This window comes from Crinia signifera, chromosome 4 (genome assembly GCF_055691185.1).
Source record: "Crinia signifera chromosome 4, ASM5569118v1, whole genome shotgun sequence".
In the NCBI taxonomy this organism is placed as follows: Eukaryota; Metazoa; Chordata; class Amphibia; order Anura; family Myobatrachidae; genus Crinia; species Crinia signifera.
The window spans coordinates 212808638-212952816 of record NC_139220.1 but is presented as its reverse complement, the minus strand read 5'-3'; the positions used below and the strand labels follow the sequence as shown (position 1 = coordinate 212952816).

Here is a 144179-nt window from a genome sequence, read left to right as displayed (position 1 = left end):
CCGACATGGATAGTGGGGGTATGTAAAGGTCGGAGGACGCGTACCGCCCCCCCTCGCGGGCTCGCTGCGCTCGCCACGCTTCAGGTTGGCGTTAATAGTGGGGGTGGCGTGGGGGTGCATTTAACATTGTAAGCACCCTATATACAATTAAAAATCTTATAGGGGGCCAATTAACATTGAAAGCACCCATTAGTGTGCTTATACAATTTAAAATCTCATCCCATCTCATCTCATCGTATGCCATATACAATGGTATACAATTTTAAATTGAATAATGGGGCCCATACACGGTCCGTTAAATGGATCCGTTTGGGTCTTAATTAGCATGCATCGTATCGGATCGCATGCCAAGTGCATGCAATGCGATCCGATACGATGTTTAGCTAGTACAAAAAGTATGTGCAGCACATACTTTTTGTACCGTACTATGTGATGCGCGGGAGCGCGCATCGCATAGTACAAAACGGACGGTCCGGGAACGGACCGTCTATGGGTACCTTAAGATCGGGTCCCATCGCAGCACATCTCATCATTGCATACCATCTTAAGCCTTATGGTATGCAATGAGATGGGATGAGATGGGAGCCGTGATAATACACAAGTACCGCTGCTTCTGTCACTGCCCGGGTACTTGGAAGCAACAGAGGCATAACATTAGCAGCCTAGAAAAGAAAACTTGGCCTGTCAGGGGGGTTTCTTTGCAACCAGAAACCCCCCTGCATGTGCCACTGATTGTAATAGTCCTGAATTGCAGACCACAAAAAATATTTGGCCAATAATAAAGTAGGCGTGACTTAGCTCAGCTGTGTGAAGGAAGACATGGGATGAATAATGGGTGAGGTTTATTCAGTCCGAGTTTAGGGGTTAAAATGTGGAGCTATTTAGTTTTAGGGGTACATTTACTAGGATTCCTTTTGGGCTGCGAGACACCAATGTTCTTGTTGGCTTGCATATTGTCTTTCGATAGTGTATCTAGTACTTACACTTTTAGGGCCTGATTCTGCAAGGCTCGCTAAGCAGAGGTCAAGTTGCTTCGCGAGCCCTTAAATGCTGCCCACCACCGCCAAATACCCTTGGTACCATGCAAGGAGATGTATGTGAACATGTCCCCTCGCAATGGAAAATAGAGATAGGACTGTCCCCTAGGGGTCAGAACTTGGGGGCGCTTTGTCCTGTAAACAGGGTAGTTAGTCCCGTATAGAAGGACAGAAAGAAAAAACAAATATGAACAGTGCACTTGTGATGAGAATCGATGAATAAACAATACAAAATCAAATATAAAAATTAATTCAATATAAATGCATGGATGTTAAAAACAAAAAGGGTTAAAATGAGTTAGCACAATTTATTGCATAAAACCAAAATGTGGGAACCCCCTGCAAGATGGAAATGATACTGGAGAGTCCGTTCCTATATTACCCCTGGACGAACGTGGTGATATATGATATTTACACCCCTTGATAGGGTATGGATGTCCTCCTCCGAGTGTCCACGGGTCGGCCCAAGGTTGGCTCAAATCACCGACAATTAGTGGTTATATGGTGCTCGGGTGCTCCCCAAAAGATGAATGGTGGGTGGTATATTACCGAATGCTGTTCTTGGAATGGAGGCACATGGAGGTGATGTCCTTGATGGAAAAAGCAAGTTTGTAAATCCAGGGGATGGTTCGGACTTCAATCCAGATGTGTATAATCAATAAGGGGCGGGTCCCCAGTAGCTCCTGACGAGTTTCGCCACTCCTGGTGGCTTTATTCCCTCGCATGCAGCCAAAGGGCAGAGAAATCATATGATGGTCATTTCCTTCAGTGTCCACTGATGAGGGGGCGGGCGCTGATGTCATGTGACATCATCCATCTGACCCCAGTAGGCATCGGCCCGCCTGCGTTCCCAGTGTTTTCATTGGGGCCGCCCATAAAATGCTGGGCGTTCCCCTGGTCAGGCCCAATGTCCGCCCCTTCCAACCCCCCTACCCATGCGCACACCTCGGCAAGTGTGATTCTCACTGAGGGTGTACGGACAGGGGACTGCTCATGCGCAGTCACCAAAATATCAGAACATGGCCAAATTCGCCCCCTTCCGAATGTTAGAGAATCGCCTCTTAGCAGAGGCGTAACTAGACCTCTGTGGGCCCCATAGCAAAATTCGGAAAAAGGGCCCCCCCTCCCCCCAAAGGGTGAATAAGAGGGAAGTGGACTACCAGGTGAGGTGTCAGTAGTTTATATATTTCCAAATAGACTTCACTCACTATATCCTTTAATATACTAGCCCTGGTGCCCTCCAGGAAAACATGTGATCTAATGCAGTATGCAAAAAATGGCAGCACTCTCACCAAGCTTGACCGAACATCGAAGTGAACACCTGAGCTTGGTGTAATTTATTCATAAGACCTGAGAGTGCTGCTATTTTTTTGCATTATATATATATATCTCTTATATATTTGGCTACATCTGTCACTCAAAGTGTGTCTGGAGCTGTAACGCTGGGTTGTGGACTTCCTTCTTAATTTATGATTGTCATCACCTGTTTTAAACAGGGTAATTGATAAGAAAGGTGTTTAAGCACAGGTGATGGTAATCCATAAATTAAGAAGAAAGTCCAGAAACAGAGCAATGTGTCCCTCCTGGAAAGGGTCATGTTGGGAGGTATGCACCTCCCCCCCCCCCCCCCCCATTCACGGCATCCCCACGATTAAATGGCACGTGCAAAACACTGACATGCTATGGTCGACAATGAAAAAGGTTGACAAGATTTATTTTTCACTTTTTCAATGTTTTCATATTCATTCTCATGTGTCGACATGGACACCAATGAAGTGCCACACTTATGTCAACATTTACATGTGTTGATTTTTTCTTGTGGCGATTCGCGGCACCCCCCGCGCCCCCCCCCCCCGCGATTTGCAGCACACCCCCCGCAATTCGCGGCACCCCCGGTGACTCCCACAATTCGCGACACCCACCCCCCCCCCCCGTGACCCCCCCTCCCGCAATTCACGGCATCCACCCACGACCCCTCCTCCCGTGATTCGCGGACACCCCTCACCTCCTCCCTCCACCCTCGCACGCGATTCACGGCAACCCCAGGATTAAATGGCACATGCAAAACACTGGCACGGCTATGGTCGACAATGAAAAAGGTTGACATGAGTTTTTGAAGATTTATTTTTCTTTTTTTGAATGTTTTCATATTCATTCTCATGTGTCGACATGGACACCGATGAAGTGACACACTTATGTCAACATTTACATGTGTTGAACTTTCTGTGTTGATTTTTTCTTGTGGCGATTCACGGCACCCCCCCGCGACCCCCCTTCCGCGATTTGCAGCACACCCCCCGCAATTCACGGCAACCCCGGTGACTCCCGCGTTTCGCGACCCCACCCCGTAACACCACCCCCTCCTGCGATTTGCGGCACCCCACGACCCCCCCTCCCACAATTCGCGCCAACCCCCCGGGCCCCCCCTCCCGTGGTTCACGGTGCCCCCCACGACCCCCCCTACCGCGATTCCCCACCCCTGACCCCCCCTCCTGTCATTGCGGCAACCCCCCCGCCCCCGCGACCCACCCTCTCGCGATTCACTGCAACCTCCCGCGCCCCCCCTCCCACAATTCGCGGCACCCCCCCCCGCGACCCCCCCTCCCGCAATTCACGGCATCTACCCATGACCCCTCCTCCCGTGATTCGCGGACACCCCTCACCTCCTCCCCCCCCCACCCCCGCGCGTGATTCACGGCAACCCCAGGATTAAATGGCACATGCAAAACACTGGCACGGCTATGGTCGACAATGAAAAAGGTTGACATGAGTTTTTGAAGATTTATTTTTCTTTTTTGGAATGTTTTCATATTCATTCTCATGTGTCGACATGGACACCGATAAAGTGCCACACTTATGTCAACATTTACATGTGTTGAACTTTCTGTGTTGATTTTTTCGTGTAGCAATTTTTTTCCAGTGACAACTATGAACTATGTGCATGTCAACCTACACATCATCAACCAATTCTTTGTATAATATATTACACCTGTTCTGTTTTACTGTAGGTGTTTTAAGTCAGACCTTTTACTGCTACTATTACTGCCCTCTCCCGCGATTCGCCGACAACTGCGCCCCCCCCCCTTGATTCACGGCACCCCCCGCGCCCCTCCCGCAATTCACGGCACCCCTAAGCCCCTCTTTAGTCCCCCGTATACTCACACACCCCTATCACTACCCAGCTTCCTGCTCTCCTGAACCGTAACTTCCACCACTGGGGAGCCGCTGACGCTGTTTTGCCCACATGCCCCTATCATGCCTCATAGCCCAGCCTCCTGCTCTCATGCACCCGAACTCCCACCCAGTAGGAGGAGACACTGACTAAGGGCCACCATCCTGTACTGCCACGATGGACCCTCACCCACTGCCAGAAGCTGCACAGTATCTCCCACCCTCCTCTTTAGTCCCCCTTATGCCCACACACCCCTATCACTACCCAGCCTCCTGTTTTCCTGTGTCGTGACCTCCGCCAGTGGGGAGCCGCTGACTCAGAAACACCCTACTATACTATTGCACACCCACATAAACAACACGCACACACAGCCCCCCCCCCACACCCCCAAATGTCACTGTACCCTCCACACTATCAATGTACATCTTACTCTGTAACTGCTTTTTAATTAAACAAAACAATACACACCCCCTTCCACATCATATGCTCTCTATTTAACACATTTCACCTATAACTCAAGTTGCAATACAGGCCATCTTTCATACAATTCTAACCATATTTCTCATATACAAATGTTCACAAATTAAGGGGGCGCAGCCCCTTACGACGGTGTGAAGAGCGCCCGTAGGGCGCGATGAATCACCTAGTATATATATATATATATATATATATATATATATATATATATATAGAAATCCAAAATAAAGAGGCACTCTGTGGTAGTGATAAACAAAAGGCTGTATTGTAGCGCCAAGCGCTTTCGGGGTCCAAACGCCCCTTCCTCAGGGCACAGCAACAACAACCAGACATACCCACATGCCCCAAATATATACCTTTACCTGTCCTGTAGCCGTCCGATTTTCGCGCCAGACGCCGGCGTCCTGCCCGCCGGAAGTCGTCATCTCTGTACTTCCTGTGGGACGCAGTCACAGTCAGCGGGGAGCGTTCATGCGTTCCACCCGCCTTCCTGTTTGCGTCCCACTGTCACCATGGACGCGATCTCCCCGGCTGGGTCGTCCGTCAGGCATCTCTATGACACAAACAAAAGGCACAGCAGTTGTTAATACAGGAGGGTATATTGCATCTATCAGTGCTATAATAAACATAATTGCCAATGCAACAAATACATAAATACATACATAAAAAAATACATGAAGAAATACATAAAAAACAGACATTTACATAATGGCTATAACGTACAGGAAAAAATGTAATTACACTGTACAGAGACACCCGATGACAGATGCCAACGAGGGTCACGCATATAGATCTAAGCAGAACAAGGAATTATATATGGGGTCCGTAGATTAACCCCTCATGTCAAACTGTTCCAATTTATCTTTTCATTGAGACCACCAGGATTGGTAGTCCCAAGTCTCAGGATCCACTGTGATTCCCGAATCAGCAACGTTTTTGCCCGATCCCCTCCCCTAAGGGTAGCAGGCACATGGTCAATCATAAAATAGCGGAGGGAATCTAATGGGTGATTAGCGGCCTTGAAGTGGCGGGCCACAGGTTGATCCACAACCCGACCCCCCAACGCCAGCCCAATAGATGACCTATGCCCCCCCATGCGTTCTTTAAATTTGCATGTGGTCTGGCCTACATAATACAGTCCACAAGGACAAATAATTATGTAGACCACATGTGTAGAATTACACCCCAACACAAATCTGATGTCATACATCTTATCATTGTGAGGGTGCTTAAAGTTTTTTTTAAGGGATAAGGAGTTTACAAGTTGCGCAGTCACTACATTTATAACATCCCGGGGCTTTGAAATAGGTATTAGGACATCTTTTTTTGCCCATCTCGGTGATGTCTGTGCGCACTAGTCTATCCCTAAGATTACTACCACGGGAGAATGCCACTATGGGTCTCATGTTCTTGAACACAGGGAGGTCTTTGTCTGTGCTGACAATGGGCCATAGAGCCTTAGTGGCCCTCTGAATCACAGGGTTGGAGGTGGAAAATTTGCAAACTAGTGGGATTATATTTTCTTCAGCCCTAGGCTTAGGGATAAGAAGGTCATTTCTATTTAAACCCATAACCTGTTTTTTAGTTTCCTCCAGCAGAACTTTGTCATATCCCCTGTTCTCAAATTTTTGTACAACCTTGTCCAGGCTAGCAGGGACCTTCTCCCTGTCACTAGTGATCCTGGCTGAACGGATCATCTGCGACCTGGGGAGTCCCCTTTTCAGGGCTTTAGGGTGGAAACTGGTTGCCTCTAAAAGAGTGTTCCGGTCAGTAGGCTTACTGAAAACCCCAGTGTGAATGATACCATCGACAATAGTCAAATCTACATCCAAAAAATTAGCTCTCTTCAAGTCACATGTATAAGTAAATTTGATAAAGGGACTTGAAGTATTGATGCCCGTCATCAACAGATTGAACCTTTCGGCCCCCCCTGTCCACAACACAAAGACGTCATCAATATATCTAGTGTACATTAAAATGCAATCACTAATTGATGGATCTGAAAAAAACAAGTCCTGTTCTGTCTCAAACATGAAAACATTAGCGTAGGAGGGTGCCACGGAAGAACCCATGGCACACCCCCTACGCTGTACATAAAACTCCCCATCAAATAAGAAATAATTACGACGGAGAGTTAATTCAAGCAATGACAGAAACAATCGATGGTCAAACTGAGCATTATCAACATTGGTGTTAAGAAACCTCTGCATGGCTCCCAATCCCCCTTCGTGCGGTATCGACGTGTACAAGCTGCACACGTCGAGGCAGCACATCAAGGTCCCTTCAGGGACAACCCCAAGTTCTTTAATTTTCACCAAGAACGATGTTGTGTCCTTGAGAAATGTGGCCTGTAATGGAAGAACAGGTTGGAGGATACTGTCCAATAATTGGGACACTGGCTGCAGCAGAGAGTCTCGGGCCGAAATAATGGGCCTCCCTGGTGGTTTAGTGGGATTCTTATGAATCTTCGGAAGTGAATACAAAATAGGGACCCTGGGAAATTTTATGCACAATGATTTCCAGATTTTGGTAGGAATAAGTCCCTCCTGATGTGCTTTTTCCAACACCCCGAATAATTCTTTTTGATATTCAGGGGTCGGGTCCTTCCTCAACTTCTGATAGACCAATAGATCACTTAGTTGGCCCACCAGCTCACTCCGATAGTCCTCAAGATTCATAATAACAATGGCCCCGCCTTTGTCTGCGGGGCGTATTATAATAGAAACATCCCCCTCCAGGTTCTTCAATGCTGCAAGTTCCTCTTTATTCAAGTTTGGGCGGACTGTGCGGGGTGTAGCGAGGAAACGGGAAACAGAGTTCTCCATTAGGCGAGTAAAAGATTTAATTGAGCTATTGTTTGATATTGGGTCAAATTTAGATCTCACCACCTTCTTTGTAAACGGATCAAATATGGAGGTGTCATCCTTCTCTATTGACCGTTGGAAGTGTTCCTTCAATCTAAGGCGTCTAGAGAACTGGTGCATCTCCAACTTCCAGCTGAACTCGTCAAAGCGGTTGGTAGGCACAAAACTAAGACCCAAATTCAAAACTCTTTCTTCTACTGCTGTTAGGGGACGGTTTGACAGATTGAAAATCAAACTTTGAGTTTGGTTGCAGCTACTAACACTGCTTTCCTTGCCTCTTTTACCCTGACCCCCTCGACGGGTGGGCGGGCGTTTGTGCCTCGGGGGCGTGCTTCTAAAGGGACACTTCCTGAAGGGGTTGTGTCCTCCATGTCAGACACTCTGAAGTCACTGTCACTGCTGCTTTGATCTGTGACAGGTTTCCTAGTTTTGCCTTTATTCCAAGGTCTACGTTTTCTTTGGCTCTGCTCACCAAACGTGGAACCCTCATTGCCATACAGCCATCTGTATACTCTGTTTTCATCATAGTCCGTATCCACGGCACATTTCTTTTGGTTCTTGAACTTGATCAGGTCACGGTAGTATTTATCACATTTATCCTCAAGCTTTTGGAGCCAGTTAGAATTCTTCTCCACATTCCAGACCTCTTTATACTGGTCCTGGAAAGTAGCCATCTTTTTCCTGGTGGCGGTCAGTTCCCTATTGGCCTCCTCTACGACAAGAATCATTAAGTCGAAAGCACACTTGTTCAGTATTGCTATCCACTTTCTCACAAATTCGGGGTTGGTCCTGCCAATAGTGGGAACATTCCTCACTCGGAACCCCCTTGGTATCTTACGCTCCTTAAAATATCCTGCTAAGGATGCGCTATGCAATTTGAAGTCTGTTTCTCTACGTCGTAGTCTAAACATTTGGGATAATAAATCCTCCAAATTAGGGGCCAACTCAGGGAGCTCTACCACCTCCTGGGCTAGGATGTCCTCAATCTGAGCAACAGTAAAGCTGAAGACTTCACCCCTCGGGGTGGCTGCCGGACCTGCATCAAAATCTTGATCCATCCTGCTAACGTATTGCCCGTGCAAACAGCTGTTAATAGCACGCAGATGTTCAACGCACCCAATGGAGGTATTGTACTTGAGGCTTTTGTATAAGTCAATAATCTGTATTCCAAAGCTGCGGTGCCATACGACTAGTATGAGACTCCAAACAAATGGCTCTCATACCCATAAACAATGTCCACTGGTAGTCGGCACTCACTATAATGGTGAATTCAGGTGCACATCCACAATGACAGGTAGAAATCCAAAATAAAGAGGCACTCTGTGGTAGTGATAAACAAAAGGCTGTATTGTAGCGCCAAGCGCTTTCGGGGTCCAAACGCCCCTTCCTCAGGGCACAGCAACAACAACCAGACATACCCACATGCCCCAAATATATACCTTTACCTGTCCTGTAGCCGTCCGATTTTCGCGCCAGACGCCGGCGTCCTGCCCGCCGGAAGTCGTCATCTCTGTACTTCCTGTGGGACGCAGTCACAGTCAGCGGGGAGCGTTCATGCGTTCCACCCGCCTTCCTGTTTGCGTCCCACTGTCACCATGGACGCGATCTCCCCGGCTGGGTCGTCCGTCAGGCATCTCTATGACACAAACAAAAGGCACAGCAGTTGTTAATACAGGAGGGTATATTGCATCTATCAGTGCTATAATAAACATAATTGCCAATGCAACAAATACATAAATACATACATAAAAAAATACATGAAGAAATACATAAAAAAACAGACATTTACATAATGGCTATAACGTACAGGAAAAAATGTAATTACACTGTACAGAGACACCCGATGACAGATGCCAACGAGGGTCACGCATATAGATCTAAGCAGAACAAGGAATTATATATGGGGTCCGTAGATTAACCCCTCATGTCAAACTGTTCCAATTTATCTTTTCATTGAGACCACCAGGATTGGTAGTCCCAAGTCTCAGGATCCACTGTGATTCCCGAATCAGCAACGTTTTTGCCCGATCCCCTCCCCTAAGGGTAGCAGGCACATGGTCAATCATAAAATAGCGGAGGGAATCTAATGGGTGATTAGCGGCCTTGAAGTGGCGGGCCACAGGTTGATCCACAACCCGACCCCCCAACGCCAGCCCAATAGATGACCTATGCCCCCCCATGCGTTCTTTAAATTTGCATGTGGTCTGGCCTACATAATACAGTCCACAAGGACAAATAATTATGTAGACCACATGTGTAGAATTACACCCCAACACAAATCTGATGTCATACATCTTATCATTGTGAGGGTGCTTAAAGTTTTTACAAGGGATAAGGAGTTTACAAGTTGCGCAGTCACTACATTTATAACATCCCGGGGCTTTGAAATAGGTATTAGGACATCTTTTTTTGCCCATCTCGGTGATGTCTGTGCGCACTAGTCTATCCCTAAGATTACTACCACGGGAGAATGCCACTATGGGTCTCATGTTCTTGAACACAGGGAGGTCTTTGTCTGTGCTGACAATGGGCCATAGAGCCTTAGTGGCCCTCTGAATCACAGGGTTGGAGGTGGAAAATTTGCAAACTAGTGGGATTATATTTTCTTCAGCCCTAGGCTTAGGGATAAGAAGGTCATTTCCCTCCGCTATTTTATGATTGACCATGTGCCTGCTACCCTTAGGGGAGGGGATCGGGCAAAAACGTTGCTGATTCGGGAATCACAGTGGATCCTGAGACTTGGGACTACCAATCCTGGTGGTCTCAATGAAAAGATAAATTGGAACAGTTTGACATGAGGGGTTAATCTACGGACCCCATATATAATTCCTTGTTCTGCTTAGATCTATATGCGTGACCCTCGTTGGCATCTGTCATCGGGTGTCTCTGTACAGTGTAATTACATTTTTTCCTGTACGTTATAGCCATTATGTAAATGTCTGTTTTTTTATGTATTTCTTCATGTATTTTTTTATGTATGTATTTATGTATTTGTTGCATTGGCAATTATGTTTATTATAGCACTGATAGATGCAATATACCCTCCTGTATTAACAACTGCTGTGCCTTTTGTTTGTGTCATAGAGATGCCTGACGGACGACCCAGCCGGGGAGATCGCGTCCATGGTGACAGTGGGACGCAAACAGGAAGGCGGGTGGAACGCATGAACGCTCCCCGCTGACTGTGACTGCGTCCCACAGGAAGTACAGAGATGACGACTTCCGGCGGGCAGGACGCCGGCGTCTGGCGCGAAAATCGGACGGCTACAGGACAGGTAAAGGTATATATTTGGGGCATGTGGGTATGTCTGGTTGTTGTTGCTGTGCCCTGAGGAAGGGGCCAAACCCCGAAAGCGCTTGGCGCTACAATACAGCCTTTTGTTTATCACTACCACAGAGTGCCTCTTTATTTTGGATTTCTACCTGTCATTGTGGATGTGCACCTGAATTCACCATTATAGTGAGTGCCGACTACCAGTGGACATTGTTTATGGGTATGAGAGCCATTTGTTTGGAGTCTCATACTAGTCGTATGGCACCGCAGCTTTGGAATACAGATTATTGACTTATACAAAAGCCTCAAGTACAATACCTCCATTGGGTGCGTTGAACATCTGCGTGCTATTAACAGCTGTTTGCACGGGCAATACGTTAGCAGGATGGATCAAGATTTTGATGCAGGTCCGGCAGCCACCCCGAGGGGTGAAGTCTTCAGCTTTACTGTTGCTCAGATTGAGGACATCCTAGCCCAGGAGGTGGTAGAGCTCCCTGAGTTGGCCCCTAATTTGGAGGATTTATTATCCCAAATGTTTAGACTACGACGTAGAGAAACAGACTTCAAATTGCATAGCGCATCCTTAGCAGGATATTTTAAGGAGCGTAAGATACCAAGGGGGTTCCGAGTGAGGAATGTTCCCACTATTGGCAGGACCAACCCCGAATTTGTGAGAAAGTGGATAGCAATACTGAACAAGTGTGCTTTCGACTTAATGATTCTTGTCGTAGAGGAGGCCAATAGGGAACTGACCGCCACCAGGAAAAAGATGGCTACTTTCCAGGACCAGTATAAAGAGGTCTGGAATGTGGAGAAGAATTCTAACTGGCTCCAAAAGCTTGAGGATAAATGTGATAAATACTACCGTGACCTGATCAAGTTCAAGAACCAAAAGAAATGTGCCGTGGATACGGACTATGATGAAAACAGAGTATACAGATGGCTGTATGGCAATGAGGGTTCCACGTTTGGTGAGCAGAGCCAAAGAAAACGTAGACCTTGGAATAAAGGCAAAACTAGGAAACCTGTCACAGATCAAAGCAGCAGTGACAGTGACTTCAGAGTGTCTGACATGGAGGACACAACCCCTTCAGGAAGTGTCCCTTTAGAAGCACGCCCCCGAGGCACAAACGCCCGCCCACCCGTCGAGGGGGTCAGGGTAAAAGAGGCAAGGAAAGCAGCGTTAGTAGCTGCAACCAAACTCAAAGTTTGATTTTCAATCTGTCAAACCGTCCCCTAACAGCAGTAGAAGAAAGAGTTTTGAATTTGGGTCTTAGTTTTGTGCCTACCAACCGCTTTGACGAGTTCAGCTGGAAGTTGGAGATGCACCAGTTCTCTAGACGCCTTAGATTGAAGGAACACTTCCAACGGTCAATAGAGAAGGATGACACCTCCATATTTGATCCGTTTACAAAGAAGGTGGTGAGATCTAAATTTGACCCAATATCAAACAATAGCTCAATTAAATCTTTTACTCGCCTAATGGAGGACTCTGTTTCCCGTTTCCTCGCTACACCCCGCACAGTCCGCCCAAACTTGAATAAAGAGGAACTTGCAGCATTGAAGAACCTGGAGGGGGATGTTTCTATTATAATACGCCCCGCAGACAAAGGCGGGGCCATTGTTATTATGAATCTTGAGGACTATCGGAGTGAGCTGGTGGGCCAACTAAGTGATCTATTGGTCTATCAGAAGTTGAGGAAGGACCCGACCCCTGAATATCAAAAAGAATTATTCGGGGTGTTGGAAAAAGCACATCAGGAGGGACTTATTCCTACCAAAATCTGGAAATCATTGTGCATAAAATTTCCCAGGGTCCCTATTTTGTATTCACTTCCGAAGATTCATAAGAATCCCACTAAACCACCAGGGAGGCCCATTATTTCGGCCCGAGACTCTCTGCTGCAGCCAGTGTCCCAATTATTGGACAGTATCCTCCAACCTGTTCTTCCATTACAGGCCACATTTCTCAAGGACACAACATCGTTCTTGGTGAAAATTAAAGAACTTGGGGTTGTCCCTGAAGGGACCTTGATGTGCTGCCTCGACGTGTGCAGCTTGTACACGTCGATACCGCACGAAGGGGGATTGGGAGCCATGCAGAGGTTTCTTAACACCAATGTTGATAATGCTCAGTTTGACCATCGATTGTTTCTGTCATTGCTTGAATTAACTCTCCGTCGTAATTATTTCTTATTTGATGGGGAGTTTTATGTACAGCGTAGGGGGTGTGCCATGGGTTCTTCCGTGGCACCCTCCTACGCTAATGTTTTCATGTTTGAGACAGAACAGGACTTGTTTTTTTCAGATCCATCAATTAGTGATTGCATTTTAATGTACACTAGATATATTGATGACGTCTTTGTGTTGTGGACAGGGGGGGCCGAAAGGTTCAATCTGTTGATGACGGGCATCAATACTTCAAGTCCCTTTATCAAATTTACTTATACATGTGACTTGAAGAGAGCTAATTTTTTGGATGTAGATTTGACTATTGTCGATGGTATCATTCACACTGGGGTTTTCAGTAAGCCTACTGACCGGAACACTCTTTTAGAGGCAACCAGTTTCCACCCTAAAGCCCTGAAAAGGGGACTCCCCAGGTCGCAGATGATCCGTTCAGCCAGGATCACTAGTGACAGGGAGAAGGTCCCTGCTAGCCTGGACAAGGTTGTACAAAAATTTGAGAACAGGGGATATGACAAAGTTCTGCTGGAGGAAACTAAAAAACAGGTTATGGGTTTAAATAGAAATGACCTTCTTATCCCTAAGCCTAGGGCTGAAGAAAATATAATCCCACTAGTTTGCAAATTTTCCACCTCCAACCCTGTGATTCAGAGGGCCACTAAGGCTCTATGGCCCATTGTCAGCACAGACAAAGACCTCCCTGTGTTCAAGAACATGAGACCCATAGTGGCATTCTCCCGTGGTAGTAATCTTAGGGATAGACTAGTGCGCACAGACATCACCGAGATGGGCAAAAAAAGATGTCCTAATACCTATTTCAAAGCCCCGGGATGTTATAAATGTAGTGACTGCGCAACTTGTAAACTCCTTATCCCTTAAAAAAAACTTTAAGCACCCTCACAATGATAAGATGTATGACATCAGATTTGTGTTGGGGTGTAATTCTACACATGTGGTCTACATAATTATTTGTCCTTGTGGACTGTATTATGTAGGCCAGACCACATGCAAATTTAAAGAACGCATGGGGGGGCATAGGTCATCTATTGGGCTGGCGTTGGGGGGTCGGGTTGTGGATCAACCTGTGGCCCGCCACTTCAAGGCCGCTAATCACCCATTAGATTCCCTCTGCTATTTTATGATTGACCATGTGCCTGCTACCCTTAGGGGAGGGGATCGGGCAAAAACGTTGCTGATTCGGGAATCACAGTGGATCCTGAGACTTGGGACTACCAATCCTGGTGGTCTCAATGAAAAGATAAATTGGAACAGTTTGACATGAGGGGTTAATCTACGGACCCCATATATAATTCCTTGTTCTGCTTAGATCTATATGCGTGACCCTCGTTGGCATCTGTCATCGGGTGTCTCTGTACAGTGTAATTACATTTTTTCCTGTACGTTATAGCCATTATGTAAATGTCTGTTTTTTTATGTATTTCTTCATGTATTTTTTTATGTATGTATTTATGTATTTGTTGCATTGGCAATTATGTTTATTATAGCACTGATAGATGCAATATACCCTCCTGTATTAACAACTGCTGTGCCTTTTGTTTGTGTCATAGAGATGCCTGACGGACGACCCAGCCGGGGAGATCGCGTCCATGGTGACAGTGGGACGCAAACAGGAAGGCGGGTGGAACGCATGAACGCTCCCCGCTGACTGTGACTGCGTCCCACAGGAAGTACAGAGATGACGACTTCCGGCGGGCAGGACGCCGGCGTCTGGCGCGAAAATCGGACGGCTACAGGACAGGTAAAGGTATATATTTGGGGCATGTGGGTATGTCTGGTTGTTGTTGCTGTGCCCTGAGGAAGGGGCGTTTGGACCCCGAAAGCGCTTGGCGCTACAATACAGCCTTTTGTTTATCACTACCACAGAGTGCCTCTTTATTTTGGATTTCTACCTGTCATTGTGGATGTGCACCTGAATTCACCATTATAGTGAGTGCCGACTACCAGTGGACATTATATATATATATATATATATATATATATATATATATATATATATCTTGCATGTGATATCGCACCAGCTCCACTTAAAGCGAAATTGACCGTGCCAGGTCCAGATGTATAGACTCACAGATATCCAAGATCACTTGGAGTAACCAGCACCAGTCCAATTGAAAGAAATCAATATGTGTTTAATGTCCAAAGACAAAAAATCAGCCATGATCATGTCAGAAAAAAACATAATAAACACCCAGCAGGCATAAATGAGGCTATACTTTGCATTCTCAGCTGGTAGTGACAGCGTCTCCTCGATGGCCATTTCGGTGCCTCTGCACCTTTATCAAGAGGGGTGACAACTGATCCATGCATATCATGGTATATTTATATGGCCCCCAGGCGTCAACTCACCTGTAGTAATTAGCGCAGCATTCCCGCCATAGGACTCCTCTCCCTCCACGCCGCATCCCGCCGCGCTCACGGCACCGCCAGACCGGAAGTCACCGTCAAGCAGAACTTATGTGCCGGCTGGTAAGCAGGGGGAAGAGTAAAGGGTTCCCAGGTCCCGGAAGTGCGTCATCGCATCGGGTGTTGCTGCGGCAACCAAGGAACACAAATTCATGTGTCACATCCTACTGGAATGCCGCATATGCCCCATTCAGCAAGTGAAATACAAAACAAACACCCTTATATATAAACAAGAAGAAAAAGAGTAAAAGTAGATATATAAAGAGTGGGGAACATTTACAAACAATTATTAATTTTTTTTTTATATGAAATCACTATTAAATGACGGGGCATCAGATTGAATGAATGAATGAATGAATGGTAAATTACCCATATGTTCTCAACAATAGTTAAAATATGATATACAATATTCTAGAACATCATAAGAAATGAGTAAGACTAAACTCCTCATTGAGGCCTTTAGGTCGCATTGTGCATAATTCATAGATCCAGAAACTTTCCTTTTTTTAAAGAATTTTGTGCTGATCGCCACCCCTTCTCAGTGGTGGCACATGTTCAATTGGCATGAACATGAATTCATTTATTGTATGTCCACACTGTACAAAGTGTCGAGCCACTGGTGGCGTATTGGTATCCATTTTAATGTACGCCTTCTTGATGGACGATCTATGCGCCCCAATTCGTTCTTTCAACATGCGTAACATTTTTCTCACATATACCATGTTACACGGACACCGAATAATGTAGATGACCTTATATATGGGTATCAGTGGCCTTTTTGAACAGTGTGGTTTTGAATTCATCATTGATAACTGCGACATTCACATCTAGATAATTGATGTTACTCTTACTCATATTCATAGTAAATCGTATATTCCCAGGGATTGAGTTTAAGTATATCAGCAAATCATTAAACAAATCCTCAGTTCCAGTCCAAATAAAGAATAAATCATCAATAAATCTAACATAACAATTGATAAATTTTGAAAAAACTGAATGGGTCAGTATATGTGTAGTTTCATATTGATACATAAACAAGTTGGCATACGATGGGGCCATGTTTGACCCCATCGCAGTCCCACGGTGCTGCAAAAAAAATGTATTATCAAACAAAAAATATTTTTTGTTTAAAACCAAACCCATCAATAACAACAACATTTCAATTGGGGGACCCTTGTATAAGGGACTGGAACTGAGGATATTGCGCACTGCACTGATGCCCTCGTCATTAGCGATATTCGTATACAAACTGGTGACATCCAAGGTCACCAGTATGCAGTCTTTGATTGGTTGACCAAACTGTCTAAGTTTTAAGAGGAAATCCGTTGTATCTCTTAAAAAGTAAGGACTGGCCTGTACAAACGGCTGCAAAAAATAATCATTAAATTGAGATACCGGTTGGCTCAATGAGCCCATGGAAGAAATTATGGACCGGCCGGGTGGTGCTACCAGCGACTTGTGCACCTTTGGTAAACAATATATCAGTGGTATAACAGGAAAATCTTGTGTCAGGAAATTGGAAGTAGTATCATCAAGCCAGGTGTTATCCAAACCCATTTTAATTATAGCATCAAACTCTTTTTTATACCTCTGAGTAGGGTCAAAAGTGAGTCTGAGGTAACAGTCAGTGTCTGCAAGCTGACTCTCAATTTCCTTGACATATACTTCCCTATCCAGTATCACAATGCCCCCACCTTTGTCAGCGGGGCGCACTATGATACTGCGATTCTCTCGAAGAGATTTAACCGCCACAGCCTCCTGTTTGGAAAGGTTGGAGTAGAATTTAGGTTTTTTTTTCAGGATCGGCATGATATCCTGCTTAACCAATCTCATAAATGTCTCTATTGAGGCATTTGGCGAGGGAGGGTCAAAATCACCTTTCTTTTTAAAAGGCAATGGGGTAATATCGGTGGACACTGGGGGGTGTCTCTGAAAATAGTCTTTAAGACGTAACTGTCTATGAAAACGAAATAGTTCAGTCTCGCAATCAAAAGGTCTCTGCCTGTGTGTTTGCACAAAGGAGAGGCCCTTATTGAGTACGGACATCTCATCTTTATTGGGCACATATTTCGAAAGATAAATTACCACTATTTCTGTTGGCCCCTCCGTCCTCCCCCTTTTGTATTTGCGGTGCCTGACCCCCCTCTCCTGCAGCCCCTTTTGGGACTCTTGTTGGATACCGGGGGACAGTTTTTCCTCCTAAAAAAGAAGCCGATTTTTTGTTATAACCCTGATCAGAGTCGCTCTGTGACGTCTGAGAATCAATATCCGTGAAGTTTACTTCACGCCTCTTCCTATTAGGTACATACTGTTCCCTCCATGCTCGTCTAGTATTTTGACCCGTAAGCCAGGGATACACTCTAAGCTCAAGGTAGTCATCCTTAACTTTTTTATATTTTGCTTTTTTAAAGGATAACAGGTCAGTTTTAAGCGACAGTATGGTCTCCTCTAGTTTGGTCAACCAATCAATAGAACTATCCGCCTTTAAGGTGGCGGTACCATCACTCTCACATAATGCAATATCTCTTTTCACAATTTCGATGTCAGTGTTGACTTGCTGCACAACTAGAACCAATAAATCAAAACTGCACTGATTCAATATTGCACACCAGTTTTTACAGAACTCCTTATTTGAACGACCGAGGGTCGGCTGATTCTTGATCCTAAAACCTCTCGGTATTAGTCCCTCCTTATGGTACTGCGACAAAGTGCGTCCGTGGAGCTCCAGCTCTACCAATCTCTTCTTCAGACGCAGTAAATCAGCATATATTTCAGTCGGACTATCAATGTCAAAGGCTAAATCACTGGTGTCAGCAAATAAGATTTTGTTCACATCTTTATCTAGAAATCTCTTAGTGCCAGTCAATTCAGTAACATCGAAATCCATATTGAAGATGACAATAGGGAACCACAAAATGTAATGAAAAATATTCAAAAGATAAAAAGAAGTCCAAAAGTATTCAATAACAAATTTGATTAGCGGCTGTGCAATCATAATAGAATTAGATAGCTTGCATGTGATATGGCACCAGCTCCACTTAAAGCAAAATTGACTCTGCCAGGTCCAGATGTATAGACTCACAGATATCCAAGATCACTTGGAGTAACCAGTACCAGTCCAATTGAAAGAAATCAATATGTGTTTAATGTCCAAAGACAAAAAATCCGATCAGCCATGATCATGTCAGAAAAAACATAATAAACACCCTGCAGGCATAAATGAGGCTATACTTAGCATACTCAGCCGGTAGTGACAGCGTCTCCTCAACGGCCGTTTCGGTGCCTCTGCACCTTTATCAAGAGGGGTGACAACTGATCCATGCATATCATGGTATATTTAGATATATTATACAACACACCATAATTCCCATTGCATATTATACAACACACAATAATGCCTGTTACATATTATACAACACACTGCAATGCCCATTACATATTATACAACACACCACAATGTCCATATGTTATATATAGAGATGAGCAGTTCGGATTCCACCGACATAGCCGGCCCGAGTTTCCGGCTTTGTTCGTAAACCCGAGCGCAGCCTAACACGGGAAGCTGGCGTCAGATTATAAAGAGGCGCCAAGTCTATAAAAGCTTGGCGTCCCAAGAATTCGGCGCCATTTCACAGTCACGCTTCAGGCTGCGCACAGCTCTGCTGTTCACGGTGGTGGCGGGCTTCTGGGGCATGGTGCACTGGGGTGTTTTAAACTTTAACTGAGGGGTGTTGTGCAGACTGCAGAGGGGTGCTGTACAGTGCAGAGTCCGACAGAGGGGTGTTGTGTGCAGTGTATGCAGAGTCAGACTGCAGAGGGGTTTGGCTCTGGGGTGTTTAACTTGAACTTGTACTGGTCATCATCAATCACTCAGAGTCATTAGTGTGCAGAGGGATGCTGTGCAGTGAAGACAGACGGGTGTTGTGCATGCAGAATGCTGAGGGGTTTGGCACTGGGGTGTTTAATATAAACTTGAACTTGTACTTGTTGTCATCAATCACTCAGTCATCATTACATTAGTGTGCAGAGGGTTGTTGTGCAGACTGCAGAGGTTTGCTGTGCAGTGCAGACAGAGGGGTTTTGTGAACTTGTGTAGTGCAGAGTATACACCATATATACTGTCAGAAGAAGCAGAACAAGTTAAGTGTGTGATTATTCTGCCTCCACGGTCCACGCAGTGTTATCCAAGGGCCGTCCATAAAAAAGAAACACAATATAAAAATACATTTTGCTGTTCTTTATTTTCTTGCTGTATACTGCACCCCAATAGTATACACCACAAGTTGCGTGTGTTATTGTTCTGCATCCATGGTCCACGCAGTGTTATCCAAGTGTTATATCATAGTATATACTGTCAGAAGATGGGTGTGTGATCAGGGCCGGCGCCACCACTAGGCAGCTCTAGGCATTTGCCTAGGGCGCCGGCCACTGGAGGGCGGTACTGAGTCGCCGAGGAGAGTATGGTACCTCTCCTCGGCGGCTCAGTACCGCAGCGGTACCATAGAAAAGAGACCCCTGGACACGGGGGTGCGGGCGCCCGCCGCAGTATCGCCCGCACCCCCCCGGAGCGTGTTTTGGGATGACGGGATGACGCGGGAGCCAGGCGCCGTGCAGGCTGAGGTAGGAAGTCACGCCCGGGAAATGCAACAGAGGTACCTGGCAGGAGAGGAGGATGTCCGCTGGTAGAGGTAAGGTGGTAAGGTGTACGGCAGCTTCCGGGGAGTGGAGGCTGGGTCAGCGGGAATCAGGCACCCGACCACACCCCCCCCCCCCCGTGCCACAGTATCGTGTGTTGTCATCCCCCGGAGCGCATGTAGTTCGCGCTGAGCTGAAATCCCCCCCACAGAGGGGAGAGGGGAGGGGGGGCGGGTGTCGGGGGGGGGGATTTCCTGGGGCGCAGAGAGGGTTTGCACCGGCCCTGTGTGTGATTGTTCTGCATCCAAGCAGCATTGTACAAGCTGCGCATTAAAAACAAATAAAAAAATCCTAATCAATTTTTCTTGTCTTTAATGATTCATTCTTTGTGTGTAGTGCACCCATAGTATATACTGTCATAAGGTGGGTGTGTTATTGTTCTGCGTCCAAGCAGCGTTGTCCAAGCTGTGCATTAAAAACAAATTAAATTTAAAAAATCCTAATCAATTTTTCTTGTCTTTCTTGTTTGAGCTCTGTCCTCAAAAACGATAAAAAAATTTTTTTGATTATATTTAAATTTCCTCTAAAAATGGAGAACAAACAGCTTGGACCAAATACTCCCGCACCAGCTGCTGCCATCATTCATGGTGACAAAAATGGTACTACTACTAATACGAACGCCGTCGCTGATGCTCATCCTCAAACCGTGCAAGTAGAGTTACCCCCAAAAGGTTCTCAAACAAAAAAGCCTGAAACAGGAATAAAAAGAAAAAGAAAGTCTGATCCTCCTGTAGCTGTAAGAATGAAAATTGCCAGAATGCCATTCACATCACGCAGTGGCAAGGAAAGACTCCAGGCTTGCCCTCTATTTCTGAGTCAGGCTTGGGAATCTGCAGCTGCCAGTGGGGCATCTCATGCATCTGACAAAGAAAGACCTTGTCATTCCACTTTAAGTGAGAAAACAGGCCAAACCACTAAGTCATCAAAACAATCTGTGCGTCTAGGAAAAATGTCACAAAGCACTGAGGGGAGTCCACGTGTCTCCTTGAGTGCTACGTGTGAGCCTAATAACTTAGAGAAGCAGCCTTCCACACCTGTCGAGTTACAGCAAGAGGATGAGGGGTTGACTTTTGTAGCAGACAATGGCACTACTGAGGAATTGGATATTGAGGATGAGGATGTTGTGTGTGTAAGTGAGGCAGAAGTGGAACCATCTGTTGGGCATGAAATGACTGCCATTGTCATGCCTGGTCATAGGACCAACAAATGCAAATCTTATGTATGGAATTCTTTTCACACCAATTCAGAAAACATTTGCCAAACTATCTGTAGCCTTTGTGGAAACAAAATAAGTTGAGGTAAGGACATTAGGCATCTCGGAACATCTACCAAATTACGTCATCTGCAGCGACTCATGGGAAGTATAGGGATGTTTCCAAAATTGGTGCTGAAAATGTAACATCAACAAGAAGTCCAGCATCAAATGTATTTATTTATTTATTTACAGTTTCTTATATAGCTATATTCCGCAGCGCTTTACAGAGAATATTTGAACATTCACATCAGTCCCTGACCCAGTGGAGCTTACAATCTATATTTCCTACCACATGTACATGCACACACATTCATTCTAGGGTTAATTTTGTTAGGAGTCAAATAACCTACCAGTATATGTTGGGATTGTGGGAGGAAACCGGAGTACCCGGAGGAAACCCATGCAAGTATGAGGAGAATATAAAAACTCTGCACAGTTAGGGCCATGGTGGGAATCAAACCCATGACCACCGTACTCCCCAAATGTGTCCCTTCTCTTTAGTGGACCCCACCACTTGCAATTTCCACTACCAATACCCTCACCCTCAACTTCAGTATCCTCAGTAATGACCAGGGATGGTTCTTCTGATACTACTGTTGTGCTAGAAGAATCCTCCCCTTTCCATGATTCTGCAGAAGATTCCTTGATCGAAAGTCCTTCTGTTACTGCTGCTGCTGTTGCTGCTGCTGCTGGGGGTAGTTCTTCAACCCAGAAGTGTCCCAAGAAAACCCATTATACTACTTTGAAAAAAACAACTGACTGTTCAGCAGTGCTTGGCGAGAAAAAACAAGTATGTCAGTTCTCATCCAGTGGCACAGCGGATCACAGAAGCCATGACTGCCATGATAGTATTGGATGTGCATCCAATATCTGCCATTAATTGTGTGGGTTTCACACAATTAATGGAGGCTGCATGTCCCCGGTACCAGATTCCATCTCAGTTCCATTTCATCTGGAAAGCCATTCCTGAGCTGTACCAGTACATCAAGTCTAAAGTAATCCATGGCCTGAAAAGTGGGATTGGAGACAGTGTCCACTTAACCACGGATATGTGGACAAGCGGCAGTTTACAGACCAAGGATTACATGACTGTGACAGCCCACTGGGTGGTTGAATCCCCTCCAGCAGCAGCAGCAGTAGGATCTAGCAAGCATCACCAGCTCATTCATACTAGGCAGGCTACTCTATGTATCCCTGGCTTTTCTAAAAGGCATAACGCTGAGAACATCTTGTAAAAACTGAGAGATGTCATAGCGACATGGTTTACCCCACTTGGACTCTCCTCAGGATTTATCATTTCAGATAAGGCCAGTAATATCGTAAAAGCATTACAGCTGGGTGAATTGTAACATATCCCACATGTTTTGCTCACACGATCAACTTAGTGGTTCAGGCATTTTTAAGGAATGACAAGAGATGCTTTGGGTTGCATTAAAAATTCTGGGGCATTTACGGCATTCTGCAACAGCGTGCAGGAGATTGCATCAGCTGCAAGATGAATTTAATCTGACCTTCCATCAGCTCAAGCAGGTGGTGCCAACAAGGTGGAACTCCACCCTGTATATGCTTCAGCGGATGGAAGAACAGCAGAAAGCCATTCACAACTATACAACAAGCCATGACTTTGGGAGAGGAGAACCCTTTGAAGTAGCCACCTGTGAAGTGAGTGCCGAGACTGCTAGTTTGAGCCAGGTGGTTCCCTTAATTATGCTTTTGGAGAATCAATTTGCGAAATTGAAGGAGGAGATCAAACAAGGCCCATATGCAAAATATGTCTGGTAGATCAAGTCCTTTTTGGTCTTCGACAGGGTACACGGGTTGCCAATATGTTGAGAGCGGAACACTTCATTTTGGCAACCGTGCTTCAAGTCCTATGCTGTGTCTTTCTTTCCAACTGACACAGATCTTATGAAATGCAAAGAGCTCCTGGTGAGCAAGTTGGCAGCTGAAGTGACATCTCCTCCTTCAATTTCTTATGAATCTACCAGTATAAAAACTGCATTTTCCAAAAACATCTACTGGGGGTGAAAAGTAGTCCACAAAAACTCCTTTTTTGGACATCTGATTGGGTAGAAGTGATTTTACCAGTATCAGTGACACCTCTAGCGTGACTACTCCATCAGAGACGGTCACCCCCCTGGATGGAGAGGTTTGTGGTGGCCTTGGAACAGCAGAGGACACGGATCACAGCAGGGGTAAGTTTCACGCAGCTCCCTGCAAGTAGAGCAGGGGAATTCCCAGGTCCCTCCCACGCTGCATCCCCCAGCACCCCCCACCCTCCCCATCGGGTGACATGGCACCAAGGTACCTCACGCATCGCAGGCAGGCGGGCGGGCGGCCCCTACAGACACCCCCTCACTCCGTGTATCGAGTGAGCGTTGGGGTGCCCCCCCGCCTGGGGTGCTCTGGTGCCTAGCACCGGCCCTGTCACCATGCAGAGGTTAGTGGAGGACTATTTTCAGGACAGTGTCATTGTAGGCATGTCTGAGAGTCCTTTCACATACTGGGAAGAAAAAAAGACAATATGAAGGCCCTTGTACAGGATGGCTTTGTATTACTTAAGCTGCCCACCCTCCAGTGTGTACTCGGAGAGAGTGATCAGCACTGCTGGGTACTTTGTGAGTGATCATCGTCGGAGGCTACTTCTTTAAAATGTTGAAAAAATGATGTTCATAAAAATGAACTACAAATTTCACAAGGAAGTCCACCAATTCCATCGCAAAACACAAACATCGCTCATAGAGGATTCCAGCAGTGATGAACTGATATTGTGTGATGAGGATGATGAGGACTCCAAGGATGTACACACTGATGAGAGTGAAGATTAGGATGGTGAATGATGACATCAGTCAGTCTGTACCTTATTGTGAGGGCCCAAACAAACCAGTCATTGGCAGGTTTGGCAGTCCCTCTGGCTAAAATGTCTGATTTGTTAAGTGCGCAATGTCCTATTTTAACCTCAGGGTGGGTGGGCGTTCCCAGGGACAATTCCATCTTGCGCCTCTTCTTTTTTTTTAGATTCTTCTTATTAAATGATGCGATATTTTTAGCATTACTTCATTTATTGTGCGGGTCCAAATTAACCAGTCATTTAAGTCACAGGTTACAACCTAAGGGTGGGTGGGCTTGCCCAGGGAAAATTCCATCTTGCACCTCTTTTGTTGCCATTATGTTTTTTTTGAGGCCTAGTTTTTCAAACTGCCATCCTGTCTGCTAATCACAGAGCTGAGCAATGACTTTATTATATTGATTGCTTTCCGTTATAAAATAAAATTATTATATGAATGATGCACTATTTTTTTGATCATTGCTTCTTTTATTGTGAGTGGGCCGAGTGGCAATTCCATCTTGCACCTCTTTTGCCATTATGTGCTTTTGGGGCCTAGTTTATGTTTTTAGGCGGCTTATTGGGTATTAAACTGATAAAAACAGATACGCACTTGCAGAACAAGTCAGTGCTGCACGAAACGCCCATTGCTCCTCAGCTGCACAGATGACACAAAGGTATGCTGCAGATGACACAAAGGTATGCAACAGGGTAGACACACCAGGAGGGGTAAAACAAATGATTGAGGATCTAGATAGATAAGAGGAATGGTCAAGAGCATGGCAACTACAGTTTAATGCCAAAAAATGCTAAATCATGCACTTGGGTCTCAGAAATCCAAAGACTAAATATAGTATAAATGGCACTATAAAGGAAAATACTGAGGAAGAGAGGGATCTAGGTGTCACTATTTCAGGTGACTTAAAAGCAGGTAGGCAGTGTATCAAAGCAATGAAGAAGGCAAGTCAGATGCTTGGTTGCATAGGGAGAGGTATCAGCAGTAGAAAGAAAGAAGTAATAATGCCACTGTATAGGTCATTGGTACGACCTCACCTAGAGTATTGTGTTCAGTTCTGGAGGCCATATCTCCAGAAGGATATAAATACATTAGAGACTGTACAAAGAAGGGCAACTAAAATGGTGCATGGCCTACATCACAAAACGTACCAGGAAAGACTAATTGATCTTAATATGTATAGTTTAGAGCAGAGAAGGGAAAGGGGGGACATAATAGAAACTTTCAAACATATCAAGGGCTTTAACAAGGTACAGGTGCAGGGGCGGAACTACTGGCGGTGCAGACGGTGCAATGCACCGGGGCCCAAGCCAGTTCATGGGGCCGCTGCGGCACTGCCGTCTGCATTGGAAGCCAAAGATTCCCTACTTTTTTTTTTTACTAAAGTTCGGCACCCCCGCAGAATCCCTCCAGCCACAGACGTGGGGATGTTAAGCTATGGGGGGACGCTGCGCGCTGATTGGATCTCTGTGGATTCATGGCACCGCACGCCCAGTGACAGCCATCACAGCCACTTCTGAGCTGTCTGTGATTGTGCAGTCTGTGCCGGGTCTGCGCAAGCTGCATGACGGAAAACAGAGCCAGCCACCCGCCGCATCTAACCTCCTCCCGCCCGGCTCCCACGATGTGGCTAACAGAAGGAACCAGCAAAGATAGAGGAGGTAATGTCGGCTATGAGGAAAGGGGGCAAGGATGGTGGTATGGGATATGTACAGGAATGTCAGGGACTGTCAGTGGCTACCAGATGGCCATATGGGGGGGGGGGAATAGGCGATAGAGGGTTATGGGGTGTATATTAAGGGACAGGAACTGAAATGTAGGATGTATTGGAGAAAGTGGTATATAGGGTGTTTCTAGGAGATAGGGGGAATAAGGTATGTTGGGGGGTTGAGAGTTATGGGGTGCATGTGGGAAGACATGGGCAGTAGTAGCGTGTGGGTGACAGAGGGAGTAGTGTAATGGTATAGGGCAGGCATGTCCAAACTAAGGCCCTCCAGCTGTTGTGAAACTACACATCCAAGCATGCCTTGCCACAATTTTACCAGTCCCTAATAGCAAAACTTTGGCAAAGCATTATGGGACTTGTAGTTTCACAACAGTTGGAGGGCCATAGTTTGGATATGCCTGGTATAGGTGTGGGGTGATAGCTGTTAGGGGTGTATGTGGGCTGTGCAGCAGTAACAAAGGGTGGTGGGGAAGTGCAGGGGTAAGGAGCGTAGAGGTGCAGTGGGACGGAAAAGTTCAATGGTGACAGAGAGGTGATGGGCTGTGCGTAATACCGGCACAGTGTGTCTAAGGGCATCTTTCTGATTGCTATCCCCGGTCGGACCCAGTATTTTGATCCTGGGTCCAACCCTTTCACACTAAACCCGTGTCACCCATTATACACAATTGGTTCTTTTGGTCCTTTCACATAACCCAGTTATGAAAGAGGCATGATTGGCTCTACCTGTTGCAAAGTGTATAATACTACAAATGGCACTACTATGTGGTGTAATGTGACTGTAATTGGGGTGGGGGGCCCGAAGCATATTTTTGCACCTGGGCCCACAGCTTGCTAGTTCCGCCTCTGTACAGGTGGGAGACATTCTTCACAGGAAGAGGAGCAACAGAACACGAGGACATGCACTGAAACTAGAGGGAGAAAGATTCAGGGGAAATATGAGGAAGAATTACTTCGCAGAAAGAGTAGTAGATAAGTGGAATAGCCTGCCATCAGAGGTGGTAGACGCAAATAGAATAGTACAATTTAAACATGCTTGGGATAAGCATATTGATATCCTTACAAAAAAATAAGGATCAAATATGGTTTGAGGTAACATGTTTAAAAAAGGGGCAGACTAGATGGGCCAAGTGGTTCTTATATGCCGTCAAATTCTATGTTTCTATGTTTAAGCCAGATAGGTTGTTATTGGGTGTTAAACTGACACGTATGATTAGGAAGGAAGTCCAAGTTTGTGAACAGGTATACAGCTCCAACCCAGGGGTAAAAGTGGTCCTAGAGAGGTGGAGAACTCTTTTCCATCTGCCACCATCTGGCCAACCCATGGCTCTCGAGCCAAATGCGGCTCTTTCTTTAATGAGCTGTGGCTCTTCAATCACCCTCCGTTGCAGTGTAGTGCTTTTCCCCGGCCACTGAGAGTAGCAGTGATTGGGCAGCCCACGCCTCTCCACACAGTGTGCGGCGGCATAGCATGTGTCACCCCTGGCCCCGTCCCTGCAATGCGTGCAGTCAATTGCACTCTCCTCTCCACCCCGCTTTTACTTTTCCTGTGCAGGATTCAGGACCATCAGCAACAGAGCGGAGTTGAAGAGCAGTGTCTGCCCTAAAAAGGGAGATATGTAGAGGCCGCAATGTTCTATCAGTAAGTTACCCAGGGAGGGTGGCCTTGTGCGGCAGGCAGGGGGATGTGTTAAAGAGAGAGGAGAATTTGAATACATGTATGGAGCGGGGGGGGGGATATAGGATGGGGATCTATATGAGAGATACAGTGTATGCATGGGTATATGTTTGTATGAGGCAGTGTATGAGGGTGGCGGTGCATAAATGTATGTATGAGGGTGGCGCTGTATAAATGTATTCATGTATGTATGAGGGTGGTGGTGTATAAATGGTGTGTATGTATGAGGGTGGCGGTGTATAAATGTATGTATGTATGTATGTATGAGGGTGGCGGTGTATAAATGTATGTATGTATGTATGTATGTATGTATGAGGGTGGCGGTGTATAAATGTATGTATGTATGAGAGTGGTGTTGTATAAATGGTGTGTTGTATGTATGAGGGTGGCAGTGTATTAATATAAGTATGTATGAGGGTGGCGGTGTATAAATGTGTGTATGAGGGTGGTGTTGTATAAATGTATGTATGTATGTATGAGGATGGTGTTGTATAAATGGTGTGTATGTATGAGGGTGGCAGTTTATAAATATATGTATGTATGACGGTGGCGGTGTATAAATGTAAGTATGTATGATCTGTACAGACCCTAATTGTAGGCGTCCTTATTGTCCTACTATAGAAAGAAGGAGGACCTTGAACATTAAAATTACCATTGAGAGCTGTAAATACAGGGTGCCCACTGCAACTCCCACTAGACAGTATACTTTCAATAACTGCATGTGCTATCATGGACTGGAAGTGCTGGAACGTGTCACTTCCGGTAGCGGGACTTCCGGTTTTAAGGTTATTGAGGCCCCTATGAGGAGTTCTCACTTTGTATTGCCTTCTAAAGAAGGAGTATCTAGTTCGAAATGCATTAAGGCCTGTCACGATCCGAGCTGTCAGACAGACTTTCCTACCAGCTAAGTGCCTCCGCAGGTTCAGCTTGCGGTCCAGACGTCATCTCTGCCGGCGTCCTGTCTCCCAGTGACAGTCCCCAGTGCACGGCAAACCACCTGTCCGCCGCCATTGCTCCCAGTATCCAGCATGGTGTGCACAAACACACTTTCCCGCCATAGCAGACATGGGGGCTGCCATGTTCTTCCCAGTCACATGTCTGTGCTGTCCAATCCTGTTGGTTCTGATCTCCCTGTCATACTTCCTCGGCCAATCCTGGCCACCCAGTGGGGATAAGTATGCAGGGAGCTCTCAGAACCATTGCTAGTGCTTCAGTTGTCTCCAGTGTATGGTCAGCTGTCCTTGTCTCCGTGCAAGTGTATTTCTCTGCTGGTGTTGTCTTCCATGCTGCAGTGTGTTCCAGGTTGTTCCATCTCCTGTGAAGTCCAGGTTATTCCATCGCCTGTGATCCTGCCTCTACAGCCCAGCGACCAAGCCTAGCTCCGGGACTCTGGTCCTTCCGATGCTCCAGCATCATCCACCATCGATGTTCCATCGTTAGTCCGATATTCCGGATCTCCTGCTTCCGTCCGTCATTCCGGACCCACAGTCATCTCCCGTCCGTCATTCCGGACCCACAGTCATCTTCCATATCCGATACCCGAATCTGATGTTCCCACATCATCATCGATAGTCCGATATTCCGGATCTCCAAACCAAGCTTCCGTCCGTCATTCCGGACCCACAGTCAAGCTCAAGTCTTCCGTCCGTCACTCCGGACCCACAGTCTTCACATCCGATGTTCCACCATCGATCCCACATATCATCACATCTGTAAAGTATTGCAATCTGCATGAACTCTGTCATTTCTCCTGCATACTTTACTGTCTGTTTATATTACAACCATCTGCAAATAAACTCCGGTTGTATTTTACCTCTGACTGCTTATTGGCTCTGGGTGCACTGTCGCGCACTCCATGCGCAAGGGTCCTCTCCAACCTCACTGGTCCAGGTCCCCACCAGAGGTCTCAGTCTCGTCGACTGAGCCCCCTGGTGTGACAGTAAGCACTAGCCGAATGGATCCAGCCGCAAACCAAGCATCTTCACCCAGCCCTGTACAGCAACTGGCTGTTCGCTTGGATCAGCAAGAGGCTGCGCAGAGCCAAGTGATTCATTGTCTGCAAGATCTGTCTTCCCGGCTGGATAAGCTACAGACCACTCTCAGTGGCCCTGAGCCTGTCAGAGAACTTCCAAGTCTAGTTCATCCTCCTGTAATGGCTGCTGCACCTCGCCTTCATCTCTCTGTCCCCACCAAGTATGATGGGAACCCCAAGACCTGTCGAGGTTTTCTCAATCAGTGTGAGATTCACTTCGAGCTGCAACCCAGCAACTTCCCTACTGAAAGGGTCAAGATCGCCTACATCATCTCCCTCCTGTGTGGAGCAGCGTTAGAATGGGCGTCTCCCTTATAGGAAAGATCTGATGCCATTCTGTCCAATTACAAGGACTTCGTGTCAACATTCCGGCGTATCTTCGATGAGCCTGGGCGATCAGCATCTGCCTCCACTGAACTCCTCCGTCTCAGACAGGGATCCCGCTCCGTCGGGCAATATCTGGTCCAGTTCCAGATTCTGGCGTCTGAACTCTCCTGGTGTGATGGGGCCTTATACGCAGCTTTCTGGCATGGCCTATCTGATCATATTAAGGATGAACTCGCTACCAGAGACTTACCCTCAGGTCTAAATGACCTTATATCATTGTGTATCAAAGTAGACCTACGCTTCTGAGAAAGGGCTGTAGAACGTCACAAGAGCGCTCCAGTTAAAGTGCCAACTCCTCCACCTTCTTTACCCACTGCTCCCGCAGTCCATTCCAAAGAAGAACCAATGGAGATAAACCGCTTCCGTTTGTCTCCTGGAGAACGTCGATGTCGTCGGTTGGCACAGCTCTGCCTGTATTGTGCCGATCCTGCACATCAAATCTCTGCATGCCCAAAGCGTCAGGAAAACTCCTCCTCCTAGCCCGTCAAGGAGAGGGTAGGCTAGGAGTAATTAAGTCCTCTCCATCAGCAACTGATTGCGTCCTTCCAGTTTCCCTACAAGTTGGTCAGCATTTCAAGACTGTCTCCGCACTTCTTGATTCCGGTGCCGCTGGCAACTTCGTTACTGCAGAACTGGTCCGCAAGTGGGGGTTGCCCACTGAAAGTCTTTCCAAGACTGTCTTCCTTACTGCTGTGGATGGCAGTAGGATTCCTGATGCGACAGTCTCCCGCAGAACTTTGCCACTTACAGTAAAAGTGGGAGTCCTGCACACTGAACTTTTGTCCTTCCTGGTTTTACCCCGAGCCACTCACGCTCTGGTTCTGGGTTTACCCTGGCTCCGTCTTCACAATCCTCGTCTTGATTGGAAGACATCTGAAATCCTTTCCTGGGATCCTTCCTGCTCCGGTACCTGTCTCCAAAAGGTACTCCCAGCTCGTCATTCTTCAGCCGATGCAGCAGACCTTCCGCCTCTTCCCTACCAAGAGTACTCGGATGTATTCAGTAAGTCTGGCGCTGATGTCCTACCTCCTCACAGACCGTGGGATTGCCCTATCAAACTTATCCCAGGCAAAGAACCACCCAGAGGTAGAACCTATCCTCTCTCTCTTCCAGAGACTCAAGCCATGACCAATTACATCAAGGAAAATCTGGCAAAGGGATTCATCCGTCCTTCGACTTCTCCTGCTGGCGCAGGATTTTTCTTCGTAAAGAAGAAGGATGAAGGCCTACGTCCCTGCATTGATTATCGCGGCCTCAATGACATTACAGTAAAGAACCGATATCCGTTGCCCCTCATCACCGAGCTGTTTGACCGTGTCAGCGGTGCAACCATCTTCACGAAACTCAACCTGAGGGGTGCATACAATCTCATCCGCATACGAGAGGGCGACGAGTGGAAGACGGCGTTTAATACCAGAGACGGCCACTATGAGTACTTCGTCATGCCCTTCGGGCTCAGCAATGCCCCAGCCGTGTTCCAGCACTATGTCAATGAGATTTTTCGGGACATTCTGTATCGTCACGTAGTTGTATATCTCGATGACATTTTAATCTACGCCAATAACATCACAGAACATCGTTATTGGGTCAAAGAGGTTCTGTCCCGGCTGCGGGCTAATCATCTCTACTGTAAACTGGAGAAGTGTGTCTTCGAGGTGAAGTCTATACCCTTCCTAGGGTACATTGTCTCCGGTTCTGGTCTTCAAATGGACCCAGGAAAACTGCAGGCCATCCAAGATTGGCCAATTCCCTCTTCGCTGAAAGGTATTCAACGTTTCCTGGGTTTTGCCAATTATTACAGAAAATTCATTCGTAATTTCTCGTCTATTGTGGCTCCCATCACTGCCTTAACGAAAAAGGGGTCTAATCCAGCGAAGTGGCCGGCAGAAGCCATCGAAGCCTTCCATCTGTTGAAACAGAGGTTCACTTCCGCTCCTGTTTTAAGACAACCTGATACCACCTTGCCCTTTATTCTCGAGGTTGATGCCTCCTCCGTGGGTGTTGGGGCAGTCCTCTCGCAGAAAGCGCCCGATGGTCGTCTTCATCCCTGTGGGTTCTACTCCCGTAAGTTCCTGCCTGCAGAGCGTAACTATGCCATCGGTGACCAAGAGCTTCTCGCCATCAAGTTGGCATTAGAAGAATGGAGATATCTTCTAGAGGGCGCTGTTCATGAGATCACAATTATCACAGACCATAAGAATCTTCTGTATCTCAAGTCTGCTCAATGTTTAAATCCCCGTCAAGCCAGATGGACACTTTTCTTTTCCTGGTTCCGTTTCAAGCTGTCGTTCTGTCCAGGGACACAAAACCGAAAAGCTGATGCCCTTTCCCGCTCATGGGAGCAAGAAAGTGAGTCTAAGTCCACACATCAACATTTTATTATTGATTCAGTGGCCTTCTCCGCAACGAGAGTTTCAAATCTCACGCCCCCTACAGGGAAAAGATATGTAAAGCCAGCTCTAAGAAAGAAGTTGCTCTGTTGGGCTCATTCTTCAAAATTCGCTGGCCATGCAGGCATTCAGAAAACTTACGAGTTTATCACCAGGTCCTACTGGTGGCCGTCCCTCAAACAGGATGTACAGGACTTTGTCTCCTCTTGTGCTAAATGTGCTCAGCACAAGACCAGTCGTCAGTCTCCTCCTGGGCAATTGATGCCACTGTCAGTGCCACATCGTCCTTGGACGCATATCTCTATGGACTTTGTAACTGATCTTCCAGAGTCTGACAAATTCACCACCAACTGGGTGATTGTTGACCGGTTCACCAAGATGGCTCACTTCGTTCCCCTCACCGGTCTTCCATCAGCTTCCAAGCTGTCCCAGCTCTTCATCAAAGAGATATTCAAGCTTCATGGGCTGCCTCTCGAAATCATCTCCGATAGAGGAGTCCAATTCGTAGCCAAGTTCTGGCGAAGCCTGTGCTCCCTGCTTCAAATCAAGTTAAAGTTTTCCACAGCCTACCACCCTCAAACCAACGGCCAAACGGAGAGGGTGAATCAGGACCTTGAAGCATTTCTCCGCACATATGTCTCTTCTTCCCAAGATGACTGGGCTCAACTCCTTCCATGGGCAGAGTTCTGCCATAATAACCAATATCATTCTTCATCAAATGTCACTCCATTCCTTGCCAATTATGGGTTTCATCCTCGAGTTCCTGACTTCACTCTGCAACCTGTGTCCTCTGTTCCAGCGGTCGACACGACCATCCGGCAATTCGTCAAATCCTGGAAGCTCATTCGTTCTTCACTTCTGAAGGCTTCAAGCAGGTACAAAAAATTTGCCGACAGGAAACGCAGAGCTGTGCCAGCCCTCCGTCCAGGAGATCGTGTCTGGTTGTCAACCAAGAATCTTCGATTGAGAGTGCCATCGATGAAGTTCGCTCCCCGATATATTGGCCCTTTCCCAGTTGAGCGAGTCGTCAATCCAGTAGCTTACAAGCTCAAGTTGCCGCCCTATTTGAAAGTGCCAGCTACATTCCACATTTCGCTGCTCAAGCCGCTGGTTCTGAATCGCTTTCATTCCAAGCTCCCCAAGGCTCCTAAGGTTTGCACCCAGCGTGGAACAGAATATGAGGTCAGTAAAATCTTGGACTCTCGCATCCGATATGGTCGTCTGCAATATCTGATCGATTGGAAGGGCTACGGCCCCGAAGAGCGATCATGGACCAATGCCATCGATGTCCATGCTCCCAGACTCATCCGGGCGTTCCACTCCAAGTTTCCCCGCAAGCCTAAAAGGTGTCCTGGGGCCACCCTTAAAGGGGGGGTGCTGTCACGATCCGAGCTGTCAGACAGACTTTCCTACCGGCTAAGTGCCTCCGCAGGTTCAGCTTGCGGTCCAGACGTCATCTCTGCCGGCGTCCTGTCTCCCAGTGACAGTCCCCAGTGCACGGCAATCCACCTGTCCGCCGCCATTGCTCCCAGTATCCAGCATGGTGTGCACAAACACACTTTCCCGCCATAGCAGACATGGGGGCTGCCATGTTCTTCCCAGTCACATGTCTGTGCTGTCCAATCCTGTTGGTTCTGATCTCCCTGTCATACTTCCTTGGCCAATCCTGGCCACCCAGTGGGGATAAGTATGCAGGGAGCTCTCAGAACCATTGCTAGTGCTTCAGTTGTCTCCAGTGTATGGTCAGCTGTCCTTGTCTCCGTGCAAGTGTATTTCTCTGCTGGTGTTGTCTTCCATGCTGCAGTGTGTTCCAGGTTGTTCCATCTCCTGTGAAGTCCAGGTTATTCCATCGCCTGTGATCCTGCCTCTACAGCCCAGCGACCAAGCCTAGCTCCGGGACTCTGGTCCTTCCGATGCTCCAGCATCATCCACCATCGATGTTCCATCGTTAGTCCGATATTCCGGATCTCCTGCTTCCGTCCGTCATTCCGGACCCACAGTCATCTCCCGTCCGTCATTCCGGATCCACAGTCATCTTCCATATCCGATACCCGAATCTGATGTTCCCACATCATCATCGATAGTCCGATATTCCGGATCTCCAAACCAAGCTTCCGTCCGTCATTCCGGACCCACAGTCAAGCTCAAGTCTTCCGTCCGTCAATCCGGACCCACAGTCTTCACATATGATGTTCCACCATCGATCCCACATATCATCACATCTGTAAAGTATTGCAATCTGCATGAACTCTGTCATTTCTCCTACATACTTTACTGTCTGTTTATATTACAACCATCTGCAAATAAACTCCGGTTGTATTTTACCTCTGACTGCTTATTGGCTCTGGGTGCACTGTCGCGCACTCCATGCGCAAGGGTCCTCTCCAACCTCACCGGTCCAGGTCCCCACCAGAGGTCTCAGTCTCGTCGACTGAGCCCCCTGGTGTGACAAGGCCCTGGAAGATATTGTGATCAGAAGTAGAGCAGTACCAAAATTGCAGTAGTGTTTAGTTATGGTGCGTACACACTGGGCGATATAATGAAATATATTGCTAATTTTTACCCTTTTAAGCAATGTAATTTATAACATCTCTCCCAGTGTGTGTGCAACAAAAGAAAAATGTTAATGACCTGCCCCCACCCACCCTCTCATCATCTGAACATTATGGTTAGTTTTTCAATATTGCCAACAACTGTATGCACAGAGCGAGGACCCTGTGACGTTACTGATCAATATTGTTAATGATCAGTCAGTGTGTGTGCTCAACATCATTCTTTGGCAGTTTCAAGGTTCATACTTGACATATCTCTCATGGAGCGCATCATCAAATGTCTATGGGCCCTTAGTCAATGCCCTTCAGTGCAAAACATCACTGGATATTCTCCTACTTGTAGAAGGTGGGTTACCTGTGTTATAACAATGCCATCGCAGTCCAGGGAGTCTCTGCAAAATCCATGCAGTCTGGCGCTCCACATTGAATCTGCTGAAGACAGTCCTCCAAGTGTCTGCCAGGGGAGTGCAGCGTGCACAACGTTACCCGGAGTGCCAGATTCTGAAAGCACTAGAGCGCTGTGAGCACTAAACCTGTGACAATGAGCATGTAACCCAAGGGCAACGAGCAAGTTACACCCTGGCAACCAGCATGTAACCACTGGCAACGAGCATGAAACCTCTGGCAACAAGCATGTAGCCTCTGGCAATGAGCATGCAAACTCCCTGGCAACAAGCATGATCTAACTGGCAATAACCATGTAACCCCTGGCAATGAGCAATACTATTCCTGCTTGGAGTTATATATAGATATTGAGCGCTTTATTTTTGAGCAAATTTGTATCTCAATAAAATTTGTCATTGTTTTTTTTTTTTTTACAATATTGCACAATATTAGATTTAGCTTTTCTTGCCACATGTACTAAAATTCGGTATACTAAGCATAACAATAGAAAAGTACTGTTTTTTTCTGTTTATTGTAGTTATTCATTGTGTGGCGCATATGGAGAATACACACTGTTCTCTCACTAACAATCCTTTTTGTGGATGTAAGGTACCCAATTGTAGTATACCTGGTTGCGCTAGAGGAGTGTATCCTAAGATTTTCTTCTACTAATAATTAGGTCCAATATTATTAATTGCATATAATTTTGTCCATCTAAAAAATTGTTTTATTATTATTTACTATTAAATTCAGTTCCAGTAATAAATGCATTATATAATAGTGTCCAAATCTAATTCTTCATTGTTTTGGTCCTTTAGTAATTTAGTAATTATTGACAACTTTTGTTGATTTTGACTGCTTATTTGCTGAGCAGAATTATTTGCTGGCGGTTTTGCTCATGATTTACATTGTATGCCTCTAATGGCTGCTTTGAAAAACAGAATTCACCATTTGTAGCAGGTTTTAATGGTCGATAAAGCTGCAGCTCCAGAAAATGTTAATTAAATGTTGCTCGTGTGAACATGCTGTCCCAGCCCTGGGATAATGTAATTTTTCAGAAAATCAGACAGGCCTGTATACAGCTGTACAGTTTAAATGGTACCAGACTATTTGAATAATTTTATTATCATTCTTTAATCATTAGAATAGTATTTTGTTTGTATTTTTCTGTATAGGAAAGAAAAGGAAATATAATATATGGAAGTCTACAGTATGGTAAACTGACAATACAATAAAGGCAATTATAGTAGACTAATGTCCACCATACCAAATAAATGAAATTTACTATATGTATTTTTATGACTGACTCTCTCATCTAAGGTCTATGTGGCAGCACTGTCTGTAGAATACGGTTTTTATAGCCATTTTAATGTCTTTATTTCTCAAACTATAAATTATTGGATTTAACATGGGTAGTACAACTGTATAAAAGATGGTGGACATATTGACGTTATCTCTTGAAGATGAAGATTTGGGGCTGACATATTCATAGAGGGCTGTGATATAAAGTAATGAAACTGCTGTTATATGAGAGGCACAGGTAGAAAAAGCTTTCTGTCTTCCCTCTCTAGCAGTTATCCGTTGAATGGCTATGGAAATTAAGACATATGTCATAAAAATCACTGCAGTAGAAGGAATGGTGACACACCATGAGAAGATGAACAGAACCATTTCATTAACAGTAGTGTCTGTGCAGGAGATACTTAATAATGGAGGAAAGTCACAAACAAAATGGTAGCGGACATTATTTGCACAAAAGGAAAGACGAAAGGTTAAACAAGTCTCGATTACAGAATGCAGGACACCGGCTGAATAAGCCCCGGACATTAGTCCCAGGCAGACCTTTTTCTGCATTACCAGGTTATAGTTTAATGGATTACAGATAGCAACATAACGGTCATAAGCCATAACTGCAAAAAGGAGGCACTCAGTACTTCCAAGAGCGCAGAACAAGAAAAGCTGTATAGCACAGCCAACGTATGAAATAGATCTGCGATCAAATAGCAGCCCGGCTAGCATCTTCAGGTCAATGTCTGAAGAATATGCAAGGTCAATAAAGGAAAGGTTACTTATGAAGAAGTACATGGGAGTATGGAACTGGGTATGGTTATACACAATAAATATTATTCCAGTATTTCCCAAAAGAGACAGTAGATAAATGAATAAAAATACAGAACATAAAAATATATGTAGTTCTGGTCTGTTAGAGAAGCCAATGAGAATAAACTCATTAACCACGGTCCGGTTGTTGCCTTCTGAAAATGCCATTGAGATGTCATATTCTTTTATAACTCCATCAAAAATTCCTGTTACACAAAAAGAAACGTAACCATATAAGTATAGGTATGATTTTTAGCATAACTCTGTCCCTTATACGCAAGCGTTATATCATTATGATCCCGTTTGCACAAACTAGTTTATGTTATAGACTGAAAAATAATTCCAAATCTTATATTATAAGGGGCCTATTTGTCAGATTTACCAAGCATCATAAAATGCTGCATTCTGTAGCTTGGCCTCATTACAATATTCCATGTCCAGATAGCAATATCCTAAAGTAGTCTATGCTCTAGTAGCCTGCAATTTTTCCAAGAGAGGTAGCCTCCAGCACCCTCTGGATCACCCACTCAGTGACGTACAGAATGGCCGTACATTGGTCGTGCATGAGTATTGAGTACTGTACGTCACTGGTGATCCAGAGGGTGCTGGAGGCTACCTCTCTTGGAAAAATTGGCAACCCCTGCTGTACAGTATTTGTAATTTTCCTTAATATATTAACAGTTTCATTTTAAGATTATATATATTAAGCATTGAACTAACAACACAAAAAAAAAGATGAGATATGGAAGCCAGGATCAAAATAAATAAAATAAAAAGAATAGGAGTCTATTAAGGATTAGCTATAGAATAAGTCATACTCATTTGTAAAAGTGTTTATTTTGATTCATCTTAATTCCTGAGGGGCCAACCAATTCAAAATGGCAGCTTTCTGGATTTTAGATCATGTAATTTATGAAACTTCACAAGTAGATTGCGGTGCCATACATATAGCACACATTAGCACAATATGTTTAAATGCTTTCTGGATATAACATACAGCACAGTGGATATGACATATACCAAGATAGATATAACATATATAATGAAGATATGATATATAGCAAAGTGGATATGACATGCACAGTGAGATGGATTCCACACATGAAATGACTGTCAGCTTTCCTGTGAGTATATACCAAGAAACACATAACAGAGTCAGCCAGTGAGTAAAGGAATCCGCCAGAGCCAACCATTAGGTAGAAAGGACTTTCCTGTTTTACTGACTGAAGGCCTGATTCAGACTCGATTATGAGCAAAGCCGTGACGCAGATGAAGTAGTGGTTTAGTAGATTACAGTAGATGCAACCCGAATATATTGCTGCATTTTTTTCCTTAGATCATATTGTTTATCTGCAATAATTACAATTCTAACTAATCATGTCTTCTGTTAGTAGCTTATAAACTCAATAAGTGTAATACCGAGCCAGTTAATAAAACTCCTAGCTAGCAAATTGCCTAGGAATTGCATGAAATGTCTAATTTCAGCATGAGAGTATTACTACCAATTGCTCAGTTTACCTGTTAATTGTAGAGAATGTAAGCAGGGCCGCCACTAGAAATTTTGGGTCCCGGGACTGACCTACAGTCCGGGCCCCCAGCAGCACAGCGACATATGTCCACCATGCCCCCCCCCACCCCCGCACCTTCCAGCACCCTGCCTCCCCCTACCCTGTCCCATTATGATTACTTAGCATCACCCATCCTCCGGCTCCTTCAGCCTCCACGGTCCAGACCACACACTGCATAGTGCAGCCTGCAGAGCCCCAAGCCCTTCTGTGTTCTAGGCTCGGCACTCTACAGGCTGCACTGTGTATTGTGCGTGCCTGGCACTGGTGCTGGCGCTGGGGGAGGCTGTGTGCGGGGGGAGGCTGTGTGCAGTGGGGGGGGGGGGGGTTGCTGTGGGCAGCTGGCCAGGCCCCTCCAGAGGCCAGGGCCCAGGACAGCTGTACCCAGGGCACCCCCCTGTCGGCAGCCCTGAATGTAAGTAGTTCCTTAATAGAAGGTGCTTGTTGTGAGGAAGAAGTTCCAGGAAGATGTACAGTTATATGGATACTGAGGTACAGTAGCTGGATTGTGGCACCCTAATCACACCATGACCTGGTGACTACAAGAACAGCCTATCATCACTTGGTTTAGAGACCTAATTACAATTACAATCACTGTGAGCATATTGTGAGATCATTAAGTTATAAACTATATACATATATTTCTATATATAAATTCTATTTGCTTTAATGTAGTCTTTTGAAAATTCCTATCACATAAAAGAGGTAGCTTGTTCATACAATACACACAATACCTTAGCTTAGAAAAAATGTCTTAACTTCAGGTCCTTATATTCATGTCACAAATTAATCCATGTGGAATCAATTACTTTATAGGGAATTAACAGCATATTTGCAATTAGATAATTCTCAGTGGTAGCGGTAACAATAGTAATTATAAAATACACTGTTTTTGTTCATGTTAATTGTGCACTTTCATGAATCTATTATCTGTAATTTGCATTCAATGTTTACATCAAATGGAAAATATTGTAAAATACACAATGGAAAAAAAAAAACCATAATGGAATGATGAATATATCCAAATATGAGCAATAGTGTAACATGTTTTAGTGGGTTATTTCTTTTAAAAGGTCTGTTGGACGAAATACGTCTTTGAAATAATGAACATATTAAATGAAAGTTAATAAACCAATAGATTTAGAATTAATCATAAAAATTAAGGTTTTTCAAGTGTAAAGAATTAATTTCTTGGGTTCTGACCCATTGTCTTTATTGTGCCTGCTCTCCATGTGCCATCACACGCTGTCCAGCCTGCTGGGGATGAATCTGAGCATCCATGTCTAGCAAGTCTGCCCCCATTGGATAGATATACTATAAACATCCTTAGACAAGCTTGAAAAAGTATGCCAACCCTACCACGTATACCCTAACTCTTACCACTGCAGCCTAGCCCTTGCAACCCCCCTCCCCCAGCTCCACAGCTTAATACCTAAATCGAACCCTCCCTTTGGTTGGTATTATTACGCAGTGGTGCCAAGAGGGGGGGGGGGGTACTTTTTACCAGAGCCCGGATCTGATGGAGGAGCCTGGGTCCCGCCCCCCCCCCCCCCCCCCCTCCTGCATTGCAGGAAGCTGGGCAGTCTGTGAGAGAGGACAGGCTGCTGCAGCAGAGCCTCTCTCCCCAGCTCAGCACACACTGCTCAGTGCTGTGTGCGGAGCTGGGGAGAGAGAGAGAGGCAGCAACAGCCTGTCCTCTCTTTCTCCCACCTACCAGTTCTGCCTGCACAAAGTTATATATTTTTTTTTCAGTTCGGAATATCCATGGCCCTCCAGTAAACATTTCCCTTCCCGGCTGCCATGCCCTCTTCATTTTCCCAGGGCCCATCCATCCTGTCAGCGCCCCTGTAATTAAGACTGGGATGCCGACAGTCGGGTAACTGGTGACCAGTGTCAGATTCCAGAGGAGGCTTTTCGCTTGCAGGCATCCCAACCACTGGTATGCTACCCGGATCCCCTAGAAACATGTGACACTTACCATAGTAGCAGTTAACAATTGCTATAGCAGAGGGTAACACTAACCTTAGGAGCAGGTAAAACTATCTTTAGCAGCTTATACCAATGCTGGATGTGTACCCAGCTATTCTGACAGACGACACTGCCCTGCATTGGCAAGTACATACACAAACTCACACCTTCAGTACTTTTCTAAAACATTTTACCACTCTGGAGACCATAATCGAAGGGCTATTTTTATCCCAACCTGTGGTCACCATCACAACACAGGGACGGCGGTATCCTAATTTACTTACTGCTTACTCTCCATGATTCTCAAATCTGCTTCGGAGTTATGGATATTTACTTCTACTTTTGCTTATAACACCATTATCAAACATTATTATTGTTATCATTCTTTATTTGTATGTTACTACATAGTTTCTGCATCACCACTCAAGTAAGCGAGAGCAGTTAACTAGTAAGCAAACAAGGTTAGAGCAGTCAGGGAAGACTCCAAAGCACCTAAAATAATTTGACATCACCTGGCCTTACACCCAGCTGCCTATAACCCAGCTGCTTTTCAGCATTGGAAAAAAATGACCTCCTTTACTGGACACACTTTTAACAGGAAGCCACAGGTGCTGCTGATCAGCCAAGTCTTGTTCACATCAGTTTAGCTAACCTTTTCCTGTTGCTTCTGTTCTAATACTTGGACTGGATCTTCCACATGCACAAACGACTTAGAGACCAGGGGTGAAATTTAATAGGATGAGAGATTCAGAAAGTGAGAGATTTGGTAAGAAATCTCCAGATTTTTTTAAAGCAGCAATAATTTGCACTGCAAAATCAAACAGTTATATAAAGTACTCTTTGCAGAGTTTGCACTATGGGGTAGATGTATTAAGCTTGGTGAAGTGATAAAGTGTCTGGTATTTATCACTGGCCAATCAGCTCCTACCTGTCATTTTTCAAACCAAGCCTGTAACTTCACAGTTAGGAGCTGATTGGCCGGTGATAAAGTACCAGCCACATTATCACTTCACTAAGCTTAATAAATCTGCCCCTATATCTTTTAGTGCTCCCAAGAGTCATAGCTAAGTATCAAAACCAGAGTAGAAGACAAAGGAGGCTATCTTTGCTGGAGCACTATTTGTTCAATAATTGTTATTTATTAAAACAACATTTTTATTGGTATACATTAAAATATATCACTTTTGTCTATAACACAGCACAGGCGTGGATGCCTTGTGCCATCAGCTGCCTGCTGAAAGCAGGCATTTCTATGGGGGCACCCACTGTTTTGTGGGTATGCAGTTCCCTGCATCTGCCCCCCTGCCCGCTCCCATGCTCTCCCATTCTGGATCGGATGTCCCAGCGCTTGCTCCAGGGGTTTGCCCATGTGCAACCCCTTAGCGAATTAATCCCTCAACGAGCAGGTCTGAATCACCCCAATATTAAATATGAACGTATCTTGTTAACCACAGTTTTATTAAATACATGTAATACAGGAAGATGCAAATAACAAAGACATAACATTTTATAAAAATTGTGAGATTTTCACATGTGTATATTGTAAGTTATGGTATACGAGAGAAATATTTAGGGGGAAATGTAATACGATGGGAGTTCTATTTCAAATGGGATGTTGCTATGGGCAACCAATCAGACTCTTCTTCCTATTTATTTAGCTTCTTCTAGAAGATAATCAATAGCATCTGATTGGTTGCCCATAGCAACATCTCATGTCAAATAGACCTCCCATCTTATTTCCCCCTTAGTATGTTATATCCTTCTTTTCATACATATGGCTGGTATACATAATATGAGAATACCCTGATAAATTATGCAAATAGTATTTGTACTGTCATTGAAGATTTGGAAACGTTATAGAGAAGTATTCATATGGTCCATAGACCTGATTCAGACTTGATCGCATGGCAGTGGATGTGCAGTGGCCAGCAATCATTTAGACGCCGCCCCTCTAAAGTGAAATCCCGCCTTGTGATTTACATAGTTACATAGTAGGTATGGCTGAAAAAAGACTTGCGTCCATCTAGTTCAACCTGGTATAGATATCCATTGCTGATTTGGTAGGTTCTGGTATTTTACAGACAAATTATATTTCTTATTTGTACCCATGGATGTTTTTCTCCAGTAAGTGTTTGTCCAACTTTGCCTTGAATGCATTTAATGAGCCAGCCATTACCACCTCTCTGGGAAGAGAGTTCCAGAGTTTGACTGTTCTGCCTGTAAAGAAATTCTTTCTACTAGCTGAATGAAATCTTTTTTTATCTAATCTATACTCATGCCCTCGTGTCCTAGATTCATTTCTAGTAGAAAAGAGGGTGTGTGACAGTTCCTTATATTGGCCCTTGATATACTTGTACATGTTGAGCATGTCCCCCCTTAAACGTCTCTTTTCTAATGTAAATAGTCCCAAATTGCTTAATCTCTCCTCGTATCTTAAAGTCTTCATTCCCCTAATAAGCTTTGTTGGACTTTTTCTAATTCTATGATGTCCTTTTTATAGTGTGGGGCCCAGAACTGCACTCCGTACTCGAGGTGAGGTCTCACCAATGCTTTATACAGATGCATAATTACCTTTGAGTCCCTAGTTTCCATTCCCCTCTTAATACATGCCGGAATTTTGTTGGCCTTTTTTGTAGCTACATTACAATGGGCACTACATCCCAGTTTGCTGTCTATTTGGACTCCTAGATCCTTTTCAAGTATGGAATTACCCAGTTCCTCTCCGCTAAGGTTGTAACTTGCACACTGGTTGTGTCTCCCAAGGTGCATAACCTTACATTTATCTACATTGAACCTCATCTTCCATTTTTTTGCCCACTCATCTAGAATTGCAAGATCATTTTGAAGTATGGTGACATCTTCTGATGATTTGATGACTTTGCTAAGTTTTGTATCGTCCGCAAAGATGGATACATTGCTGAGTAACCCTATCCCAATATCGTTAATAAAAATAAATAAAACAAAATGGGCCCCAAAACCGAACCCTGGGGCACTTCACTTAGTACCGGTATCATATCTGATATGGCACCATTCACAACCACTCTTTGCTCTCTATAACAAAGCCAATTCCCTACCCATCTGCAGATATTTTCACCCAATCCTAGTTTCTCCATTTTATTAATCAATCTCTTGTGTGGGACAGTATCAAATGCTTTAGCGAAATCTAGGAAAATCACATCTACAGCATTTCCATTATCGAGGTTTTTGCTAACCTCTTCATAGAACCATAGTAGATTAGTTTGGCATGAACGATTTTTCATGAACCCATGTTGGTTAGTACTGAGTAGACGGTGATGATCTAAATATTCCTGGATACCATCCCTTAAAAATCCTTCAAATAGTTTACCCACAATTGATGTTAAACTAACGGGTCTCTAATTAGCGGGATCTTCCTTTTTTGAATATTGGCACTACCTCTGCTATTCTCCAATCTTTTGGTACTATACCTGACGATAGTGACTTGCTAAAGATATAATGTAGGGGGGTAGCTAGTTCATCCCTTAATTCCATTAATACCCTCGGATGAATCCCATCTGGCCCTGGTAATTTATTTGTTTTGAGTTTGCTTAGCCTATTTAATGTACATGCTATACAAATGGATGTGTACACCTAGACTGGGGTGTGCTGCTGATGTGCTGCTCACTGATTGGCTGCTGGGGTGGCAAGTGACAGAAGTCATGCAAGAACCCAGCAGTCCTTTTATTTTTATTTTATTTTTATCCGTTGGATGCCTACAGGGGCAGAAGAGGACATATCTACACTGGATTTAGGTGAGTATTTCATTTTACACAGGTACCCCAAAATTATTTCTACATGAACAAGGGGACCAATCTACGTGGAATATAGGTAAGCATGTATGCATGTGTGTGTGCACGTATGTTAATAAAATTTTATTATCATGGTGTTTCTGGTTTTTTTTTTGTAGTATCGGTTCGGCTGTGTAACTACAAGTCCCAGTGGGCCCTTTAATGCCCACATGCTGTACTTGTGGTTATCCAAGAACCTGCATGCAAGGCAGGCTAGCTAAGACTTTTCAGTCACAGCCAAACCAAATATTAAATCTATTTTCAACACATTATGGACTTTCAACCAGGCATATATCACCCAGGTGTGTTGGGGATAGCCCTGGCCATTGGGTGCCTTGGGGGGAGGACACCCTTTTATTGAGGGTCCACACACCCCTAGAGACCCCTCCCAGGGCTTACCAGTTCTAGAGCTAATGCCACAGGCATAGAAGCTATATAAAAAATGCCCCCTGGCTGTGGAATTACCTTACTAATTAATAAAGCCCAGTGCTTGTTTCAAAAATACGGGGAACCCCTACTTCTTTTGTCCCCTATATGCAAGATCCTGGTGCTGGTTTTAAAAATACCCCTACACATTTTCTTCCCTGTATTTTTCAAACCATGACCAACTTAAAAAAGCCCAGGGCTGGTTATGCTTGGAAGATGGGGACCCCACAATTTTTTTTTTTTTCCTTTTCTTTACTTTTACATACAGTATCACTGATCCATGCAGGCTTCTGCAAACATGAATGTTAAAAGGTGGTCAATTTGCCATTCATATTTTGAGGTGAATTAATGGCCGATTTTCATCATACTTTATCATAGGCACAGAACATATCGGCAGATTTACTAATCTGCCGATATATTCTGTGCCTATGATAAAGTCCTGCTAAGTGCTGTCGATGGTCTATTGATTCATATATGTGTTTGCATCCATGATTTTCATTTGTAAAAGCACATAATTACCCAAAATGCAGATTTACAAGTCATGGCCGAGATGGGATCAAATGGGTACAAACAGATTCATTCGTACCCATTTGATTTTATTAAGCCAGCAGGCTGTGAGTCTGAGGGCAGATGTGGGTGCCGCACAGGGACGTTTCTACAGGCAGACGAGCTGCGCAAGTGCATGGGACCCCGTGACTGCACAGCTCATCCACTGAATGTCACTAGTATCCCGGCCGGGTCACCGGCTCCCCAGTGACCCATCACCTGCTCCTTCCTCCTTGTGTGATGCAGCTGCTGGCAGACCCACAATCTGCTGTAAGCGGGACTGACTTCAAGATACATCAGACACTCTCCACACTATGGGCCTTATTCTAGGTCACTCTTTCTGACAAAATCCTTCTTAGATGGACAAAACCATGTGCACTGCAGGTGGGACAGATGTAACTTGTGCAGAGAGAATTCGATTTGGGTGGGGTTTTACTTTTTTTTTTCTAAATTGCAGTGTTAAAATTAGAGATGTGCGGGCTCGGATTCCTCAGATCCGAGCCAGCACGGACGTCATCAATCCGGGCACGGATACGAGCAGCGCTCGGCGCTTCCCGCCTTACTAGAATCCGGGCGCATGGGCAAAACGTCATCGCCCGGCGTCGGATTCTCGCGAGATCACGGAACCCTTAAATTCCGCAACCTCGCGCCGCCATCTTCACTCCAATCTCAGAGAAGGGTAGGGAAGGGTGTGCTGCTGCTGTGTGTGGTCTCTGCTGGGGTCCGTGCTGCTGTGTACTGTGTCTCTGCTCAGTGATCAAGACATCACCATTGCAAGGATGACTGGTGCTGTGTTCTGTCTCTCCTTTGTGCTGGGGCCTGCCTCTGCTGAGTCTGCTCCTGTATAGTCAGTCACAGTGTGATAGTCCACTGGTGCTGCTAGTGCCACTGCCTGCCCTGCACTGCCTAGTGTCTGCTGCAGTCTGCTCTCTGCTGTTGCCACTGGCTAGTGCCTACCAGTACCTATTGCAGTATATAATTCCAGTGTGCTGTTGCCCCTGGCTATCAGTACCTATCACAGTATATAATTCCAGTTTGCTGTTGCCACTGGCAGTTGCTACCAGTATTTTATTTATTGCAGTATATAATTCTAGTCTGCTGTTGCCACTGGCTACCAGTATTTATCGCAGTATATAATTCCAGTCTGCTGTTGCCGCTGGCTACCAGTATTATTTATCACAGTATATAAAAATCCAGTCTGCTGTTGCCGCTGGCTACCAGTATTATTTATCACAGTATATAAAAATCCAGTCTGCTGTTTCCACTGGCTACCAGTATTTATCGCAGTATATAATTCCAGTCTGTTGCCACTGGCTACCAGTATTTATTGCAGTATATAATTCCAATCTGCTGTTTCCACTGGCTACCAGTACTATCAGTCCAGGGGTGCCCACATGTGTGCTGTATCCATCCAGGGGTGCCCACATGTGTGCTGTATTTGTCCAGGGGTGCCCCCATGTGTCCTGTATCAGTCCTGGGGTGCTCGCATGTGTGCCGTATAATTCCAGGGGTGCCCCATGTGTCCCATATCAGACCAGGGGAGCTGCCCTTTTTTTTAATGAAAATAAATTTAAGGTATTTTTTTTTTTTTTTTTACTGCAAGGGCTGTTAAATGCGCTGTAGTCCAGGGGTGAGCCAAGAGTGCTGTATAATTCATGGGGTGTTGCTAAGTAAGGTGTGCTGCTCTTTTTTATAATTAAAAGAATACACATTTTTATTTTTACTGCAGGAATTTGTCTGCCGTATAATTCCATGTGTGCCGTAACAGTCCAGGGGTGCCGCCATCTGTGCCGTATAATTCCATGTGTGCTGTATCAGGTCAGGGGTGCCACCATCTGTGCCGTATAATTCCTGGGGTAAGCCAAGTCTGCCGTATAATTCATGGGGTGCTGCCAAGTGTGCTGTATTAGTCCAGGGGTGATGCTAAGCGTGCCATATCAGTCCAGGGGAGATGCTAGGTGTGCCGTATCAGTCCAGGGGTGATGCTAGGTGTGCCGTATCAGACTAGGGGGGATGCTAAGTGTGCCATATCAGTCCAGGGGTGATGCTAAATGTGCTGTATCAGTCCAGGGGTGATGCTGTGTGCCGTATCAGTCCAGGGGTGGTATTAAGTGTGCCATATCAGTCCAGGGGTGATGCTAAATGTGCTGTATCAGTCCAGGGGTGATGCTACCTGTGCCATATCAGTCCAGGGGTAATTCTAGGTGTGCAGTATAAGCCTAGAGGGTATGCTAAGTGTGCCATATCAGTCTAGTGTTTGTGCCGCACACTTGTGTGGCTTATCATAGTTATCCAGCTACCTCGGTGCAACCTTTTGCCCTAAAAACAATATTGTAAGGTGTGAGCTGTTCAGAATAGACTGGAAATGAGTGGAAATGAATGTTATTGAGGTTAATATAGCGTAGGAGCAAAACAAATAAAAAATTCTGTGATTTTAGCAGTTTTTATGCTTTTTTAACAAAAAAATCAGAACCCAAAACCCAAGAAATCCAAACACAAAACACTTAGGAGGTGTTTTGGCAAAACCCATTAGAACCCAAAACCTCAAGGTAATCAGAACCCAAAACCCAAAACCCGAAAAGTGGCCGGTGCACATCTCTAGTTAAAATAAAGCAGTCAGTATTTACCCTGCACAGAAACAAAATAACTCACCCAAATCTAATTATCTCTGCACATTTTACATCTGCCCCCCTACAGTGCACATGGTTTTCTCCATCTGAGAAGGATTTTGTCAGAAAGATTGAACTAGAATAAGGCCCTATGTCCGAGCTGCACTGCAAGCTCTCCCAAATCACCTGCTGTGACTCAGGACTACAGTGGATGGGTTAAATCTACCAGTGAGCCACATGCCATTAATTTTTTCTTTTAGATGGGGGGGCACCAAGTTACAGCCTTGCTCTGGGAGTCAGTAATCCTAGTTTTGGCCCTGCTTCCTCATGATAGCATAATAATGATGCTGGCTACATGATCAATCTTAAATCATTAGTATTAAATTGTGTTTCTATTTTCCTTGCTAAATGAGGAAACTTCTATATTTTTATTATTAAGGGGTGTACATACCCACATGGTACTGGCCACACCCACATGACAATGGCCACACCCAAAAGGCACTGGCCATTCCTACACATCACTACTCACTGCCTTTCTTCTTCTCATAATAGGTCCCTCAACATTTTTAGGTCCAGCCCATGCGGCAGCACTGTCTGTAGAATACCGCACTTATAGCCGTTTTAATGTCTTTATTTCTCAAACTATAAATCATTGGATTTAACATGGGCAGCACCACTGTATAGAAAATGGTGGCCAAATTGACATTGTCTCTCAAAGATGAAGATTTTGGACTGACATATGCATATAGCACTGTGCAGTAAAATAATGTAACCGCTGTGATATGAGAGGCACAGGTAGAAAAAGCTTTCTGTCTTCCCTCCATAGCAGTTATCCGTTGAATGGCTATGGAAATTAAGACATATGACATAAAAATCACTACAATAGAAGGAATGGTGACAGAAGATGAGAAGATGAACAGAACAATTTCATTAACAGTAGTGTCTGTGCAGGAGATACTTAATAATGGAGGAAAGTCACAAACAAAATGGTAGAGGACGTTAGATGCACAAAAGGAAAGACGAAAGGTTAAACAAGTCTCGATTACAGAATGCAGGACACCGGCTGAATAAGCCCCGGACATTAGTCCCAGGCAGACCTTTTTCTGCATTACCAGGTTATAGTTTAATGGATTACAGATAGCAACATAACGGTCATAAGCCATAACAGCAAAAAGGAGGCACTCAGTACTTCCAAGAGCGCAGAACAAGAAAAGCTGTATAGCACAGCCAATGTATGAAATAGATCTACAATCAAATAGCAGCCCGGCTAGCATCTTCAGGTCAATGTCTGAAGAATATGAAAGGTCAATAAAGGAAAGGTTACTTATGAAGAAGTACATGGGAGTATGGAACTGGGTATGGTTATACACAATAAATATTATACCAGTATTTCCCAAAAGAGACAGTAGATAAATGAATAAAAACACAGAACATAAAAATATATGTAGTTCTGGTCTGTTAGAGAAGCCAATGAGAATAAACTCATTAACCACGGTCCGATTGTTGCCTTCTGAAATTGCCATTGAGATGTCATATTCCATTGAAACACCATGAAAATGCCTGCAACACAAAAAGAAAAAGTTACAAGTTTGAATAGGATTTTTAGCATTACTCTGACCCTCATACGCAAGAGTAATTTTATTAGATGTAGAAATCATAATCTAATTTCAGGTATGATCCCGTTTGCACAAACTAATGTAGGTTATGAACTGAAAAATTATTCCAAATCATATATTACCAAAATTTTTGGGGGGGATACCAACAAATATTAGGTATCTTCAGAATGGCAGCAGCCACAGTCCTCCTAGCTTTCTTTGGGAGCTACAAAGCTGTTAGATTTACCAAGCACCATAAAATGCTGCATTCTGTAGCTTGGTCTTATTAGAATAACGATGATGGCATTGGGGTATATTCATTGAGCTTCGGCGAGCATTGATGGCAAGCAGTGCCGATAGCTTGCCGATAGCTCGCCGTATTCAACTGACCCACATGCACTTGCCGTTTACACCTTGCTGGGTTTTTCCAGCGAGGTGGAAATGTCGAGTGCGGCCTTAAAAACCAGGGAGGCTCGCGGCTAAATGCAGTGGGCTCACTGCATTAGCGGTGAACCTTGCCTGACGGGGGAGGAGTCCCCCAGAATTTTGAAATGGTGAGAGGCTGGCGTGGGGTTCAAACAGCAAAGATGGCTTGTTCTCAGCAATCCTTGCCGAAAACAAGCCACCCTTGCCGCAGACACCCCTCACAGGCCACATTGAATACTTTCCCTTATCTTATACTATAGCAGCAGATGTGCTACTTGCCTTTAACATTTTCTTGAGACGTAGCCCCTAGCTCCTTCGGCATCACCTACCTAGTGACATATGTACCTGTCAGTGGCCGCACATGGGGACCTAATGCAGAAAACAGCAGTGAGATAGTGTTATGCTATAGCAAGAGAACATTAATAAATTGGTGTAAAAAATTTTATATTCATTTTTTCAAATTTATGCAAAAACATATCACATCTGCTTTACAAATGTGGATTGTGATAAGTATGCCCCCATGTATGTATGTATGTTTTTAGGTTTGTATGTATGTATGTACATACATAAGTACGTACAAAAGGGTACCGGAAGTAACAGGTATTGCGAGGATGAGGAACTTGTAGTATGGGCTTCCGATGTAAGGTGAATGTTAGCGGAACCCTTCTGAGTCAGTATTCCTGCCAATGTTCTGGGCAAAATTAACGTTTGACCACTTATACAATCTTTTACATATCTTTGTGATGACTGATTCACACCAGCAACTTGCTATTGTGAAGTTTTGTTTCCTTTTTGTAGCGTAGATGATTGTTATGTTAAAAACTGCTTATAAAGATGCTGCCTTGAATGAAACACACGTTTACAAATGGTTCTCTCATTTAAAATGAGGTAAAATGTCAGTTGACAATCATCCTCATTCTGGACTTCAATGATGAAACTGATGAAAATGTGCCAAAAATTTGTCAAGTCATTCTAGAAGATCACCGTCAGACCATTGATGAAGTCATGTAGTTGACTGGGTTTTATTTGGCAGTCTTAAAAAGGGTGCGATTTCATGAAAAAAGTCCTGATTTTTGACATTTATGTTGAGTAAGAGAAATAACTCCCAATACAAATATTGAGATTATTAGTTATACAGTAGTTCAAATTCCACGTGTACGACAACACGAATACTGCAACACAGAGTGCCGTTTATAATAATAATTTCTAGAAGGGAGCTTTCTGGATGTGACATATGGCTAAATGCTTTCTAAATATAACATATAGAAAGATGGATATGACATTTAGCAAGATGGATATGACATAGAGTGCAATGGATATAACACATGAGTATTAAATATACCAAGAAGCACCTGACAGAGTCAGCCAATCAGTAAAGGAATTCACCAGAGCCCGCCAGGTCAGGATGGACTTTGTTGTTTTACTGGCCAAGTTCTATATTAGGCATTAGCATGGAATAACAACATGTTAAATGCAATGCAATGACAAATTGCAAGATGGCAAAATGAGACACATGATACATACTAACTAAACTTCCTAACAGACGCTAAATATTTGTAAATTAGGTGAATGTTTAGTCAATGCAGTAGTAGTTTAGTAGATTACAATAAATCTACTAAAATATATGCTTGTGTTTATCCCTGAATTATATTACTTATCTGCAATGATTACAATTCAAATTATTTATGTCTCAGTTTGTTACTAGTTTATATACTCTATAGTGAAATGCCTAGTCAGTTTATAAAATGACTAGTTAGGACAGTGCCTAGATAATGTATACAATGTCTAATTCAGCATGAGAGTATTACTACCACTTGTGCAGTTTACCTGTTAATTGTAGAGAGTGTAAGTAGTTCCTTTATAGAAGGTGCTTGTTGTGAGGAGGACGTTCCAGGAAGACATCTAGTTATATGGATACCATACCTCCCAACATGACCCTCTCCAGGAGGGACATAATCACACCATGACCTGGTGACTACAGGAATTATGACCTATCATCGCTTGGTTTAGATAAATTACCATAACAATCACTGAGAGTATATTCATTGACCACTAAATTATAACCTGTAATCATATTTCTATATATAAAATTGTACTTACTTTAATCACATAAATGAGAGTTTGTTCTTAAAATACACAGTATTTGTATGGATTTGAAAAATATTTCCAATTTCAGGGCCTTATATTCTTGTTCATGTCACAAATGAATCCATGTGGGATTAATTATTTCAAAGTAGTTAACAGAATATTGTGAATTACATAATTCTCAGTGGTAACTGTAACGTTATTAAATATTATCTGCAATTTGCAATTCAATATTTGCATCAAATATTAAATAGTGTAAAATACATAAATCATAATGGAATGGAACACAACTGGGTGTAGTATAGCATCTAGGTCATCATGCACAAGGTCGACACTGGAAAAATTTCAACACAAGCAAAAGGTAGACAAAGAACAGGTCGATACATGAAAAGTTGTATATGGGTTTTATATGTTTTTTGTGTCAACGCCTTAGCATGTGGGCCCCCAATTAGTGTACTTGTCCTCTCAAATGGCGGGATGAGCTTTGGGTCACTATACCGTTTCATATTGGAGTCAACGTGGATAGTAAAGTATGACAAGTTTTTTTTTTTTTTAAATGAAAAAATACCCCATAGACTTATGTCAACATTTTCATGTGTCGACCATAGCCATGTCAATCTATTGCTCGTATTGAACATGTGAGCACATCGACCATGCTTTATGACAATATGTTGCCACCCTATTGACTGTTGGCCTAAACATTGCCTTTCAGTCAACCCAAAGGGGCCCCTACTTCCCCAAGAACCCCAGGCCTGAGCTTACTAGGGTAAATGCTTTGGCCATGGGACTCATCAAGTGTGACCCCTGGCTGGTGTTGGTTCTAAAAATATTAGGGACTCCTACTCATTTTCTCTCCCCATATCTTTAGAATCAGGGCCAGCTCCAAGAGTTCGGTGCTGGTTATAGTTTGGGGAGTAGTGCAAGCTATCAACCCCGTACCCAATGCTCAGGGGTGCAGGGGATAGCATTGGGCTTTAGCACATGCCTTGAGAGGGGAGGGGGCTCTATTTAATGTTTTTGCCATGGAACCCATCAAAGTGTCCCCTGGCTGTGGCATTACCTCCATGGCTAGAGGAGCCTGGTGTAGGTTCTAAAATATGGGGGCACTTTTTCCCTCTGTATTTTTAGAATCAGGGCCAGCTCCAAGAGCCCAGTGCTGGTTATGGCTTTGGAGGGAAGCTATCAAAAATGCATTCGCCATCCAGGGATGTGAAAAATATCCCTGGACTGCAACCCAGACCTGGTGTACCCTAGAGAGGGGGGATCCCGTCTTCACAATAAAACCCAGCCTGGCTTTACTAGCAGGGTTGATAAATGCTATGGCCATGGGCCAAGCCAAGTGTGTCCCCTGGCTTTGGTATTAAGTCCCTGGCTAGTGGAGCCCGGTGCTAAAAATATTGTGGATACTTTCACTTTTTTCTGTTGTATTTAAAGAACCTGGGCTCGATCCAAGAGCCCACTGCTGGTGATCCTTTGTGTAGTGAACCCCATACATTGTTTTTTCAAGAGTAGAATGGGGGCAGCAGGCAGTAGTAGTACTGCCCATTATTTAAATCTTTTCCAAGTGACTAGGTAAATGATAATTGAATTAGGTTATGTATTGGCACTTTCAAAATGTAAAGATACAATCTTATGATGGCAAAAATCTGCCAATCACTGAGATAAATTTGTAATGTGTGGGCAAATCAGACTGGGGGAAAAAATTATCTGGAGAGAAAAAAAAATCACAGGTATTGAGAAACAATTAACTGTGACTGCTGATGTATGGACACTTATACACCACTTAATTGTAATCTCTATAACAGTGATTGTCAGTGTGCTGGAAAAGTTGTTGAAAATGTATATGCTCGTAAAATGAATAGCATAAATAAATGAACTTTAAAATAAGCAAAGAAATTCCATACACAAAAAACCTTATGGTTTCACATGTCCTATTAAGGCTATTTAGACATGAAATTTCACAAAACTACTGAATTCCTACCACACAATCTAAAAAGTAATGACGATATGCAATGCCATCACACCCTGTGGTTAACTGCAGATTCAGAACGTGTGGGGGCATGTTCAGAACTGTGTCAGCTGCTGGCTGTGCCCCCAGCCCCTCTATCCATCTCAATATACACTGCTGGCCGCTGGCAGGATGCGGGACAGTTTCAAATAGTGGGACTGTCCTGCAAAAATTGGGATAGTTAGGAGGTATGCAAGTGTTTTTTGTCTGCCATCCAATTGCAATTGTACACAAATTGTTTTGGATGTTAGGCATAATCTGCAGATAGCTTTCTGTAGTTGGTGTAGAATTATATAATTTAAATCATTAAGTTTTCCCAGGAAATACATCAGGGGCAAAAATATCAGGCTGATTGGTATTTCCTGAGAGTGTACACTTATTTTTATAGTAGTGATGTGCACCAGCCATTTTTTGGAGTTTTGGGTCAAGATCTTCTTCGGGTTTTGAGTCTGGATGTGTTTTGCCAAAACCACCCTTCCGGGTTTTGGGTTTTGAGTCCGGAATTTTTGGGAAAACAATATAAAAATGTTTTTTTTTTGCTCCTACGCTATTATTAACTTCAATAACATTAATTTCCATGCATTTCCAGTCTATTCCGAACACCTCACAATATTGTTTTTAGGCTAGTTCGAAGGGCTAGAGAACCTTGCACAATATGGAAATCATTCTCCATTGCGCTTGAGTCAGGTGCATACTCCCTCCTTTGCCTATCTCATAGCTGGATGTATAGGCTTGAATGGCCTTTTGCTGCTCCTCCATCCTCTGAAGCATATAGAGGGTTGAGTTCCACCATGCTACAATCTCTTGCTTCAGCTGATGGCGGGGCAGGTTCAAGAGTTTTTGCTGGTGCTCCAGTCTTCAGCACACAGTCGCTGAATGGCGAAAGTGGCCCGCAATTTTTCGCACAACCCTGTTGTTTTTTAAGAAATTCTGCACCACCAAATTTATTGTGTGAGCAAAACATGTGATGTCCTGGATGTCACCCAGACTTAATACCTTCACAATATTCATGGCATAGTCTGATATAACAAATCCCCGGGAGAGTCTAAGTGGGGGTAAGTCATTTGGTCATGATTTCATTCAATTTCTCTAAAAGGTTCTTGCCGGTGTTGCTCTTACTGAAACATAATACATAATGTAGCCTGCCTTGGAACGAGCTGGAGCTTTCAAGATGCTGCTACTGGTGATGCTGCTGCTGTTGCTGTGTAAGTTGATCCATGTACCCAGTGGGCTGTCACAGTCATATAGACTTTAGTCTGCCCTGTTCCACTTGTTCACATGTCCATGGTTAAGTGGACAGTGGATACAACCTTATTTTTTCGTACACTGAAGACACTTTTTCTGATGTCTCTGTACATTTCTTGATATTGCATGCCTATTGAAGTGGAATTCGGATGGGATTTGGTACCGGGGACACAATACCTCCATCAATTGTTTAAATCCTTCTCCACTAATGGTGGATACCGGACGCACATCTCACACCAAAATTGCTGTCAAGGCCTCAGTTATCCACTTTGCCATAGGATGACTGCTGTCGTACTTCATCTTCATTGCAAAAGACTGTTGGACTGTCAATTGCTTAGTGAAAGTAGTAGTGGTGTTCCGACATCTTCCAACAACAGCCGCAGCAGCAGTAGGCATAACACTGTCGGATCCTCCAGAGGAATCCTGAATAGGAGAGGAGGAGTCAATCATGCCGGTGACATCGCCTGCAGGACTACTTCTGATCCGGATTGAGGAAATTGAAAAGGAGGGAGTTGCTGGTGTGGTTTTGAGGTGCTTGGATACAACAGGGCCAAGGGATTTAGGTGTCACTGGACTTCTTACGGTCCTAGCTACAGTTTCTGAACTAAACATTGAATTACAGTATGAATGCTCTTCAGGTTACATATAAGGGAGGATGTCCCTAGGTGGCCAACATCCTTACCCCTGCATATTGCAGCTTTACATAACTACATATGGCAATACAATTGTTGTCCACATTTGGATACAAATTATTCCAGACTGAAGAGGTTGATTTATTGGTCTTCTGCACAGGCATGACAATGACAATATTTTTGTGGAGTTCTATAATATATTACAGCACAGGACAGCACCACTGGACTGCAATTATTTATGGTACTAGGTACTGGTATGCAGGGTACCAGCGGACTGGAATTCTATACGGCAGTAGTTAGGCACCAGCAGACTGGAATTATATACGGCAGTAGGTACTGGTAGGCAGGGCACCAGCAGACTGCAATTATATACAGCAGTAGGTAGGCACCAGTGGACTGGAATTATATGCGGCAGTAGGTAGGCACCAGCGGACCGAAAATATATATGGCAGTAGGTACAGGTAGGCACCAGCGTACTGGAATTATATACGGCAGTAGATAGGCACCAGCGGATTGGAATTATATACTGCAGTAGGTAGGCACCAGTGGACTGGAATTTCATATGGCAGTAGGTACTGGTAGGCACCAGCGGACTTGAATTAGATACGGCAGTAGATAGGCACCAGCGGACTGGAATTATATATTGCAACAGGTAGGCACCAGCAGACTTGAATTATATACAGCAGTAAGTACTGGTAGGCAGGGCACCAGTGGACTGGAAGTATATACGGCAGTAGGTAGGCACCAGCTGACTGGAATTATATACTGCAGTAGGTACTGGTAGGCAGGGCACCAGTGGACTGGAAGTATATACGGCAGTAGGTAGGCACCAGCGGACTGGAATTATATACGGCAGTAGGTACTAGTAGGCAACAGCGGACTTGAATTAGATACGGCAGTAGATAGGCACCAGCAGACTGGAATTATATATTGCAATAGGTAGGCACCAGCTGACTGAAATTATATACTGCAGTAGGTACTGGTAGGCAGGGCACCAGTAGACTGGAATTATATACGGCAGTAGGTAGGCACCAGCGGACTGGAATTATATACTGCAGTAGGTAGGCACCAGTGGACTGGAATTATATACGACAGTAGGTACTAGTAGGCACCAGCGGACTTGAATTAGATACGGCAAAAGATAGGCACCAGCAGACTGGAATTATATATTGCAATAGGTAGTACTGGTAGGCACCAGAGGACTGGAATTATAATGGCAGTAGGCAGGGCACCAGCGGACTGGAATTATATATGGCAGTAGGTACTGGTCTACAGCAAGTTGGTCGACAAGCATTGGGTCACACATTAGGTCGACATGGGGATAGGTGGACATGGTTCTAGGTCAACATGGGTCAAGATCGACATGGGTCTAGGTCGACATGGGTTTAGATCGAAAGGTCATTAGGTCAACAGGGTCTAGGTCGACAGTCAAAAGGTCAACATGGGGTTTTTGCACTGTTTTTTTAGCTAAAATGTGCCGACAGGCAGTATTTCAGGCCCTACCATCCACTAGGGCATGGTGGGAGAATAAAAAAGTGACCGAAGCTTTGCAAGCGAAGCGAGGGGATGCTATGCACTGGAAACTTCTTCCATGTCGACTGTGTTGACCTTTTGACTGTCTACCTAGACCAGGGACCGGCAACTGGCGGACCGCGGTCCATCTCTGGACCGCAGAAGCCAGATCACCGGACCGCACAGTTACCGCACAGTTACCGCACAACATTTATTATTGTGTAAAAAATGCCAGGGGAAGTGAGACTGACATGACGTCTCCTTCCCCTGACGAGCGAGCGTGCTATCACATGGGCGGGGGCTGAAGACGCGCCCAGCGTGATCAGGGAGAGACGCCGCGCGCGCCAAGCCCTCCCCCCCCCTACCGCCCGTTCGCCGAGTGAAGGAGCTGACGCCAGTGCCGCACTCCACACCTGAGCAGGGGCTGTCGAGCAAGGGCTGTCCCAGCGATCCCCATCCACTGCTGGATAGAGGTGCAGGCAGCGGAGCCGGGAGGCACTTTTAAGTGCATCTGTGGGTTGCTGCCTGCCCGTCCACTTTTAAAGTACAGTATGCAGAGTTTGCATTTTTAAAAAGGTGAGCAGAATGTGCCTTCATTGTCACTGTATTGCCAGCATTGTGCCCATATTGGCAGCATTGTCCTTGTATTGCCAGCATTGTCCCCGTATTGCCAGCATTGTGCCCGTATTGCCAGCATTGTGCCCGTATTGGCAGCATTGTGCCCGTATTGGCAGCATTGTGCCCGTATTGGCAGCATTGTGCATGTATTGGCAGCATTGTGCATGTATTGGCAGCATTGTGCCCGTATTGGCAGCATTGTCCCAGTATTGGCAGCATTTTTTGGACCTCGACCAAAATCATTTCAAACTTCCGGACTCCATCAAAATTACTTGCCTACCCCTGACCTAGACCATGTCAACATATTGCTTGTGTCGACCTATTGACCTGTCGACCTAGGCCCATGTCGACCTAGGCCCATGTCGACCTTGACCCATGTCAACCTAGAACTATGTCGACCTTTCTCCATGTCAAACTAACGGTGTCGACCTAATGCTTGTCGACCAAATGATCCCAACCTTATGGCAGTGGGTAGGCACAAGCGGAATGGAATTATATACAGCAGTAGGTAGGCACCAGTGTACTGGAATGATATACTGCAGTAGGTACCGGTAGGCCGGGCACTAGTGGACTGGAATTATATATAAGGCAGTATTTACTGGTAGGCACCACTGGAATTATATAATGCAGTAGGTACAGGTAGGCAGGGCACCAGCAGGCTGGAATTATAAACAGCAGTAGGTAGGCACCAGCGGACTGGAATTATTTATTATATATACAGCAGTAGGTACTGGTAGGTAATAGGCAGACACCAGCAGACAGGAATTATATGCAGCAGTAGGTAGGCACCAGCGGCATGGAATTATATACAGCAGTAGGTGCTAGTAGGATCAGGGCCGGCGATAGGGGGGATTAAGGGGGACAAGTGTGATGGGCCCCAGCAATCAGAAGGGCCCTAGAGCTTCCATACCATACAACCGCCGCCTGTACTAGCTGGCCTGTCAGTGACCCTCCAACCCAGCTGTCTAGTCTGCACCATCTGTGTGTGACTGAGCCTGTCTGACTTACTGTGTGCCACTGCCGTCTACTGTGTGTGCCCTGCCGCTCGGTGCTTAGAGCCATCTACACTGTGCATGTGCACTGCCTGGGGCCACAGGCGCACAACTGTACCCGCCGCTGGCACTGTGGCCTCTGTCTCTTGTACTTTTACTTCACAGATCGTCTGTTCCATGCTCTGCGAACAACCTGTCCTGCCTGCTCATAATGCTCGGTGTTCTTTAGTGAAAGTAACAGGCCAGCAGCAGCTGGGAGCCAGCAGGAAGCAGCAGCCAGGAGCAGTGGCGGATTCAGGGGAAGGGCACCCGGGAACGTGCCCCCCCTGTCATTTCATTTTGTAGCTGAGGACCAGGGCTTTCCAACGAGCCCAGCCCCGTGTCTCTAGCACCCCGGGAGCCGGAGATATCGCCTGGCAAAGCTGTAACGTTTTTTCACCATAGGATAATATGGGACCCGTCAATTCCGACCCCCACCCGGTTCCGACGGCTGCCAGTTTTAGCCCTGGCATCACAGAAGCTTATGGTTGATTTCATTCAATTCCAAATCGCTGGGCCTTCAAAATGATACCAGGCTGGTCCATATCGGTCAATCGGTTCCAGAGATATTGCGTGTAAACCGATTTTTTTATTTTTGAAATGTAATTTCATGGCTGTTCATGTTCTTTGAGGGCAGATTACTCTGGAACCAAACGTTCCAGTTTCACTGGGCCAAAATCATTCAAAGCCCACTCAAAAGTTCTTCAATATGATACTCATGAAAATGGGTCAGTTGCTTCCGAAGATATAGCCAGTAAAATTAGATAACTGGTTAAAGGGGGGGGGGGGGGGGGGGGGAGGGAGGGGGGGTTTTCTCTCCCCCTCACACCAGAAAATGCAGGGACTAGGCTGGTGTAAAAGGGGCCAAACTGGGAATGCATTTTCTGGTGTGAAAGGGGTATTATTTCAAATAGCCGGGACCTGCAGTGCTTTGAATACAGCCAGGCTCTGCCACTGTCAGTGGCTATCACTTCTGCCTGGCGGCGGCTGTCCCCCATTTACCACGAGCATGTATTCCCCCTTGGCAATGAACATGTAATCCCACATGGCAACAAGCATGAAACCTCTGGCAAGGAGCATGGAACCCTTGGCAATGAGCATGTAGATAAGCAGCATTTATGTAGCATAATTTTTAATAGGCATTATGGTGTTTGGCATAATACATAATGGACATAATGGCGTGTAACTTAATGTGTAATGGACATTATGGTGTAAATGTTTAATGCGTGCCTTTGGTGGACAATGTCCCTGTTTATGAAGCGTATTGTGAATTTTGGCTTAATCTGTGTGGCATTATGTGAATTCTGGCTCAATCCGTGTGGCATTATGTGAATTTTTGCTCAATATATGTGGCATTATGTGAATTTTGTCTCAATCCGTGTGGTATTATGTGAATTTTGTCTCAATCCGTGTGGCATTATGTGAATTTTGGCTCAATCCATGTGGCATTATGTGAATTTTGGCTCAATCCATGTGGCATTATGTGAATTTTGGCTCAATTCGTGTGGCAGTATGTGAATTTTGACTCAATCCATGTTGCATTATGTGAATTTTGGCTCAATCCATTTGGCATTATGTAAATTTTGGCTTAATCCGTGTGGCATTATGTGAATTTTGGCTCAATCTGTGTGGCATTATGTGAATTTTGGCTCAATCTGTGTGGCATTATGTCAATTTTGGCTCAATCCATGTGGCATTATGTGAATTTTGGCTCAATCCGTGTGGCATTATGTGAATTTTGGCTCAATCCATGTGGCATTATGTGAATTTTGACACAATCCATGTGGCATTATGTGAATTTTGGCTCAATCCATTTGGCATTATGTGAATTTTGGCTAAATCCGTGTGTTATTATGTAAATTTTGGCTCAATCTGTGTGGCATTATGTGAATTTTGACACAATCCATGTGGCATTATTTGAATTTTGGCTCAATCCATGTGGAATTATGTGAATTTAGTTGCATTCCATTTGGCATCATGTGTAAGGGGGAAGTATAAAGGAGTCTAGTATTTTGTTGCATAATGTGTAGAAGTTGTATATGGTGTTGTAGACTACACTCAAGGACACACCTCTGTTGAGTGGCCACACCCCTTTTCCGGAGCGCGCCTACAACTACATCCTTCGCTTTTGTCGCCATGGTGGGCCTGCGTACTTTAAATGCCAGCGCCTATTTTTAATCCCATTCCCACCCTCTCTCTGCCGCTCTCTTAGCATGTACACTGGCACCACTAACACCAACCCTCCCCCACCTAAACCCTCTTTTATCATGGTGCCCCCCCTGTCATTTTATCCTGGATCCGCCCCTGGCCAGGAGCCAGGCCAGCTGGACTGAGAACGAGAGAGCAGCAGGATCTGGAGCAGCAAAAGGTTAAAGGAGGCTCATGAAGAAGAGGGTTGTGTGAATTTGGGATTAGGGGGGGGGCCCAGCAGTGGCGTTACTACTGTAAGGCAGCCCCAGCTGCCGCTTGGGGGAGCAAGCCGCAGTGGTGTCTATGTGGGCACTGGCACCCGCTCGACACACTTACATGCTGCTGCCTGCCACTGCCCACTGGTTGAGCACAGGAAACGAGCCAGCCACAGCATGGGTGCGGCCATGGCAGAGATGACAAATCCTTCGGTACTTGTTTCCTAGAACGGCCACAATCGTGACGGATCGTGGCTCTTAATTAAGGGACACGATCCTCACGATGTGGCCGATTTTTTACATTTTTTTCCCTTTGATTGACAGAAATCGGGTCAATCGGTCGGTCGCGACCAATTAAAATCGGCCGCGATGCGACCGACCGATTGACCCGATTTTTCCATAGACTTCAATGTTAAAAAATCTTTTAACATTGAAATCGGGAGGATCTTGTCGGTCTTGTGCCATTATAATGGCACAAGATGAGATGGACTTGATTAAGTCCATCTCACATAGGGAAAAATGTTAAAAAAGGTGAAATGGGCCAATATGACCCATTTCACATTTTTTATGTGCCCGCCATGACCCCACGATAGACGTCAACCCGAAGCGTGGCGAGCGCAGCGAGCCCGCGAGGGGCGGCGGTGCGCGTCCTCCGACCTTTTCATTCCCCTACTATCCACTAGGGCGTGGAGTGAGAATAGAATAGTGTGGCGAGCGCAGCGAGCCACCGAGCCCGAAGCGTGGCGAGCGCAGCGAGCCCCGCGAGGGGACGCGTATACCTGTGAAGTTATACGCGTCCCCTCGCGGGGCTCGCTGCGCTCGCCACGCTTCGGGCTCGGTGGCTCGCTGCGCTCGCCACACTATTCTATTCTCACTCCACGCCCTAGTGGATAGTAGGGGAATGAAAAGGTCGGAGGACGCGCACCGCCGCCCCTCGCGGGCTCGCTGCGCTCGCCACGCTTCGGGTTGACGTCTATCGTGGGGTCTAGCCCACTTAGTAACATTTGGGGGGGCAATTGAAAATAATCAGGTGAAAAAAAAAAAAAATCGGGTGAAAAATCGGTCGGTCGGATCGGTCGCATCGCATGCGACCAAATCGCATGCGATGCGATCGATCCGATTTTTTATCTTACGACCACAACGATCTAAATCGTTGTGGCCGTTCTAGGAAACAAGTACCAATCCTTCCACTGATTTAATTGACTATACACAATGCCGGCTATTGGCTACTGTGTACAGGATGGGTGGGCGGATGGGCTTGATAGGGCGGCCTGGGATGCGCCGGAGCCAAGGGAAGCAGCAGTGTCTGCTGGTCTCTCTTCCTCTATCCTGCTTCAGCTTCTCCGTTATACGTGTGATGTCATCACATCACATGCTGGGGAAACACGCTGGAGAGGAGCCTGGGGGGGGGGGGGGGTTGGGCACCACAGACTTTTTGGCTGTGGGGGAGCAAAATTTATAATTACACCACTGGGGCCCAGGGCCGGCACCACCACTAGGAATCTTTATGCATTTGCCTAGGGCGCCGGCCACTGGAGGGCGGCAGTTTGGAGATGGTCCCCCCTGCATGGAGGTGAGAGGTGCTGGTTGCGGCCACAACTCCCCCCCCCCAACCCCCTGGAGCGACTCGGGCTGCTGTATCACCTACCCACCCCCCGTGGAGCGACACACGGCACTACCCTCCCACATAGAGCAACACAGCGGGTGAGCCCCGGAGCGCCCCCCTCCCCCCACCTGTACAGAGCCCCAAGATTTCTGTTGCCAGCCCTGGGTAGGCACTAGGCAGTAGGCAGGCACCAGCAGACTGGAATTATATACATATGGAATTATATACATATACTGCTGTAGGTAGACACTAGGCACCAGTGGACTAGAATTATATACGGCAAATGGCAGTAGCTATGCACCAGCAGAGGAAAGGAGCAGAGCGGAGACACGTCCTATCCCAGCCTGTCCCAAGACTGGAATGAAGATGGCGGGGCGGGAGGCGCAATATATGAAGAGCCTGGATCTCGCGACAATCCGACACCAGGTGATGCCCTTTTGCTCGCACTCTGGGATACGAAGCTGGCGGGAACATCCGAACGTCACTCGGATCCCTACTTGGATTCGGTATGTTCGGGGCAGCTCTGATTTAGGGAATCCGCCCGCTCATTACTATTTTAAAGTGACAATCATTTACACTGCAAAACCAGGTTAGTTTTGCCTTCTAAACAATTGCTGCTTGCGTGCTCACTCACAGGAATCCCCAAACAACCTGCATCACGCAGCTTATTACATTTTGGCCCTGGAATAGAATTTTAATAGGAGTCCACTCCTCATGACACTCAGGGCTGCCAAGAGAAATCCTGGGCCCCGGTACAACAGCGTCACGGGGCCCCCCTGGAGTGGCGAGCAACAGAAAAGAGGTGTGGCCATTAAAGGATATAGGGGTGTGTACCACACCACATACCCTTTATGCAACACAATAGTAGACCCCTTATACTTGCCCCTTACACATTATGCTACACAGAATGAGCCAAAATTCGAATCGATTACTTGCCGCCCCGTTCGTATGCAGCAGTGTGCACAGAAGCGTGGGGTGGTGGATATGGGTTGCGCCCATGGGAGTAAGGGGTCGTGGTTACGGATGGGCAGATAGCGGCAGGGTCCCTGCGGAGGATGGGAACTAGGAAATAGCTCACATCCTCCGCAAGGACCCCACTGCTGTCTGCCCATCCGTCACAGGGACCCTCTGCCCCCCTGCGCTGCCCAGACCCCTATGCCATACAGCAGGGGTGGCCAGCCCACGGCTCCTCTCTCCAAGATCTGTGGCTGGCACGATCATCCCCATTTGAAGCGCCGCCTCTGGAGTATAAGGATCCCAAGCTCACACACGCAGCAGGGAAAGTGGCAACAGTTCTCTCAACCTGCTGGCAAGAAGCAGCAGATGCCACTACTTGCAGTATCGCCGAGCTGAGCTGCCGGGATCTGCTGTGTCCCCCAAAGCTACAGATCCGGCGCCAAGAGCAGCTGCATTGTGATGGCCAGCGGTATGTGCACCTGGAGGGAGAGGGGGGATTGTGTCCATTAAACCTCATTAATCTCATGTGATCCTGGGCAGTATGGTCCCACCCAGATCGCATTCCATATATGATCCGTCATAAATGGGCCCCATGTAGCCTGTTCCCTTCACACACATTGGAGGTCATTCTGATTGACCACAAAGCTGCAAAATTTGCAGCTTTGCGGGTTATCTAAATACCTCAGATTTCACGCATGCGAACGGATGTTTTACATAATCATCGATTTGCAGCTTGTGTGCAGGGCAGTGCGGTCGCCGACCATCAAATCATTTCTCAAGCGCTCGCAGATCTAAGTCAGTCTCTGCTGTCTTAGATCTGTGGCGCTCCTGTACCAGAAGAGGGTGGGCAGCTGACATCCGGTGACATCAGCTGCCCTCCCCCGGCACCCACGTCATGGGAGTTCCCATCGGCGCAACCCATATCCACCACCCCACGCTTCCGTCCACACTGCTGCATGCGATCGGGGCGGCAAATGATCGGTTTGCCGCCCCGCTCACACAAAGTGGCTGCACATGCACAACATCGCTCCCCTGTGTGAACGTGCGGGGGAGCGAACCAACCTGAATGAGGGCCATAGCCTGTAACACACACACATAGCCTGTTCCTTCACACATACAGTACATAGCCTGTCACACACACATATACATACATAGCCTGTTACACACACACACACACACACACACATATACATACATAGCCTGTTACACACACATATACATACATAGCCTGTTACACACATATATACATACATACAAAGCCTGTTACACACACACACACACACACACACATAGCCTGTTACACACACATATATACAAAGCCTGTTACACACACACACACACACACACACACACACATAGCCTGTTACACACACACATATAGACATACATACATAGCCTGTTACACACACACACACAGCCTGTTACACACACATATATATATATATACAAAGCCTGTTACACACACACACACATAGCCTGTTACACACACACATATAGACATACATACATAGCCTGTTACACACACACACACACACACACATAGCCTGTTACACACACATATATACATACATACACAGCCTGTTACACACACAGACATATATACAAAGCCTGTTACACACACACACATACCCTGTTACACACACAAACACACATATATATACATATATACAAAGCCTGTTACACACACACACACACACACACACACACACAGCCTGTTACACACACACACACACACACAGCCTGTTACACACACACACACACACAGCCTGTTACACACACACACACACACATAGCCTGTTACACACACATATATACATACATACACAGCCTGTTACACACACACACACACACGCACTTTTTGTCTGTTCCCCCTGTCCATAGCCATGCATTGCGGGCGGCATTACCTTTTGAACCAGGAACTTGGAGCAGGAGCAGGAGCAGGAGAGCCATCGCTGACCGGGCTTAGGCAAATTCGGGGGTGTGGCCTAATCGCGGGCCCGTGGCCACGCCCCCTTTAAAAAAAAACTTTTTTTTTTTTTTTTTTGTGTCGGGACCCGGGCCCCCCTGGCAGGCCCGGGCCCAGGTAAAATGTATACGCCCCCCCTGCCTCTCGGCGGCCCTGATGACACTAGCCATAGCAGCAGGTGACACTAACTTTAGCAGAAGTAAACAATGTTACCTGTTTTTCATCTGGAGGGGAGATGAGACATCACTCATAACCTTCATATTACAGTTGAACATTAATGACAATAATCTAGCATTTACCACAAACTACAGTAAAGAAACAGTCAATTTTTTAGACCTATGCATCCACATAGAGGACCATCAAATACACACAAAAACTTACAAAAAAGAGGTGGATGTTAATAGCTATATTTTATCAACAAGCTGGCACCACCCAAGCTGGCTGAACTCAGTACCAAAAAGCCAGTTTACCCGACTAAGACGTAATTGCTAAAAAATGTCAGATTACCTAGAACAAGGGGCCCAATTGACCAAACAGTTTAAGGATAAACAATATAGTGATACAACTATCGACACAGCATTCCAACAGATAAAACAAACAGACCAATGCGACCTACTCAAGTACAAAAATAAAAATAAAGACACAATGATGCAAGAAATACACTTTATAACACAGTATTCAAACCAATCAATCCAATTACGAAAAATTCTAAATAAACACTGGCCGCTACTATTAGAGGATGAGGTCCTAGCCGACCACATACCCCCAAGACCCAAATTAACATTCAGAAAAGCCCCAGACCTAAAACAAAAACTAACCAGTAACCACATTCCACCAAGATCAAAAATTCAAACCACAATAGACGGAAACCCAAGGGGTAAAGGTTTTTATCACTGCGGACACTGTGTAGGATGTAAAAATCAGAAACAGAAATCAACGAAATCAATCCCCACCTTCAAATCTCAAACTAAACACGAGGTCCACAAAATTAAACAGACTATCACATGTAACAGCAAGGGGGTTATATACCTCCTAGAATGTGCATGCCATAAACAATATGTGGGCCGTACTACGAGACCGTCGAAAGACCGCATATACGAGCACATCAGAAATATCAAACCAGGATATGAGGACCATAACCTATCTAACCACTTTCGAACACATCACAACAGCAACCCACAATCCCTGAGATTTATAGGGATAGAATTAGTGCAGCCTAACTGGAGAGGAGGAGACTATGTACATAAGATCAATAAGTCCGAATTAAAATGGATGTACGATCTAAAAACATTTGCACCTAGAGGACTTAATCTGGACAATGAGGTAAAAGCCATCATTGGGAAAAAATAGAAATAAAATCAAAATAATGGAAAGGTAAAAACTAGACACCTTGCCAATTACTGCACCTCATTTAAAATCCCCAATTGGACACTGTAATTCCAATTAAACAGCTTTACTGCCTATAGCTGGAAACACCATAACAATACAGAGGTGTTACAGACTGTATTGCACTAACAAGACTGTATTCACAAGAAATGTAGCCTTTTAAACTGACAAATTAACAAGCTACAAGACACATCTGAAATCAAGTAACTAATGAAGACACACATCTGAAATCAAGTAACTAATGAAGATTGACAGCTATTTGAGCCAATGAACAATCAGACACACGGACCAATGAAATGCTAAAGAGGGACATTTAAACTCACAATGCACCAGATGGAAACAACCTCCTTGAAGAAGGCTCTAATGAGCAGAAACGCGTTGAGGAATTACACACCCTGAGAAGCACTTTAGGACGATCACCCCGCGCTGCATACCATCCATCCCCCGGCAGCAGAGATTGAAGAGTCAGCATGACCTGTCAGAAGCCGTCGGCGGGAGCGAAGCAGAAGACGCACCAATCGTGGAGAATCGGTAAGTAGGAAGCGGGGCTTGGTGACGTGAGGCAGGAGGGATCCCAGGCAGCACGGAGGACACGGCGCACAAGTCAGCTACCTGACTACGGCGACGTGCATCCACTTGCTGTTCTTACACCCGGAACCAGTCCAGATCACTGCGGCTGCGGCACACTGTATTGTATCACACGTGTGCAGCACCGCACCATACTGGACATTCCCAACGTACTGGCACCCCTATACTGCACCTCCCAATCCCCCTCCCGAAAACTCGAGACACCCATATTGACGTCTAAAAGGGGTACCCGAATAAATTGCAATCAACCATCCACCATCTGATCTGCGGGACACTTACTCTAGGCAAACCTCATCCCCCTGAATTAAGGAGGACGAGCATACCCCCCACACTCCAGCTTAACCAGGAGACTAATCTCCCAGGTTTGACAGGACTGGCTACAAGCCCGTCGATCAAATTTGGAGATTCTGATACTGTTTATGAACATACACTAGCACTCGCTACTGCATCACTCTGGATTGTTTTATTCTTTGTTTTTTATTATTTTTTGCATTCTTTTCATAATGTATATCTGTTTGGCATCATGAGGTCTTACTTTGCACTGTATATATACGTTATCACCAAGTAAAATTACCCAACTATAACTTTGTGATCCATTTAAATACGCATAGGGACCAAGCTCAACACAAAAAAAAATAAAAAAAAATCCTTTTTCTATGTACCATTTAACAGGAAGGCACAGTCAGACCTTCTAGTGTTTTGCAGCTAGTCCACAACAGTAACACTTGGTGCGCAGGTATACCACAACCTTTACAGAAGTAAACAATAGTTTTAGCATTGGGTAACACTAACCATTGTGGCACGTAAATTAGCTTTAGCCGCAGCTCATAACGATGCTCAATGTGTAATAGAAGAAAGAGAGTCTAGGTTATCTGAGCTGCTTTATTTAAGGTGAAGTACTAAGAAAAGGTTTGTATATCAAGCGCTTGAATTTATATAGACAATGTGAAACCTCAAAAGTGCCTGATTAACAGAAAAATGTGTGTACAATCATAAAAATAAAACTATTTCAAAGATGAAAATATAAAGAGCAAAACAAAAAAGAAATGTATAAAACCTTTAAAAATACCACTAATTGGTGGGATACAAATGTGCCTCTTTCCCAGTGTTAACTCCCTCCTCTGCCTACCACCAACTACTCTCACCTCCTCACTATCTGCTCTTGACTTTGCCACTTACTGTATTTCACAGCCAAGATTGACTCCATATGTCAAGACATTGAGTGTGGAGCCAAGATTGACTCCACACTCAAGGCTGCAAATGCGACAGGAAAATAAAGTGTATTTTCCTGCCTTATTTGCCCAGCCATTCGCGGCCGCGGCTGTTTTCAGCTAATTAGCGGCCGTATTTTCAATATGGCCGCTTAGTAATCAGGAACCACCATTCTTTTGAATTGTGATTTCTGCCGTATTCTATAGATGGTGTATTCATTCATATTATTAAATACAAATATGAATGTCCCATCAATACGAATACGAAAATTCGTATTTTTGCATAGTAAATGCCAAAAATACGAATAAGCCCCCCCCCCCAAAAAAAATCGTATTTTCGTATGAAAATACGATTTTTTTCCACGATTTTTTGTTAATAAATTTCCCCCTATGTTTGTAAGCTTGCAGCAGGGCCCTCCTACCTCCAAGTCTGTCTGTTGTTACCCAGTTTGTTTTATCACTGTCTACTATTGTAAAGTGCAACAGAATCTGCTGCGCTGTGTATTAAGTTGGCGGGGTCCCTGTAGTGACTTGGAAATAACTAGCGCTATCCGGCGGGCAGTGGCGCGGGAAACACTGCTGGGTCTGAAAACACTGGCCGCACGCTGATTGGCTGAGATTCAGCCAATCAGCGTGCAGCCAGTGTTTTCAAATCAGAAGTGCTTCCCGCACCGCTACCCGGCGGATAGCGCTAGTTATTTCCAAGTCACTGCAGGGACCCAGCCAACTTAATACACAGCGCAGCAGATTCTGTTTAGCTTTATAATGTCAGCCAAATCGCCCCTCGCCGTGGAGCAGCCAAAGCGCACCCCCCCCCCCCCTTCACCTGGGGCGCTCTGACTGTCTGTCAGTGCTGAAATCCCACAGCACCTGCCACCCCTCCCCACCAACGCATTGTCAATGTCCCGGAACTTTGTAGTGTTCACCTCTCCCTCCTCAGTGCATGCCATTGCCACCATTGCCGTCATCCCGCCGTGGCTTCTTCTGAGTGCCCCCGATCCCCGCTGCTCAGTGACTGCTGCTCCCCATCGATCTCTGCTGTGCTCTGAGGAGCCGCCGGCATGTTTAAAGCTGCTTCTGTCACTGCCCTTGGAAGCAACCGAGGCACGACATTGACATCCCATTTCCCTTTCACCCCTGATATAACGATATCGACAGCCCAGAAAAAAAAAACCTTGGCCTCTCAGGGGAGTTTCTGTACAACCAGATAGTCCAGAATTGCAGACCACAAAAATATTTGGCCAATAATAAAGTAGGCGTGACTTAGCTCAGCTGTGTGAAGGAAGACATGGGATGAATAATGGGTGAGGTTTATTCAGTCCGAGTTTAGGTTTTAAAATGTGGAGTTATTTAGTTTTAGGGGTAAATTTACTAGGATTCCTTTTGGGCTGCGATACACCAATGTTCTTATATCCGGATTATTTTGTCCCGCAAAGTGCACATTTAAGGGTCGTTCGCTGCTTAGCGAGCACTTAAACGTCACCCACTGCCTGGCCGAACGTCCGCCCCCCCACGCCAGATCCCCTTAATACCATGTGAGGGGATGTGAGCGAACACATCCCCTTGCATGCAGCCGAAGGGCAGAGATATCATTTGATGGTCATTTCCTTCAGTGTCCACTGAAGAGGGGGGCGGATGCTGACGTCATGTGACATCAGCCATCTGCCCCCAGTAGGAATCAGCCCGCCCACGTTCCCAGGAGAATGCCCAGTGTTTTCATGAGGGACACCAATGGGTCGACCACTGAAGGTCAACATGGCTTAGGTCGAAATGCCTAAGGTAAACAGGTTTGGAAGGTCGACACAAGCATTAGGTCGACAATGGCAAGGTCGTGAAAAATTAATGTTGACCGTTTGACTGTCGACCACCTCATTGTCGACCTAATGCTGATTTAGGGTCGACCATTCATAGGTGTTGAACTACTCACTGTCCACCAATGGTGGTCGACCTAGTGATTGTCGACCTAGACATGGTCGACCTAGGGTCCAGATACCATGACTCCCATATAGGGAGAATAGAACCTGTGATGTGCACAGTGAGCCAACAAACCCGCAGTGTGGTGAGTGCAGCAAGCCCTCATGTCGACCTGTTGACTGTCGACATTCCCATTGTCAACTTAATGCTTGTGTGGACAGTCTAACCTAAGCCCTGTCGACCTTTAGTGGTCAACCCAATGCATTTCGACCTAAATAGGGTTGACCTGGTGACTGTATCCCACCCACCCTTCTGCACCGCCCACAGTTGAGCTGACATGGCAGCTCTCTCAGAGGGCAGACTAGCAGTCAGCAACTATAATCTGATGGTATTAGGAAATAGGCAGCATGACATGAGATCATAGTGTATATTGCATGACTTCATGTGAAAGATTTCTTCAGTTTCATTCTATACACTGACATGGTTCACAGTTTTATACTGCATACTAAGGCTGGCATACACTGGCCGGTTAGCTCAGTTGGTTAGAGCGTGGTGCTAATAACGCCAAGGTCGCGGGTTCGATCCCCGTACGGGCCATTCGTTTTTGTGTCCTCATAAAAAAACATCATTAGCTTTTAGTCATTCTTATATGCAATATGCAAATATTATAAAAATTTTTAGAAATGACATAAGTAATCTTTCATTTAATTAAAAAAAGAAATATTTTCAGTTTATATTTAAATAAATAAAATAAATAATATGTATAATAAAATTGATAACGATCTCTTCCCTAGGGGAAAATATAATGGCCCGTACGGGGATCGAACCCGCGACCTTGGCGTTATTAGCACCACGCTCTAACCAACTGAGCTAACCGGCCGATATGTTTCAACACAGCATGCTCTATACAGAAACTGCACTGAGAATGTATGTTCAATAAAATGCACATAGTTTCATGAAGTGATAAAGCTGAAAAACATACTTTACGTGAAGAGATAACAAATACCAGTCACAAAGTAAAACATTCCTTATACTGTACCGTGAAACATCTGTATACCTAAATGACCGTTTACAATTCTTCCGAAAGTAAAATTAAAATCAAGAGAGCTGAAGAAAAAAAAAAAAATCTTGCCTCCCCGTCGGGGAATCGAACCCCGGTCTCCCGCGTGACAGGCGGGGATACTTACCACTATACTAACGAGGATTAGCTGAAATGCTAGCTACAGGCACCACACACAGCTGTCACTGCAGTCCTCTGCCACCACTGATTTTCTATCTCTGTAGGAGATAATACAGTGCACGACTCATGGCTATACCTATACATATGGCTATACTTGAGTGAAGTATGACATAGACATGGACACAACAGTGTTGCTCTGACATTCTCCAACTTCATTCATATAGAACTGCAGGCGTGACCAGGCGCCCATATGGACTGTCTGCATCCCATGTGTGTGTAATCCTTATATATAACACTAGTTCCCAATCATGTGTAACGGCTCATCCCATTCCGAAGCCAGACTGCTTTTATTGTATAACCCGTTATTATGATTATTAGACCTGTAGTGTCGCTATGAATAAAAAAAAAAAAAAAATTTAGCCTCCCCGTCGGGGAATCGAACCCCGGTCTCCCGCGTGACAGGCGGGGATACTTACCACTATACTAACGAGGATTAGCTATCACATTTCTGCCACAAAGGCTCTATGACATATATCATGTGACTATTACTACTATTGACCATAAAGGATGTTTGGCTACAGTCTGCAGATGGGAGACACGGGCAGAGCACTCAGCAGAAGCACAGAGGCATTGCCATTGTATAGTTACTGCAGCAGTGCTGCTGGTGGTAATAAGCTGAATAGGAGGGAGAGGAAGGAAGAAGAGCGAGGGGACACAGAGGGGAAGTCGGAGGTCTGTCTGTTGCTGTACAGGGTTTGCTAGTGCTGCTCGGCACATAGCTCAGCCGCTATCTTGTATGTAGAACACACAAGGACAGGGAAATTACAGGCAGCCTTTGTATACACTTATAGTAGGGAATGGATTTTAGTTTTGTTTATTTTTTTTTTCACTCCATTGTAACCATTGTATACTGCAGGAGCTTTACAAGCATGGGTATGGCAAAAACAAAGGTAAAACTATGATTTATCTAATGCTCGAAATGTATATTTATCATTTGGAGATGCTTTTGCAAAGCAAAGAACCATTACATTGAACAAATGGCATTTAAATGTGTTAGATACAAACAGGGGGAGAGTCAATTTGTTTCAATGGCTGCCAAGCTTGGTGAGGCCAAGTTATATCGCTTAATTTCCTTGCATCCCATATACACATAGAGGTGTGCAGAAAATGATCACCTTCTGGCTAACTTAATGGGGCATATTTATTATTTAGGGTCGCTCCCCTCTCTCATCTCCCGCACACCTCTCTCCCATCTGTCCATATTCATTCTCTCTCTCCTGTCTGCCCCTATTCCTCCTCTATCCAATCTTCCCCTTTTCCCCCTCTCTCTCTCTCTCTCTGGGTCTGCCCCCATTCATCTTCTCTCTCTCTGGTCTGACCCTATTCCTCCTCTCTGTCTGGTCTGCCCCTGTGGGTGCCAGACAGATTCCCAACAGTCGGGATCCCGACAGTCATTACCCCGACGTCGGGATCCCAACAGTCAAAACCCCGACATTCAGGGCCACCGGCTATTCTCCCTCGTGGGGGTCCATGACCCCCATAGAGGGAGAATAGAACAGGTGGTGAGCGTAGTGAGCCACCATGCCTGCAGCATGGCAAGCGCAGCGAGCCCGCAAGGGGCTTTGTTGTGCTCAACCCGCTGTCTGAGTCCGGGCAGTCGGGATCCCAACATCTGGCTAATGACTGTCAGGATCCCGACTGTCGGGACTATATACCACACCCGCCCCTGTTACTACTCTCTCTCCCTCCTGCCCCTATTCTCTCTCTCTCTCTCTCCCCCCTCCTCTCCCTCCTCCTCCTCCTCCTCTCCCTCCCGTCTGACCCTATTCCTTCTCTCTCCCACCTGCCCCTTTTCCTCCTCTCTCTCTTCCACCTGACACTATCCCGCCTCCTTTTCACCTATTTCTCTCTCTCACACTTGCACGTATTCCTCCACTGTCACCCACCTCCTGCCCCTATCCCTCCTCTCTCCTATCTGTCCCTATCCTTCCTCTATCACTCCTGCCTGCCTCTAGTCCTCCTTTCTCTCTCCCACCTGCCCCTATTCCCCCTTTATCCCATCTCCTATTCCTCCTCTCTCTCCCCCTCCCCTGTGTCTCCATGCTCTCCCCTATCTATCCCTCCTCTATCTCTCCTGTTGTCCCATTTTCCTCTTTCTCATCAGCGTGCAGTGATGCATTGTTTCTGTCTGCCCAGCCATTTGTACTGGGCATAGGCAAGATCTCCTGCGAAGAGAATGACAGTGCAGTCCCTGCTGTGGAGAGAGGGTATCGCCACCCTGGAGCTGTCGAAATCGATAGCTGCAGTATGCAGAACACTGCGTGCTACGTTTTAGATAGCAGCGCCGATATAGACAGGAGAGCATATTACCCCTTTCATTTACCCAAATGCTGGTCTCATCATACATGGGGGAGAATCGGTATCAGTGCATATAATGTTATATGAGCCCCCTTGCCGATAAGGAGAGACGTTATTTTCTCAGTCCACGGCTCTCCTTATCGGTGCCTATGTTCGGACCGCACATGCGCCTTTAAAAAAAAGTTCCTGCGCCCCTGAATTACACTGGTACTACACACCATGCCCCTCCTCTATACTTAGCGGTCATACTCATGGGCCCTTATTCAGATCTGATCGCAGTACAAATTTGTTCTCAAAATGGGCAAAACCATGTGCACTGCAGGTGGGGCAGATGTAACATGTATAGAGAGTTAGATTTGGGTGAGATACTTTGTTTCTGTGCAGGGTAAATACTGGCTGCATTATTTTTACACTGCAATTTAGATTTCAGTTTCAACACACCCCACCCAAATTTAACTCTCTCTTCTGCCCCACCTGCAGTGCACATGGTTTTGCCCATTTTGAGAACACATTTGTACTGCAATCAGATCTGAATAAGTAAGTAAGTATGTTTTATATAGTATTAAGCATGATGATTTTTTACAAATGATAGTGCCAACATGGATTTCGCTCATTAGTATACACATATGACCATAATATAATTTTGGACTGATTAGGAAATGATTCATTTACGTTTCATTCCAGACGCTGGTAAAATTTAATGACGTGGCAATCTATTTCTCCCAAGAGGAATGGAGATATTTAGACAAAGGGCAGAAGGAATTGTACAAAGACGTGATGATGGAAAATGATCAGATACTCTGCTCAGTTGGTGAGTAGGCACACACTGCATGGTAAGTATGCAAAGCAGCCAACAAACAACTGATTTGAACAATTCTTGTTCAGTGTATGGACCTGAATTCTATTGGTTCACAGCCCGAACAGCTGAAATGTGATCTGGATCATTTGGTTTAACTATCAAACCTGTCCAACCCTTGTTCATGCCGATTATTGGGCCTTCTCATATTATTTCAGTCTGTGGTCAGCTGTAGTCAGATCAATCTGGATATGAGACTGTAATAATTGCTTTCAGTTTTCTCCAAATTTATGACTTAAGATGGAACACGATACCATGAATACATTTTTGTGAAGTTTCTGCTGTATATTTCACTGTGTGAATGGACATGTGCTTCTAGGCTGTTATTGACATGCTGCTCTCTAGATTTCCATCCCTGTCTCTCTTAAGGTGCCCATATGCTAGTGCAGTTAGGCCCGATTTCAACGCATCAGGCTGAGAAATCAGGCCAAATCAGATGTGTCTGACATCCACTCCGACCCGATGCGCATTAAATTTATCTGATCGAACCCATCACTGGCACATCACGGGTGCTTTTTTAGCACCCGCAATGTATTGGGTCTGATCCTAGGTGTGTGCCAGCGGTGAAGCACTGCATGTGCAGCGGCGGAGTCCATGGGGCGGGCAGTGGGTCGGCACGGAGGCTGGGGAGGCAGCCGGGTCTGTGCAGCAGTTGGGAGGCAGTGGGGTCCCTGCGGAGGGTGGGCAGTCAGCAGGGTCCCTGCGGTGGATGGGCAGTCAGCGGTCGGGTCCCTGTGGGGGATAGGAACTAGTAGCGCTATTGGCAGGGCGGGAGCGGCTGCTGAACGTGCAACTATATTTTGAAAAGACTGGCCTGCCATTTATTGGCTGAGGGAATTCTCTCATCAAATAAACGGCAAATATGGTTCTACATTCAGTAGCAGCTTCCCGCGCCTACAATACCGCTACGAGTTCCCATCCGCCACAGGGACGCCGCCGCTGACTGCCCAGCCACTGCAGGGACCCCACTGCCCACCCCGCACGGAACCCACTGCCAACACCTGCCAGCTCCCCGGGGATTTACATGTAATAAATTGCATGTAAATCTGGCACATCAAGTGCCAAATCGTAAGTGTGCCTGTCGAGGAGCTGTTGGGGGCTCTCAAGAGCAAACTAGTCCGACTTGAACTTAGGACAAGTCGGACTAGTGTATGGGGGGCCTTTAGGGCCATATGTATTAAGCTTCAAAAAGTGATAAAATGGAGAGTGATAAACAGCCAGCCAATCAGCTCCTACCTGCCATGTTTTAGGCTGGCTTTGAAAAATGACAGGTGGGAGCTGACTGGCTGGCTGTTTATCACTTTCCATTTTATCACTTTTTGAAGCTTGATACATCTGGCCCTACTATCCGGGTAGTTTGATTGAACATGGGATGTTGCTATGGTCAACCAATCAAATTATTTCTATTATCTTCTAAAAGGTACTAAATAAATAAGATCCCATCTTAATAAAAAAAAAAAAAAAACGCTCCCTCTCTATGTCTCCCATGTCTCTTTTGTCTATCCCAGTGTCTTTTTTTTCTCCCTTGTCTTTTTCCCCCTACCATTAGAACTCTGAAGTACAGTAGAGACCCTATAGCAGTGGCACCCTAGATTATCAGAATATTTGTCGCGGCACTCCTAGGTGCAAAGTTTGCTACCGAGAATTTCAGAAAACAATATTACATTAAATAAGTTGTGCTTATATTTCATCCTTAGGTCCAGTTATGTGGTGAGGGACAGGATTCACTTCTGTTTATCTACAAATTTTAAAACTGGAAGCCACAATCTCTGGTTTTGCCTATTACATTGACCATAATAATTTTAATCGGTTCTGGACCACCAAACCGAGGCACCTCTGCGCAGGGCCGGTGCAAGGCTTCTCAGCACCCTAGGCAAAACTTCAACCAATCAAGTCAGCTAATGATAGTCATTTACGAGTTGAGTGAGTTATATATTTTAAAATGGCAGGTTATGATTTTCTTTCAAGAACATAATTCTATTTCAACCATTTGCTGCAGGAGCTACCAGGATTATAACTTTCAGAAACTCAAATGAAATGTGCTCTGCAGAATCTATAGTGGAAGGTTCATATTCTCCTAGAGAACAAGTAACAAAGAAAGCATTGAAATTAAAGAAAGAAGAAAATCATGCAACACTGCGTAGTCTTATGTATAGAAGGTATATGTATAGTGCATGTGTATGTATGTAATCTCAATCTTACTCATTATATGCAACTGCATTATTTTCTGTTATATACTGTAGCTTATGCTGTTGGTAAGGGATGCAGTTAAAATCCCGGTGGTCGGGATCCCGGCGTTCAGAATCCCGACGCCGGAATCCCGACCGCCGAAATCCCGACCGCCGAAATCCCGACACTCTCTCCCTCCGTGGGTGTCCACGACACCCCTGGAGGGAGAATAAATTAGCGCGCCAAGCGTAGCGAGGCACCGGGCCCGCTGCGTGGCGAGCGCAGCGAGCCCACAAGGGGGGGGCGATCCACGTCCCCCCATTGTCGGGATTTCGACGGTTGGGATTCCGGCGTCGGGATTTTTAACGCCGGGATCCCGACCGCCGGGATTTCATACTGAATCCGTTGGTAAAGGCTATGCTATAGAAAATGTGTTGTTTATGCAAGTTCTACTGATAAGCATATGTTGCTTGGGCTCTGATAAAGGGGCAACCAAAAATAACCACCATGTCTGTCTATATTGATTAATTCTGTTTATCGGTTTTTGGTGCTGAACTCTTAACGGACAGCCATTAAAGTCAAACAGTGTAATGGCTGGATTTTATCGCTTGTGTTTCCATTTGATAAGTGGAATTCCTGTTTGTACACTAACCTGAGCTGCACTATATGGGGTATCTCACTGTCCTAGGAAACCTGACAGCTCACACTATTTATACGCCCAAGAAATCAAACCACTGTCATTTCTGGCATCTGTGCTCCTGTTGATGAACAGGGTCAGTTGAAGTAAGTTTACTGTGTACCTCAGAGTTTGCTAATTATATTATACTTTACAGATGAGAGACTAGATAATGAGAGCCATCAGCCTAATAAAGCCACAGGGCTAAATGCACCAAGCTTTAAAAAGTTATAAAGTGGAGAGTGCTAAACAACCGATCAGCTCCTAACTGTCATTTTTCAAATCCAGCCTGTAGCATGGCATTTAGGAGACGATTGGCTGGCTGTTTATCACTCTGCACTTTATCTATTTACAATGGTAAATTATGTGAGCTAACTAAATAAACTGCAAGGACATATTGAGTGTCCATTCCAAAGTTGCTATACCAGCTAGAGTTTGGGTAATACAACTGTAAATTTGTGCAAAATGAGACTTTCTTATCAGTGGCTTTGGTGTAATACCAGGAACACACCTGATAATCCTGCACTCTTGGTTCCAGCTCTGTGCTGGATTATCCATTTTGCCAGATTACGGCGGTACATAAACCTTAACCTCCCACAGCCTAAATCAAGCCCTCCCAAAGCCTACCTGAGCCCTCACACAACCTAACTCCCCTGCAGCAAGAAAACCTCCTAGCTCTACCCCACAGGTTCTCAAACTCTGGCCTCAGGATCCCACATATTTAAATTTTTCCAGGTCACATGTTTATTTTTAAAATGTGACATTTAGTCATACACAGTGTTCCTGCTGGATGACCTGGAAAATGTGACCTCTGTGAGGTTCTGAGGACCACTGCTTGGCATCTTATTATGTCTGGATTAAAAGAGGTGCTGGATAATCGGTAGTGTACTGTACCTGTACTGCCCTTGACTTCTGCTTCCACATGGCAGGTATGGCATGGTATTATATGGTAAGGTTTAGACTAGCCTCTGTATTCTTGAAGTGATATTACGACTTGTTAATATCTGTTATAAGAAGCGTCAATATTGACTACTGGTATTCCTTAAGCAATTCTGTTATTTTTTGCATTCAAATTATTTTCTTGAAGGGTAAGACTTAAGCAGTGTACGAACAGGATTACTATGAAAAAAAATATATGAACCATGTATGGAAGAAATACCTGTTGTATTCATGGATGCATGCATTACACTGGGTGCTGCTGTGTATTTTATATTTTCTACTATCGGTAGCTAGTATTGTTAAGACTAAGCTCATCCATAGTCCTCCCCTGCACTTTCTTTATTACTTCTTGCCTCTCCCATATGATTGGGTTGATTTGTACGGTGTATACATGATAATAGTACAAAACTGTTGCTTAGTAATAATATACAGAGAAGCCCAAACACTCGTCTGCCCTAGGTCTAAATGCATCTTAACTCATGTTATAGAACTATCTTAAATGTTTTTGTCTCCCAATTTCTGAAATGTGAGAACCTTCATAAAGAGACTTTAATTTATACCTGTGAAGAAAGTGTCTTTGCCATGTTGACTCAAGAAAGTATTTATGTACTCTACTTTTGGATATATAACTGCAAGGTAACTCTTGAGTTTCTATAGATGCCTGGTGGCTACTAATCTCTTAAATCAATGTTGAATACATGGAGGCAGAATGATGCAAGAAATAGAATACCGTTTAGGAGTGTACAATCTAGAATGAGAACTGACCATGCCAAAGACCACATAAAATAAAATAAAAGCGGGCCCTTTCTCCATTCCATGAGGTAAGCTACTGAAGTTTGATTTCTGGGTCACTAGTAGCTCCCTCCCCCTCCTATCTCTCCTGTGGTCTGGAAGCTCCATCAGTAGTTCATGAAACCTGATACTCCTGTGTCCGTGCCTGTACTGCAATATATCCTACTCACATTCTGGCTGCCTGGTTCTGCTGCTGCACAAGAGGGAGAGCTAGTGGCCTGGAGTACAGAATGACCTACACCTTTTACATAACCTTGCTATAGTCACTGGTGAGGTAAGTGCTGTTAAACAACATATTCATTCTTATCACTGTGATACTAAATGAAATAGGCCACTGGTAATACGGTTCATTAAAAATGGGGCCTAAAGATTCCTAGGTTTTGATTGGTAGCCTCTTTTACAGAAAATGTGTTTAATCTCTTTCACCACTGTCAGATATACTAGTTTTAATTAAGAATTAAAGTTAAGGTTTTGATATTTGAATGGTCACTGGAAGCACCAAGAGAAAATCACACAACATAGGGAACATCCTCAGCTGCAGCAGACAGCCTAGGGGTGCTATTTTCTTGGGGAAATTATTAGCAAGTTAAACTGAATTACGCCCAGGGTCCGAGTTTGTCGGAATTGCGAGAAACCGGCCAAATGCAGATGTTTTTTAAAAGCTGTAATTATTTACAAGGCAAAACCCTTGCCTTGTAACTATTGAATGTGGGGAGGGGATGCCATGTTTTGCTAGTAAAATCATTGCCATTTTACATTTGCCCAATAAGCAGCTGCTTGCAAAAACAGCAAATAAACCTCCAAGGGTTGAATGAGCCTGATACTAGGAATATGTATCATTTGCTTATTCAGTTTGCAATTTAGTCAGACTGACCCCCTTGTAAATTCCTCTTTCATCTCCCACGTTTAGATCATAATGTTAAGTGAACCACAGAAACTGCCTCTGGTTGTTAGTAGAGAAAGTGTTGCACGGGCTGCTGCACAAGGTATAATGTAGGCAGCTGTCTAGCTGACTGACAGCCAGTCAGTGAGAAGCAATTTCCCACTACACATCTAACACACCTCATCCGTGAGTTGGGCAGTACAGTAGAGAGAATCCTAAATTTCCAATTCTAACCCCTGATGTCTTGTGGATGCTATTATTTTGATCTTGTTTGTACATTTTCGCATTACATACATCATTTCCTATCATCTTTTGTAAATGTTAAAATGATAATGTGGAAATCACTGTTGAGGCAAGAAGTGGAGTGTGTTTTATATCTTAGGACATTCCCATAAAACAGAAATGATTTATGTTGTTTTCTTCGGGTGCCAGAGGACTGGTTGACAGTCAGGATCCCCGAAGGCCAGTATACCAATGTTGAAATCCTGACTGTTCAACTGTCCGACATTGGTATCCTGACCAACGGGCTGTTCTACCTTGTGGGGGTCCATGGAGAACAGAACCTGTGGCGAGCCACCGAGCCGCCAAGGAACTTTTTTGCGTTCGCTCCTTCCTGTCGGAGTACCGGGAGACGGGATTCCTATGTCAGTATACCGACCCTCGGCCTGTCATACTGCACTTGTTTAATTCTTTGGGCATTGATAGTTTCTTTTATGGTAATGTCCCAAGTGTGAATTGGAAGAATGATATCCTAAAAAGGTGTTCGATAAGAGAAAATTTTATAAACTAGAGATAGATCTTTTAGTTAATAGACCCATACACTATTCTTTATTACATTGAATGTAAAGGACCGGTGCAATGTGCAGTACTTTTGGAAACAAACACAGTAAACTAAACTGGGTATTAACAGAGAACAAAGCAAGATGATAGTCAATTAAAAGAATTGAAGTACACCTTCTATGCAGTATTAATGTGTTGGGCTGTAAAACCAAGTTCCACCATCTAGCCTTGAAATTTACTGCATGCCAGCCTGGTAATATATGCAGCCCTATTCTCTGCTTTCACAAAGATTTAAAGCTTGTGAGAAAAAGACTGTGCCTCCTGAGCTACCATAGCACAAGCTATGAGCATCTGATCCCATCCCCCTTCATCCTCCTGCATTTATTGACATATAATGAATTTAGCAGAAGGCAGGCACAGGGTGGTTTCACTAGCTCATGCATGGTAGGCAGAATAAGCATTGTAACCCGTTCTAGCACAATATTCTTTTAGCTCCACAATGCCGAGTGCAGGTTAGAACCGAGGACTCAAATGCAAATATTAGGTGTGTGAGAAGCTGCTGTACGTATAAAAAAGGGATTACTGCCGTCCTATCTATTCTTCTGTTATATACAAAATGATTTTTGATGTCTAAAGATGGTTGGGTGTGGACTGTTTCTTATTTGTTTCCTATTCATCAGTTTTTGGGACATGGAAAAAGCTTTTGGTAAGTGAATTTTAGACCTTCTGTTCATTGTGTCATTAATTATTTTGCATGGTGTAAACATAAAGTATCACACATGGATTACTTGCTGTATAACATTGTCTTATTTAGTTACTACAGTGCAGCGAAACAGAACTGATCTTATTTTAAGCTTCTAGTAGTGTGATGTACTGGTAATTATGCTGTGGCGTTCTGTTACTCTTGTCAATTTATGTACAAGAACATATAAAACAAACAAGTAAGTCTAGAATTGACATAAATACATTTTCCTAGTTACAATACAAACTGTATAGTTAGCTATAAAGTTGTATATAAACAAGTGCGAGTAATACGGATAAGAAAAAGATCCTACTGTATAAAATGTACATTACAATTTTGCCTTAATCATTTTGGCCATTTCACATTTAATTGTATTTTAAACATTATTCACAGTTGAAACAGTAACAGTAAATTTTGGCTGTCGTTTTTATTTTATTAACATTCTGTTTCAACATCAGATTTACAAAAGACATGTTTGGAAATTAACTCTTTATTGTCACCTTTTAAGCCATTGTGTTATATTTTGGAAATAGTCATTGTGCACATTGCTATTTATTTCAGGATTATTTGAATGAGTTTTTCCTTGCAGTATGATAAATGCAGCAATTTCGTTTTTGGCATAATGACTTCTGTATGCGTAGTCACTTGCCCACTGCAGAGGCATAAATAACTTCTGCTCTGCGGGCAAAATTAATGCTTTAAGTTACCAGGATAAATGGCAGCTTTAGAAAACAATGCATTGTGGTATTTATTAATATTGATTTGTCAATCCAATTACTTTGTATTGATGTTTGCATTGTCGCATGAATGTAACTACAACATAAAAAATAGAGGTGTTCTCCGTTTTCATTTTGTAAATGTCTTCCCTTATTTATGTATTGTGTAGAATTAAAAAAAGGCTTTAGTTGCTTTTTGTTGTAGCCTATAATTAAATATGGTCTCGTTGTAAATAATGTTGACAACACAACTTTTTGTAACTGACATTATTTGAAATAAGTTAAAAAATGTGGCATTGTATTGTAAATGATTTAATGAATAAAATATTTTGGTATATATCATTTTTTTTCTTTTACTGAATAAAATTTTTAACAGTAATTTATTGTAGCCTTACATGAATTACTTTGCATTTCCCAGAGTCAAAACAGCTCTTTTGAGTTTATCCATTGGGCATGTGAGCATCAGCCCACATTTGTATGAAACATTCATGCGCACTAACTAATATTTCCACTACTTAGGATGATTCTTAAATTTTTTTTTTAGTTATGATACAGTGTGTGCGATCACTGAACATATTAAAACACATCTCCAACAGGACGTATTATTGGTCTGCGGGAAAGAATAGTAACACAAATGGATGTTTAGTTGTGCATTGACAACTTAAGGATACTTTTGCTGGTGTCCGGTCCATTAACTGTTATTCTCTTTTTTATATATATATATACTCGAGTATAAGTCGACCCGAATATAAGCAGAGGGACCTAATTTTACAACAAAAAACTGGGAAAACTTATTGACTCAAGTGGGACCCTCACTCGAGTATAAGCCTAGGGGGGCCTTTTCAGCATAAAAAATGTTCTGAAAAAGTAGGCTTATACTCGAGTATATATGTATTTTTTATATATATATATATATATATATATATATATATATATATATATATATCTGGCAGAGAATCCCCAAGTTGAATAATGAGCGTCACTCTCCGGTCTTTTAAAGCAAATACGTTTTTAGTGAAGCAAGCAGTTATGACATACTCATCAACGTTTCAAGGCAGTGGAAGATGTAACTTAGAACATGGGACCTGGCTTAATTCTAACCTTACGAAGTAGCTTAGTTAGATTCATGTATGGAACTATTGAGGTAGCAGTAGATGCAATTGCTACTGGGTTGCAGCTAGGGTGCCCATTTTATGGTTATCTCTGCCGGTCCTGGCAACGCCTACTAGAGGGTGGAGTATCTGATCAGAAAGGGGCTTTCCTTCCCAAAGTCAATTTTAAAGTTCTATTGCTCACCTGCCCCATCTAGGCTGGTCTTTCTTCCTATATCTATATAGTCATGTTGCTGGGGGCTGACTATGTATTTCTTTAGGCCAACCTAATTTATTATTGCTCCATGCCCACTCACTTTGCCTTTTACCCGATTGATATGCCTTCCTTTCTAACTTACCCGGCACAACTTTCAATCACAATACCATGGTCTGGAACTAGTCTCATGTGGCTTTTTGAACTTGTAATGTGGTTCCCAGCCTCTGGGCACGGGTGTAGGCAGGCTGACCTTTTTTATTATTTTATTTTCTATATTCTAAAAAGAATTTCAATGTCATGTGACCTATGCAGCACACCAGAAGCGGAGGGAGTCAGTGTGTGCTGCCACCTTGATCTGCACTGTAGAGTTTGCATGCTCCACCAGCTGTAAAGTCAAGTGACAGATTGCTGAGCATGTAGAGGTCATGTGGTCGGTAGAGTTGTACATTGAAGAGATTGCCATTAAATCGTTTTCTGCCACATCCAGGATGTTGTCTAGTCTGCATAAAAACCCACATATATAGCAGTTTTAAGCTGCTGACATGCACATATTCAAGGCCTGTCTTGCACTAACATGTCACACCAAGGAGATCTGTATAGAAGCCAAGAAGCTGCTAGATACACCGTGGGGGTGATTCTGGTTGACTGTAAGCTGCAAAACTCAGCGAATGCACGCCCCCCCTTCCCCACCAATGTTTCCCCTTGCAACATGCGAGGGGATGTGTCACAAAGACACATCCCCTCGTATGTGCCCGCAGCAGTGGAGACTGATATTTGCGGGCACAAACGAAGACAGGTCAGGTGGCTGACGTGACATTAGCCACCTGTCCCGGAAAACACCTCATCCCACCTGCAATCCCATGGGAACGCCCAAAGTTTTCATGAAACTCTGGGCGTTCCCATGGGCACTACCCAGGTCTGACGCTCCATGCCCCCAGCCCGCACCACTCCATGCGACCAGCCCAGCGACATTGCAAATCGACCCTGCCTTTCATAGTCAGAGTTTGCATGTGCTCAGAAGTGCGCAGACACAAACCCCGACCATCGGGCAGGGGCCGATTTCGGTTCACTGTGAGTGAACTAAAATCGGCCCCCATGTTCACCATACTTCTCAGTTTAGCCTACTGACTTTTATGTTGTAAAATAAGGAGAGATATACACTGCATCCCACGTAGATAGAGGATGAGTTTTTATCACTTCAATGACCTGTAAAAGATATATGTAGCCTTTCAGGTGGTGATAGTACTTTGGCAGTGTGCAGGAATGCTGTGCAGCACTCACCCCTGCCAAACAGCTAACATCCCTCCGACATGACTTCACTACTAGATATTAATTTCAATAATCACGTCATGCACAGCCAAAACTTTTCTTGCATGTGGTTACATAACTAGATGCATTAATGCATGAGTCTACAATTAGCAAGAAATCCATTATCGGGCAAGCGTTTCACACCAAAACATGCAAATACTTGCACTACCGCAGTTGCTGTCTCAACATCCATGTGTAAATTGTATGGGTGTTGCATATAGCCTGGATCATTTGAGTAGAAATGGGAATTAATACTGTAGGAGGAGTATTTTTGCACCTCGGTAAATGGCCCATAGTAACTAACCATGGGCCTGATTCAGACCTGTTCGCTAGGCTGTGTATGTTCATAGCCCTCCCCCGATTGATACCCCCCTCTCTAACATGCGAGGGGATGTGTACTTTTTTTATGGCCTCAGATTGCCGAATTCGGGGCGGTGGCTGACATCATCTGATGTGAGCCGCCTGCTCCCAGCAGGCCTAGACACCCCTGCAGGGGTATGCCCAGCATTTTAATGGGTATATGCATCGCAACAGGCTGCATATCGCCTATAATGGTTAATGGCATCCGCACACTTGCGTACACACCTGCTGCACCAGCCATGTATGCATCATGGCCAGGTTGTGCGTGACTTCATTTATATTTCTACACTAGCTTATGCTTCACGAATGGTCTATTAAACTACAGTTTCGGTGTACTGCATCGGTTCTTAATTAAATCTCCAGTGCTGTTTACTAAACCATAATCTAAATGCGGCAGGAATGAGTGAAATGCATGTCTAATATTACAATATTAACCCTTTGAGTGCCAAGTGAATTTATCAACACAGGTGTGAAAATGGCCAAGCAAACACTTTTATTCATCCGAATGACCTGTAATGTTTACCTTATATAGGAAATATAATGTTTTTTACATAACATTTTTTATTTGAATTTATATAACAAATGTGAGCAACGCTGGAATTTTTAGCCAATATTTTGCACGTCTCTCACAGAGATGTTGGAACTCAAAGGGTTAAAGGAATTGTTATTTCTGGGGTTCTTTGTACAATTAATTAAGGTCTGCTTCATATACAGGTGTGGTTTGCATAAACAGAAGCTAAAGTCGTAATTTTATCCTTTTCCTTTCAGCCAGCAATACAGCAAAAGGTGACAGCGACTGCAAAGGAAACTATTTTTGGTTCCAAGATAAATTAACTTGGTAGCGGGTCTAGGATTTAAATAGATTTTGATTTCTTTGTTGTGTGTCAGCATGAAATGCAGAGTCAGTTCTTTTCTGGCACTGTCAGATGGGCACTTTCAGCCATTCCAATTGACTGCAACAGAAAAAGTAATTGGCTAGATTCTGGTTCTGCTCTTTAAATTGCAACTTAACTTAAACATGAATATATTATGTAAGTAGTTTAAACCCTGAAGTAGGATATGTTTTGACCATTGATAACACATCTATTGTTTAAAGCTGATTACAGTAGTTTGTTTTTTACATTAATAAAAGGATACAGCATCAGATTATGGATTGTAGGGACATCAGATTACTAAATTGTTAAGGAATCCACAATTTTTTTTTTTTTTTATTATACACGGGTAATGTTACTAAAAATATGAATAAATATGCCTGGTACAGGTTGAGTATCCCTTATCAAAAATGGTTGGGACCAGGAGAATTTTGGATAACTGATTATTCCGTATTTCGGAATATTTTAATATTTCAATGATGTATTTTGTAGTATCTTGCATTTATGCTGTATAGACACATCAACCACATGAAATACACACAAATATATGTTTTATTTGTTCAAAAAATAAGGTTTCAAAACATGAAACAAAATTTGTGTGCTATCTCAGGCACTGATTTTGAATGCCAAGCAATCATTTTCTTGCACATATATAGTGCCAGTCACATATCATGTCCTCAGTAGTGCTGTTACACATGTCCCCAGTAAGTTTTTAGCAAAAAAAAAAAAAAAATGTTTTCACTTTCTGGAATGTATGCATCAGGGCAGGGGCCGGATTCGCATCACTGGTACTTCACCGGTGACGCAGATGCTGGGGGCTGGCAGCTGAAATCACTGGATGTCAGCTGCCTGCCTTCTTCCCATACAAGGGCGCCGCAAATCTGAGTCACCAGAGAGTTTTTTAGATTTGCGCTGTAGAAATTATTAGTTGGTCTGCGACCCTCAAATTACTTCTGCCCCGAAAACCGTCCATTCTTATGGGTGGGTGGAAATCTGCGTGAGTTTGGTCCTTCATGTGGGTGGTGGGTGCGTTTGGTTGGTTCACAAAGCTGCAAAATTCCCAACTTTGTGAGACAACCAGAATGACTTCCATAATGAGAAGCATACAGGGTACACATAACTAAACATAACAGAACTGAAGAACTAAAACAGAGCACAGGTAACAATTAGCAGTAAAATTCTCAATACACAATACAGCTGAGATGTAGGGAAGCAAAGTAGGGTACTTATATGTTAGTTGGGCGCCCACTATAGTTACTATGCTCATACCCCACTATCCATGTCGGCATGGAGTTGATTTTATATAGTGTGGCGAGCATAGCGAGCCCCATGAGGGGACGCGTTAAACTAAGCAAATACATTAGTGGGCGCCCAACTAACATATAAGTACCCAAAGTAGTTGTCCCGGGGCAGGTTGTCGAAGGAAGAGATGAGATGCAGGAATATACTGTTACTGAGTAAGAGAGTTGTAATTGTGTGAGAGAAGTGGGCTGTGAGAATATGGGAGAAGAGGACCCTGCTCTAAGGAGCATGCAGTCTAGAAAGTGTTATAAAAATGTCTTACAAAAAAAACTAGGTGAAGACCTCCCACAAACACATAACCAGCACCGGCTTTGTGAGCTGTCCTGATTGTGAAAATATGGGGGACAAAAACAGTAGCATGGGTAAAATGCCACAGCAATGGGACACACTTGATGGATCTGTTAATGCATTCACAACCACACACTTGTCTGGCCAGGCTGGGGATTACTGGGGACCCTCCAATAAAGGCATAGGCGTAACTAGAAGTCTTCGGGCCCCATAGCAAAATTTTGCTATCCCCCTCCTAACCCCCTCCACCCCACCTCCAAAGCCCGCCCCCCCCCCCCCCCCCCCCGCATTCCGCTGAAAGTCAAAAATGATGCTGGGGAAAGATGTGAGATAGGGGTGGTCAGGAAAAAAAAAGAGAAGAAATGTAAGGAGGAAGGGAGTGGAGCAAGTGAGAAAGATATGAGCAGGAGTGAGAGAGAATGTCAGGGAGGGAGGGAGAGAGTCTGGTAGAGACAGTGTCAGTTAGAGCGACAGAATGGGGGAGAAAAAGAGAGGGGAAAGGGAGGAAAGAGATAGCTGGGGAGGAGAAAGAGAATAGGGGCAGATTGATGGAGGGGGAGTAAGAGGGTTGAGAGAAAACAGGTGAATGGGGAAAGAACTGTGGAGAGAAAGAAAGAGAAGAGTGAGTGGGGCAGGGGGAAAAGTGAGAGATGAGACAAGGGGAGGATGAGGGGGGGGGGGGGTTGAGGGGGATAAAGAGGGGTAGGGAAAGTGAGAGAGAGAGGGGGGTGAGACAGGAGAGAGAGGTGGCTGGGGAGGGAGAGAGAGTGCAAGACAGGAAAAAAAAGAGGAGAGAGAGGGAAGATCTTATTCCACCCCACCCCACCTGACCAGGCATCCTGTGCCCCCCTGCCCTGCCACATTATAAACGGTCTTGTTACTGTACCTACAGCGCCGGGACCTTAGCGGCAGCGCAGTGTGTCCACATCAGTGGCGGATTTCCTCAGCGTGGGTCCCCTCAGCGCAGCAGATGTCAGGCAGCCAGCCCGGGTCTCGCTGTCACCCCCGCTCCCCGTTCCTTGCTGTCGCCCCGGCACTAGCTCTTTTTTTCGCGCCGGGGCTGGTCACCAGATAGTGACTTTAAGCCCCAGCAGCGTCATAGAGAGAGGGGGAGAGCAGAGGCTGGTTTTAGCCCGACCAGCTCCTCCCCCCTTCATTGGCAACACCAAAGCTGCTGCGGAGGGAGGGGAGAGAAGAGTCACGCCGCGCCGTGGTAGGGATCAGGGGAAGATAGGGATGGGACGGCGCTGCTGCTGCCGAAGCACTAGCTAATAAATGTCTAATGGGTGCAGGGGATGCCTGCTTAGCCCTCGGGCCCCCCCAAAGGCCCAGGCCCCATAGCAGTTGCACCCCCTGAACCCTCCATAGTTACGCCACTGAATAAAGGCATCCACCCATACATACAGCAAGCTTGGCCTGAAGCCCAGGGCTGTCCCCTGCACTGATAGTGGAAGAGGGTGTGGGACTGAGTGTAACATATATAATAATACTGTCTTTTTAAAAGGGAACCACAGGTCCCAGCAAGCTTCCCATGCTTGCCAGTACTTGGAGATCCAATAATCCCAGTCATTAAGGAAATGCTTGCACCTGTAGTCCTGTTGTAAAATAAATATTTAAAAAACACAATAAAACAGTTTTGTGATGTTTTGAAATCTAAAATTAAGATAAAAAAGAAAGTCTCACATGCGTTAAAAGTATTGTCCCAAAAGGAGTAATGATCCTCCACGTGGTTCCACACTTTTACTCCCAAATTCTAATATGTGGAAAAAAGGAGAACATACAATGTTATGTTCTCCTTTTTTCCACATAATCGAATTTGGCAGTAAAAGTGTGGAACCACTTGGAGGATCATTACTCCTTTTTGGACAATACTTTTTGGACAATACTTTTTGGACAATACTTTTTTATCTTTATTTCTTATCAGTGGTCCGGTGGCCTCTTTTTAAGTTTTGTATGCAGCTTTAAGGTTTGCAATGCCTAAGGTGAAATTATTTTCTATATGAAATCTAAAATTGTTTGAAAAATAAATGTTACTTTTTATCATTTAAAGCTAATCTTTTTTATTTTGCTTTGTATACATAGGAATATCTGAACCATCTTTTATTGCAAAAAGTGAAGATCGATTGTTCAAATATTTATTTCAAGAACAAGATTATCAGAAATGGGTTCGTCCAGTTGAACAATTAAATGATACCGTGACAGTGAAGTTTGGCCTCGCAATTACACAGCTTGTGGATGTAGTATGTATTATATTTCATATTATTATCATTTAGAGCATTTCTGATGTTTCATCTTATTTATTATTATTATTATTATTATTATTATTATTATTATTCTTTATTTATATGGCGCCACAAGGGTTCCGCAGAGCCCAGTTACAGAGTACACATAATCAAACAGGAAAAACAGTGACTTACAGTTGAGAACAATACAGGACGAATACAGGGTAAATTATTTTATCAACATCAGCAGATTACTGCAACATAGGTATCCAGGTGGTAGCAGAAAGCATGCTTTGGTGCAGTCGAAGACTACTGAAGTAAGAAAGCATAAGCACATGAGGTAAGATGTCCCTGCTCGTGAGAGCTTACTTTCTAAAGATGAGGGGTGACACTGGAGGGGTAGACAGGGTGAGGAACATAAGATTAGGAGGACAGTTTGCTGGGCTTGGTGAAGAAGTGGGTCTTAAGAGCCCATTTTAAGTTCTGTATAGAAGTGGAGAGTCTGAGGGGGAGAGGTAGAGAATTCCAGAGTAAGGGAGCACCATGTGAAAAATCTTGGAGGTAGTGGGAGGTGGTAATACGTTGGCAGGAGAGCTGACGGGTGTTAGCCGAGCGAAGGGGACGAGTGGGAGTGTAAAGGGATATAAGGTCAGAGATGTAAGTGGGAGAGGAGTGGGTGAGGGCTTTGTAAGTGAGTGTGAGAAGTTTCAATTGAATTCTGAAAGGGAAGGGAAGCCAGTGAAGGGCTTGTAGAAGAGGGGAGGTGGTGCATTTGGTGAGGATAGCATTGAGGATAGATTGGAGTGGAGACAGGCATTTGTCAAGGATATCTTAATTATGGTATTTTATATACACCATTTTACAATTATGTACATTAAATATCAATTCTCCATTTTTTTTATTAATTATACAATTTTTAAATACTGCGACAGCATGTTCTGTGGCATTTGCAGTTGCGAGCAAAACAGTAATAAATCTGATAAATAGGTTAGAGGGCCTTACTCACAAACTTACAATAAGCAAGATATTCAAGGATAAATGCTACATATTGCATTTTGGTCCAGCCAGGAGTCAGTGGGATTTGTGACTGTTGAATGAGAAAATATGTAAAGTTAAGGTGCCCATACACTGCTGTGATGTCTCGCAGCAGTGTACAGATACCCGATACCCTGTGAGCCGCCGGGACCTTCCCGGTTGGCAGGGACACATGTGATCCCTGCTCCCCGCCCATCTCGTCTCCAGGAGGGAGGTCCCAGGACAGGTGGTTGGACAGCTATATATATTTATATATATATATATATATATATATATATGAAGAGGGAAGGTGTAGAGGTGTGCTCAGAAGATGGTTTCACCAGTCCACAATTGTAAAAGTACAAAATATTTATTCTACACAGTAAAACAATTTAAAATACATTTGTTTTTTTACAGAGATTTTCGGTGGATCATTGTAATTCAATAGGACTTCGACCATAGGTGTAGAATGATCATGCGAGAAACCAATTCAGAATCAACTTGCCAATATCACAGTCTCCACGCAGACTGTGATATTGGCAAGTTGATTCTGAATTGACTGTTGAGTTGAAAAAGGCATCAGTTGGAGAGGTGTTACATTGCGCCCCTTGTTCTGATATCGTTACATTATTCATTAAGTGGAGCATCACAGGGTTGTCAGAGTAACAACAGTGACCACACCACCCCAAATACACTCCTAAGAGTGTGTTTCAATATATATGTACCTAATCAAGGTGTAAAAAGTCCATTGATCTTGGTGTATTACCCCTGAAGAGGTCCCTAGGAGACGAAACGCGTAGGGTTTCTCGCGTGATCATTCTACACCTATGGTCGAAGTCTTATTGAATTACAATGATCCACCAAAAATCTCTGTAAATGATTCCAAACAAATTTATTTTAAATTGTTTTACTGTGTAGAATAAATATTTTGTACTTTTACAATTGTGGACTGGTGAAACCATCTTCTGAGCGCACCTCTACACCTTCCCTCTTCATCCTTTACATCAGACTCCCACTGGCGGCGGAGTCTTAAGAGTAGTGCTGCTCACCTATAAGCGCAGATTGGGTCACAACCCCCCTTCTTTCCATATATATATATATAAAGAATCCAGGAACTGCAGCACTCCAGCCTTAGTAATAACATGAAAAACTTTTATTGATTTAGCAGCAAGTTTTCTATACAAATAATTGTATTTTCCTCTGGCAATTTATTTATACAATAAACATTGCTTCTAAATCAATAAAAGTTTTTCACATTATTACTAAGCCCGGAGTGCTGCAGTTCCTGAATTCTATATTGCTGTTTTTGAGCTGTCTGCGGGCATCCGCCGAGGATATAGCTGCTAGTGTGGTTGTGCCGGACCTTCACGTCTTATATATAGCAAAAAATCTAACAGACATCGGCACTCTTAGGACCTTACAAAAGGTGTGACACTTTCACCTTGAAAAAGGGGCGCAATAGCCCCGAAACGTCGGTTTTTGCATTTTTTTGATGCCTTAATACACCTTTTGTAAAGTCCTAAGAGTGCCACTGTCTGTTTGATTTTTTGCTACCAATTAAATCCTGATGGCACTGGGGCCTATTCTATACAGGAAGAGTGCCAGGCCACACAGTCTTTTATTTTATTTATATATATATATATATATATATATATATATATATATATATATATACGCATAAACATGAAGCAATAAACCGCGGCTCTCTGGACTTCAGCAATAAAACAACATACAGCCAATGGTGGCTTGACGTTTCAGCCTTTAATCAGGCTTTCTTCTAAACAGCTTACATAAGTGAAATGTGTACACTCACCTCCTGTATAAAGTGCAGAATCATGCTGGTGTGGAAGTACAGCAGGGTGCCAGCCAGTGACATCACTGATTAGAATGATTAGATGGTTTCCATGGCAACACAGTGCTGTGTGCTCTGTTCGTTATATATAAAGTTATATTGAAAAAACTGTTCGTGGACTAATAAAGTTATATTGAATAAAAACTTGTCCTCATTGATATAACTAAAATGTAGTACTTGCAAATATAATTAGAATGAAAACAATTACAAAATGCCCGCTGACTCTGCAACAACAACGTGACAATTTTTTGTTGGCTTCCAGTGCACATCCTGCACATTGTAAACAATCGTTGCCATATAGTCAATTCTTGCGAGTACTACTCATTGTTAGTGATCCAGCAGAAGCCAACAAAGAATTAGACATATTGGGGCAGATGTATGATCAGACGATATGGGGGAGAAGGGTATCAGCGCACGTTATGTGCACTGATACCACTTCTCCCCCATGTATGATGGTGCCAGCGTGCGGTAATGGATGATTATCTAAATGATAGCATGCCGAATGTATGAACGGTCAGCATCGCTGACCGTGCCACTCGCTGCTGCTTTTGGCTTCGCCAGCAGCAGGCTGGCAAAGCCCTATCTAAACAGCAGGGACAGCGCTGTCCCTGCTGTTAGGTCTGGGCTGCGCTGGGGATCTGGCGTGAGCAGTGAGATCCCGCGCATGGCCAGTGCAGCCGGCCGGGGGACAGGAAACAGCGCATCAGTGTAAACTGATGCGCTATCTCCAGGATGGGACATCGCCGGAGGGGGGGGGTTAGCGCTCTCCCGCTTCATCGGACAAGATGTTAATACATCTTGTCGACTCCCCTCGCTAATGTAATTGCAGAATTAAAAGTCTATGGGATGAGGGTCATAGTTGTTTCTTTAATGGGTGCAAGGTGTGTGGTACACATGGGCCCCTGAGTCCAGGGGGGCCCACACTGCATACCCTGCACTTATATATTATACTTCCCTCTCTGTGTTCGATCCACACTGTATCCTGCACTGTATCTTGCACAGTATCCGACCAAAACTGTATTCTACACTGTATCCAATGTCCACTGTATCCTGCACTGTATCTGAGGTGCACTATAACCCTGTTTGTTTGCTGGTGCAGTGTGGTGTAACCCAGTGTGTGTGTGTGTTTCAGTGCAATATGCTGTTACCCTGTATGTGCTGCTGCGTACGGTGTGACCCTTTGAGCATCTGCAATGGAATGTGTACAAGTGGCATTGTGTGGTGTAATGTGATAATGGACACTATAGTGTGGTGTAATGTGAATTGGTAATAATATGTGGCCACGCCCTTTCCCGTGAAGCCACGCCCCTGCAATGTTTGCATGAAATGTAGGTATTACTTTTAATGTAATAATTAATTGGTTCTTTGAATTTTAAATAAAATTAAAAAAGTCTAAAGGTGCGTACACTCTATACAATAATCGTTAATGATATGCACAATAATAGTATCATTGTGTATATTGTCTAGTGTGCTCGCACTATATAATTAGAGATGTGCGCACCCACGGGTCATTAAGGACCCCCACCATTGTCTGTACATGCAGTCAAAATGTACCTATATATATATCGCCAACGACTGCATGTTCTGTGCGGAGGCCAGGTCACTGAACAACATCATTAGCAATATTGTTCAGTTATGATCTATATTGTTTGCTGGGGAGTTCATTAAAGATATGGCTTGTGGGGCGTATCATATAGTGTGCACGCACCTTTAGTTGGATAACCTAGAAAATCTGTAACATATATATTACAGATATAAGAGCATATTGTATATTTAAAAAATGATTTATACTACATATAATAAACTGCACGTCTTTTTATTATTCTACACATATAAATAGTAGGGATGCCCTAAAGATACAAACAATACATGCTACTATTTCTATTTTATTACAGGATGAGAAAAATCAGCTGATGACAACTAATGTGTGGTTAAAACAGGTATGCATTCATTCTTTCACTTGCATGATATGTAAGTGATGATATTCTAAATAACTGAATTGTTTCTCTGAATACACACAAACAGCATACATTTAGTGATAGTTACAGTATGCTATATAACTGCTTTGCCTAATATAACATAAGGCATTTCATTCCAGAACATATCATTTCCTCTATGGACCTTAATTCCAAATACCTCTTCAAAGTATTCAACTCCATCCTTAATCCAATTGTGCAGACACCTAATTCAAATATCATTGGTCAATAACCTGTCTGTGTACTTCAAATTAAGTAAAAAAAAAAAGTAAATATTTTGATCCAGCTTCATCTAAGGATTTGAAAAAAAGAGAAGTGTGCCAGCGCTGGCTGTTTAAGAAGTCTACAATACACGGTTCTCAAATATATAAACAATTTATTAATACAACATCAAATATTCTAAAAAGTAAATAAAATATAATATATAAAAAGGTAAATCACTCTAGAGTGTGTAGTTCATAACACACAATTTTACATAGCTATCACGGGGATAATCAGGATCTTGATTTTAAACTTGGAGCTGTTTAAATAGTGAATTGAAGAAATGAAGCTGTGTATTACCATCCTATTGTGCCTGGTTGTTTTTAGGGCCAGGGTCTGTGACACAGTGTCCTGTAGTTTGTCCTATATTTTCAAGGACTCAGGGTTTCCCAATGTGAATTATACTTGCTCCTGATGAAGCCGGAGATTCCGGGGAAACGCGTTGAGCACCAGTGAAAATTGCTGTTTACCTGCCATCCATCTACCTGCCAGTGACGTGTCCACCTACCCCACAGATGACCCTCAAAATTCCTGGACTTACAAATCTCTTGGGATAACTGCTTGATCCCTAATTCATCCAGACGAATCTAAAGAGGACATTCACATTGGGAAACCCTGAGTCCTTGAAAATGGAATCGGGACATCTGTCAGAATGAACTTAGGTCTACAGTCATTAGGTCGACCCCACTAGGTCGACTGGCAGGAAGGTCGACCTGACTTAAGGTAGACATGGGCCAAGGTCGACATGACTTAAGGTCGAATTTGCATAAAGGTCGACATGAGGAAGGTCGACTGGTCATAAGCTCGACATGGGTGTTTCACTGTTTTTTGATCCGAATGTCGACACAGTCGACATGGACACAGTTGGCAATGAGAATCGGACCCTTGCATCGCTCGCAATGCTTCGGGCACGGTGCCTCGCTGCGCTCGGCACACTATTTTATTCTCCCACCACGCCCTAGTGGATGGTAGGGCATGAAATACCACCTGTCGGCACATGTCGGCTCAAAAAACAGTGAAAAACCCATGTCGACCTTATGACCAGTCGACCTTCCTCATGTCGACCTTTATGCAAATTCGACCTTAAGTCATGTCGACCTTGGCCCATGTCGACCTTAAGTCAGGTCGACCTTCCCGCCAGTCGACCTAGTGGGGTCGACCTAATGACTGTAGACCTAAGTGCATTCTAATAGATGACCGCATCCCTTGAAAATATAGGACAAACTACAGGACACCGTGTCACAGACCCTGGCCCTAAAAACAACCAGGCACAATGGGATGGTAATACACAGCTTCATTTCTTCAATTCACTATTTAAACAGCTCCAAGTTTAAAATCAAGATCCTGATTATCCCCGTGATAGCTATGTAAAATTGTGTGTTATGAACTACACACTCTAGAGTGATTTACCTTTTTATATATTATATTTTATTTACTTTTTAGAATATTTGATGTTGTATTAATAAATTGTTTATATATTTGAGAACCGTGTATTGTAGACTTCTTAAACAGCCAGCGCTGGCACACTTCTCTTTTTTTCTTATCCAATATATTTGGGCCTGACAAACCCAGTGCCAGCAGCTGCTGATAGCGCACCACACATTGTTCTTTTAATCATCTAAGGATTTGTTAGTCCAGAGGGCAGCAAATGCTTACTTGCAGAAATTACTAGTTAAATACCTTTATTATTATTTATTTCATTCTCTTTTTGTAATTTTTTTCATATTAAACAAATAAATACTTAGATATTTTATTGTTTTTACATTTTGTCTTATTCTCCAATCAGGAATGGGTTGATGTAAAACTAAGGTGGGCGCCAAAAGAATTCGCTGGTATAACATCAATTCGTGTTCCATCGGATTCCATCTGGATTCCTGATATTGTCCTATATGACAAGTAAGTACATTGCATATTCTGTATAAAAAATCATGAGAACATATGTACAACATCATGTAAATTACTTATATCTGGCAAGTAATGATGTCATCACTAATATTTGAAGAGTAATGATACCATTCCAATAGAACTATTATTTAGTGAATAGTTGAACCTTGTGTTTCATTACTCTTTTTTTAAATTATTTCTAATTAAAATGTATTTTTTTTTAAATGAAGTAAAAACACAACTGTAATGCTGGCCATACACCTAGATCTGGCTGGTTGGAACAAAAATCTGGTAATTTATGGTAGCAAGTGACAGTTGACCATTTGACCATTGCTTCGAAATGCGTTTCCCTGGGATCAATCACCCAGCTTCATCAGGAGCAGGTTTCTGCTCCTGGTGAAGCTGGGTGATTGATCCCATGGAAATGCGTTGAGCCACTAATCACACCTATACCACTGGAAAACTTTATTTTACTAAAGACTTTATTTGGACATACCATCTTGCAACATTTGAACCATTAACCACCCAGAGGCTGTTCCGAGGTGACCACAGAACTGCAGGTTCATCCAGGTTCACCATCTTCTTGCCCTTGTGAAGCTGTGGGACTCACAACCCCCTTCTACATCTTCAAAAAGACTATGACATCTACCTGGTAAATCACAATGTCGCTTTTATGGTACTGGAGAAAGTCCTAACATACCATCTTATCTTCCAAACAATATATCAAGTGGTATTGTGATAAATATAATTCTATTAATTTTATTTATATGATTTTATTTATTTTATGGAATTCCATATATTTCTAATTTTGCATTATCTTATCACTTTTTTTGTACATATTTAATTCTTTATAATATAGAAGAAACTTCATCTTTTTTATTTTTATAATATACACAGCTGGCGCTGGTACACTTTTATTTTTATCGGAATATGAATAGAACTGGTATTATCAGCTGTTAAAAGGCAAAATACTAACGTACTTAACAATTAGGACATTTCAAAAATATGAATACAAGGCTATGAAAACAAGGCCCTATTAAAATGCAACTGCATACGAATACGCCAAATCCAACCGTATTTTGATTATTGAATTTCCCCCTAAATCTTAAGGAGGAAATTTACTGAGATGGTTGTTCTATTTCACATGGGATGTTGCTATGGGCAATCAGAATCTACTTCTTTTTTATTTAGCACCTTTAAGATGATAACATATAGTATTTGAAATAGAACTCCCATCTTAGTAAATTTAGCCCTAGGTGTATGGCCAGCTTAAGTGTGGTTCACTGGATGCAGCATCTTGCATTATTTCTAATTGAAATGTTTGCATTATAACAAATAAAGTATGACCTGTAAAATATTAATGCTCTGAGACCGTTATTATACCACTAGGCAGTGGTGGAAGTCCCGGAGGCAATGGAGTCATTTGCCGCCGGGCGTCACGTTTGAAGGGGACACCCGGCCTGACATCCATTGCCTCTGGTAAACTCCAGCCCCTGCGTGCCAGCAAGAATACTTGATGAGAGCAGCGCTGCAGTGATCAGCAGCGCTGCTCCAGGAGCTCAGTGAGAGTAGGAGATGGGACTTCCTGTCACAGGCAGAGCCCCTGTCTCCTCCTGACAGCCCTGCAGCCATGTGCACTGCAGGTGGGGCAGATGTAACCTTTGCAGAGAGTTAGATTTGGGTGGGGTTTGTACATCAAACTGATATCTATATTGCTGTGTAAAAATAAAGCAGTCAGTATTTACCCCGCACAGAAACAAAATAACTCACCCTAATCTAACTCTCTCTGCGCATATTACATCTGCCCCACTTGCAGTGCACATGGTTTTGTCTATTTGAGAAGGAATTTGCCTTTGCGAGTGAACCAGAATAAGTGCCTAAGGGCAATGTGTATAAATACACAAAGGTTGTGTTCCCTCCACCAATGCTAAGAGTAAATACTATACACCCCTGATGGGGGATGGACGTCTAATCTTCTCTGCCTCACTTATTGGTTGAAAGGTCAGGATAGATGAAAACATGTTTGGTCCTGAATTTGTATGCTCCCAAAGAGTCATATACATGCATAGAGACCCTTCACCATGTATATGAGCCTTTGGGAGCATACGAATTCAGGACCAACCAAGTTTTCATCTATCCTGACCTTTCAAACCATTAGTGAGGCGGAGAAGATGAGGGGTGTATAGCATTTCCCTAGGTACTTGTGTGTTCTCAAGGCGCCCGCGAAATCGGCCGCAAAGCGCATGCAAAAAATCGGATGTGATTTAGCGGCCGATTTTCGGCCGATTTTGCGTGATTTCCTGCCGATTTGCATGCTATTCCATCCTTGCACACCCCCACTATCCAAGTTAGCCTGAAGCGGTACGCGTCCTACTGACCTGTTCATACCCCACTATCCACGTCGGCGTGGAGATTAATAAAGTGTGGCGAGCGCAGCGAGCCACCGAGGCCGAATCGTGGCAAGCGCAGGGGAAAACGATCCCGCGAGGGGACATGGATTACTTGACGTATATTCCGCGTCCCCTTGTGGGGCTCGCTGCGTTCACCACGCTTCGGGATCGTTTTCGGCATCCGCTCGCCACGCTTGCTTGATCGGTGGCTCGCTGCGCTTGCCTCGCTTTATAAAATCAACTCCACGCCGACGTGGATAGTGGGGGTATGAACAGGAGGGGAGGACGCGTACCACGTCCGCTCACCACGCTTCGGGCTGACTTGGCTAGTGGGGGTGTGCAAGGATGGAATAGCATGCAAATCGGCAGGATATCGCGGAAAATTGTCCGAAAATCGGCTGCTAAATCGGCTGCTAAATCGGCCGTGAAATCGCACTGCAGATCAAATCGGCCACTAAATCGTATGCGATTTAGATGAAATCGGGCGCCCTGATAATACACAAGTACCTTTCCCTATTTTTGGCGCCGGTGGAGGGAACATAACCTTTGTGTATTTATACAAATTGTCCTTATCGTTCTACTGGGGACACCAGCTGCTCTTGAGCGCAGTTGAGCACAATTTCGATTTTTCTTTTCATAGCATTACAACATGTTGCAGGCAAATGAGACATAGCATAATAATAATTTAAGTGATCTGTTATTGAAGCAGTCTGGTAAAGCCATGACAGGGATAGAGCAGACCTTTTAGTCCTATCTGTTGTGGGGAAGATGATAGTATTAAAAGTACATTGAATTAACAAGAGCTGTAGGCAGAAGGTAATAGTATTAAGTGTTCTTGTCCTTTTTGAATGTTCCAAACATTTCTTTATCATTATGTATTTCTGCTTCCTTCTGAAGCCTTTTAGTTCAGTCTGATGCAGAAGTTAGGGAAGGGAGAGAATTGAAAACCATATTAAAGTACAATTAGATGTTTGTAGGATTTAATTGGTTTAGATGCTCCTGTAACTGGTCTGACAATTGAAAGAGAAATGTCATATTTTGTGGAATGTATAGAATGCCAAAAGTACAGCAGGGCTGTGATTTATTCAGGAGCAAATATATCATTAAATGGTTGAAAAGCACAGAGCAAACAAAAAAAGAAAGCAACTTAGTAAAAGTAGCAAGAGGCATTTATGTAGGTCAATACGTTGAAGTAGTCTAAAGGTGGAGAATCACTTTTTATATCTCAAGTAAGTGCAGTAGTTTTCATGTAGAGGTATAGAAAAATAATTTCTAAAAATAATCTGTTTATGAATACCTGTCTTTATTTTAGTGCTGATGGTCGTTTTGAAGGCTCCGTTACAAAAGCTGTGGTCAGATTTGATGGCACCATTAACTGGACACCACCTGCCAACTATAAAAGTTCTTGTACAATTGATGTCACCTTTTTTCCCTTTGACCTACAAAACTGTTCCATGAAGTTTGGATCATGGACTTATGATGGATCACAAGTTAACATCATTCTCGAAGACCATGATGTTGACAAGAGAGACTTCTTTGATAATGGAGAATGGGAAATAGTTACTGCTACCGGACAGAGAGGGAACCGAACTGATGGCTGCTGCTGGTTCCCATTTATTACGTATTCATTCATCATAAGACGTTTGCCTCTCTTTTATACGCTTTTTCTTATCGTTCCTTGTATAGGACTTTCTTTCTTAACAATCCTTGTTTTTTACCTCCCTTCCAATGGAGGTGAAAAAATCTCACTTTGCACATCTGTGCTGGTGTCTCTAACTGTTTTCCTTCTGGTGATTGAAGAAATAATTCCATCATCCTCAAAAGTTATACCTCTTATTGGAGAATACTTGGTCTTCACCATGATATTTGTGACTCTATCAATTGTTATAACAGTTTTTGCGATAAATATTCACAATCGATCTTCTGCAACACATAATGCAATGGCACCTTGGGTCCGGAAGATCTTTCTTCATAGACTTCCTAAATTGTTGTGTATGAGGAGTCATGTAGACAGATACTTTACACGGAAAGAAGAAACTGGAATATTGAATGGACCACAGAAATCCAGGAATACATTAGAGGCAGCTTTGGATTCCATACGTTATATAACAAGGCATGTGGTTAAAGAACATGAAGTCCGTGAGGTATGTATGTCATCTGGATAACTGACATAAAAACTTTTAAATGTTTTTTTTTTTTTTATTGCTCTCCACACACACACAAGTCTGGGGAGATATTGAAGTCAATATCACTATCCTACATATATATTATATATATATATATATATATATATATATATATATATATATATATATATATATATATATACATGTATATTCCAATTCTATATAGTAGTTTGGTGCAAGCCAACATTTTTACCTTCCTTAGCTAGCTTACTTCGTAATTTAGCAATATCCACATCAATAAAATATTCAAGCTGGTCACTTACTCTTCTGCCATCTTTGGAATAATTTTCAAACTGTAACAGGTCTCTTATTGTTTTCATTTGTAGAGTGGATTTGTTGCAGATTTTTGGCAGATATATACGAGTTGTTCATTAAGATGCTTTCCTGCATTTTTGGATCCCCAATCTAGATTTAATCTCTCTAATGGTCCCCGTATATCTATGGGGTGATTCCCCAACTCAGATGGACTGTGTACATCGATTGGCAGCCAGTGATGATCAGTAAGCCATCAGAGAATCAGTGAGATTGAACATGTTAAAAATGCCTGATTTGCTGATCCTGATCGATTTTAGCTTTAAATCTGGGAATCAGAATTTTTAAATGTTCCCGACCCACCCAACAATGGATTGGGACAGTGGAGGTCATTCCAGTTGGCTTGCTAAGCAGCGTTAGTTTGCTTAGCGAGCCTTGTAATGCCTCCCGCTATACAGCAAATGTACCCACCATTTTAATAATGGATGCTCTGCAGTACTAACAGCGGGACACACAAAATCTCAGACATATGTAGCACGTGGCAACTATATTGTACAAGAGCTACTGTAAGTATTTTCCCAAATTCTACTCACACAATACAGTCATGTAGCAGCTCAACATATAAATAGCATAAGCACACCATATATCAGTGCTTCCCAAACTGTGTGCCGTGGCACCCTGGGGTGCCATGGAGCACTTGCATTGGTGCCCTCGGGTGGTTTTCCAGGACCAATTTAAATTATTTATGGTCAGTGTAATATGCAAAACCAGTGTTTGCGGCTGCCAATCATAAACTTTGTTGACAAGCAGAAGCAAATCCTGTCCCTCACCACGGGTTACGGTCACTAGGTCTACAAGCATTATGTCGACAAGCATTAGTTCAACATGACTGAAGGTCAACATACAAGAAGGTTGACATGGTTTAGGTCGACAGGGTCATTAGGTCGACATGGGGAAGGTCGACCTTCAAAGGGTCAACATGGTTTTTTTCCCCTTTTTTTTGAGCCGACATGTGCCGATAGGTGGTATTTCATGCCCTACCATCTACTAGGGCATGGTGGGAGAATAAAATAGTATTCCGAGCATAGCGAGACACCATGCCCGAAGCATGGCAAGTGCAGCAGTGCTACATTTCTGTGTCCATGGCAACTGTGTCAACATTTGGATCAAAAAAGTGAAAAACCCCATGTCAACCTTTTGACTGTCGACCTTCATCATGTCGACCTAATGCTTGTGTTGACCTAATGACCCTGTCGACCTAACCCATGTCAACCTTCCTGCATGTTGATCTTCAGTCATGTCGACCTTCCTTCATGTCGAAAGGGGGGGAGTGTAGCAGCGCTGATTAAAGTAAATATAATTAAAATACCATAAAAACAGTGCAGATTGGACTGATTGTACAATTTAAAAGAAACAATTTATTAAATGATGAGACCAAAATATGCTGGTAAAACACAAGGGGTAGGTCCTGGGGGGACAAGTGGTGTGGGACTGTCCGTTCCTATTATGCCTGGAAATATAGTCATAAAGTGCAAATGCAATAAGCGAAATTGGGTTACCGTCCACCTGTAGACACGTTGTAGGGGTGTGATGTAGTTCTCCCTGGGACTCAAGGCCCTGAGTTGGAATGTGGGCCGAGTCACCGTCCAGAGTAGGGGAGACACCCAGGATGGAACTCCCAAAGATGGTGTTGGGGTCTTTCAGGATGTAGTTTGGTGTCCACGGTTAGGTAAAACCCGAAATAGAATCCACGGCTGGTCTGGAACAGTCCAATCAAAAGTGAAAAGGGGGGGAAAATTGCAGTACACCTGACGCGTTTCGCCGTCTCAACGGCTTTATCAAAGGTGACATACTGGTGTGGCTGAAGGTTTTTTATACCAGACTTGACAGGAAATAGATTTGGTCACATGGTACATAGTATACACATAATCAGTCCAATCTATAATTAAAATTAATGAAGGTATGTGGAGGAGGCAGAAAGAGCATAAAATTAATTATAAAATAACATTTTTTATGAGAAAAACAATATAATATATAATGAAATAAAATAAAATAAAAACGGGGGAATTAATTGTGGGTGCACTTGAGTCATGTGGCTCTGGGAAAGAGCCATCTTCCTATTGGTTATATTAAAATACCTGGTTAGTCAATGTGTCCCCGTATTGGTTGGACATATATAAATAGGAAGAAGGGCAATGCTTGTAAGGGCGGAAGTAGTATGTCCGTCCGTTTATTTGTGTAACATGGAGCTGATAGGGCAGCGCCGGCCGTGTACGCGGTGACATTGTACCTCCGGCCGGCTCCCCTCGCAGCAGCTATCTATTATGCGTCTGATAGGCGCGAGGGTGGTATATTGGTTCCACTACGATGCAGAGTGTTTACAAAACAGCCGGGTGTGTGCGTGATGACGTAATACGTCCGGCATTTCAGATGTGGCTGTAAGTGGCTGGATTTAGTCACATTGTGTGCGTTGCGTCATAGCGTCACGCAACCTTCGTGAGTAGACGTGTTACTTAGATGCCCATAGTTGTTGTCTATTGGTCACATGGTCGGACAAGGGAGGTCATGTGATCTACATTGTGATTACTGGTTGCTATGGTTATCTAGGCAGACGGGAGGATATAAACAGTGCTAGGTCCGGAAATATTCAGAGCAGAGTTCTAATAGATAGATTTATCATGAACTAACAGAGCAGTTCCAAATATCAATCACATATTCAGAGGGAATATATCCTATATAGGGGACGTATAGTATACAATTTGGTTTATACAACAGAAAATACAATTTCGACTAAAGAATGTTTATAAAAAATGAAGCAATATAGTAAAGAAAATATATATAAAAAAGGTATATACATTTTGTTAACCCTTACATATGGGCAGTGTTGGAAAGGGTGTAAAGTGATTTCTTAGTTGTACATGGCCACATTTTACTAGTGAAAATTCGGAAAAAGATTTTCCGAATTTTCACTAGTAAAATGTGGCCATGTACAACTAAGAAATCACTTTACACCCTTTCCAACACTGCCCATATGTAAGGGTTAACAAAATGTATATACCTTTTTTATATATATTTTCTTTACTATATTGCTTCATTTTTTATAAACATTCTTTAGTCGAAATTGTATTTTCTGTTGTATAAACCAAATTGTATACTATACGTCCCCTATATAGGATATATTCCCTCTGAATATGTGATTGATATTTGGAACTGCTCTGTTAGTTCATGATAAATCTATCTATTAGAACTCTGCTCTGAATATTTCCGGACCTAGCACTGTTTATATCCTCCCGTCTGCCTAGATAACCATAGCAACCAGTAATCACAATGTAGATCACATGACCTCCCTTGTCCGACCATGTGACCAATAGACAACAACTATGGGCATCTAAGTAACACGTCTACTCACGAAGGTTGCGTGACGCTATGACGCAACGCACACAATGTGACTAAATCCAGCCACTTACAGCCACATCTGAAATGCCGGACGTATTACGTCATCACGCACACACCCGGCTGTTTTGTAAACACTCTGCATCGTAGTGGAACCAATATACCACCCTCGCGCCTATCAGACGCATAATAGATAGCTGCTGCGAGGGGAGCCGGCCGGAGGTACAATGTCACCGCGTACACGGCCGGCGCTGCCCTATCAGCTCCATGTTACACAAATAAACGGACGGACATACTACTTCCGCCCTTACAAGCATTGCCCTTCTTCCTATTTATATATGTCCAACCAATACGGGGACACATTGACTAACCAGGTATTTTAATATAACCAATAGGAAGATGGCTCTTTCCCAGAGCCACATGACTCAAGTGCACCCACAATTAATTCCCCCGTTTTTATTTTATTTTATTTCATTATATATTATATTGTTTTTCTCATAAAAAATGTTATTTTATAATTAATTTTATGCTCTTTCTGCCTCCTCCACATACCTTCATTAATTTTAATTATAGATTGGACTGATTATGTGTATACTATGTACCATGTGACCAAATCTATTTCCTGTCAAGTCTGGTATAAAAAACCTTCAGCCACACCAGTATGTCACCTTTGATAAAGCCGTTGAGACGGCGAAACGCGTCAGATGTACTGCAATTTTCCCCCCCTTTTCACTTTTGATTGGACTGTTCCAGACCAGCCGTGGATTCTATTTCGGGTTTTACCTAACCGTGGACACCAAACTACATCCTGAAAGACCCCAACACCATCTTTGGGAGTTCCATCCTGGGTGTCTCCCCTACTCTGGACGGTGACTCGGCCCACATTCCAACTCAGGGCCTTGAGTCCCAGGGAGAACTACATCACACCCCTACAACGTGTCTACAGGTGGACGGTAACCCAATTTCGCTTATTGCATTTGCACTTTATGACTATATTTCCAGGCATAATAGGAACGGACAGTCCCACACCACTTGTCCCCCCAGGACCTACCCCTTGTGTTTTACCAGCATATTTTGGTCTCATCATTTAATAAATTGTTTCTTTTAAATTGTACAATCAGTCCAATCTGCACTGTTTTTATGGTATTTTAATTATATTTACTTTAATCAGCGCTGCTACACTCCCCCCCTTTTTTCCTGTACAGTTCGGACGTGACAACTCCGACATAAACCAGCAGCTGCTAGTGACTCAACACAAGTCACAGCGCCACCCACCCCGTACCCCTCCCTTGTGGAGAAGTACAACACTTTTTCTTCCTTCATGTCGACCTAATGCTTGTCCTCCTAGTTGGTGTCTATCCAATGATCCATACCCCTCACCACATAAATGAACATAAGGATAACATATAAACACAATTTATTTAATTTAGTATATAAAAGTACTCAAAAAGAAACTTTTCACCTAGGGGTGCCATTTAAAAAAATCTTATACTAGGGCACCGTGATTCAAAAAAGTTTGGGAACCACTGCCATATATAAAAAAAAAAAAAAATAATAATAATAATAATATTAATTTGCTGTATTTTTTGTGCATGTTTTTATAAACTTCAAATTTAAAGTTAGAAATTGGAAAGTGCAGAGAACATCACCGGAACAAAACAGTTCAATTCAACCCAAATAACATGTAACTTTGTTTTGTTTCCAGGTTGTTGAAGATTGGAAATTTGTGGCTCAAGTATTAGACCGGGTATTTTTATGGACATTTCTTATGGTTTCAGTCCTTGGGTCCTTATTTCTATTTATTCCTGTTATATACAAGTGGGCGAACATCATTGTGCCTATACACATTGGGAATATGCATGGCGACAGAACTACATAGTCTACTTGCCTATACCTTTCTTAAAACATTGAATGCATATCCCATATATTTGCTGCTGTATGTAATATTTGAAAAAATAATGCTTTAAAAGAAAATATTTTTATTTGATTAGCTTGTATAGTTTAAATGAACAAAATAAATATATACTAAATTAATGAAATGTATGTGCAATGCATTGTTTTTCTAAAGCTCTATTTTATTAATTAAGCTGCTCTTGCTGGGACATTTTGATACAGCATTTTGGAAAAGCTTCAGAGGAATTATTACCCCTGAAGAAGTCCATATGACTATAGTGTTAAGCAGGGCTGGATTAACAATGGGCCTGATGGAGCTGCAGCTGAGGGCCAGGGCTTTCCAACAAGCCTGGCTCCTTGTCACTAGCCCCCACGGAACCGGAGATATCGCTGGGCAAAGCTGGAATGTTTTCGCCATAGGATAACATGGGACCCACTAATTCCGACCCCCACCTGGTTCCAACAGCTGCCTGTTCCCCCTCCGGCAGCACAGAAGCTCGAGGTTGATCTCAACCGAACCCAAACTGCTGGGCCTTCAATCTGATACCAGACTGGTCCATATGGGTTAATTGGTTCCAGAGATATTGCGGGTAAACCTATTTTTTTCATTTCTGAAATATAATTTCATGGCTGTTCATGTTGTTTGAGGGCAGATTTCTCTGGAAGCAAACGGCCCAGTTTAATGACACCAAAACCATTCAAAGCCAACTCAAAAGTTCTTCAATATGATACTGGTCCCATGTAAATGGGTCAGTTGGTTCCGAAGATATAGCTGGTTGGTAAAGGGGGGAAAGGAGAGGGGGGTGGTTTTCTCTCCCCCTCACCCCAGAAAATGCAGGGACTAGGCTGGTGTAAAAGGGGGAAGACAGGGAATGTCTCTGCATGATCCTGCAACCATATTCTCTGGTAAATCCCTGCATATTCTGGTGTAAAAAGGGTATTATTTAAAATACCCGGGACCTGCAGTGATCTGAATACAGCCGGGCAGCATCCTGCTCTCTGCCCGGCTGTCAATGGCTGTCACTTCTGCCCGGTGGAGGCTGTCCCCCAGTTACCGTGAGCATGTATTTCCCCTTAGCAATGAGCATGCAATCTCACATGTCAACGAGCATGGAACCCCTGGCAATGAAAATGTAGGTAAGCAGCACTTATGTAGCATAAGTTTTAATATGCATTATGGTGTTTGGCATAATACGTAATGGCTTATCATGTAATGTGCATTATGGTGTAAATATTTCATGTGGGTCAATGCCCCTGTTTATGAAGCATATTGTGAATTTTTGCTTAATCCGTTTGGTATAGTGTGTATTTTGGCTCATTCCATGTGGCAAAATGAATTTTGCCTTAATCCATGTGGCATAACGTGAATTTTGACTCAATCCATGTTCCATAGTGTGAATTTTGGCTCATTTCATGTGCCATAATGTGTAAGATGCAAGTACAGTTTAAGGGGGTTACTATTGTGTTGCATGAATTATATAAGGGGTATATGGTGTGGTAAATTTAGGTGACCACATAAAGGCCTTTATTCAGATCTGATCGCAGTACAAATTTGTTTGGAAAATGGGCAAAACCATGTGCACTGCAGGTGGGGCAGATGTAATATGTATAGAGAGAGTTAGATTTGTGTGAGTTATTTTGTTTCTGTGCAGGGTAAATACTGGCTGCATTATTTTTACACTGCAATTTAGATTTCATTTTCATCACACCCCACCCTAATTTAACTCTCTCTGCACGTTACATCTGCCCCACCTGCAGTGCACATGGTTTTGCCCATTTTCCAAACAAATTTATACTGTGATCCGATCTGGATAGGGGCCACAAGGTGCTTTTTTATGACTGGAGTGCCGCCTCACCCCGCAAGTATCTTAGGACATCGGTGTCCAGTGGGTAAACCTTTGGAGTGCACCCGGCAATATATATCCCTGCATCCTGTGAGTGCTGGAATTTGTAAAAAAAAAAAAAATATATATATTATATTAAACTGCACTAGCACTTTTCTTAATAAGTTTGGAGCCTTTTGTGTGCCGCCTACTTTCCTGCGACCATAAAGAATGGACTCACCCCTGTGGAGGTAACCCAGATTTGGGACACCAGAGTGCCAGGGAAGATATTGTGTGTGCGTGTGTATGTATCTATATGTGTGTATGTGTGTGTATATACTGTGTATGTATATGTGTGTATATATATATATATATATATATATATATATATATAGTGTAAATAGATGGAGTCACTCACCAGTCTTGTAATCAAACAGGGGTTCTTTTTAATCAGGCAGCATGGCAAACAACGATAGGCATCGACGTTTCGGTCCGCCTCTGGGACCTTTTTCTCAAAAGGGGCTTACCCTATTCCCAAATGCTGAGAGTCTGCCGCATCACCTCCAATCCGCCTCTGGGACCTTTTTGAAAAAGGTCCCAGAGGCGGACCGAAACGTTGATGCCTATCGTTGTTTGCCATGCTGCCTGATTAAAAAGAACCCCTGTTTGATTACAAGACTGGTGAGTGACTCCATCTATTTACACTGCATGCAGTAGCGACCTTCTAGCAAGCCTCACTACATTTTGGAATGTCACCCCAGCAACTCAACATTCAAATGTGAGTGCCAGTAATATGGACTATATATATATATATATATATATATATATATATATATATATATATATATATATATATATATATAATAAGGGGTTCTCAAAACGGCACTCTGTAGCAAATGGTAACGTTCTTGGTGCAGGGTCCAATGTAGTAGATAAAGAAAGCACTTACCCAACCTTGCAGCAGGAAAAGAGACAGACCAGCACTCAGTAAATAGGTGAAAAAAACGTGTATTGAAGTTGTTTTTACAGCATAGTAACAATAAGTTATAACAACATCACAGCTGACCCGACAGCTGTTTCAAACTGGATCACACGTCCAGTTCTCATCAGGGGTGCTGACAGTTAGAAAGGCAGCTATATTTATAGTACAGATAAAGGCGCCAAGTACGCCCATAGAACTCGACCCATAATCTCGGCAAGAGGGTCTCTGTGCCAGCCCATCTCTCAACTGGTGGATTTTTACCTGCAACCAGTGGTCAAGGGCACAGAAAGCTTTATAGAAGACACCTCTGACTTTTTGCGCAAATTGAACAGAATTACTGATATCTCACCTGGCTCAATACTGGTGACCTTGGACGTTCCAAGCCTATACACCAATATCCCGCACAATCTAGGGATTGCAGCTTGCCGTGAAATCATTACCAACAGTGACACCTACACTGGACCACCCATTGATTACCTTACCCTTCTGATGGAAATTATCTTGAATAAGAATTATTTCCTCTTCCTTAACAGGTTCTATCTCCAGCGCCAGGGCACAGCCATGGGGTCCAATATGGCCCCTGCCTACGCCAACCTTTTTATGACGGCCTATGAAAAATTACACATCAGTGGGAATCCAATCTTCAACAAATACATCAAGCTATATGTAAGATACATTGATGACTTGTTCTTATTGTGGACTGGGGGTGAGGAGAATCTGCTCCTCTTTGTAAATCACCTCAACAACATCCCTGGGACAATTAAATTCACCATCAATTTCAGCTGCAGTACCATCAGTTTTCTGGACGTCAGCATAACATTACAAGACAACCGCTTGCAGACCAGAGTATTCAGCAAAACTACAGATAAGAACACCTTACTCCATGCCAACAGCTATCATCCGGAACCCCTCAAAAGGGGCTTACCCTATTCCCAAATGCTGAGAGTCTGCCGCATCACCTCCAATCCAGAAGAACTACCATTAGCTCTGATAGAGATGGGTAAACGATTCCTGGAAAGAGGGTACTATAAAAAGGACATTGACACAGCACTACACAGAGCTCTTGAGCATAAAAGGGAAGATCTGCTCCTACAAAAAACCAAGACTCTGAATGAAGCGGACAACAGGCTAAATTTCTGCAGTACCTACACGGTAGTTTCCGGCCACATAAAGAAAAAGATTCTTGAACACTGGCACCTGATTGCGAGTGACCCAGTTCTAGAACCTGTACTTAAGACGCCCCCCAGGTTTGCTTACCGGAGGGGACAGAACCTTAAGGACCTCCTGGTGGTTACAGATGTATCTCCCAACACCCAGAATGCCACAACCTGGCTATCCCGTAAACATGGAGTATACAAATGCTCAGGTTGCACCAATTGCAACTTTCTTGTCACCGGGAATGAATTCACAAACCCAGCAACTGGACAGATATACAAACTACACCACAGACTAGACTGCAACAGCAGATACGTAATTTATGCGTTAATCTGTCCCTGCAAGTTGATATATATCGGCAAGACGACCAGAATGATTAAAGAGAGACTTGGACAACACAGGTCATCCATTAAGAAAAGCTCATCAACTACCAATGCAACCGTGGACCTCAAACAACTCCCTGTGGCAAGACATTACCTTGAAAAAGGACACAATATCGGACAACTCAAATGTCACCTCATTGACCATATACCGCCACTTAGGCGAGGTGGGGATAGAGACAAATTCCTGCTACAGCGTGAACTCAAATGGATCTATCGTTTGAATACCCTCACCCCTCATGGCCTAAATGAGGACTTTAAAATGGGCTGCTTCATTTAGCAGACACCTCACGAACAGTGCCTGAGTGTACTTATCTATGGACATTCTTAAGATACATATCCAACCCCTTTTTCTTTTGACTAGCGCTTGAACACATACCATTAAAATAATGCACTCAAACTGAAATAGGAACAGGTCGGACAGCCTTCTCTGAGGCCATGGCTTGTGATTCTTTTCTTTTAAATACACAACAGACACATTACAATAACCCCGCCGCGGGTCTGTGAGCTGGACTCTATGATTTACATGTGCCCCGCCGTGGGCTTAAAAGCTGGACGTTGTCTTTGTACTACCCTGTGTGGGCTAACGCTGTGATATGCACTTTGGGCTGATTTAATTACTATATGTATGTCGTGCTAGAATTGGTCGACATAACCTTGTGCTGACACCGCCGTGTGTCATGCTATTTAATAACCGTTTGAATCGCATCGTTTTACAGCCATCGTGGTGATTTTGTGCACTGAAATCGCTATATGCCATTATTAGACTGATCTAATGACTATATCTATCTCATGCCTAAAATGGTCGACATGAGCATATGCTGACACCGCTGTGTGTCAAGATGTTTATTAACTTGCTATATCTATCTCATGCCTAAAATGGTCGACATGAGCATATGCTGACACTGCTGTGTGTCAAGATGTTTATTAACTTGCTTTAGTAACGTGCTTTTCTATACCGCCTCCATGACGCTACTGCCGATTGTCGACACACCCAAAAGTTGACACCATCGTGTGTCCCGATGTCTTGCTTCCGAGTGCGTTATAATGATACACTTATGCATGCAATATACAAGATATAGCTTCTCCAGCATTTGGCAGCATCTTGGCTATACTCCACAGTGCCAGCTTTTAAAGCGCACACTGACACCGCAACGCGCAGAGGTAATGTGACGGCATCCTGTTTCACTGACTTAGCTCCGTTTCAGTTAAAACCTTGGTGTGTTCCCACCCCCATCCTTCCATTAACATGGTCACTTCACCCTTACTTACCATTTCTAGATATACGGCAATAGCGCTAGCGCTACCATCTGCCGATGCTAATACATCTAGCCGCACTGACAGATAGATACAGCCGTGACTGGGATTCCCCAGTGACGCGCTGAGCAGCATGACGCCCCCTCCTGATCTCCTAGCAACGGGACGCTACAGCAAACCCCGTGGTGCTGAGTGACAGCGCCAGCACGAGTTCTATGGGCGTACTTGGCGCCTTTATCTGTACTATAAATATAGCTGCCTTTCTAACTGTCAGCACCCCTGATGAGAACTGGACGTGTGATCCAGTTTGAAACAGCTGTCGGGTCAGCTGTGATGTTGTTATAACTTATTGTTACTATGCTGTAAAAACAACTTCAATACACGTTTTTTTCACCTATTTACTGAGTGCTGGTCTGTCTCTTTTCCTGCTGCAAGGTTGGGTAAGTGCTTTCTTTATATATATATATATATATGTGACTTGAAAACAGATAATAAACTGAAACATCGTCAGTTGGAGTAGTAATCTCCTTTTTTCAACCTGCTTTGTTAGTCTGAATGCCACACCTCTACCTTGGCTATATATATATATATATCTGCAGATCTGCAGTTCTTCCCTGTAGGAGAGAGATCCTTTAGAAAAAGGTACACTACACAGGGAAGAAAAGTATTTTTTCCAGAATTGTATTGGTGTTCACACACTTGTATATGATTAAGCATATCATCAGCTTATATTCTACTCTATAAAAATACTTGGTCTGGATTAACAGCCCTTCCTCCCCGTTTTTCATTGGAGGAGTTAAAAGCACTTTTTCTCCTATCATTGGAATGAAGAGAATTTTATGATGTTACCCCTGATGAAGTCACTCTAGACGAAACGCGTTGGGATACTTCTCACGGTTTTGCCGATGACAAAGTTGACGATAATAAACAAAGAAATTGGATGAATTCTTCTGGTCTGCTTCACTGATTTGTGATCACCATACATATGGACTTTATTTATTAATTCTAAGGCGCCATACCACAATTGTGCTTTTTATATATATATATATATATATCAACAAATGGGTTAACCTCTAAAGTGCGCTTTTCCTTATTCAACAGCAGCTCCTCCGATATGGTTCTCCTGTTAGTTAGAGCCAGGTGTGTACAAAAATGTAAAAAAGGGGGGTTATCGGAGTGCGCTAATCAGGGTACCACCTAGCCAGTTTCCACATTTAGTCTATTCCACTGATGCGTTTATCAGACTGATAAACGCATCAGTGGAATGGACTAAATGTGGAAACCGGCTAGGTGGTACCCTGATTAGCGCACTCCGATAACCCCCCGTTTTTATATATATATATATATATATATATATATATATAAAATATATATATATTCCATTGCACTCTTTGGCTGGAGGGAGTACGCATATATATCGTCTGATGCCCTCAGTGCTGGCGATACGATACATGGTCAACACTGCAGCCCAAAGTTTCAAAGTCTGCAGCCGTCGCTGGAAGGTAAGTATATCTGCAGCTTCTATTTTCCCTCTTTTCTGTGCCAGGCCCTTGCATTTGCCAACCTCTTTGCCATTGTCCACCTTATACTAAACCCTTTGCATTTTTCCAATTCAGCCCCCTGCCCTTTCCAGGCATATATAATTAGTTGAAACTATTTACACCACTGGTAGCCAACTACTGTCCTCGAGAGCTACCAACAGTTCACATTTTCCAGACAACCTAGCTGCTGCACAGGTGCACTCATTACTAGCTGAAACATTTTCAAAGATCCACAGTTGTAGCTAATTACTTCACTTGTGATTCTGTGAGGAGATCTGGAAAACATTAACTGTTGGTAGCTCTCGAGGACTGGAGTTGACTACCCCAGATTAACACAAATAGATACACACCCATGAGCAGACCACCCAAACAAAACACTGGTCACGCCCCCCACATTATTAGGTGCTGGCCACAACCCCTATTATTGCTCATAATAGGCCCTCGATAATTTTCAGCTCCAGGTCCATTTAGACCTTAATCTGGCACTGGTGGTAAGTGTGGCCTGGCAACACGTAGCTATCCGCCCTGGATGGACTACTCTAAGTTCTGCCCCGCATGCACGTAATAGTTTCTTTAAATCTTCTATCAATATAAATATCCACGTCTGTACATTGATATAATAGTAACACTTACTTAGTGGTTCTACCACGCGTACACGTAGCAGGTTCTTTGTAATCAGGACCCCAATCTCCAAAAGTAAGAAAGATATTTATTTTCCAAAAGGCATGCAAACCAGCCAGTACACAGGGAAAATGTACACAGAAGGATGAATAAGGTGGTAGCGAGGCGGGTGTCCGATGGACCGGTCAGAAGCGCTGCAGACGCTGGAGACTTTGACACCTTCCGTGCGCCTCCGTCCTCCTCATAGATGGATGTTAGCGAGTAACTGTATTTCTTGGGTTTTCCCTGGATTGGGGAGTTGGATGGTCCCCAGAATTTGACCAGCTGCTTGCTATTTAATTAGCACCATCATCTGCGCCTGATTAGGAGTCCTTGTTGTATTGTTCCAATTTATAGAGTAACATTTAAGTAATTAATGTTTTCAGTGTAATTTTTTGCATACTAACATACAGTCACAATCAAGTCAAGTCTTTAGCCAGACATTGACTATATAGCTTTGTATTCAAAACTTCTATTTTTGTAATCAATTTACCCTGAAACTTGACAACACATGAAAATATTTTGCTTTTATGAAACAAATCTCTTATTGTTAGAACATAAGCTGCCCATACACGCTACTATTTAGGGCATGCTTTCCGTGCTGTACTAGCACGGATCACATTGCATTGCCCGTGCACACGTTGTGCATGCAATGCGATGCAATGTGATGAAACCTAAGTACAAAAAGTATGTGCAAGCACATACTTTTTGTACTGTGCGATGAGGTGCCGCGGGAGCGCGCACCTCAAAGCACACATCGGAACAGCACGCATAGCAGCGTGTATGGGCAGCTAGAGACAGCAATAGGAAACTGAGCAATGCAGATTTTAAACATTGTTAAGGGCTGCACCCTGGTGCTTATATCCAGTGCTGTAACAATAAAACTCAAAAACTTTCAGGCACCCACTCTCCCTCCCAACCAATAGTACCTGCTTGTTGTCAGGGTTTCTGCTAATTGTCATGGGTCCCTCTCCCTTCTTGCTCCTGTGGGTCTATTATGCATGTCCCCATTAAAAAAAATCACTCTTACAAAGGCCATCATCTCCTCTAGTATCCTTAATAATTGTCTCTTCTGAGGCTTTGGCCATTTTTTGGAAGGACCTTTATAATGGAGGACCACAGAAAAGTATCTACAGGGGTGTAGCAGTAGCCACCACAGACCCCCAGCTCCCACAAGATTCCTACATGAATAGTCAATACCAGTTGAAGACACTGTCCAGGGAGGATCAATGTCTTTAGAAATTCACTTTTGCAGAGAAACTCCCTCATCTGCCCCCCTTCTACCCATCTCCCCCTCTTTTTGATCTTGGTCACCCTCCTCCAGGTGCTCCAGGTACTCGGACTAGAATTATATAGATATTTGGAACTGAGGGTCTCAGGCAGCACTTCCCTGAGGAGGCAGACAAGGGGCCCCAAAGCAGCCCCCTCTTCAGTTTCTGTCATCTTTGGCTTCGCTCATCTAGTCGTACCACCACAGACACCCCTCAGATGGCAGCGGGCCACCTTTTCTGACTCTAAAACAGCAGAAGTGATACTGCACCAAGCACAGCAGCATGGTATTGAGATGGTCATCAATGGATCTTCAAAAGCTGGAGGCACTGAAGGGAGGGTAAGGGTGACAATCCATAAGTAGGCGAATGGTGCAATTCCTCCTGTGGAGGCACCAGTTTTCTGTGGAGGTCACCCTCATGTTAGAACAGCAGTGTCAACTACACTTCTGCCTCAGAGGTTTCTGCAGCTGGAAACATAGGCTTTATAGCTTTATATAATGTTTTTGTATTTGACTGCAATTTTGATTAAACAAACATTTTGGAGGAAAGCAACATTATCTGACTTACCTTGTATTTAATATAGGGAGGTAGGTATCCACAGGATCATTAGTGTTTTAAAGAAGAGCACATTATATGGCCATTAAATAATTGATACTATATTCAAATATCATTTCTGCATCTTTTCAATTAGAAATAAACTATACAATGTTTGCAGGGAATGTGATAGATGCACTAACAGCCTACAGTACATCCTTTTTAAGGAAACAAAAAATTATACTTGTGTCGGTATGGTTTCCAAGACCTCTCTGTCAACAAGATTAATGACTAGCTACAGTCTTTGCCTTGAGGCAAACATCTGTACAATAAAAAAAAATTATTTTCTCATGGGCCAGATAGATTGTGAGCATATAAAAAAGGCAAATCATAAAATAAGATCAATGCACCAAGAACAATCTCTGTAATGAAGTTTTACATTTTTACTTTCATACATACAGTATGAGATCCAAAACAGATGTTCTCATCTGACAGATTACAGATTACAGGAACTTTTCAAATTTCGTTGGGTGTGTGTCATCTCTCCAATAATGTCTAGGTCAACACCAAAAGATCAACATGCACTAGGTTGACATTGATTAAAGGCCGACATGCACAAGGGTGTCATTGACAAAAGGTTATGAGTTTTTCACTTTTTTTGGTGTCAACACCTGGGCTGGTGGACCCCAAATTGGAGTCCAAGTGGATGGCAAAGCACGCAAAAGTCCCCAAAAAATTAACAAATTAAAACTCATGTTGATCTTTTTCATGTGTCAACCATTGCCATGTTGGCATTTTGCTTGTGTTGACCTATTGTCAGTGTCAACTTAGTGCATGTTGACTGAGTGCATGTCAACCTTTTGTCAATGTTTGGGCAGACATTTAATATACAACATCTCTAACAAGGTAAACTGCAGCCTGCTATTAACATCTGCATGCAAACTACTAACACCATGGTTATGTCACAGTAGTGACACCTAGAACTGTTCATTGCTTACACCTGCTCAATATGGACTAATCCACTAATACTAACGATATTTGATACTGCGTTAGACAGATAACCAATAATTGGCATATAATATTGAGCTTCCAATTTGCAGTGCCTTGCCTTTCTGATTAGAAAGATTTGTTATTGTGTTATGTCTATATATGTTTTTTATTTTTCTGTCATCTTTTATTATATTTTATATTTAAATGTGGCGACAATATGTCTGTATAGTCCATTAATGGATATGTTTTGTGATACTAAATTAAATTGGTAATTTTTCATTTTAATCTTACTCCGGCTCAGCGCAGTTTGTTATTCTACATTTTTTGTTTTTTCTCTTTGGGATCTTCTGAGCAATCCCATACAACCTGCAGCGGAGATCGGAGTACTAACTAGTTATATACTGTTGCTGTCGTCCGGCTTTTATAGCGCTGGACTTACATTCACTGTCCTGTTTTGTCAACATTGACCTCTTGCTGTCGACATATTGACTGTTAACCTAGACATTGTGAGCCATCCAGATACCGAAACATTTTTGGCCCCCAACTTCTGTAACAGTCTTCTTACACTCTATTGTATGATATAATTTCTTGTTTATCTTTTACTATTAACTTTATATTAAAATTTATATGAATCAGCCAGGTAGCTCATACTTTAGTTTCGACAAACATTATAGGCAAGATGTAACAGCTTCCAAGTTCGGGGGCCATGCGGGATGCCAGCTTTAATCATCTGGACTCATGCATGAATATTTCTAAAACCTGGACTGTAATGGCGAAATTTGGGCTTTGATATAAGTTTTGTCTCTCTTCATTTTTCACTAAAGGCTTAGTATCCCCCAGCCCCTCCCCGTATGTATCCAGGGTCTGCACCTGAGGTCAGAGAGGTTAATGAAAGATGCTCAAGCTAATGGAAGTAAATGGAGCAGAGCAAACAGAGTCTATTCTTGTCGCTTTTGCAAGTGAAAGTGGGTAAAGGTTCCTTGAAACCAATATATTGCATTGCTGTTTCTGCATTTTATTACTGGCATAAATAATAAATGCTGGTAAATGTACTGTATTTGTTTTAATGAAATACATACATGTGGCTGGCATAAGGGTGCCGGCAATTCCTTATTACTTTATGTAATTAACCCTAAACCTCTACTACTACTCCCCTAACCCTTACTGACTGCAGCCTAAACTTAACCCACCCCATTATTCCCTAATCCTAACCCTAAGCCTCCACTCAGTGCCTCAGCCTCCCAACCCTAAATCCACCCAAGCAGGGGAGCAGAGAGCCATGCTCTGTGAAGGTGGTGGGGGCATGGATTAAAAGTGGGCGTGATGCCACCTGTTCATAATAAAATATTTACTCACCATGAGCTGCATGGGGTGTGCTCCATTTGAACACAGGGCATGGGGGAGGGCACACACTTCTTACCTTACTTGTCAGGAACTGGGTCGCTCCTTTCACTGATGCAATAAAATAAGAACAACCACATGCACGTCAGTTACAAAATGTTATCGATGTATAGCAAATGTGTGTGAGGTATAATTTCCGTGTTTAACCCAACATAATAAAGAAATAGTTTCTTATACATTAAGAAAATTATTATTGTGGAAAAAAGACACCTGTCCATCAAGTTCAACCTATATTATATCTCCTGCGGTCTCCATATAATCTTTGTAAATTACCCAGATGAAGTAAACCGCAATCTGTTTCGATCCCGATATCCAAGATGGCAGTCTTATTTCTCTCTGGGTCCGCTACTATATACAGTATAACCACCCTGGAAACTCTTTTATGCAAAAAATGTGTCTAACCCTTTCTTAAACATATGAATTAAGTCTGACATCACAACCTTCCATGACAGTGTATTCCATATCTTAAAACTGTCCTTACTGTAAAGAAACCCTTCATTTGGTAGTTCTGAAACTTCCTATCCTCTAACCTTAGGGGGTGGCCGCGTATCCTGTGTACAGTCATTGGGGCAAATATTTCCCCTGAAAGTTTTCTGAATACGCCTGAAAATTCTCTGTACAGGTGTCAGCGGTGGAACTTCTGGAATGCCACCTCCACACTTTCATTTGAGGGGATGGAAAGTAGGTATTGGTGGCAGTTTTGACTAGGGTGCCGAGAATCCTTACTTTACCTCTATGTTGGAGCATATTCCGGATTACTGCTTTAGCAGAGAACACAGATACATTAATAGGACATCTTTGAAATGCTTTACTATTTACTTACATTGAATTCAGAAGAAAAATACTGCAGTCATAAACAAAACAAGGAGTTTTCTTTCTTAAAAAAAAGAAAAGGTATAGTCATGGGAAATTAGGCATTCTGCTGGAGGCTGTAACAGGGGAAAACAATACCATTTTTATAAACAGAAAGAAAATATATAGCCTATATTTGCAACAGCTGTGGCACACAGACAGTAAAAATGCTATTATAAAGATACATGTGTCAAATACACTAAACAAAAACCAGAAATACTTATAATTATCATGTCTCAGTCATTGGGCCTGATTCTGACTCACTCACAAAAGCAAATTATCTCTTTAATGGACAAAACCATTTGCACTGCAATGGGGGGACAGATGTAACATGAGCAGATTGGATGGGGTTTATGGAACAGACAAATCTAACTCTCTGTACATGTTACATCTCCTCCCCCTGCAGTGCCATGGTGTTGTCCATTAGAGAGAGAATTTGCTTTTGCAAGTGAAGCCGCCAAAACTCACCAAAACGTTCCCTGAAAACTCACCTCTTCAGGCAAGCCTATCATATTTAAGTACCACACACATAACCCTCTGAGGCACTTATGTATTATATAGCTTTTCTTCTGGACTTGCAACTTGGTGGGACTGCTATGCTATTACTGGTGCCTGTCCTTGTGTTTCCCTCCTATGTCCCTATAGATATTAAGCTTGCAGCAGAGATGTCCAACCTCTATGGCTGTCTGTTGTTACCCAGTTTGTTTTATCACTGTCTACAATTGCAAAGCGCAATGGAATCTGCTGCGCTATGTAATAAACTGTATATAAATAAATAAGGTGTAGTGTAAAATGTGGTCAAAAGTAACTCAGATCATAACAGCAGGACCTGGAGTGAGCAGTGGCAGAGATGAGAATGCTGGATCAGGTGTGTATGTGTAATTGAATTTATGTGTAAAAGCGGTGTCTGTTAATGTTCTACATTTCTGTGTGTGTTGTTATTTACACATATTTTTACAGGTGAACTACGAGACCCAGCGAGCATATTAATGCCCCACATGCTGGGTCTTTTAGTTCTCTTTTATAAAGCAATATATTTTTTGGTACTCTTTACCTAGCACGGCGCCCATCGCGGGCATTGAATGCACTAAAAAATCGGGTGCGACGCGACCAACGCGATGCCTGCGATTTCCCATTGGGACCAATGTTAAATTTCTCAATTGACCCGATTTTTCTGTTCAATGCCTCAATTGACCCGATTTTTCCATAGGAAACAATGTTAAATGGCCCACAGAGGCCAAATAGGCACCCTAAAGTGTGAAATGGCCCCCACAATTGTTAACGCCACCCCACGATCAACGTGAACCCGAAGCGTGGCGAGCGGCGGCGGTACGCGTCCTACGACCTTTTCATACCCCCACTATCCACGTCGGCGTGGAGTTGAGAATAGAATAGTGTGGCGAGCGCAGCGAGCCACCAAGCCCGAAGCGTGGCGAGCGCATGCGGATACCTGTGAAGCCCGCGAAGGGATGCGTTTACCTGTGAAGGTATCCGCGTCCCCTCGCGGGGCTCGCTGCGCTCGCCACACTATTCTATTCTCAACTCCACGCCGACGTGGATAGTGGGGGTATGAAAAGGTTGTAGGACGCATACCGCTGCGCTCGCCACGCTTCGGGTTCACGTTGATCGTGGGGTGGCGTTAACAATTGTGGGGGCCTTTTCACACTTTAGGGTGCCTATTTGGCCTCTGTGGCCCATTTAACATTGTTTCCTATGGAAAAATTGGGTCAATTGAGGCATTGAACAGTAAAATCGGGTCAATTGAGAAATTTAACATTGATCCCTATGGGAAATCGCGGGCATCGCGTCGCACCCGATTTTTAGTGCATTCAATGGCCGCAATGCCCGCAATTTTTTTACTTGCGATGCCCACGATCAAAATCGTGGGCGCCGTGCTAGGTAAAGAGTACCTTTTCTTTTCTATTTTTTACACAGATCAGCCCAGTGTCCACCGCCTTGGGAGGCTTGGGACAGCACAGACTGAAACTGGTCTATTGTGTTTGCGTATTTTGGTAACATTTACCAAAAATCACACCCTATTACATTTGTGAATTGTATACTTTATAATGGGAAAACATCTGGATGCGATTTGAAGTGTGCATATTTTTCTACTGGCCAAATGTGCAAATTCACTGGCAAAAAGTGTGATTTATACTGCATTTATATACTATTATATGTGCAAATTACATGAAACAGGCGAATTTGGATGTTTTTTGATTAAAAGTCTCAAAAGTCAGAAAATCTCGTCCTATTACATGTCACCCTTGAAGGTTTTTATTGATGTGGACATAAGAGTAGACTCCTCCAATAAAAACATGCTGTATGCTAGATATGTATTTAGGACCTTATTCTGGTCCGTTCGCTCGCATGCGAATTCGCATGTGAGTGCAATGTTTTTGCAATGTGCATGTACATTTCTGCATATGTGCATGCACCAGGGCGTGCAGACATATGGCCTTGTTCTAGTTCACTCTTTCTGACAAAATCCTTCTTAGATGGACAAAACCATGTGCACTGCAGGGGGGCAGATGTAAAATGTGCAGAGAGAATTAGATTTGGTGAGATATTTTGTTTCTGTGCAGGGTAAATACTGACTGCTTTATTTTTACACTGCAATATTGATCTCACTTAGAAGTAAAACCCCACCCAAATCTAATTCTCTCTGCACAAGTTACATCTGCCCCACCTGCAGTGCACATGGTTTTGTCTATCTAAGAAGGATTTTGTCAGAAAGAGTGAACTAGAATAAGGCCCACAGTGAGCAGATTGTTTGGCGGGTGCACGCACCCAACATTGTGGCCGGGTGGCCATGGGACCTGCCATAAAAATTCCCATGAAAATGCTGGGCGGTCCCATGGGAATCACCCGGTGGGTGCCAGGGACAGGTAGCTGACATCACCAGATGTCAGCTGCACAGCACACCCACTTCCTTATGAATAGACACGCACATCTAAGGTTGCTCTGAACAACGTTAGATGTGCGTGTGCCTTCTACATCATCCGATAGTTGGTGATCATTGAATAATGTCACAGTCAGTGTGTGCGAACATACGCTGCAAATGGGTGGCGACCAGGCCACCATTTGCAAGGCGGGGTTTGGTGGACTCACAATGCTGAACCAGAATAACCCCCTTAGTTTCATATGCAAAAATCAGGCTTTTACAGACACATTTTAGTTTGAATTGGAGCCAAGGGTCCAAGCAGTTATGTGAGCAAAGAGAAGTTAAAGACAGCGCTGACTTCACACCAGCTCCTCGGCCCAAACAACCAAATACCCCTAAAATCACCCCCCTACCCGCTACCCATCCAGACTCCTTGCCCACCTGAAAGTGCCCAGAAGCCGGGGACATCCAGCCGCAGAGCCGGGGAGCACTTATAAGTGCTCCTGCAGGTTGCGGCCTACCCACGAGGCAGAAGCCGGGACCTCGATTTTAACAGCCACACGCCGCTCACGGCGATCAAGAGGAAGAAGCAAGGGGAAGCTGTCGGAACGCTGACAAAGGGGTGCCCAGACTCCGGCGGTGGACGTGCAGCCCTGGACCCAGCTAGCCGCACTGACACCCCACACGTCACCCGCGACGACACCCGGCCAGCGCGCCTGGGAGCGAGGACCGGGGAGAGACCGCGAGCCGGCGACTGACAGCGGCAGTACAGTGTGGCAGAGGACGACTACATCGCGGGCACAGAAGAAACGCCGGCTGCCGAGGGGCGCTGAACCCGACTCTCCTGTTCCCCCACGCTGGTGGCTTGGGGAGGGAAGGGAGAAGACGCCAGCGGCCATCTTAAGTACAGGTACCCTCAGGCTTCATCTCTGCCCCGCACACGGCCCGGGACCCTATGTGGCCCTGAATCATCCCTCTACATCATCCCCTTTTGCTGTACAGCTCTCCCCTGCTGTTTGCACACAAATAAATACCGGCTGCCCATACAACCACCCAGTGTAAGGCTTGAACCTCCGGAATCAGCCACATTCACCCAGGCATCCTCCATCTTGCCTCTATATTACCTTGAGAGACATGGGGAAATGGTGAAAAGGGTCTGAAAGTCATATTTCCTGACTAAATCCAAGTTGGGGAATATCGCTTCACCTCAGTTGATTCAACCCCTATATTAATCTACCTTGCTGGACCGAGAGCCCCATTACATGCTTACAGCACCTTGCCACAGATATTTCCTAGCTGCTGAACTGTGCTGCAGAATACGATAACATAACATCTAGAAACAGGGCGACTGCCCCCCCCCCCCCCATACTACACAGCTTTTTACCTCCATCTCTCTCCCCAGATCAGGAGAAGTGCTGTGTAAACTATTTGATGACATGAACACTGCTCCAATAAAGTAGACCTAATATGGCGGACACCTCCATTCATTTAAATGCTGCCTTTATTCTTCTGCTGCGCTAGCATGTGACTACAATAAAACTAGCCTCGGATGCTAATGCGGATACCCGCTGCACCTCCTTCTAAATGCTATTTCTTCAGTAGAATGTGATTAATCGCCAAATATAATATCACCTGCAACATTCCTCTCATCTATTCGTGTAATTACTGCTACTCTTCTCTATGCCTGCCGGAGCAGGTGTATGGAAAAATTCTTGGTGCCTTACTCGATGACCAACACAGGTCCCTCCCGTACCTTGCAGACTGACTCTCAGGGTGGCTATTCGTCAGACTCTGACCGCTCTATCACCCGTTTATCATCTCAGAACAAAAGGAAAACTACAAACACGCCCAGATCCTCCAAAATGAAACCAGCAGACATTGCAGCTGTCATAGGCCCAATGCTAGATGAGAAACTGGCGGGTCTCAAGTCTTCCATTGATTCAACCTTAGCCCAGATCACTCTGCATTCTCAACGTCTGGACACTGCTGAACAGAGAATTTCCTCCCTCGAGGATGATCTCCAGTCCGCACAGACCACAGTGGCGGCACACTCCAAGGAAATCCTTACCCTCTCCGAAAAATTTGACGATTTAGAGAACCGAAATCATCGTAATAACCTGAGGGTGGTCGGCATACCAGAATCAATAAAAGGGCATGAGCTCATGGATCTTCTAGCCTCTTGGATCCCAGAACAACTAACCCTGGACCTGAAGGGATCACCCTTGGCGATCGAGAGGGCGTACAGGATTGGCCCAGACAGACCTAACCCCACTGGCAGACCACGACCAGTCATCATGCGCATCCTCAACTACGCTGATAAAGTGAAAATCTTGGAACACTACCAGAAAACGGACAGCATCACGTTTAGAGGCGTCCGTCTTCTCATTTTCCAAGACTTTTCCAATCTGGTGGCCTCTAAGCGAAGGGACTTTGCACCCATATGCAAACATCTTATAGATTCAAAGATTCAATTTTCATTGCTTTACCTGGCTCGCCTTCGTGTGTTTGGGGATGGCCAGACCCTTTTTTTCACTGATCCCAGCCAGGGCACATTTTTCACTCCCTGAAACTTGAGGGAGAGGTCTGGCGTCCCCGGACCCTTGAGGGCCCACTGTCGTTTGCTTTAACACTTTTCTATTGCAGGTATATGTTGCAGCTTAACTGATTCTCCCCCTTTTCTGCTGGAGAGATGTATTGTATTAACTGCTAGGCATCCGTTAGGCCTAGAATCATGAAAAAAATCCACAACTCAACTACATACCCTTAGTACTGCGCTGACCCTGGTGTATAACACTTATAAGAGACACAATACCCCAGTCCATAGGGAGGAATATCTAGCTGCAAAAAAAATATACAACACCTTTCTGACCGAACAGGCCCAATCTTCACATAACTACTACCGTAACAAATTACACAGATTTGGTAACAAATCGGGAAAATTACTAGCTAACGTGATGAAAGGCCCTCAGTCCCGTACATGGGTGAAGTCCATTAACAATTCTGGCACCCTTGTCACAGACCCTAACCAAATATGTAGTGAATTCTCTAACTTTTATAGCTCACTATATACCCAAGAACCATCTGATACACAAGCCAGTGGGACATTCTTGGCAGAAACCAAACTACCCACATTGACCCAGGAGGAGAGGGACCTTCTAGACCGCCCGGTCACAGAGGAGGAGGTGATAGACACCATCAAGGCTTTGCCTAACGGCAAAAGCCCCGGCCCGGATGGATATGGGGCGGAATTTTATAAATTATTAAAAGGAGACATAGCACCCACCCTTACATTATTATATAATCGGTTGATAACAACGGGGGGAAATGCCACTCCGATTCAATGAAGCTAGGATTATAGTCTTATTAAAACCGGGCAGGGATCCCACCTTAATGGGTTCCTATCGCCCAATATCTCTTTTGAATCAAGACTTTAAAATTCTAACTAAATTGATGGCCAACCACATACAAAAATGTTTGCCTCGCCTGATCTCACCAGCTCAATTTGGATTTGTAAAAGGTAGACAATCAGTAATGGGCGTTCGTGCTGCCATAGCAGCAATAACGCATACCCGCCTTCACAACCTCCAAGATAACATTCTTATCAATCTAGACGCCGAGAAGGCTTTCGATAAGATTTCTTGGTCACATCTGCATAATATACTCTCCAGGCAACTCTTTGGAGAATCCTTCAGGGGGCTGGTTCAGGCGATGTACAGATGTGTCCACGTACATCTTGGTTTTACTGCACCATGCATGGCGCAATATGGCACACCTTGGACTCTGTAAAAGTCACGCTTTGTGATTTTTCAAAAAAATTGCTTCTCTAATCTATTACTTTATACAAATTCTACTGCTTCAGAAATTTTTTAGACTCTATCTACTTGCTACATTTGGAAAAACAGCTAAGCCGTGTTTTACATGTTGTGACAAATTGAGAAAAAAAGCCAAGATGTATGTGGACGCATCTGTATATGACTCCAACAGCTCAGGTGATGGTGAATGGCATAGCCTCCTCATCCTTCCGCTTAGAACGGGGAACAAGACAAGGGTGCCCCCTCTCGCCTTTACTTTTTAACCTCGCATTAGAACCACTCGTTAGACATATTGCCTCCTCTCCTAATCTCTCAGGCATAGCAATTGGCAATAGAGAGTTGAGGGTTGTCGCCTTTGCGGACGACATTCTTCTCTTTTTATCCAATCCAAAGCAATCAGTACCCCACCTAATTGATATCATCACACGCTTTTCTTCATTCGCCGGCTTCTCTATCAACTTCGCCAAATTGGAAGCACTGGCCATATTTGGCCAAACAAGGTCTGACTGGACCACTCCGTTCCCCTTTAAATGGGCCTCCACATATATTACATATCTAGGCATAGCTTTACCTCCCCTTCCCTATAACCTATATCTATATAACATCACTCCGGTAATCCGCAAGATTCAAACAGAACTAAACCTGTGGCAAAATCTGCCATTAAATCTGCTAGGCAGATGTAATTTATTCAAAATGGCCAGTTTCCCAAAACTACTTTATGTGATGCAGATGACACCAGTGCTACAATCCAAATCGGACATATCCTCACTGCATTCCATGCTTACCAAATTTATTTGGAATTACAAAAGGCCTAGGATTAGCCTTTATAAACTGATGCAGACAACTCAAAAAGGAGGCCTTAATCTGCCTAATATAAAGTATTATAACCTAGCGTGCATCCTCCGCTTTGCAGTAGACTGGGTGATTGGCACGGCCATCTTCACCGATGCAGCCCTGGACTCACAGTTATGTACAACTGTCTCGCTCAGTTTTCTTTTACATGCGCGCCCATCACAAATAACTGTCCCTCAATTTGACAACCCTTTGCTATCCTCCACGATATACGCCTGGAGAAGTGCGAGAAAGTCATTAGGTCTACAACACTTCCATTCGCTATCCCTGCCCTTAGTTGGCAATCCGGAGTTTCAGGAGGGAAACGCTGGATCACCCTTTGTGGCCTGGCGAACACAGGGAATCTCTAGTCTAAGACACCTACTAAATACATCTAGTGTCCCCCTCACATTTGAAGAAGCATCACAACGCTTCAACTTCTTGCCAAGTCATGCTTTCCCATACGCTCAAGCTATCCATTATCTCAAATCGGTTTTAACCAAACTTAAACCCCAAGACATTACAAATCCACTGGATTCAGTGATTCGCACTCAAACGCACTCTGTCTCCACTATATATGGCCGTATTCGCCCGGAACTAGACCCTGACACAAACTTGCCGGCACTTGCTAAATGGGCCTCACAATCCACCTCTCTCGATGCAGAAACCATATTAGACACATTTCTAACTAATCTTAAACTTATCCCAGCCAGCTCATATCAGGAAATGCTATATAAAATCTTCCATAGAGCTTATCTTTCGCCCAAATGCTGCTACCTGATGGGCACAGCCGAAAGATCAGATTGTTTCAAATGTCATGCACCAGAAGCTGATATATATCATTGTCTATGGCAATGCCCACATACACAAACTTTCTGGCACCAGTTACATAATTATGCTACATCCACACTTAAAATATCATTCAGATGTACTGATTCTTGGGCATTATTTGGACATATAGCCGACCAGTCTGCCATATCCAAAAACGATAAAAAAACTGATTGTGCTGCTTTCGGCAGTGGGTAAAAAGGCAATTCTACAACAATGGATACAACCCTCGCCTCCTACACTAGACATGGCAACATCACGACTCCTTTTCCTATTTACAATGGACTGGCTTGAGACATCACTCCATAAAGAACTCTTAACCCCAAAACTATTCGCCTGTTGGAACAAATTTATTCATACCCTCCCTTCTCGAACCAAGCAGGCCATTCAAGGCTGCTTCCAAAACACATCTTGGTACTCCCTTCAACTCCTGCAGAATGCTCCACCTATCACCTTAAATTAAACTATTAGATATCGGCCGATATATACTCCAAACTTATCCCTCTACTACCTCATTCTTTCTTCTATTTTATATCTTTAACCTTTCTTCTCCTCGTCGCTTATGCGTTTGCTGGATCTCTCCATGGATGGGTCGGTGGTCCGGGACGGCCGCTGGGCAGGCACTTTGATGCAAATTCTGGTCACCCGCCATGTTAGGGTAAGACCAGACTGTTTAAGTACTTATAGACTTTTATTTACACTTAATTCTTTCATTTTTATTATTTTCATTTATGTTATAGGTATTGAGTTATTTTGATCACTATATTGTCCCAATGATATGTTCAAATGAACGGAATGGGAGTTCATCCCAGTTATATCCGTCAGTTATTCTCGACAAAACATTCTTAGCAATATTGTCTTACATGTGATTGAGAAATGCTCTGTCCATTATGAATATAGTGAATTGTTTAAAAAAATTTAAAAGTTGTTTGATCCTCAATATTGTCAATTTGATGCTATCATCCAGGACTGGATGTGTTGTTCTATCTATCTCTGATATGTGAGGCTCAATAAAAATATTTTGGAAAAAAAAAATATTTTTTAATATTCACAATACAATTATACAAATCACACACAAATCATCGGCTGGTAAATAGACAATAAAAAACTAATATTGCTTTCATTGTAGCTGTTGCTTTAAAAGATGTTGCACAAGCAAATTGATTAATATAGTATAGCAAGAAAAAAGCAATAGTTATAGGTGCTTCTTATGATAAATTTAGATTAATCCGGATTATTGTAGCTCTTAACCCTGGCAGTGGGGTCGGCACCTGTGTGGATCTCCTTTAACACGTTTCTCCGTCTCCAAATTGGCGGCTTCCTCAGAAAGATGTGTATGTTATTTGAGCACAATTATAAATCAAAAGATATACGGCATGCTCTCCCCTAGAGGAGATTTTAGAAAGAATCAACAATAACGAAACAAGGCAGAAATGACTGATTACCTCAGCAGTCTGGACAGAGAGGCAGGAAACACAAGTTTCTCAATCAATTTAGCATAAACAAGAAATGAAAAGCAGAATAAAAACAATCAAAACAGCCCATGTAGGAGAAAGTGGTATGCAAATAAGAACTAGAAAAAATATGCAGAGCAGTCAAGCATAAAAAGATCAGAACTTCACAACTTGGTAAACAATTTTCCAAATTTTAATTGTGAAGTATATAAAAGAGAAAGAGAGAGACTCGGATTCACTCGGAAAGGCACAATCACTCTCTAATGGACAAAACCATATGCACTGCAGGTGGGGCTGATGTAACATGTGCAGAGTTAGATTTGGGTGAGTTATTTTGTTTCTGTGCAGTGTTAAATACTGACTGATTTATTTTTACACTGCAATATAGATATCAGTTAGAAGTACAAACCCACCCAAATCTAACTCTCTCTGCACATGTTTTTTTTTTTTTTTAAATTTTTTTTTTTTTTTTGGTTTCTCAAAAAGAATGACACTACAATCATACACTAATATCACAGAGAAAACACTGCTGAGACAATACAGATAAAGAAAATACAAGATATAAAAAAAAGGGAAAAAACTGTACATACTGTACTGTACAATAAAAAAAAAAAAACATTAAAACAGTCAAGTCCAGTTATGGATATATGGTCTAATCATATCAAGTATAGGCAGTTGTGTGTCAGCCAGTATCTCTACAGCTATTGCTGCAATCCCTCGTGGATATCTGATTACATGTGGACAATCTGCACATGTTACATCAGCCCCACCTGCAGTGCATATGGTTTTGTCCATCTGAGAGTGATTGTGCCTTTCCAATTGCATCAGAATACCCCCCATAGAGAGAGAGAGAGAGAGAGAGAGAGAGAGAGAGAGAGAGGGGGGTGGGGGGTGGGGGGTGGGGGGGGGGGGGGGGGGGGGAGAGAATAAAGAGGAGAGAAGCAGAGAAGGGAGAGTAACCTGGGAGTAACAGCTGTAAACATTGGAAAAATTCGACAGAATTGGAAAATGAGGACCTGAGAGGGAACATGCAAATGAATGGAAGTGAGTATAGACAGCAATATTATAGGATCAAGTACCCCACACTTTAACAAATGACCCTAAGGAACCTACTAGCGAAGCATTTGATTTCATAGCATAACCAGATTTGTCGAAGGAGGGCGAAGATGGTTTTGGTGTTTGCACAGAATGGTGAAAGCAGTGGCGGTTTTTCCCTATGGGCTGCAGGGCTGCAGGGCTGCAGCCCCATAGGTAAAATCCGCCCCTGTCTCTGCCTAAAGTGAAGCCAGATGCAGTCTGTGAGACTGCTCTGGCTTCAATGTGACTGGCAGTGACTTCCTATTGGAATTCCGACCTGCCAGTTGCTCAAGGTAGTCCCATTGGGAGGTGTTCCCACCCTCCGGGATACCTCTTTATGCGCAAATGTGCAGCAGCCCCCAAAATGGGTTCTGCGCATGCGAAGTACCGGGAACCTGATTAAGCCTCCGAGGGCTGCTGCAAAGGCAGCCCATGGAGGCTTGGGCCAGCGCATGCGCAGGATGTACGAAGTTACTATGCATGTGCTTTTTAGCATAAGAAAAAAATGTGGGGCCAAATGTAATAGAGTGAGAGTTTCAGAAAGTGAGAGATTTTGTGAGAGTTTTCACATTTTTTTTAAAGCAGCAATCACTTACATGGCAAAATCAACCTGGTTTTTCTGTGTAAGTGATTGCTGCTTTAAAAAAAATTGGAAAAACTCGGCCAAAATCTCCCACTTTCTGAAACTCTCACCCTATTACATTTGGCCCAGGGCAGTGGTGGAACTACCGAGGGTGCAGGGGGTGCAGCTGCTATGGGGCCCGGCGGCGGGGGGGCCCGAGGACAGCAAGCAGTCCCCTGCACCCTCGGTAGTTAAACTACTACTGCCGGCGCTGCACGGCGCTACCCCCCGCCCGTCTCCTTCCTCATTGTACAACCCCCAACTGGCTTCTTACTTGCCGTAGAGGAGGCGCGCTGAAGCAGGCGGCTGCGGCAGCTTTATAATTAAATAATTTAATAATAAAGCTGCTGCGGCCGCCTGCTTCAGCGCGCCTCCACTACGGCAAGTAAGAAGCCAGTTGGGGGTTGTACAATGAGGAAGGAGATGGGCGGGGGGTAGCTCCGTGCAGCGCCGGCAATAGTAGTCAGGCGAGAGGCAGCAGCATGCGAAAGGAGGCTGGCGGGGTTGGTGAGGTTGGCGCTGTGCGCCACTGAGTGACCGCAGAAGGAGCCGCAAGGGGGCTGGGGTACTGTCACCATGTGAAGCCCAAACATGGAGAGGAGTGATGCGCAGGATGCCCACCCCTCATCCTGCATGGCAGACTTGCCCACGCTGACAGCTCACTGTGTGGCCTCGACAGAAAGTATGGGTGAAGTCCGGCTGGCTGCTGCTGGTGGTGCTGGTGGTGATATAAACATGTAGCAGCACCATTTTAAAATGATTTATCTACTTTTTTTTTTTATATGTTGATCTGAGTTTCTGTGTTTTTTTCTTAATGTGTTTATCATATCAGGCTGTGACTATTGGCATAGTTTGTAATGGGCCTTGCAGTGTCACATAATGTGTAAGGGTATTACAGTGTGTCGCATATTGTCTAAGGGGCATTGCGGTGTGTTGTATATTGTGTAATGGCCATTGCGGTGTGTTTCATAATGTGTTAGGGTGTGTCGCATATGGTGTAAGGGTATTGCGGTGTGTCACATTTTGTGTATAGAGCCTTGCAGGGTGTCACAGATGGTACAAAGGTATTACAGTGTGTTGCATAATGTGTAAACAGCTTTGCGGTGTGTTGCATAATGTGTAAGGGTATTGTGGTGTGTAGCATATTCTGTAAGGGGCATTACAGTGTGTCGCATAATGCGTAATGGGCATTGCCGGCCATTAGAAATTTTGCTATGGCGCCCACAAAGTTCTAGTTACAGTACGCCTCTGGCCCAGGGTGTCGAAAGTTGGATATTTAAACCTAGTTACAGCCAGTCACAAACTGTCAGGAAATTACTTCATTAATTGGCTCTGATGTGGCTCCTTTATCCTAGCATTATGATACATCATATGGTACATTAATGTACGGTAATTATTGTAGTGTAATTAATGTAATGAAGGATAGGGTCTATTATTACTTCAAAGCCATTGTATAACCATATGGTGTGAACTGTGGGAACTCTTATTTGGTATGATATTAATTGTGAATACTATTGTTTGCGTACTGTAATATGAATGATGGGTGTACTTTTCAGTAGAATGTGAACTGTGTGCATTACTGTTTGGCATATTGTGAATTGTGATTTGCTGTTTAAAGCCACCCAGGCCAGCCATGGAAGCAGATAAACATCATCCTCAGTGCTGCCACATTGCAGTGCTGCACAATAATAACAATAATAAGAAGAAGAAAAATAATATTTTTCAAGGCGCTTTACAGATATGAAAAACACTGCACATAGGGGATGATTCTGTAAGGCTTGCTAAGCAGTGAAAATGGATGCTCCACGCAATGAACAGCCCAGCGAGTGTGTAACTCGCCAAAGCCGTTAGTTGCTGGGGTCTGCACATGCACAAATTTGCGCTTTTGCATGCGCAGACTCCCAACATTGGAACAGGCTGAATTAGGCCATTCCGATCCCTAGTGAATTAGGACCTAGTGAATTAGGACCATTAGGATACAGCTATAGAGAAGGCGCATAGACATATAAAAAAAACACTTTGAGCACACAGTAATCATAATGCAGGATTGGGTTAGGCATATTGGATAATAGTTTTCACGGCTGTGTATTCCACCCTCACAAGGTACGATGTTACTCAGCCATCTTGGGCACATAGAGTAGGATTACCCTGAGATGAATAATCTACTCCTAGAAGAGCTGTCACTAAATTTGGTGACTGCAGCATCCTAACACTCAGAGTAGGGTCACAACAACAGCTACAGGTCCAGGTGAAGCAGCTATGTTGGGTGCAAAATCTAGGTTACAGATATTCTTAATGGAAATGGGAAAGGCCACACTGCAGTGATTTGTCGAGCCACCCTTTAAAGCAACAGAAATTGAAAGATTTTTTAGGGATTTGAAGTGTTGAAACAGGGACCAACCATTAGCGATTGTCTTTGCCCCCAATTGTCTTCAAAACCCCATTGCCTCTTTGCCACTGTCAACTCCTCTTCTGCTCACACCTAGCAAATCACCCTCCTCACTCTTTGGGGGTCATTTTGGTTGGTTTGCTTGTCCGCGCAATGTTTTTAATCTGCACATGCGCATAATTCAGGGTCCCTGGGCGAACGGACTCACCAACTTGTATAGTTCACACTGACTGATGCGGGCTGGGGGTGTGGGGCGGCGGATTTGGGTGTCGCCCATGGGAATGCCCAGTATATATACATACACACACTACCGTTTGAGGTCAAATTTCCTAATTTTTTAAAGAAAATAAAATTTTTTTTACAATGAAGATAAATTTATCAGGAATACACTCTATACATTGTTAATGAGAAAGAGAAATGGGAGGCCCCAGTGCACAACTGAGCAAGAAGCCAAGTGGAGTCTCCATGTTGAGAAACAGATGCCTCAAAGCTCCTCAACTGGCAGCTTCATTAAATGGTTCCCGCAAAATGCCAGTGTCAACGTCTACAGTGAAGAGGTGACTTTGGGATGCTGGCCTTCTAGGCAGAGTGGCAAAGAAAAACCTGAATCTGGCCAATAAAAGTAAAAGATTAATATGGGCAAAAGATTTGAAAAAAGTGTTATGACAAACAAATCGAAGTTTGAGGTGTTTGGATTACACAGAACATTTGTGAGATGCAGAACAAGTGAAAATATGCTGGAAGAGTGCCTGATGCCATCTGTCAAGCATGGTGAAGGTAATGTGATGGTCTGGGGCTGCTTTGGTGCTGGTAAACTAAGATAAAAAAAGGTACAGTACAAAGTAAAAGGGATTTTGAATAAGGAAAGCTATAACTCCATTTTGTAACCCAATGCCATACTCTGTGGACAGTGCTTGAATGGAGCCAATTTTTCTCCTCCAACAGGACAATGACAACCTCTAAACTATGCAAGGTACAGTACTTATATTGGGGTTGATTCTGGTTGACTCGCAAAACTGCCAATTCCGCAGCTTTGCGAGTCATTTAAAATAGATATTTCTAGTTTTTAACACTTCATTCATCAGCCCAGTGCCCACCGCTCTGGGCAGGGGGAATCCTGGAGGGGGGACCCCTTCTTTAGGGGGTTCCCACACCCCCATGGTCCCTGCCTGGGCTGATCAGCCAGGGGTTAATGCTTTGGCTGGGGGGACTTACAGAAAAGGTTTCCCTTGGCTGTGGTATTAGTCTGCTGACTGTTTGGGCCAGGTGCTGGTTCTCAAAATACGGGGACCCCCTAGTCATTTTATCACCCTTTTTTAGGGTACCAGGACCAGGCCTTGAGCCTGATGCTGGTTGCAGAAATCCTGGGGATTCCCTATGTTTTTCGGAATTTCTAAAACCAGGACCGATTCTTTGAGCCTGGTGCTGGTTATACTCAGGAGGGGGAACCCTATGCTGTCTGCACATTTTCATCGCTAAAATTCACACTTTATTGCATCACATTTATCTTACCTAAATTTGCAATCCATTAAATAGTCAATTTCTTCAAATAAATTGTGATTTGAAAACATGCGATATGATGTGATTTCAGAACCTTACTAAAAATTGCATCCTATTAAATTTCACCCTAAATCTTAAGGTTTCACACAGCTGCACACAGGCATGTACAGTGTTGTACAGTGTTGTACATGCACAGTATTTCATCTAAAATAAAAACACAGACAACGGTATGGCGTTTAAAAATAGGTCAGCTTTTTTATTTTTATTATAATTAAAGATTAGATCTGTACATTAGATCTGTACATGTAGTAGAAACAGAGATCTGACCCCAGTAGGGAAGTAGTCTTACACAGTGTACTGAATGCTAAATACTATTTCATTGAAAAAGCAACTGGACTGCGATTATTTCACCAAAAACAGATCAACAAACCAAAAGGGAAAAGAGAGAGGGACATCTACAAAAGTGGCATATCCCTGACCACCCATATTATAAATAATGAATTCACCATGTTCAAACCCACCCCTAATATTACTATATTTTACTAAAAACAGCTTCTAAAGCTAATAACTAAAACCAGCATACTTAATATAAATGACCGTATGGTAGCTAAATGTACCCTTAACCAAAAGGTTTAAGGTCCGTCATGCCCATTTAAATACCATCCATTATCATAAAATGATTTAGCTAAAAAGATGTATATTTTTATATAGGGCTGCCTCATAAATTCAGGAGTAGCCAGAGTATAACTGGATATTAATGTTTCTTAATATGTCTTGCCATTTTTTAACCTTTTTAATCTCTTTCAAATTTTTCTAATTTTGTAAAAATCATTTGATGTCCTTCTCCTTATCACTCTCTTTGGACAAACCGAGAGCAGAACATCTGGTGGAAGGTATGCCCACCCAGAAAGAGTGACAAGAGACTCCTATAAGGACCCTGAAAATCCAACGAGACTTCTCAAGATGATCACTGTCGATTTACAGCAGAAACCATATTTTCATCTAAACTTCAGCGCGTTAAACATCATAATCTTTAGGTGCTGCAGGAATGCCATTCCTAATTAATGAATTTTTTATAACACCTTCCAGAATGGCGTTATGCAGTATTCTGTCTGCAATATAGCTCTGAGCATATGTGTATGCTTACAGATATCTAAGATATCAAGACACGTGTATGTTGTTTTCAGAAATAGCGGGACATGAATTAAAATATCCTGTTTTGAAAATGTCACGATACAAAAACAATTGTTAAGCGTTGACAATGAATAGGTAGTTCAGATGGGTCTCTGCCTGTCCTTATTTACAGTACTCTTTTATAGAAGGTAACTGACAACCGTCAGTAATGCACTGCAGTGGAAGCACCTGCCCAAGTTATCTATAACTGCTTTACGTTCTCAGTTTATCTTAAATAATATGAAAATACTATTAAATTTTAGCTTTGCCAAAGCTTGTTTTACATCTTTGTTTCTCAAGCTGTAGATGATGGGATTCAGCATTGGTATGATCACTGTATAGAACAGAGACAGCACCCAGTCCTGGTCCCCTGCGTATGCAGAAGTTGGCCGTAAATACATGAAGAATACAGGGCAGTAGAACATGGCTACACAAGTAAAGTGAGAGATACAGGTAGAAAGAGACTTAAGCCGACCTCTGAAAGAGCCAATCCTAAATAATGGTAATAAAATAAAGGCATATGATATCATTATACATAGGAAAGAACCGACTTCAATAGAACCAGCAACAGCAAATAAGAATATCTCATTAAGAAATGTATCTTTGCATGACAGCTTTAAGATGGGGTGCAGATCGCAGTAGAAATGACTTATATGATGTGACCCACAGAATGGTAAGGTAAATGCAAAATATGTATGTATGAATGAGTTAAGAAATCCTACTGTGTAAACTGAACAGACAAGTTGATAACATCTTGCATGGCTGATAAGTGTTGTATAATACAAAGGCTTACATATGGCGGCATACCGGTCATAGGCCATCACAGCAAGCAGCATCGCTTCAGAACTTGCTAAGTCAATGAACAGAAACATTTGTGTTGCACAAGCGGTGAAGGCAATTGTCTTGTTTACAGAGAGAATGTTGGCAATAATTTTGGGGGTAATAGTTGATGAATAGAAAATGTCTACAAAGGATAAATTCACGAGGAAAAAGTACATTGGTGTTTGCAGAGCTGGAGTAACCCTAATTATCACAATGATCATAAGATTGCCCAGCAATGTTACCAGGTACACTGACAAGCAGAGGACAAAGAGAGGAAGCTGAAGGTTTGGGTCAGAGGACAGACCAGCGAGATCAAACTCTGTCACAATTGTGTCATTCGGCTTCATTGTATGATGTTCAGCAGCATAATCTGTACAAGTCTGTATATTTTGAACATAACTATTAATTACACATTATTTACTCTGATTATTGCAAAAAAAGCAAATACAATATGAAAAAAAATCTGTTTAAAATTGGTGCCATGTTCAATGATAGCTTTGCCAACTCAATAGCCACCAACCTTCAGAATAAAGATAAAAGAATAGTAATATTAGATTTCCAGATTTTGTCATTTGACAAATATTACTTTGGTAGTAGCAGTTATATAGATGTTGCTGCAGACAGGGGCGAATTTAGGGGTCAGGCCACCCCTAGGCACAACATTTTTGGCCGCCCCCCCCCCCTATTTTAATATAATCATTATTAAGGTATAAGTCTAATATATATATATATAGATAGATAGATTACATACAAATTTTACTGTAGCCCACCTCAAAAAAATGTAAGAACAAAAGAAGGGATGTTTTCAATTGCGCAATTTTAAATAAGCAGCCTACCCACCTACAGGGGTTATCGTCCTGTCAATACAAGCAAATACAATACAAAATTATGGTGGGTCAGCGCTAATAATGAGGGTTTTTTTCTGATAATGGAAAAATCTCACATGAGATGATCTTCTGATCCCAAAACAAAGTCCAGTGTTCTTTCTTCCAAGTAGTTGTCCCGAGGGTATGCGAATAAAAGATAAAAAAAAAAAAAAAAAGTACATATAGTGAAGTACGTCTGTATATTTGCAATCAGAAAAGGGGATGAGGTTTCTTAAAAAGTCCTGTCCTATGGCCCTTGTGCAGATGATTTCTTTTATTGGGATCACCACGTGTGTTGATTTCAAAAGCTGGTGCTTACACTCAAGCTTACATAAAGGAGTTGCTACCCCCACATATAACGGTTTCTTTACACAGGTATGGAATCATCAGACGGCAACCAATACGAACAAATGATGCTCACTTGTATGCTTACATAAAAGACATCGATCCACTCTCATTAAGGTTTCTTTTCTTTGTTCTTGAAAAAACGGCTTCTCAAACCCGTTCAATTAAAATCCAAAAGGTAATATTTATTGACATTTAATAAGACAAAATAATATATATACACACCAATGGATAGCTGGTGCCAGATGTAAACACAACACACCCACCGAGGATGAGATGGAATACCCGGGAAATAATACCTCTGGGGGGTAGTTGTTTAAGGCTACCAGTGTCTCCAATGGATAGGTCAATATAAAAAAATAGACACCGCACCAACGCTTTTCGACCTTTCCTAGGTCTTTATCAAGGTGGTGTCATTCCTTGCTCTGCTGGGGTATAAATACCCATTTCTCAGTGAGACCAAACAGATGGGCGTCTCCTCAATTAACATTAATTATCTCTTTAGTGCACCAAAATAATATCTAATATGACTGAACAATAACTGTAAAATAGATACATGAACCCACAATATATACATATAAAAAATGATCCTTTAAAATAAATTTATACATTCAGCTAAACGTGGACCGGAAGTCCTAATATGGGCATAACCTCCTCGAGGTATCCGTTGGTGTAACCTCACCAGATGAAGTATGGGGTACTAGAGTCCATACAATAGGTTCCCCCCTCTATGCGGCATGCATCACGTAGAACCTGGTGTGTAGCGTGAGTGCAACTACCACGTAAGTGCGTTCCAGCGGCGGTGGAACGCAGCGCCATCTTAGATCGCGTCATGTGGTCTATCAATGACACGCACGGCCATCTTTATTAATCAGCGCTGTTATACGAATATGTTTCCTATTAGGTGGAACGCAAACAGCTACAGGCGGAGTCACGTGATGTATAGCTGACCCGCTAAGACGTGGGTACAAAATATCACAATGAATATGCACATCATTTGAAAAAATGGAACAATTCTAATATACATCCACTATTTATACCGACGGGCAATGTATGCACATAACAGTATCATAAAATTATACTAATCCACAAAATTACAATAAGATGCTGGGGGTTCTCTGACATCATAGTTGCAGTCCTAAGGGGAAACATTATAACTTGATAACTGTATATACGGGTCTGATAGTCACAAACCACTTCTCACATTGTTATCATTATAAATTTAACAAAACCTCATCTAGATGTAAAATGATAGATATGGCAAAACCTATATGTACATTTTAAGGAGTCCTGCAAGAATATCCCAGCGAATTTGTTACAGAAACCATTTAAGTTCGAAATCCCCATTTAAACCTCTTGGGGTAAGGGTGCTCATGTTATATATATATTTCATTTCAGTTTGGGCGAGTGCAGTATCACAGCCCTTCTGGCGCCAATTGCCCCAAACCTTTTTGATCCCTATAACTTTAATGATATCATCCGTGGAGCAATTGTGACTATTCTTAAAATGCTCAGACAGGTGGTGTTTCTCCATGCCTTTTTTAATGTTCCTGGCATGTTCTGCCCATCTTTCACGTAGGGTTCTTGAGGTTTTTCCTACATACTGCAGGCCGCATTTACATTCAATCATATATATGCAGTTTTTGGAATTGCATGTAATGAATTCCTTAATTTGGTAAATTGATCCATTGGCTGTAGAAATCACTTTTTCAACTTTTGTAGGTGTCTTCTTATGGATCTTGCACATAGGGCAAGTTCCACACCTATGGAAGCCCTTTGTCATGATACGGCCTGATCTTTTCTCCGGAGCTGCACTTTTAACTAAACATGTTTTTAGATTGTCCGCCTTTCTGTAGATGAACTTAGGCTTTTCTTGGATGTGTTCTTTAAGTAAAGGGTCTCTGACTAAGATATGCCAATGTTTTCTTATGATCTTTTCTACTTCTTTATGTTGAGTATTATATTTTGAGATGAAGGACATCGCTGGTTTTATGTCTTCCTTTTTCTCTTTATATTTTAACATCGGGGCTCTATCTTTTTTCATTAGAGTTGTGATGGTATTAATGATGTTTTTTTCCTTGTATCCCTTTTCCACGAACCGTGCCTTCATTACTTGTGCTTGTGTTTCAAAAACTTCTAGTTCCGAACAGTTCCTCCAAATTTGTTGTAGCTGGCCTGCAGGAATATTCTCCAACCACAATTTATGATGGTTACTGTTCACTGGGATATAGGTGTTATTATCTGTAGGTTTTGAATAGTTCCTCGTGTGTATCTTGTTCTCTTTAATATAGATGTTAAGATCCAGGAAATGTATATCCGTTTGGCTAATATTGAAGGTTAATTTGATGTTCCATTGGTTTATGTTTAAACCTTCACAGAAAACCTTCAGGTCATTTTCATTGCCCCTCCAGATGAACAGGATATCATCTATATATCGCTTCCATATTAAGATGTTATCAATATATTCATTATTCTGCCAGATGGTATTTTCTTCCCACCAGCCCATGAATAAGTTTGCATAGGCTGGTGCAAATTTCGTACCCATGGCTGTGCCCTGGACTTGTTTGTAAAATCTATCTTTAAACCAAAAAAAATTATGGGTTAATATGAAACCAATTGCTTCTATCAGAAACTTTCTTTGTGTCTCTGGAGTTCCTCCTTTTTCCAAGAAGTGATTCGCCGACTCCATTCCCTTCTGATGGTCAATGATAGAATATAGTGATCCCACATCGGCTGTTACTAGGAAATCCCCCTCTTGCCAGGTTATGGTCTCTAAGACATTAATTACATTTATCGTGTCTTTTAGGTATGCCTGTATTTTGATGACCTCAGGTTGTAATGCATGATCCACAAACTCGGATAAATTGGCAGTGATCGAATTTGTTCCAGCCACTATGGGCCTTCCCGGGGGTTCCTCCTGGTTTTTATGGATCTTAGGGAGTAAGCAAAAAACCGGAAGAGATGGACTTGGATTCATAATAAATTTGGCTTCCTTTTCTGTGATTATTTTTTGCTCTTTATAGCCTATAATCAAGGTTTGCAAGTCTTTTATTATTTTGTTGCTTGGATCCCCTCGCAGCAAACTGTATGTACTCCTATCGTTCAATTGCCTGAGGGCTTCTTTTTCGTACATACCGCGATCCATCAAGACTATACTTCCCCCTTTGTCTGCCGGCTTTATTATTAAGTCTTCTTTTCCTTGTAGAGACTTAATTGCCTCCCTCTCTTTTTTATTCAAGTTCGGCTTTTTAGGCCATTTGGGGGTTATCTTCTCCAGGTCTTCGCATACCAATTTCTGAAATGTCTCCACATAACATCCTTTTGCAAAGGAAGGGTTGAATGTGGACTTCGGTTTAAATTCTTTCTCGACTGTGGTGGTATTTTGTGATGCTGGATTCTCTTTGTCGGCAAAAAACCTTTTCAACGCCAATTTTCTTGTGAACTTTTGGACATCAATGTAGGTTCCAAATTTATCTATGCGGTTGTCCAGTGCATATTTTAAACCATGATTTAACACCGATCTTTCTTCTTGGTTCAATACATGAGTGCTCAGATTAAAGATCCTGTTGTCACTAATCTTTTCTGGGCTTTCTGTCGAAATGGTGTTTGTCGATACTTTTAGTTTTCCCGAACGTTTCTTTCCCCCTCGTGTCCCTCTTAAGTTCTTTTTCTTTTTTGTTGTTTTATTCTTAGGGGTACATGTCACATTCTGTTCCTTCTTCTCCTTCCTAGGTCTAAAAAAGGGGGGGAGGTCGGATTTCGGTTGTTTGTGTCTGAAGAAATCAAAATAGTAGAAAAAATACAGACACAAACAACCGAAATCCGACCTCCCCCCCTTTTTTAGACCTAGGAAGGAGAAGAAGGAACAGAATGTGACATGTACCCCTAAGAATAAAACAACAAAAAAGAAAAAGAACTTAAGAGGGACACGAGGGGGAAAGAAACGTTTGGGAAAACTAAAAGTATCGACAAACACCATTTCGACAGAAAGCCCAGAAAAGATTAGTGACAACAGGATCTTTAATCTGAGCACTCATGTATTGAACCAAGAAGAAAGATCGGTGTTAAATCATGGTTTAAAATATGCACTGGACAACCGCATAGATAAATTTGGAACCTACATTGATGTCCAAAAGTTCACAAGAAAATTGGCGTTGAAAAGGTTTTTTGCCGACAAAGAGAATCCAGCATCACAAAATACCACCACAGTCGAGAAAGAATTTAAACCGAAGTCCACATTCAACCCTTCCTTTGCAAAAGGATGTTATGTGGAGACATTTCAGAAATTGGTATGCGAAGACC

General features: G+C 43.5%; 4 protein-coding genes and 4 non-coding genes across 13 annotated transcripts; 2 read left to right on the top strand and 6 right to left on the bottom strand.

The window, feature by feature from the left end:
* Positions 1 to 36685: 36685 nt before the first annotated feature.
* On the bottom strand, positions 36686 to 41305 carry LOC146073025 (olfactory receptor 5AR1-like). The gene is made up of 2 exons (XM_083180199.1): positions 41299 to 41305; positions 36686 to 37680 (listed from the first exon to the last, which is right to left on the bottom strand). The coding sequence occupies exons 1-2, from the start codon at positions 41303 to 41305 to the stop codon at positions 36686 to 36688; spliced, it is 1002 nt and encodes a 333-aa protein (XP_083036325.1).
* A 7655-nt stretch (positions 41306 to 48960) lies between these two features.
* LOC146073024 (olfactory receptor 5AR1-like) lies at positions 48961 to 56203 on the bottom strand. The gene is made up of 2 exons (XM_083180198.1): positions 56049 to 56203; positions 48961 to 49954 (listed from the first exon to the last, which is right to left on the bottom strand). The coding sequence occupies exons 1-2, from the start codon at positions 56201 to 56203 to the stop codon at positions 48961 to 48963; spliced, it is 1149 nt and encodes a 382-aa protein (XP_083036324.1).
* Positions 56204 to 72102: 15899 nt separating this feature from the next.
* Positions 72103 to 72176, top strand: TRNAI-AAU (transfer RNA isoleucine (anticodon AAU)). The gene has a single exon. It is a non-coding gene; the product is annotated as a tRNA-Ile (tRNA).
* A 209-nt stretch (positions 72177 to 72385) lies between these two features.
* TRNAI-AAU (transfer RNA isoleucine (anticodon AAU)) lies at positions 72386 to 72459 on the bottom strand. Its single transcript has one exon. It is a non-coding gene; the product is annotated as a tRNA-Ile (tRNA).
* A 252-nt stretch (positions 72460 to 72711) lies between these two features.
* On the bottom strand, positions 72712 to 72783 carry TRNAD-GUC (transfer RNA aspartic acid (anticodon GUC)). Its single transcript has one exon. It is a non-coding gene; the product is annotated as a tRNA-Asp (tRNA).
* Positions 72784 to 73180: 397 nt separating this feature from the next.
* On the bottom strand, positions 73181 to 73252 carry TRNAD-GUC (transfer RNA aspartic acid (anticodon GUC)). The gene has a single exon. It is a non-coding gene; the product is annotated as a tRNA-Asp (tRNA).
* Positions 73253 to 73338: 86 nt separating this feature from the next.
* Positions 73339 to 109994, top strand: LOC146074974 (neuronal acetylcholine receptor subunit alpha-5-like). 6 transcript variants are annotated; one of them, XM_083183734.1, is made up of 7 exons: positions 73339 to 73491; positions 75802 to 75928; positions 91191 to 91348; positions 96092 to 96136; positions 98220 to 98329; positions 102020 to 102851; positions 108244 to 109994. In XM_083183734.1, exons 1-7 carry the CDS (start codon positions 73348 to 73350, stop codon positions 108415 to 108417), a joined length of 1590 nt encoding a protein of 529 aa, XP_083039860.1. In that variant the 5' UTR covers positions 73339 to 73347; the 3' UTR covers positions 108418 to 109994. The 6 variants fall into 6 exon arrangements, with proteins under 6 accessions (XP_083039860.1, XP_083039864.1, XP_083039861.1 ...); XM_083183738.1 differs by having other exon boundaries at positions 73355 to 73491; positions 75802 to 75950; XM_083183735.1 differs by having other exon boundaries at positions 73369 to 73709.
* A 28071-nt stretch (positions 109995 to 138065) lies between these two features.
* On the bottom strand, positions 138066 to 139013 carry LOC146073022 (olfactory receptor 5AR1-like). Its single transcript, XM_083180197.1, has one exon. It carries the CDS (start codon positions 139011 to 139013, stop codon positions 138066 to 138068), a length of 948 nt encoding a protein of 315 aa, XP_083036323.1.
* Between the last annotated feature and the right edge of the window lie 5166 nt (positions 139014 to 144179).

Excerpts from the sequence above, each read along its gene's own strand:
- LOC146073024 (XM_083180198.1), bottom strand. The coding sequence starts at position 56,203 with ATGATTGACTCCTCCTCTCCTATTCAGGATTCCTCTGGAGGATCCGAC. Across the intron at positions 49,955-56,048 it reads TCTTTTGCAATGAAGATGAA|GCATTTTCATGGTGTTTCAA; the intron begins GTACGACAGCAG and ends TTTGTGTTGCAG.
- LOC146074974 (XM_083183734.1), top strand. The coding sequence starts at position 73,348 with ATGGGAGACACGGGCAGAGCACTCAGCAGAAGCACAGAGGCATTGCCA. Across the intron at positions 73,492-75,801 it reads ACACAGAGGGGAAGTCGGAG|ACGCTGGTAAAATTTAATGA; the intron begins GTCTGTCTGTTG and ends GTTTCATTCCAG. Across the intron at positions 75,929-91,190 it reads TCAGATACTCTGCTCAGTTG|GAATATCTGAACCATCTTTT; the intron begins GTGAGTAGGCAC and ends TTGTATACATAG.
- LOC146073022 (XM_083180197.1), bottom strand. The coding sequence starts at position 139,013 with ATGAAGCCGAATGACACAATTGTGACAGAGTTTGATCTCGCTGGTCTG.